Source organism: Schistocerca cancellata, chromosome 5, assembly GCF_023864275.1.
Source record: "Schistocerca cancellata isolate TAMUIC-IGC-003103 chromosome 5, iqSchCanc2.1, whole genome shotgun sequence".
Lineage (NCBI taxonomy): Eukaryota > Metazoa > Arthropoda > Insecta > Orthoptera > Acrididae > Schistocerca > Schistocerca cancellata.
This window is the reverse complement of record NC_064630.1, coordinates 294,111,008-294,255,186: the sequence shown is the minus strand read 5'-3', so window position 1 is coordinate 294,255,186 and position 144,179 is coordinate 294,111,008. Positions and strand designations below refer to the sequence as shown.

Sequence of the window (144,179 nt, the reverse complement as noted above, 5' to 3'; positions counted from 1 at the left end):
TGTAATATGACAGATATGTCAGCACATTTCACACTCTCTGTCCCTACACCAAAAATTACAATCTTCTCATTGTTCTTTTTGTATGTGATAAGGATGCAATAAATACACATAGAAATCCAATATGCCACACAATTACATTAAATAGCTAGAAAAATACTAAAATTCCTTTACAGCATACCACACATCCTAATCATACTACTGTGTAATGCGTAATCATATAAATCTACAGATGTTGTGTGCACAAGCTGCACACTAAAAACAGTACCATTAGCAAATCTTTGCATCACTAATATCAATTTAATTTACTCGGGTTTCGTCAGTAGAAGAACTCTGACATTTCTCTTCTGAATCTTGTTTTTGTTTCATAACAGTTTGCTCAATATTTCATACAACAATAATTTTTACATCCTCTGTCTGAATATTCTACTCTGAAGTATGGTCCTTATCTACCGAAAAGACATCTGTATCTATGCCAAAAAAGTGTGCATCTGATAAAGCATTATGACAGTCACATTTTTGATCATTTCACCATCTGCTTGATCCTACTGTTTCAAATTATATTCTTCACCTTCTGACTCTGTGTCCATACTGAGAATGTTAGCATCCTATCCCCTACTATCACTGTCAGTGTATGTATAAGTCATTTAGTCATGTAAGATTACATTAGCTGACGTTCTGCTTGGCATGTTCAGGTCAGAAGTAGGTGTTTCAGTAAAAGTAGATGTCTTAAGTAGCTACTGATTGTCACTTCACAGGTAACGTATGGTCTGTAAGAACAGGCATATTTTGTGTATCTTTATCTATGTCTGTGCATTTATCTTCTTGTCCCTCTTCTGTTATCTTCGTCATTCTCTTGTCACTCTCCTGTTCAATCTTCTGGATTACTTTTTCTTGCTTCTTCTCAAAATCTGTAATTAATTTTTTTGACTTCCTTAGTGTTTTTTCTTGACTTTCTTTTAATCCTTTTATTTTCTTCTTTAATTCTCTCATGATTTCTTTCACGACTTCCTTCGTGATTTCTTTTTGCTTTCTTCTAAAATTTTCTCAGTTTCCTCATTGGTGTCTTTGGCGGTTTTCTCTTTTTTTCCCTGTATCCTTTGAATTCATTCTTAGATTCAAATGTAGTTTCGTCTTGATTATCCTTTTATGCATTGAGTAGTGCCATTATATCTGATTGACATCTGTTCTTAGGTGACTGGTGCTCAATTTACAGCCAAGTCTATGCCTATGTCGTCGGTACTCAAATCGAGAATTTTTGAACGCTGCACAACTGCATTCTCTTTCTTTATTGATCTGGTTTCCCACAACACTATCAGCTGGTATTTGGTCCTTTACTAGCGATAATTTTAAACTTGAAAGTCAAAAGTACCAAACACAATGCTAACTAATTTCCTCTGTGAAAAATTCGTGACACGCGAGATAATTGATACATTTCGCCTACAACAGTAATTTCAAACTGAGCACAGTTGGCATTATTTCAACACTTATGTTTATTACTGTGACTCGTGATTGCATGTTGTGGTGGGATGTTGCCGACTACATCATTCCCTTGTTGTCAAGATGGTCATCTCAAACCACTGTACTCCAAGATGTTGTGGAATGCCTAATCTCGTCTTGAACCATTGCTATCCAAAATGGTGTAAATTTCACACACATTTGCTGTCAGTGGTGATGCACTTTCATAACTCTCTCCATACCATGATTGTATCTCTATTTTTCACCCTTAATTCTCGTTGTTGCGTTTCAAATCAACATTCTGCAACTAAGAGCACTCGTCCTGCCATGGTCGCCAAGTGTAAGGATCCAGTCTCGTCATTAAATGTCTTTTCAGTTTATTTTTTGATTAATTTTGTGGCTATTGGACTGTCCGACTCAAGACTGGAACTTTACATAGATAACAGGCTTCGTTATAAAATAAATCTGACTAAGTGCCTAATATGAATATGTGTCTCTTTTAATTTTCAAATATTAAAGTTACTGAGTTAAAGAATGAAAAATGTCAGTTTGAAATAATAACAGCACATCTCAAATTAATTTCCTTTATTGTTCCTTTTGCACGTAACATACTTTCCTAACAGTGCCTATGCTCATCGAATATTGCATTAACGGCTATATTTGTTTTGTATTTGCAATGAAGTGAACATTGCTGTGTAATATCTCCTTATATTCGTTGAATTATTCAGATACAATTCTACCCTTGAATGACGTTTACTAATTTTCTATCTTCATACTCGCAGAATCCATGTGAAAAGTAGCTCATACAATAGCTATGCCATGAGCGCATAAGTATTCTTTGTAGTACTCTCTCCGGTGGTTGTAAAAAAAAAAAAAAAGAAAGGGAGCTTCCGAGATTGTCTTCGTGCCGATTAGCCTGAGTTTGGTTTGGAAGAACTGTAATCTGATTATAGAGATTTATCACAGAAGATAACTGATACGAACTGTACGATTAAGAGGAAATATATATATAGATTGCTCCTTCAAATAAAAGGTGGGTATTGGAAATATGAGAATTAATGATATTTATCGATATATTGCGTAGTTGTTAATCAGAAGGGACTTCCAAAAGACTGGATACGAAACTGCATTTAATAATCCAAGAGCTCCATTACTTCTTCGGAAGGTTAAACTTCATCAAAGCCAAATATCCACTTGATCTGAGGTTTCCCGACTCATTATACAACGCTCCCAAAATTACAAGGCATTTTATTTGTACAGATTAGCAGACTGCCGCAAAGCACGAGCCTGCAGAGAAGAATCATCGCCTGATTTCATTCTAACAAGTAAAATTTCAGAATCATTTTGGAGTGACTGAGCTATGACTGTGTTTCCTGTCATGAATGATTGATTGCTCGAACGAATTGAGAGCAACAGAATCACGTAGATAGGAGGAAAAAAAATTACAGTGGCGCCAGTGTGACAGGACTCTCTTGGATTGTTATATAATATATGTATTTTCTGTTTCATGAAAACCAATGAGAACGAGAGGTAACTAATCTGAAGAGAGATTCGGTGCCCATAGTAAAGGATTGCTGATACCAAGAAACGATTTCAACTATTGGACAACACCGAGACTACACAACAGGGCCAGAGAAATCTAATTTTTTTTATCCTGTAGTTAAAATAGTTTGAAATCAATTTAGAAAGGACTTTTTTCCAGATAGTAGTTAGATTGTAGAACTGTATATTGTGTGATTTTCGTATCTGGACATTGAACTTTATACCATCTGTGAAATAATTTGAAAGTTAAGTGTGTCTACGACAGTAAATTTGAAACTGTATTTAGTGATTAGAACCTGATATTGACAGTTATTTAATGGTATTAACTAGAGCGGCATTTAAAATGTCATTGAATCAGCAACGAGACGTGCAACAGCCTTCAGCTGTTTGCACAGAAGCAGAGGCCACGGATAGCAATTCTGAGACTGTTGTGGCTAGCGGTAGCAATATAAATAATCCCGCTGGTTCAGAAAACATTCATACAACAGCTGATCAGACTGTTGTTGACACATTAGTTGTTATTATGCAACAGTTGTCTCTATTAGCCGAAGGCCAAGCGGAGGTAAAACGAGACTTATCCATTATACAAAATGAACTCCAAAATCAATTTGCCATAAATCAAACAGAATTACAAAATCAATTAAGAGCAACCTTTACCGAATTAGATCAGAGATTAAATACCCAGACACAGGAAATAAAAGAACAGGCAGAAAAGACCGAACAGAATCTGATTGCTCAAATTGAGCAGGTCCACCAACAATGCCAAGAAAACAATAGTAAATTAAAAGCGGAACTAACCGAATATGTATCCGTCAAAATTGACACGATACAAAAAGAAGTAGAACTGTTTCCTCAAGTAATACAAGCTCAAAAGGACATACAGTGTTCCATAGCTATGATACCAGAAATTATAGAATCCCAAGATAATCTAAAGAAGCAATTTGACGAAGTGAAGGAAACACAGACGACAGTGGAACATAGAATGAATGTACTTGCGGGAAAGTTTTCAGAAATGACATTAGAGCGGCAAAATTTTCCTTCTGAAACGATAGAAGAAACTGTGAAAGTAGCTTTACAGTCAATTTCAGAGAATTTCGAGGAGAATTTCTTTAACAAAGGGTTAAATGAAGTTCGAGAACAACTTGGCGAAGAATTCTCGCGTTGGAAAGAAAATATCGAAAGATCACTAAATCTCTCGCAGGAGGATTTAGAAACAGCGAGAAGTAGGAAACAAAACTCTCAATCTGCGCGTGACATTCCGTCCACGTCAAGACCCGATGTAGACAGAACTGGAACGTCACAAGTTAGATTCGATATAACGGATAGCCCCAGGGAAAAGTACGAACAGGATGATTTTTGGAATCGTAGTACCGTTGAGGAGAAGATGATTAAACAGAGACAATTTCAAATCTTTAACCCTGACAAAAAGAATGTTCATCCTGTAGTCTTTATTCGAAGTTTCAGAGGTCTATTTCCACGATCTTGGACAGAATGGCAAAAGATTAGTTTTGTATCTGGATATATACAAGGATCAGGAGCATTGTGGGCATCCGAACAAACATCTTCTTGTAAATACTATAAAGAATTTGAGCAGGCTTTTCTAGCAAAATATTGGTCTGCTGGAATACAAGAAAGACTTAGGCAGGAAGTATTATATCCTGAGCCTTTCTCATTTTCTAGAGGATCTCTAAAGAGATATTTTGAGAAATACATTAATAAATCTTTGTATTGGGATGTACCGATTCCTTTGCCGGATATACTTAGAATACTCAAGTCCAGACTACCCACCAGTATAAGGAATCAGCTGTTATATATAAATGATAAGGATATAGACTCATTTATGACTACGCTTGATCGTATTGATATAATTGAGGAGGACAATAAAAGGGCAAGAGAAATGTCATATCAAAGAAGAGCAACAGAAGCGAATCCGAGCTGCAACTCGAGTGGGAATGGCAGTAATGGTAGCAGTAACAATAATCATAACCAACTACACTCTCCGAGGAGACTTAGCAATGGACAAAATGCAAACAATAATTATTACCATAATGGAAACTTTAGTAATGGTGCAGCGAGGGGCTATTTTAGGAACAATAGGAATTTTAATCGATATAATCCAATGTATTGCAGCACAGGACAGTTCTACCAACACCAGCAAAGCAACAACAATAATTACACGAATCAAGCAAGACAATATAGACCGAATTCACCACAACAACCGATAATCACTGAAGTAGCTGAAGAGACAAATACCAATCGGAATCATCGCCTGATTTCATTCTAACAAGTAAAATTTCAGAATCATTTTGGAGTGACTGAGCTATGACTGTGTTTCCTATCATGAATGATTGATTGCTCGAACGAATTGAGAGCAACAGAATCACGTAGATAGGAGGAAAAAAAATTACAGCTGTTTCAAACAGAAGCCTCACAATTAATCTCTACCACCTTTCTGTGGAATAACTGAATACTGAAATACTTTTTTTCTACAAACCAATATAAAACTTTCACTATTATTAGACTTTTTAACAGATTCTTCCTACTACTTATCCACGACATGGCTTCGCACTACTGCTCCATGTGGGAGTCCAACACAGGCATTTCTACACTTGCCAAGATGGCACATGATGACTTTCAATGAGGCATTGTTCTAATTATACAGCAAGATAACGCTCCCTCAGAAAAAAAGCGTGGATGGCTCCGAAAGGTCCAGAAGCCAGAGGTATGTAAGGACTTCAGTATCGATACTTTATGGCATGGAAGATAGCATTACTCCTTACAAGTGAAAATATCAAAATGAATAATCCATATTTAAACCAAAAGTATTATTTTAACTATAGCGTTTACCTGTAGAAAGTAACAGTAGATTTTCTGCTTCTTTTTGTGCATCAATGGGTAACATAAATTACCATTTTCACACAAATTTAGGTTTGTTTTTCGGTGAATAAAACTACAGTGCACACACAATCCTCACGATGTTTTGGTCTCACATGTATAAGTAAATGACCTAATATTTATGGATAAGGGCATCTCCACAGATTTTACCCTCTTTGCATCTATTATTTCATTTGGTAGTCCAGTATCCCCTTTGGGCTCCAGCTAGATGCATGTCTTGACCATCACAGAGACATGTATCAGTTCGTTTTATAGCGGAGTGTCTTCGTGGATGTTGCCACTAGTTACCACAGTCTAACAATTTATTAGACTATGGTGTTAGTAGTTTGAATATCTGATAGTATCGATAGTATTTCTTGAAACTATTGATATGTCGACTATTTTGGACAGTTATTTCAAATTAAAATTAAATTTATAATAATTTTTATCGTTTAAATTAGTAAATTCCATTACAAGATTTGCAAATTATATTTTATAAAAAATACTATATTTCAATACTTGTCCTTGGAGCCTGTCACGTTTTTCACTAATTATTTCTCTTGTCTTTGAAAACACCTCCTACACAGGCACTGATGTCGCTGGACAACAGAAATATTTACTGTCCATTACAAGAAACATACTATCGTATTTTGCACAAAATTCAAATACATAAGCATACTGGTTTATTGCAGGCCTTTCAGAATACTGACATAGGTCTGTTAAAGAATCACTGACTGGTGCAAAGAAGTCGAAGTTACGCTGTTGCTGGCTGGGCAAAAACAAAAGATCATCAATTTCAGACTGGTAGACATATCAGTAGACATATTAACACTATTCAGGTATACTTCTGTTTAAGGCATTATTCTTGGTGTCGATGTGATGATAGCAACATACTCTTACAGATGTAATTGTGCAATGTCATTTGCCCCTTGAAAAGCGCTGAAACAAAGTTTTTGAACCTTCAATCTAATATTGTCAACAGCTTAATTAAGAGTCCATATATTAAATGGTTTCAGTCTCTCACTGACTGATTTAAAAAGCAGTCCAGAACAATTCATGCTTTATTAGTTGTGAAGGTGCTTTTCTAGTCTGACAGCCTTACAGAAGTCCCTGATATAGGAGTTATCATAAAGGAAGGAAGAACATATGACTACCTTGTGATTGTTGTTGTTGATACTTCAGAAGGTTCAAGAAGACCTATTACTTATTGCATAGCTAAGTAATTTTCTGCTGTGGATGTAGGCAGTGCTTTTGAAATTTTATTGATCGTAATTATAATCTCAATGCAAACTTCCAAAATTATTTTGAGCATGTAGTATGAGCTGTTACAATGAGACGACGCCTCTTTTATCAGTTTCTTTCATTTTTGTTTGCTCTTTTCTGAGCATTGCACAGTTTGTTATTGGCTAGTGTGGAGATATGAAAGAAAGCCACAATAGCCTTTGTTTTCAATAAAATTCGGAAAAGATTCTACTTTGATGCAATCTTCTATTGTTAAGTTGAAACAGTGGGAAAAACGGGGTGAATGTGGAATCTTTACTATTTCAGCAGTTTTTTTCATAACTGCAGTGTTGTCTGTAGCTGATACTACTTTCTTATGATGAATATTCTATTCTTATAAGATATGATTCATGACCTGAAGAAAAGTCATGTTAAAATCGACTACGAAGATATCTGAAATTTTGCATAATACACTAAAAAAGAAACGAACTCTTTTCTCAGTGTGTTGCAGCCTTAAAAGTTACTTTCATGACCAAAAAGATTAATTATCATCAAAATTGGGCCAACATATTACTTACTGATGCTAAGTTGAGCTTCGGCTTCTTAGAAGTGTGGGGAATCCAGGAAGAAGAAGAGGGCCACCTCAAGGAGAAGTGGTGCAAGAGGTTTAGTATAAGCACATTAAGGAGACCAAGAATGGCTTCATCATGCATTACCGTTATCCTTAGTTGACTTAAAACACAGTGCAAAACGACAGCGTCATCACTCTATTGTAGTGCTACAGCTACTAGATCGTTGAAGTCAGCAGCACTTGTGATCGTAATGCAGTCTACGTAAAATGTACAGTTTGTCAAATTTTCTTGGCAGTTTCATGGATGGGAGCTTGCAGAGTGGAAGAAAGAAAAAAGTGGTAGTGAACGTTAGGGAAAAGTATGGGAGAAACGGCAGTGCTGGCACCTTCACCGGTCATAGCAATGTATTACTATAATATATGGTACCTAGGCCATTCAGAGTTTGCACTTGACTGATCATGATAGATAGCATTTCATTAGCTACACTCTAGTTGCGATGCAACAGCTTCCATTACACAGTAGCTGACAGTTTTTCATTATCTTTTGTAAATGTAGATTAATGAAAGTATCTATAAGAATTTATTCTTGAATTAAAGCTATCATGTAATAATGCATAAAAAAGCATAATGAAGGAAAATTTTCAATAATGGCACAAAGATATACAGAAAATCAGCGTTGGAAGATGAGTGATATCGATAAAAGCAATAACAGTTTCCTAATTAATGACAATGGATGCTAGTGATAGTGTATGTATGAATTGTATGTACAGCAATTAGCATAATAACTGCAAATATATTGCTCAGCAATAATATAAACCTATGCATAATAAAGAACACATTCTGGCAATGGAGCACAAAGTATGGAAAAGATATGTTTGAAAGTAAGTGAAAGCATGAAAAACCACGAAGATGTAATTTTTTAAGTTAACAGTATGCAAATTTTGTATAATTTCACTAATCGATGTTTGATGTCAAATAGGTCACCATCAGTTGCACTATCTAACGATAGGATACGATGAATTAATACATTTACCCACATATTTATGCAGGAAAATGCTTCAAACCATAGCAATATGTGCTTTTCCTAACACCTCTTTGCATTAATGCAGTGTTTTACATCGGAAATGTATATCTTTTAGCAATTGTGTTAGTCACCTTTCTGTCTCATGGTGATTCAGTTAACATGGCCGATATTCACAACTTTGGTTTGGTTAGTAGACCTTCACTTTTTTGGAAATGCATTAATATCACGTCATTTTATAAGCACCTGTTGTTTTAATTCTGCTACAGTTCGCAAACACAATGGGAAGCACTTTTGCATAAATTGTATGCTACAACACATTGTTTATAGACTTGGAAGACAACAACACAGTATCTGTGGCGCCACAACCAGCTGATTTTGGGGGGGAGAGGCAGGGTAATATGCCAAGGAACAATTTGTAAGAAACTTCCTGGCAGATTAAAACTGTGTGTCTGACCGAGACTCGAACTCGGGACCTTTGCCTTTCTCCTGAAAGAAAGGATACTGCGGAGACATGGCTTAGCCACAGCCTGGGGGAGGTTTCCAGAATGAGATTTTCACTCTGCAGCGGAGTGTGCGCTGATATGAAACTTCCTGGCAGATTAAAACTGTGTGCCCGACCGAGACTCGAACTCGAGACCTTTGCCTTTTGCGGGCAAGTGCTCTACCATCTGAATAACCGAAGCACGACTCACGCCCAGTACTCACAGCTTTACTTCTGCCAGTATCCTTTCTTTCAGGAGTGCTAGTTCTGCAAGGTTCGCAGGAGAGCTTCTGTAAAGTTTGGAAGGTAGGAGACGAGATACTGGCAGAAGTAAAGCTGTGAGTACCGGGCGTGAGTCGTGCTTCGGTAGCTCAGATGTTAGAGCACTTGCCCGCGAAAGGCAAAGGTCCCTGGTTCGAGTCTCGGTCGGGCACACAGTTTTAATCTGCCAGGAAGTTTCATATCAGCGCACACTCCTCTGCAGAGTGAAAATCTCATTCAGGATACCTCCCCCAGGCTGTGGCTAAGTCATGTCTCCGCAGTATCCTTCCTTTCAGGAGTGCTAGTTCTGCAAGGTTCGCAGGAGAGCTTCTGTAAAGTTTGGAAGGTAGGAGACGAGATACTGGCAGAAGTAAAGCTGTGAGTACCGGGCGTGAGTCGTGCTTCGGTAGCTCAGATGTTAGAGCACTTGCCCGTGAAAGGCAAAGGTCCCTGGTTCGAGTCTCGGTCGGGCACACAGTTTTAATCTGCCAGGAAGTTTCATATCAGCGCACACTCTGCTGCAGAGTGAAAATCTCATTCTGGAAACAATTTGTAAGCTGTACCAACATGTTCCAATCAGAGGCATGAGACCAAACCTCAACATAGTGTTGACAGATTCAAGAAGGAAAAATTTAAAAAAATGTTTCTTATATGTTCCATAGATTCCATGTTGTGATTTCCTGCAATTTTGTCACAAGAACTGGCAATGGCCAGGAGAGTGGTGTGCTGACCACATGCCCCTTTGTGTCCTAATCTGGTGACACCTCAGGGCTCGGGATAACACTGCGGCCAATCGGTGCAATTGGTCCTTCAAGACCTGTTTCGGATGGTGTTTTGTCACCTTTAATATGGGTGAAATTAATTTTGTATTCACTATAAAGTATCGAGTCATGGCCAATATGCTTTCATTTGTGTCACTTGTCTACATGTCAGTTGTAAGTTGATCCCTCGCCTTTCACTTGTGTTACTAATCCTTGGATCTCTAGTTTTTCCCCAAACTTTCTTTTTAGGCGGTCTCTTAAATTAGTCGTATTCCCTGACTGTTCATATTCTTTATTGCAGAAGCACAGTTCACAAACTATTACTATCAAATTTCTTGAAAAAAAAAATCCACCCAGTGATTAATTTTTACGATTAATTTACAAAACTATAGCAAAATAAACTCTATTTATGCATTCTCATATACACAAAGTAATCTTGGGAGAGCGGTGTGTTTTCTGTCAACAGAGACTGTTGGTGGCGCTCGAAAAGCTGGCTAGCGTCGACGATTTGCTACGAAGTACTGATCGTTCCATGTCGGCACGATTCGAAACACTTCGTGGCGACTGTGCTCTTTGTCTCATTGCTGGCTAAACAAGGAGTCAGCAGTTGCGACACTATAGGTGCGCGACACAGAATAATTCTCTTGTTGTGTGGCTTTTAAATAATGAAGTGAGTGACGAAGAAGCCACTACTGGCACACTGAAGTGACCTCTTACAATACTCGAAGAGCAAGGAGCTTTAGGGGCAGCATTCTTCCTAGTGACGCGCGCAGACTGCTGCAAACCCGACAAAATAAAAATAATGGTGAGTTGATTCACCCACTGTACAAGTTTCATCAAGGGGTTTCAGCACAAAGGGAGAAAACTGAATAGCTGCCGAGAGCTTAAGAACTATCTGCAGGATTAGGAAATTTTGCAAAACATTCCCGAACATTCACCGTCAACCTCTGGCAAGAAGAAAGTAGTTTTGTCTCAGATCCATTGAAACATTCGCATTTCATCCGAATTACTTATGAATATGTTTTGCAATACTGTAAAAGCAGATAGCATGTAAATACAGCTGTAAATTTTAATGATTATGCCCAGCCGCTATACAAATAAAAATCCTGACACTCGACAGATTGTGGAATCGTATGATTTTGCAATATTCAGTTTTGCAGGAACTGGAGCGTCCTTGAGGCAACAAACTCCGCTATTCGAGCACAGTGTAGGCAACCAACATATGCATGGGAATTGTACTTCTACAAAAGCAGAAGTTACATACGGGTGTTAGGACAGTGTCGATGTTTCGTGTTGTCCAATCACCTTATGCATTAACAGGTACAAATGAAAACACTTTTAAGTGCAATGAGGACTCAGAAACAGGGAACGATAGTAGGTGTGTTTAATTAATAATGATAATAATTGTATTTATTTTAACATTCATTACGTGACACAATTACAATCCGAAACGCTTAACAAATCTTGTCATTTTTTTCTTCTATTAACAGCATTGTATAAAATTAGCCATAATTACATTTGTATTCCTTACTACAAATAAGTTCGCGTATACATTTGAATTGTCCATGTTTATAATGCGCATTCACTATTCCATTTTATTTACGTGTGTAATCTTTACCATAGTAACTAATCGGTACGAGATGCACACGCCTGTGAGTTGCCGGGACTGGAAGCAAACAACAAAATCTTTTTTGTCACATCCCCTCCCCTGCAGCGGCCAGTGTACTAACATAATAAAACAGCATAGACTGCCTAAGGCGCCGCCAAATTTGTATTGATGAAACACCTTCTTGTTATCCACTTGCCCTCTGTACCTCTCTCGCCTTGGAGGCAAGCGTATAGAACAACTGTTTATGTTTGCGTGCCACTTACGACACAGTCTAACACAACAGTCGCGACACTTCGCCCCTATTTTGTTGCCTACAGCACCAGCAGCGCCCCAAGCGGCCGGTAGGTTGAACTGTGACTTCGGCGTGATCGTGAAAACGAATAGTGATTATTTATTTTTATTTATACAATGGTTTTTTCCATCGGGAGCGTTTGTAGCGCAATAAATTGCAGCAACAAAAGGAAGAAGACACCACAGCTGTCTTTTTTTAGGTTTCCTAAGGATCCTGGGAGGTATATACCATCATGTTACTAAACTGTATCGTCAGGATTCACTTGCAAACTACACTCCTCGAAATGGAAAAAAGAACACATTGACACCGGTGTGTCAGACCCACCATACTTGCTCCGGACACTGCGAGAGGGCTGTACAAGCAATGATCACACGCACGGCACAGCGGACACACCAGGAACCGCGGTGTTGGCCGTCGAATGGCGCTAGCTGCGCAGCATTTGTGCACCGCCGCCGTCAGTGTCAGCCAGTTTGCCGTGGCATACGGAGCTCCATCGCAGTCTTTAACACTGGTAGCATGCCGTGACAGCGTAGACGTGAACCGTATGTGCAGTTGACTGACTTTGAACGAGGGCGTATAGTGGGCATGCGGGAGGCCGGGTGGACGTACCGCCGAATTGCTCAACACATGGGGCGTGAGGTCTCCACAGTACATCGATGTTGTCGCCAGTGGTCGGCGGAAGGTGCATGTGCCCGTCGACCTGGGACCGGACCGCAGCGACGCACGGATGCACGCCAAGACCGTAGGATCCTACGCAGTGCCGTAGGGGACCGCACCGCCACTTCCCAGCAAATTAGGGACACTGTTGCTCCTGGGGTATCGGCGAGGACCATTCGCAACCGTCTCCATGAAGCTGGGCTACGGTCCCGCACACCGTTAGGCCGTCTTCCGCTCACGCCCCAACATCGTGCAGCCCGCCTCCAGTGGTGTCGCGACAGGCGTGAATGGAGGGACGAATGGAGACGTGTCGTCTTCAGCGATGAGAGTCGCTTCTGCCTTGGTGCCAATGATGGTCGTATGCGTGTTTGGCGCCGTGCAGGTGAGCGCCACAATCAGGACTGCATACGACCGAGGCACACAGGGCCAACACCCGGCATCATGGTGTGGGGAGCGATCTCCTACACTGGCCGTACACCACTGGTGATTGTCGAGGGGACACTGAATAGTGCACGGTACATCCAAACCGTCATCGAACCCATCGTTCTACCATTCCTAGACCGGCAAGGGAACTTGCTGTTCCAACAGGACAATGCACGTCCGCATGTATCCCGTGCCACCCAACGTGCCCTAGAAGGTGTAAGTCAACTACCCTGGCCAGCAAGATCTCCGGATCTGTCCCCCATTGAGCATGTTTGGGACTGGATGAAGCGTCGTCTCACGCGGTCTGCACGTCCAGCACGAACGCTGGTCCAACTGAGGCGCCAGGTGGAAATGGCATGGCAAGCCGTTCCACAGGACTACATCCAGCATCTCTACGATCGTCTCCATGGGAGAATAGCAGCCTGCATTGCTGCGAAAGGTGGATATACACTGTACTAGTGCCGACATTGTGCATGCTCTGTTGCCTGTGTCTATGTGCCTGTGGTTCTGTCAGTGTGATCATGTGATGTATCTGGCACCAGGAATGTGTCAATAAAGTTTCCCCTTCCTGGGATAATGAATTCACGGTGTTCTTATTTCAATTTCCAGGAGTGTATATGTGTATAAATGATGAATGTTTCGTTTTAGGAGCAGAAAATGGCTAGTTAATAGCAGACGAGGAGACCTTATGAAGAAACACCCAGTTTACCTGTATAATAATATTAGGTTTTGTTCGCTACATCTCGAACAAAACCAGTTCATGAACGCAGACAATAACAAACTCGTTTGGAATGCAGTACCCACACTGTTTGACGTTCCAAATAAGCCCCCTCAACTGACGATGAAGAAGAAACTGCCACAAAGATTAGACAGTCAATCTAAAGCTGTAAAACAGTCCTATGACACACAAGCAGCCAGTTCGACTCTCTATGTATCAGTGCCAGATTCGTGTGAATCACCAACACAGACCTGCTTTGACGATGAAGTGGTTAAATTAAGTGCAGCTGTTCGTTCAAAAATGGCTCTGAGCACTATGGGACTCAACATCTTAGGTCATAAGTCCCCTAGAACTTAGAACTACTTAAACCTAACTAACCTAAGGACATCACACACACCCATGCCCGAGGCAGGATTCGAACCTGCGACCGTAGCAGTCCCGCGGTTCCGGACTGCAGCGCCAGAACCGATAGATCACCGCGGCCGGCGCAGCTGTTAAAGCGTGTGAAGTGTCAGAATGTGCAAAAGCGAAACTATTATGGGACAAGGAAAGTGCGTACAGACAGTCAAATATATGGTTTTTCGTGAAATGTAAATTAATCAGCTCATTATAATGTTTTCAGCATATGTCTCCCACTATTTGGCAGTTGCTTGTCCCACTTAGAATAATATAAAGATGAAGGTCGTACTTGTGGCAACAGGCGACAATGACAAACAGAACGATAAACGAGTTGTCGATCGCTTTTGCATGTAGAGGTACATGTCTGTGCTTCTTACGTGTGAATCTGTGTGTTTATATTCTTTTGATATCAACGTGGTAAGCTGCAATTCTGTCCAATGTCACAAGTGTTTCTTCACGAATGTGTTGTAGCTTGCCACTCTATTCATGGTTTTTGTCCATACTTGCGCATATTTTAGAATCATTTTTAGAAACGTATATGCCTTCTGATACTACACAAACTCTTGGAGGCAAGGAAGTAACTCGAATAATTCGGAAATTACGTAGGAAATGGATGAAAACAATCATTATGCTTACGACGCGTCTGACGTTCACCTTACCTGCCGCTTGGAGCGCTAGTGTCGCTCCATCTGTCAAACGGCAACAACTTTTACAGAAGTGTGTGTCGCGACTGTTATGTTACGAGGCATCACATTTCAACTTTGTGACTATCAATAGTCAAAGCGATGACATGAACAGCGCTGGCACTATCGATTAATCGATGTTTAAGCTTAACTAATGTCGCCTGCGTCAGTGCCGCTGGCGCGAAGAGTCAGTGTGATTTGAAAGATACTAATTTCAGCGTTTAGAATTTAATATCACAAGTAGGTTAGCTTATGACATAATGTGGGATTCTAGCGTTAGTCGAAACTATGTTGCTTCCTCCAGTAATCCAATTAGTCTTGGTGAATTGTAGTACGTGAAGATTGCTGTTTTCCTGATTGTTACAAAATTTCATTTTAAAATAAGAACGGACGAATCGGATACCGAGACGCTGACAGGAAAAATGTAAAATCAGTTTAAGTGTTCGTATGGGTAGCACACTTGGTGGGTATCACATTGTTACCGAATCTCTTAGTAGTGCATAATGCGAGTCTTCTGAATGTTCTTGGAAGTGTGGCATCGTACGTTACGTAGATGAATTGTGCCATGTTTTGTGTGTTTCGAAAAGGATGTTCGTGTGTTTTGTTTACTATCGAGGGTTTAATTACTGTGGGGGACTGGCTTATATCATATTGTTTACCAAACGTACATAGGTCGAGCGGAGATTGTGTATGAATATGATGGTAGCACTAATGGCGTTCAGATTTGAGCGGAGATGCCCATCAGACTGGTCTGTAACGTAGCTGTATTTGTTTTTCGCCTTGAGGCCCCACTAGTTCGTTGTTGGTTTAGTAGTGTCAACCATTGGATATTTTATTCAGTGACTTCTGTACGACTGAGTGTTGCGGTTCTTTGGGAATCGTGTCTCCGCCTTGTTAATGACGTCATCGGTATATAGGCGTGGTATCTCATTTTTTCCTAAGACCTGTTGAGCCAGTGAAGTTAGTCTTCTTAACCCCAACTACTAACGACAATACTCCGCACATCTATACGCTGTGTGACAAAAGCCCTTTGATACCTCCTAATATCGTCTCCCACCATTTGCCCAGCATAGTGCAACAACTCCACTTCGTGTGGACTCAGTCAGTCATCGGAAGTCCCCTGCAGAAATATTGAGCCTCTATAGCCGTCCATAACTGTGAAAATTTTGGCGGAGCAGGATTTTATGAACGAACTGACCTCTAGATTATGTCCTATAGATGTTTAATGGCATTCATATTGGGCTACCTGGGTGGCCAAATCATTCGCTTGAACTGACCAGTATGTTGTTTAAACCAATCGTAAACAGTTGTAACCCAGCGACATGATGCATTGTCGTCCAGAAAAATTCCATCGTTGTTTGGAAACATGAAGTCTATGAATGGCTGCAAACGGTCTCGAAATAGCTGAACATAACCATTTCCAGTCAATAATTCATGTAAACATAGCCAGTACTGTTATGGAGCTGTCACCAGCTTGCACAGTGCCTTGCTGGCGGCTTGGGTTGATAGTTTCATGGGGTCTGCGCCACACTCGAACAATAGTCTCAGCTCTTACCAACTGCAGTTGAGACTCATCTGACCAGACCATCGTTTTGTAGTCATCTAGTGTACAACCGATGTAGTCACGAGCCTGGGAGAGGCACTGCAGGCATTATCATTCTGTCAGCAAAGGCACTCGCATTGGTCGGTCTGTGCCATAGCCCATTAGTGTTAATTTTTGCCACTGTGGCGTAACAACGGATACATTCGTTGTATGTCCTTCATTGATTTCGGTGCTTATTTCGTGCAGTGCTACATGTGTGTTAGCACTGACAAATCTACACAAATGTGGCTGCTCTCGGTTGTTAGGTGAAGGCCGTTGGCCACTGTATTGTCTGTGGTAAGAGGTAATGCCTGAAAATTGGTATTTTCGGCATGCTCTTGTCTCTTTGGATCTTGGAATATTGAATTCGGTAATGATTTTCAAACTGAATGTCCCATCCGTCTAGCTCCAACTACCATTCCATGTTCAATTTTGATAGTTCCTGTCATGCTGCCATAATGACATTGGAAACCTTTTCATGTGACACCTTTGCCAATGCGCTACCCTTTTATACATTGTGCATGTGGTACTACTGCCATCTGTATATGTGCATGACTTTTGTCGTGTGTGTGTGTGTGTGTGTGTGTGTGTGTGTGTGTGTGTGTGTCTGTGTGTGTGTGTGTGTGTGTGTGTGTGTGTGTGGGCGCATGCCCGCTTGCTTGAGAGAGTGACAGAGAGAAAAAGAATGTGTCTCTATCTCTCTTTCTTTGTTGGCATTACAGAAGCATCCGATTCCACCCTTCTGCCTTGACACATGATTTCATCAGTTTGGCGGAAACAGCTTGATCCAGCGTATACAATATGGCGACAATGAAGTCAATACATAAACACCCAGGCTGACGTCAGCTTTGTAGTGCTACGGCCGAAACATGGGCCTCTAGTGACCCAGCTTTGCATGCACCGACTCTTGAGTGTTTGTTGTTTCTCCTTCTTTAAATTACTGTTCGTTGATTATTATTTACTCTTGATATTAAAGGAATACTGCTGTCAGTAATACTATTATCTTTAAATTACTTCAAACTTTTGGCTTCAAAAGAGTTTGATTAATATATTTAACAACACACTGTAGTGTTTCAACTTTTTATAAAAAGAAAAGGCGTGACACTCACTCACAGTGATACTCATAAATAATTGTTTTAAACTTCACTGTTGCATTTTGTTTATCAAATAGTCTCTCTCTCACACACACAGACAGACAGAGAGAGAGAGAGAGAGAGAGAGAGAGAGAGAGCGGCATGTTACATAACAGGATAACAGTGCAAAAAAATTGTGAAGTGTTTTTGTTTTATGTTTCACAATAGCATATTTAATGTGAAACATTGTACTTCATATTCTGTCTCAGCACTAAATTTCACTCATTCACTGTGGAAATGGAGTGTTCAGCTCCTAATATTACACAAACTAACCCCAAAAACTGTATAAGTCAAACATACAACCCTTTAAGTGAAATCTTCCATCTTTCTTTGGCAGACACTTCATTAAAATTTGAGTTAAAAACTTGTCATAAAGGGTAAGGGGAAAACAATTATATTTTAAAAAATAAATGTGTTCAGTATTTACATGGTAATTTGTTGAAAAATTACACATTCCACGATTTTTAAAGTAGTATAATACATTATTTATACCTGTCATTGACATTTTTCCACTTAGTGTGTTCACCATTACCTTACTAGCTGTAAAAATCATTTTGTGGTGGAAAGTATAATGACTGTGTTAGAAAACTATATTTATTTTACCACATATTAATTAACAGTAGAAACTTCTCCACTGATGCAGTGAATTAACAATTTAAAAAAAATTCTGCAGAAAAATATTCTATGTTGTCCTCTGTTTCTTTAACCGCCTGGCACATTTTTTACTGCTTATAGAATCATTGACATTTTTAGGTTGGTTGTTTATCAATACTTAATAGGATAGGAGGTTAATATTTTGCAGTATGTTCTTCAAAGTTCTCTGACATTTGCAGACATTACTGAAGTCAACTTCACCAAGATCACAGCTCTCCAGCTTTAAGGAACATATTTTGTGCAATACAGAAAGTTGATGTGAATCACCAATGAATACCGAAATACAAATGTAATATTGCTTTCAGCATGCACCAAGCAAGGCCCGTCACCGTAACAGCAGCCAACTTTCCTTGATCATATACTGTTACAAAGTAATTTGGGATGGATATTTCAACTTCCTTATCAGGAAGCATCAAAGAGGTGCAAACCTCACTTTTTTTTTTTTTTTTTTTTTTTTTTTTTTTTTTTTTAAATAGAAAAAGCTCCTTCTTTACAGCATAACTAGAAGTGTACATCAGCATCAGCAGGACATTTTCTGGTACCTGTGGCACTTCAAAATTCTCCCGTAACATTACAGAATATTTTTCAGCAGTCACACATTTATTGGATATTCCAGAGCAAGAAAGTAGTGTACACAGAGGAATATTTTTATTAAAAGAATTTAGTAGTACCATATCTTTAACCCTTTAACTGCTCTGGACGTATTAACGCGCACGCCTTTGTACCTGTCGCTGTGTGCTCTGAACGTGTTTATGTGCACCACCAGTCGTTCTACCTGGTACTCTGAACGTGTCTATGTTTCAGTAACCATTAGACACGTTCAGAGTGGACTGGTGGCGCACGTAAACACGTTAAGAGCACACAGCGACAGGTAGAAAGGAGCACGCATTAACACGTTCAGAGTACCAGGCAGGAGGACTGGTGGCGCTTAAACATGTTCAGAGCACACAGGGACAGGTACAAAGGAGTGCGTGTTAACATGTCCAGAGCAGTAAAAGGGTTAATTTCCTTTCACTTTCATGTATCTGAATGTAACTTACTAATTTACCCCACTCATTTGATGGTAACTACTAAAACTATCTTCCAGATTGTCATTCTGAAACTTACTCAGTAATATATTAATCTGGCTTATAATGATCAAATTCATGTGGAATCAGTAGTAAAAACCCATCAAAAGTACTGATTAAGAGCTTAAAGTATTGGAGTTATGAACACTCTACCACCAGTTTTTTAAACCATAAAGCAATTTTCTTAAAAAACCTAACTGTAACAAGCTGTTTACCCTAATAGGCTGCCTATATTGATCACTAAACCTTTCACCTTCATGTGCACCTTTCTCATTAACAGTGTGCCACCAATTACATAGATGAAGTATGTTCAGAGCCTGCAAAATCTGTCTCTCGTGAAGCTAAGACCTTTAAAGCAGCAACATTTCAATCATCAAAAATCTTGAGTGCAAGGTTAACGTTTTGGTGCTGAATATTGGAAGGCCTTAAATGACAATGAATGACTTTGTCTCACCAACGAACCATTTTCTTCTTGTTCATCAATTCTAAATACTCAAAGTCGGCAGTAACTACAACTTCAAAATTGTCAAAATTTTGAAACTTCAAGAATCTAGTAACCCAGTTATTATGGATACATTTCAGTATATGTACTGTGTCAAAAATTAGGAACAACTTTTTAGTACTGTCATTAGGACGTTGAACACAAGGTTGCTAAATACCACTAGGGGTCAGTAACTCATAAGCTTTCCAATTTACTGCATTATTATCTGAAATTGAAGATAACACAGTAAACCTCTTTTTCTACTTCAGTAATTATATTTAGTAACATATTTCTTAGCTGTTGATCGGTTAAATTATTACCTGGTATGACAGTCACAACATCTTTAAATTTTGAAAATACACTGGATATAATGAAAACTTGAGCTGTTTTGGCAAGATCATTGCTATTAATCGCACTGGCACCATAAATTGTATCTCTTTTAAAGATCAAACAAGGCTCGATGTAAATGTTTTCTTAACTTTCAAATACTCTACACTGCCATCTACAGTTATATTATTTAAACTGAACTTACCTGTCAGCTTTCTGGTAGTGCATGAATGTGGAAAATATAGGTAACCAATATTATCCACAGCTGCGTATGCTGACAGTGAATGAACATACAGAGAAGTTGGCCGTAATGTGTTCCCACAATATCTACGACTGTTGTCATTTCTTGTTAGGAACTGAATCTGCTCAACTATCAGCTGCAGCTGTGAACATGAGTCACCTGAAAATTTATCTTCTAACACTTCCACTATATTGTCAAACACCAAACACCTGTTTAAGTTGGCTCCTTCAGATGCTTTTGACTCAACATTTCAATAATCTATCAAATATATGCTTGGTTTTTAATGACTTACATTCAGGGGCACTTTATGCTGGGGAATTTTGTATCTACTGACAGAAAGCAGGACAATTAAATCAGTGTTAACAGTTACAGAGCCTAAAATAGTTGGCAATTCATTACTGATGTCAATAAAGCACAACACTGCCTTCTGTTCACACTTGATACAGCACTCCTGTTTCTTGCTGATATGGCTTGCACTTGAAAAGTAATTGCATATGCCCCCCAAATTTTTAATAGCATTTGTTCTTCATATTGCCTGTGATCTTCCAAACTTCTTGCCACTGCTTTCTCAAGAATGTCGCGTTTACATCGCACAATCTTCTACATGAGGGTCCAGATGTTGTCTAGTATTCTGTTAAATTTGGAAAAATTGAAGGCACTGCTTTGGGTTTCAGCTTGGGATACCTTCTTTCAAATGTCTTTATTTCTCCATCAACTTCAGACTTTTCTGTCTTGATTATGCACTATTCAGTAAAACATTCTATGTATATCACTGGTTTCTTTAGCTTTGAGAAATCGGTGGGAACTTTCCCTAGCCACTTTTTCTTTAGTTCCTCATCGCTTGGTAACGAAAATGTGCTGACAGCTTCATTTTGAGATCTGTAATTACTTTTACAGCAAGCCACTCTGCAGCACCTTGGCATTTCTAGTACCAATATCTGAAAACAGAAATTCAGTGTAACTTTTGCAATGTAGGTATACATATTTCAAAAAGTATTTGAACACATTTAGTTAGTTTACCAACACATTTAGTTAGTTTACGATGCAGCATTCAGCATAACCTCTCAATCAGACACAAATGTTCTCTGCTTACCAAGTAGTCACAAAAAGTAATTATATTAGCATTTATGAAGTACTTACTGTTCAAAGAACTGCAAATTCATGAACTTTCCTTTGGAAACAGAAGATTGTAGCAGCTAGTACTTAATCCACAAGTCAATACAAAGTTCAGCTTACTGAGCAACACATCACGAACCGCACGGATTATAAACAACAGATCTACTCTGCCTAGGTCGCAAACAAGATGGCTTCCAGTGCCCAGGCCAGTATCTTTAGTCAGCTGTGATCACACGCCAACAAACGTGAACAAAAATAAAAATGATACAATAATGTCTCACTCCAAAATAAAAATGATACTAATGGGACAACTGCAGAAAACTGGGAGTTTAGGGCAGGGACAAGCTAAATATACAATAAAAAACACCACACTATCCTAAAACAAATAATATAACAAAATTTAAATCACAGTATTTCTCTACACCAACAAAACCACACGAATCAGACATTTCCCTTGACCCGTATACCTCAACCGCAACTATTGATACCAAAAGCTCAACACGTATGATCCCGAAAAGAGGAGTCTGACATTTCCCTTGACCTACATAGCTCAACTGCAGCTACTGATACAAAAAAATCAACACCTGCAACTCCGAAAAGTGGAAACAAAACCCCAACAACTCAAAAACTCAAATGCTCCATACTCCCTACATGAATTAAAACACAACCGACCTACCATAAATATACGACAGACCAAACATCACAATTACTATAGAATAAAACCAAACAAAAATTACTTACCAACAGAAGCATACAGCGATACAACCTAGGTTGGCCACCATGCGTATGTGCACACACACGCACGCATGCACATTCGTACACAAACACCCACGTAAATGCACTGACTACCTAAACTCAGGACCACACTAGCACAATGACAATCAAAACTCAAATGAACCTACTGCCACACATTAAACCCATCACGTCCACATGCACCATCAGAGGACACCATCAAATACAACAGAATTACATCTACAAACACAACCAAGTAAAAAAACACCACGTTGTAGAGACACACACAACACCACCAATACGTCACGGGGCAAAGCAGATGGGTGGAATTGGACACTTCCGTTGGTGTTTGTGTGTGTGTGTTCTTTTTGTGTGCATTTGTAGCGTGTAAATAAACTACAGATAGACAATTTTGGAGTGTTAATGGGGATAAAAGGATATTTTTTTGTGACTATAAAGTCAATGAGGTTTTCACTCTTAAGAGATGTTCGGAGACTGTGTGCAAACTGCCATGTGATGAATATTGTTGTAGAGATGTTGCTGAAAATGTTGTCATTTATTTGAATGCACAATTGGTATCCATGTACTAATGATTGTCTCACACTCTCAAAGTAAGCAAGTGTCTCATGAATACTGGCTGCCGCTTCAGTCAAACCAGAGACCAGGTTTTCTGGAGTGTTTGTTGATGTCACATACATCAAATGCCTCATTCACCCCCCACAAAAATAGCTGTATAGGTTATGTTTGGAGAATGTGTCCATGAGACAGGCCAACCCCTCCCAATCCATAATGGGACTCAATCACACTGGAACCGTAACTGTTGCCTGACCACTAGTGGGACATTTCTTAACATTTACAGTTGTGCTTCATAGGAAAAGATACAGTAATTTATTCTAACGAGGATGTTACACACAAGATACAGAGCAATCAGATGGTCTTGAACAATACTAGCCCACACATTTGTGATAAATCTGTTGATGGTGGAAAACACAAGTTGCCTTAGAATTTTCCAGCTCACAGACATGGCTGTTGTGGCCTTGTGAAGGCAGCTTCGTTAGTACGTGAAACACAGTTGGAAGTCATGGATGTTTGCAATGCAGTGCAGATACTGTTGACAGAGTTCCAGACACTGGGGAAAGTCACCATGTGATAGAGCTTGTACCTTCTGATACTTGAATGGATGCCCATCTGGCTGATGCAGGATTTTGCACTCATTGGCATTGGAGGTATTTAGTTCCTTGACTATGGATTGTGTGCTGGGACTGTCCTCAATTTCTCGTAACTCAGCTTTCTCGAACTGAGCAGTTTGCATACTAGATCTACCCGCTTTCCATCCATCTAGCCTAAGGGATCCTGTTTTACAAATATGACATCAAGTCTTCAAAATGTGACATGATCTTGTAACCTCCTCCATGGAAATTGTTTTGCATACAGGTGATTTGCTGCTCAACTGTTGCATTGTGTCTCCCCGTAAATAAGATGCATGTCAGTCAACTTCATTAGAGTGTAATCATCCATCAAAAAACTATAAACATCAGTAGAAACTTTCATGTAAACACAACATAACATAAACAATAATCACTCATTATTTATCCAGAGATAAGGACATGGCTAACATTAATTGTCGGATTATATATTTGTGCAGTAAAATATTATTGATGGAGAAACACTATGTAGGAACATAAGTGTATTTAATGTGTTTTTGGCAAGTTACAAAGGCGTACCACACAAGGACATACACTGAACATGTAAGACAGAAACCTAAGAATACATATAATTGGCAGAGAGGTCTATACACATTGAATCACTGCCAACACACATAACAAATATATTTTGTTCACCAAAATCCCAAAACCTTCTCTTGAACAAATATTTTATATGCTCGCAATAACCTTGAACACTGCATCATATCAAAGGACTATGAATGACACTTTATGCTGTTAAATCATATAATTTTACTGGTTTCTGGAATTGGTCTTCACTGAGAGGCTTGGTCAATAAATCAGAAAGCATTTCCTGTGTACACAAATAGTTTATAGTAACATCCTTCTGCTTTAAGTGGTACAAAATTAAATTGTGCATAATATCAATGTGCTTGGATCGCACACTTGTTATTTGATTCTGAGCTAACTTGATAGCTCCTATATTGTTGCAAAACACTTTGGTCGACTCAATAATCATATGTGCCTCAGTTTCAGCTATTAAAGTCCTTAACCATAACACCTCTTCTATATTGAAAGGCAGTGCTATATACTCAGTCTCAACAGTACTCAAACCCACTGTTCTTTGTTTCCTCCAAGACCAAGATGTTAATCCTCTCACCATCTTGAAACAACTACCTATAATAGAATGTCTGTTAAACAGTTCATTTCCCCAGTTTGCATTGCTATAACATTAATGTTTTCTGACCTACAGTACCTTAATTTGTAATCAGCAGTTCCTTTTAAATATTCTTTTAACAGCAACCCAAAGTTTAATTTTAGGGTCTTCGCGAAACCTGCTCATAGTATGCAAAGGCACTACCTGGCCTAGAAGTTTGATGTAAATATAAAAAACTTACACTGCCTCCAAATAAGGTACTTCCTTTCTACACACTTCGTCTTCTGTTGCTAACTGGCTTACAGTAATGTGTGCAAATTCCTCTAATATTTTCTTTGTGCAAATTGACTGGTCAATGTACAGTTTTTCTCCATTGTCACTTCTTGTGATCTTTGTGACAGGACATAGTTTTGCTTCACTTAAAAGATGCATATCAAATTCAGATTGAATTTGTTTTTGAAACCATTCGTTTAACTTTCCCTTTTTGACAAAATAAAAATATCATCGACCCATAAGGCCAAAATTACATTTTCTTCATCATTCTTTTTCTGATATGTACTATGATCAGTTGCTGGCTGACTCATGCTCTTTCTTGTTAATGCTTTATGTTATGGTATGTTAATGCTTTATGTAAGTGCTAATTCCAACAGCATCCATTCTGTTTAAGACCTTACATTCTCCATTTCTGACACCAAATTTTGTTCTTTTTTTGGTGTCCTGAGGTGGATTCACAAAAATTTCTTCCTCCAGTCTTCCATTGAAATATGCAGTCTTTATATCCACTTGGTGGTTTTGTTCAACAGCAAGGGACAGGAGATATCTTAAAGTGTGTTTCTATATATTCTGTGCTCTCTGTCTAAGAGCAGCCAGTAACTACCAAACAGGCTTTAAAATTTGGTATAGCATCTTCAGGGTTTTTAATAGTGAAGACTCATCTTATTCGCAATAGTTTCTTTCTTTGTGGTGCATCAACCTATTTGTAAGTATTGTTCTTGGCAAAAAGACTGAAATTCCTTTTCTGTAGCTTTCTCCCAATTATCTGCATTTGGGCTGACTAAAGTCTCGTCAACTGTAAGAGGTTCATTGTTGAATGTCTGAGCATTATACACATCTCTTAATCTGAATGTAATGTGTACATGATGTATGCCATAAATTTATGTCCTCTGCTGCTGGAGTTTCCTGGACCTCATTATCCATTTCCTCTTCAGTAAATATATGTCACTGTTCCAGAGCAATTTCTTCCTGGTGTTTTTGTTTGTTCTTGTGCTCTTTCTTCAGTGTTAATATTTACACATACTTTTTCACCATTTGTTTCATTTTCACCATATTCTAAAATTATTACACATCTACTAGTTATTACCTCTTTGTTTTTAGCATTTATGAATCTGTAACCTTTGGTGAAGAGTTTGAGAGAGCACTGAAAGACCTGAGTCGAAACAAGGCTCTGGGAGTAGACAACATTCCATTAGAACTGCTGACGGCCTTGGGAGACCCAGTCCTGACAAAACTAGCATCTGGTGAGCAAGATGTATGAGACAGGTGAGATGCCCTCAGACTTCAAGAAAAATATAATAATTCCAATCCCAAAGAAAGCAGGTGTTACAGACGTGAAAATTACCGAACTATCAGTTTAATAAGTCACAGCTGCAAAATACTAGAACGAATTCTTTACAGGTGAATGGCAAAACTGATAGAAGCCGACCTCGGGGAAGATCAGTTTGGATTCCGTAAAAATGTTGGAACACGTGAGGCAATACTGACGTTCCGACTTATCTTAGAAGAAAGATTGTTGTTGTTGTTGTGGTCTTCAGTCCTGAGACTGGTTTGATGCAGCTCTCCACTCTACTCTATCCTGTGCAAGCTTCTTCATCTCCCAGTACCTACTGCAGCCTACATCCTTCTGAATCTGCTTGGTGTATTCATCTCTTGGTCTCCCTCTACGATTTTTACCCTCCATGCTGCCCTCCAATGCTAAATTGGTGATCCCTTGATGCCTCAGAACATGTCCTACCAATCGATCCCTTCTTCTAGTCAAGTTGTGCCACAAACTTCTCTTCTCCCCAATCCTATTCAATACCTCCTCATTAGTTACGTGATCTACCCATCTAATCTTCACCATTCTTATGTAGCACCCCATTTCGAAAGCTTCTATTCTCTTCTTGTCCAAACTATTTATCGTCCATGTTTCACTTCCATACATGGCTACACTCCATACAAATACTTTCAGAAACGACTTCCTGACACTTAAATCTATACTCGATGTTAACAAATTTCTCTTCTTCAGAAACGCTTTCCTTGCCATTGCCAACTACATTTTATATTCTCTCTACTTTGATCATCATCAGTTATTTTGCTCCCCAAATAGCAAAATTCCTTTACTACTTTAAGTATCTCATTTTCTAATCTAATATCCTCAGCGTCTCCCGACTTAATTCGACTACATTCCATTATTCTCGTTTTGCTTTTGTTGATGTTCATCTTATATTCTCGTTTCAAGACGCTATCCATTCCGTTCAACTGCTCTTCCAAGTCCTTTGCTGTCTCTGACAGAATTACAATGTCATCGGTGAACCTCAAGGTTTTTATTTCTGCTCCATGGATTTTAATACCTACTCCGAATTTTTCTTTTGTTTCCTTCACTGCTTGCTCAATATACAGATTGAATAACATCGGGGAGAGGCTACAACCCTGTCTCACTCCCTTTCCAACCACTGCTTCCCTTTCATACCCCTCGACCCTTACAACTGCCATCTGGTTTCTGTACAAATTGTAAATAGCCTTTCGCTCCCTGTATTTTACCCCTGCCACCTTCAGAATTTGAAAGAGAGTATTCCAGTCACCATTGTCAAAATCTTTCTCTAAAGTCTGCAAATGCTAGAAACTAGAAACGTAGGTTTGCCTTTCCTTAATCTTTCTTCTCCCCCCCCCCCCCCCCCCCAATCCCCCATCCCCATGAACCATGGACCTTGACGTTGGTGGGGATGCTTGTGTGCCCCAGCGATACAGTACCGTATGTGCAACCACAACGGAGCGGTATCTGTTGAGAGGTTAGACAAACGTGTGGTTCCTGAAGAGGGGCAGTAGCCTTTTTAGTAGTTGCAGGGGCAACAGTCTGGATGATTGACTGATCTGGCCTTGTAACACTAACCAAAACGGCATTGCTGTGCTGATACTGCGAATGGTTGAAAGCAAGGGGAAACTACAGCCGTAATCTTTCCCGAGGGCATGCAGCTCTACTGTGTGGTTAATGATGATGGCGTCCTCTTGGGTAAAATATTCTGGAGGTAAAATAGTCCCCCATTCGGATCTCCGGGCGGGGACTACTCAGGAGGACGTCGTTTTCAGGAGAAAGAAAACTGGCGTTCTACGGATCGGAGCGTGGAATGTCAGATCCCTTAATGGGGCAGGTAGGTTAGAAAATTTAAAAAGGGAAATGGATAGGTGAAAGTTAGATATAGTGGGAATTAGTGAAGTTCGGTGGCAGGAGGAACTAGACTTCTGGTCAGGGTGATAAATACAAAGTCAAATAGGGGTAATGCAGGAGTAGGTTTAATAATGAATAAAAAAATAGGAATGCGGGTAAGCTACTACAAACAGCATAGTGAATGCATTATTGTGGCCAAGATAGACCCTAAGCCCATGCCTACTACAGTAGTACAAGTTTATATGCCAACTAGCTCTGCAGATGACGAAGAAATTGAAGAAATGTATGATGAAATAAAAGAAATTATTCAGATAGTGAAGGGAGACGAAAATTTAATAGTCATGGGTGAATGGATTTGGTTGGTTGGGGAAGGAGACCAGACAGCGTGGTCATCGGTCTCATCGGATTAGGGAAGGATGGGGAAGGAAGTCGGCCGTGCCCTTTCAGAGGAACCATCCCGGCATTTGCCTGGAGTGATTTAGGGAAATCACGGAAAACCTAAATCAGGATGGCCGGACGCGGGATTGAACCGTCGTCCTCCCGAATGCGAGTCCAGTGTCTAACCACTGCGCCACCTCGCTCGGTTATGGGTGAATGGAATTCGGTAGTAGGAAAAGGGAGAGAAGGAAACGTAGTAGGTGAATATGGATTGGGGGGAAGAAATGAAAGAGGAAGCCGCCTGGTAGAATTTTGCATAGAGCACAACTTAATCATAGCTAACACTTGGTTTAAGAATCATGAAAGAAGGTTGTGTACATGGAAGAAGCTGGGAGATACTGAGAGGTTTCAGATAGATTATATAATGGTAAGACAGAGATTTAGGAACCAGGTTTTAAATTGTAAGACATTTCCAGGGGCAGATGTGGACCTTGACCACAATCTATTGGTTATGAACTGTAGATTAAAACTGAAGAAACTGCAAAAAGGTGGGAATTTAAGGAGATGGGACCTGGATAAACTGACTAAACCAGAGGTTGTACAGAGTTTCAGGTAGAGCATAAGGGAACAATTGACAGGAATGGGGGAAAGAAATACATTAGAAGAAGAATGGGTAGCTTTGAGGGATGAAGTAGTGAAGGCAGCAGAGGATCAAGTAGGTAAAAAGATGAGGGCTAGTAGAAATCCTTGGGTAACAGAAGAGATACTGAATTTAATTGATGAAAGAAGAAAAAACAAAAATGCAGTAAATGAAGCAGGCAAAAAGGAATACAAACGTCTCAAAAATGAGATCGACAGGAAGTGCAAAATGGGTAAGCAGGGATGGCTAGAGGACAAATGTAAGGATGTAGAGGCTTATCTCACTAGGGGTAAGATAGATACTGCCTACAGGAAAATTAAAGAGACCTTTGGATAAGAAATAACCACTTGCATGAATATCAAGTGCTCAGATGGAAACCCAGTTCTAAGCAAAGAAGGGAAAGCAGAAAGGTGGAAGGAGTATATAGAGGGTCTATATAAGGGCGATGTTCTTGAGGACAATATTACAGAAATGGAAGAGGAGGTAGAAGAAAATTAAATGGAAGATATGGTACTGCGTGAAGACATATGTATGTGCGGTTGGATATGGGGCGTATTCAGATACAGAGAAGAGATATGGCAGAATATGGCACTGCAGTCGTCAACATCTATAAAAGACAAGTGTCTGGCACTGTCGTTAGATTGGGTACTGCTGCTACAATGGCAGGTTATCAAGATTTAAGCGAGTTTGAACATGGTGTTGATCGTCAGCGCATGAGCGTTGAGACACAGCATCTCTCGTGTAGCGATGAAATGGGGATTTTCCCATACAACCATTTCATGTGTGTACCATTATTATCAGGAATCCAGTAAAACATCAGATCTCCAACTTTGCTGTGGCCAGAAAAAGATCCTGGAAGAATGGGACAACAATGACTGAAGAGAATTGTTCAATGTGACAGAAGTGCAACCCTTCCGTAAATTGCTGCAGATTTCAGTGCTGGGCCAACAACAAGTGTCAGTGTGTGAACCATTCAATGAAACATCATCGATACGGGCTTTTGGAGTCGAAGGCCCACTTGTGTACCCTTGATGACTGCACGACAACAAGGCTGTATGCCTTGCCTGGGTGTGTCAACACCGACAGTGGACTGTTGATGACTAGAAACATGTTGGCGGGTTGGACGAGTCTCGTTTCAACCTCATGGGTCCATGGACCCTGCATGTCAGCAGGAACTGTTCAAACTGGTGGATGCTCTGTAACGGTGTGGGGTGTGTGCAGTTGGAGTGATATGGGACCCGTGATACGTCTAGATATGACTCTCACAGGTGACATGTACATAAGCATCCTGTCTGATCGTCTGCATCCATCCATGTCCACTGTGCAGTCCGATGGACTTGAAAAATTCCAGCAGGTCAGTGCAACACCCCACACGTCCAGAATTGCTACAGAGTGGCTCCAGGAATACTTCTGAGTTTGTACACTTCCACTGGCCACTTAACTCCCCAGACATGAACATTATTGAGCATATGTGGGATGCCTTGCAACATGCTGTTCAGAAGAGATCTCCACCCTTTCGTACTCTTACGGATTTATGGGCAGCCATGCAGGATTCGTGATGTCATTTCTCTCAAGCACTACTTCAGACACTAATCAAGTCCGTGCCACTTCGTGTTGTGACACTTCTGCAAGCTTGTGGGGCCCTACTTGATATCAAGCAGATGTATCAGTTTCTCTGGCTCTTCAGTGTTTATTAGACAGTGAAACAATTGTAATAATGTATTGCAAGGTTAAAGGGGGAGAACCCTAGATCAGGTGTTCTGGGAGACATTTCCAAAGTCTTCCCATTTCCTAAACCTTGTCAGTACTTTTCCTTCATCCCTCTTCGTTCCCATTCAACGCTTCTGCCAGAAGAAGTAGCCAGTGGCCCTGAACGCTTGCACATTTCCTTAACCTTTATATGTGTTCATCTGTTTTCTCCTGCCTCTACGTGGTGAGCAGATATTTTATCTATCCAATTATAATTGTGGAAATTGATTATTTTCAGTTTATTGATATCTTATTGTGCATTATATTTCAACATTTATGTAACACTGGTTGTACAGTAATACTAACATTCTGGAGACCTCTCCAGAAAACAGAATTGATTATTCCCTTTTTTAGTTTCTCCTTATAGCTCTTGTAGGACTCCTTTCCTGCAACATGCAGCTGATTTCTGTGGGAACTCCAGCAATAGTCAGCAGTTATGTTGATGTTCCATGTTTCATGGTGTAAGTATTCCATCTTATGGACCCTTCACTCTGCTCCTCACTGACATCACCAAGGTGTTAGAAAAAGTAGTTCAGTTGTGACTGGAGGAACTGAACTGAACTTTCAAATTCATTGAACAACTCAGTTTTTTAAAAATTCACCATATTTCTAACTGTGCTATAAGTCTGGGGTTGCGTCCATACACTGATAGGACAACTACCTTCTGTCCAACCAAACTATTGTTAATTACATTTTTGCTTCCAGCTTTTAAGTTCATTCTGGAAGAACATTATTTTTTAATTCATTGTTGTTCTTTTCACATAAAGGGAAGGACTATTTTATGTAATATCCATGTTGACCATCAAAGATCTGTGTGTTGCAGTTTTCTGAGAACAAGAGTACATTCTCATACCATTTCTTCAGATCTCTTGACTGTTGTAGGTATAGGTGTATGGGATGAATTCCCTTTCTCCCCTTTTCTCTGTTTTGCCTCTGTACTCCCGCCTCGACTGACATCTCTGCCCAAACTCTTTGCCTTTAAATATGTCTGCTTGTGTCTGTATATGTGCCGATCGATATGTGTATGTGTGCGAGTGTATACCTGTCCCTTTTGCCCCCAAGTAAGTCTTTCCGTTCCCGGGATTGGAATGACTCCTTACCCTCTCCCTTAAAACCCACATCCTTTCGTCTTTCCCTCCCCTTCCCTCTTTCCTGATGAAGCGACTGTGGGTTGCGAAAGCTTGAAATTTGTGTGTGTGTTTGTGTGTTTTTTATTGTCTCCTATCAAAATACCAACGCTTTCGTTTGGTAAGTTACAGCATCTTTGTTTTTAGATATATTTTTCCCACGTTGAATGTTTCCCTCTATTGTATTCATATGCATAATATATACTTTACAAGATCATTAATTTGTTTCTTTGATGTTTCTTGACTATGAAGCTACCACCGATGTAACAGAAATTGTCAACTGAATTAATGCAACTTTTTAAAGTAATATTTGTGCATTAAATTAAATGAATCACATCCATACATATTATAAAAATGAATGTGTGTTCCACATCTCCTCCTAAACCATTGGACCAATTTCAACCAAACTTGGTTCACATATCCTTTACTGTCAGGCAACAGTTGCTGTCAGGGTAAGAACCACCTATGTATCATAGTTCAGGAGACATGATGTCATAAGCAATTAGATACATGAAAACCTGCCGCATCATGCATGATGTGTAAATTTGTTACTTCTGTGCTAATAACTCTACTTGCTTTAAATTTTGCAGGCAGGATCCCCATATAGCCCCAAATACACCTACAAAATTGCATAATTGTACCACACACAATTCAGGAGATATGATGTCATAAATACTGAGATTCATGAAAAATTGCCACGTTGTACATGACATTTAAATTTATTACTTCTTTGCTATTAATTCTGTTTTAAAACACATTTTGCAGACAGTATCCACATATGCCACTGATTGTACACACAAATATATTGTAGTTCAAGAGATATGATCTCATAAACACCGAGATGCATGAAAAAATGCCATGTCATGCTCAAAATGTTAATACATGTATTCTTCACTACTGAGACACTCCTACAGTCGAGACAACTTAAGAAAATGATTGACACATTTTTGACAGCTTTCAATTGCAAAGCAGAACTAGCTGTATGTAAAAACAACTGTCATCTACAGGGTGATTTTAAAAAAGTTTACAAACATTGGTAAACAGCAGGGGTCAGTAATCACATAGGAACCAAGGGTCACAAAAGCCGTATGGGGCTACCAAATGGCATCACAGTTATTTAGTGCCATAAAACAAATGGATGCCCACTTCAGGAGATTGTATTGTATTGTATTGAACTGGGAACTTAGAAACGACAGAGAGGCTTTCTCTCTGCTGTAACCCTCAGTGGTTTACAACCTCACAAAAGGCTACAGCAGTCCACTCACTCCACTGCCGCCCCACACCGAACACAGGGTTATTGTGTGGACTCCTCTGGGAATGTCTCACACCAGACGAGTGTAACCCCAAATGTTTGCGTGGTAGAGTAATTATGGTGTACACGTATGTGGAGATAGTGTTTGTGCAACAATCACTGACATAGTGTAGCTGAGGCGGAATAAGGGGAACCAGCCCGCATTCATAGAGGCAGATGGAAAACCATCTTATAAACCATCCACAGAGTGGCAGGCACACCGGACCTCGACACTAATCTGCCGGGCAGATGTGTGCTGGGGACCGGCACGCCTTTCCTCCTGGCACTTCATGAGATGCTTAAAGTTGTGTCTAGACGCATCAAGACATGCCTGACATCGATGCTGCATTGAATGGTGCACCCTCTCAAAGATACCTGGTGTATATTGAAGCATCCCGCTGCTGCAGCAGTCCTGCCCACTAGGTCCTCCAGCGATGTAACACGCTTCATACACGAGACCATTCAGATACTGGGACAGGAAAAAATCAATTGGGGGCAGATTGGGTGATGGTGGCGGTCAAACGACTGGCCCGCCACGACCGATCCAGTGACCGGGAAACGTTACCTGCAGTTTGTACCCTCATTTGTCGGCTGAAATGCGCGGGAGCTCTGTTGTGTAGAAATCAAATGTGGTGACAAATAGGCATGGGAACAGCATCAGAATGTCTGGCAGAACGTCTTGCAGGGATACAAGGTAAGTGTGAAAGTCGAACCGGGAGAATGTACAAACCAATTAACAGTCACTGATGATGCCAGACCACACATTAAGGGTAAATCTGCACTGTGAGGCGTGCGAACGCATAGCATGTGGTGTCACCGCCAGACACCACACTTGCTAGGTGGTAGCTTTAAATCGGCCGCGGTCCATTAGTACATGTCGGACCCGCGTGTCGCCACTGTCAGTACTTGCAGACCTAGCGCCACCACATGGCAGGTCTAGAAAGACGGACTAGCACTCGCCCCAGTTGTACGACGACTTTGCTAGCGACTACTTTGACGAAGCCTTTCTCTCATTTGCCGAGAGACAGTTAGAATAGCCTTCAGCTAAGTCCCTGACTACGACCTAGCAAGGCGCCATTAACCATATCTGAAGATAGTCTCACTTGTATCGTCAATAGCGATGTACCACAAGGATGCATTAAAGTTAAGTAAACAGACTACGTACTTTTCTTTAGTGCCTTCTAAAGTATCCTGTTCCAGACTTCACGCCAGTCGGTGTTAGTTGACGCGTGCCCTTTCGGTAACCTCACCCTGTGTCTAGACTGTCTTGTCTAGACACAACATAGCATATGGGTTCTTATAGACCCAATTATGCAGGTTGTGAATGTTCATCATACCCTCGAGTGAGAATGCAGCTTTATCAATGAAGAGGACACTCGCTGTGATGCTGCGGTCTCCAGTGAATTCCTGCAGAAAGTGATGCACTGATACCAAATGCTTGTTGTAGTCCCCAAACTGCAATGCCCGGCCCATTGCAAATGAAACCGATGCAGTCCTTCAACATGTCCAAGCACCAGATGGAGGGTTTGGCGGTATCAGTGGTACGGGATACACCTCGTGTGCTTGTTGATGGCGTACACTGCACCCTTTTGAGAGTGCTCTACTCCATGGCTATCTTGTTCATTGGTGACCAGCATCTGGCTTGTGACATGGAACAAGCTGATTTCACACAGTTGGTGATGCAGGGTGGAGAATAATGTGTGGCATGGCACCTTTCTATCAGGATGTTTTGCATGATTCGATCACATGGCTTCTCATGCATTGCAGCTTGCCACACCATAAATCAAGTGCATCTGAGCTATTTCCTAGTACATGTAGCTAGCCATTTTACCCCCAACACTTCCACAGCATGATTGACAAATGTCTATGTGCACTCCGCCTGTGTTTTTATACCAATGCCCTGTTGTGACCGTAGCACCCTCTCGGGGTGTTTGCAACCTCCCATTCCTATGTGATTATTGATGTGCCATGTCAGTTTGTAAAGCTTTTTTAAATCACCCTGTATAGAGCTATGATGAGGCATTGCCGTAAAGACCTTTACAAAACCGCATTGTAGAAATGTGAAGCAGCTGTGCCGAGTTTACGGAAAATGTACAGGATATTACACTACAAAAACTGTTCATATTTTGTTTTCATTTCTAATAGAAAATTGGCAAAATGAATACCCAGGCAATTCCAGGTTTGTCAGCTGATATAGCAATATAAGAAAAATGTGAAAATGAGTTATGTTGTTTGTGGTTTTCAGTCCAAAGGGTGGTTTGATGCAGCTCTACATGCAACTCTATCCTGTGCAAAACCTCTTCATTCCCCCTCCCCCACCCTGCCACCACACACACACACACACACACACACACACACACACACAAACTCTCTCTCTCTCTCTCTCTCTCTCTCTCTCTCTTCCATCCAATACTAAACTGGTGACTTGTTGATGTCTCAGAATATGTCTTATCAACCTATCCCTTCTTCTTGTAAGATTGTGTGCCACAAATTTCTTTTCACCTCTATTCTGTTCCGTACCACCTCATCAGTTATGTGATCCCCCCAACTAGTCTTCCACATTCTTCTGTAGCACCACATTTCCAAAGCTTCTATTGTCTGCTTATCGTACACGTTACACTTTGATGCAAATTTGTCTTCAGTATGAACAAATTTCTCTTCTTCAGAAATTCTTTTTTTGCAATTACCAGCCTTCATTTTATATCCTCTCTACTTCGGCCATCATCAGTTATTTTTCTGCCCAAATAAAAAACTTCATCTACAATTGTAAGTGACTCATTTCCTAATCTAGTTCCTCAGCATCACCTGGTTTAATTCGACTATATGCCACTAACCTGGTTTTGCTTTTATTGATTTCATCTTACATCCTCCTTCCCAGACACAGTCCATTCCATTTGACTACTCTTCCACATCCTTTGCTGTCTCTGACAGAATTACAATGTCATTGGCAAACTTCAAAGTTTTTATTTCTTCTTTCCGAACTTTAATTCCTGCTCCAAATTTTTCTTCCATTTCCTTTACTGAAAATGTGAACTACAAATTTTCTTAGAAATGACAAACTTAGATTTCACTAAATTTATAGAACTTGTTTCAACTAAATACAACAGTGCATCAGTTTATGTAAGTTGAAAATTCGTCAAACTGCATCCAAATATGTTGTACCATTCTCCCATTCTTGGGAAGAAATAGAAATAATTGCATTGTGTTGTCTCTGTATAGCACTTTCTTCAGTTTTTTGTTGATATTTATCACAATGTATAGGCATGCTGAGAAAAGTAGTGTAGATACTGGGGCACTAAAAGTAGCAGACGAGTTTTGCTATTTGGGCAGCAAAACAGCTGATGATGCCTGAACTAGAGAGGATATAAAATGCATGTTGGCTGTAGCAAGGAAGGCCTTCTTTTTTTTAAATGTATTTATTAACATGGAATTTAAATTTAAGTGTTAAGAAGACTTTTCTGCAGGTATTGGTTTGGAATGTAATCTTGTATGAAAGTGAAATGTGGGCAATAAGCAGTTCAGACAAGAAGAGTAGAAACTTGTGAAATGTGGTGCCACGAGAGATGAGCAGACTGAGTAACAGACAGGGAGGTACTGATACAAACTGGGGAGAAAAGAAGTTTATGGCACATTGGTCACAGCAAGTGGGTTCAAACTGATGTCGGTTGCAGTAGTTATTTGGAAATGAAGATGCTTGCTCAGGACTGACTTAGCATGGAGAGCTGCATGAAACCAGTCTTCAGACTGAAGACCACAACAAGATCATAATTTAGGAAAGGTCGCCAGGTATTTGTAATTGTGGTGTACTGACATATAATGAAGTGGAGTACTGAGAAATGAAGAATAATAATGTGTGTTAGAAGTTACCTAGGGCTGTAGATAATATGACAATAAATACCACAGCAGATAGTTCAGACGAGGAGACATGAAAATTCATAAAAAGGATAATTGCAGAAGTAGAACAGCAAATCTAAGGTATAATGAAGATGCAGTCTTTGCTCTTAGTCTATCTTGTGTAAATCACTTAACTTCTGCTTAAGGACTGTGACAACCAATGTTCACATGCACCTGGTTACTGCCTTGGTCTCCTGCTACATTTCTACAACACCACCCCCCTGCCACCACCCTCCTCCAAGACTGCACATCTCCATTACCAAACAGTTTTGGCAAAGACCTGCTAACAGTTATTTATGAGAGGTAGTCATGAAGTTTTAATTATCCCACTGAAAAAAAGAGTTACGTAATTAATTTTTCATTTGTTTGCAGGTAGGAAACAAAAGAAAATGGCGCCAACCATTGATAAAGTAGAATATCGTGCGCTAATTCGCTTTCTATATTTAAAGGGGAACAGCGCTGAACAAATCTATGCTGAGTTAATGAAAGTGTATGGCAAAAATGCACCGTCATATGAGACAGTGATTAAGTGGCACAAACACTTTGAATCCGGTGAAACAAGTCTTCATTCACCTGATGTAGAACCAAGTGAAATGCCATTGCTTTGTGAAGAAGAGGAAGTGAAGAGAGAGGTAGAGCATATTGGATTGTAACATATTTCTCTTTTTCAGAAAAGATTTTTGTGTTGTTGCCAGTTAGCTTTTCAAATTTTCTTTACTTCTGCCATCATAATTAAGTTATTTTGCTGGCTTAAATAGCAAAACTTGTCTACATTTTTCAGAATCTCATTTTCTAATCTAATTGCCTCAGCATTTCTGGTGACTGTACACCATGACCTCCTTTTTATTGTTGCTGGTGTTCATTTTTTAAATGTTTTCGAAGATACTATCAGTTCTATTTCATGTGTCTTGTAAGTCTTTTGCCAACTCGGACACCATTTCATCTTAATGGCTATTACTTCTGTTTCTAAATTTCTCATTGGTTTCATATACTGTTTGCTTTATATACGTATTTAATAATATGGGGTATTTCATTCCTGATAACCTCACAATTTCAAAGATTGCATTCCACTCAATAATTCATAGGACCAATATTACTTCGCATGTTCCTACCTTTCTTCAGGAAAAAAATGTATATTCTCCCATGTCATCTTCTGCCATTACCTCCATTCTTCAGCAGATATTTCATATTAATATGTTACAAGCATTACTCACGGAACTGATGGTTTGGTAATACTTATATACTTATGCTTGTCAGCACCTGCCTTCTGTGGAATTCTCATTATTACATTTTACGTGATGTGTGAGAATATTTTGCATGACTTGTATATTCTGCATACGAAGTGGAATGGTTCTGTCATAATCGGTTCTCTTAAGCATCCTGCTCAACTTAGATATCTCAGTGCGCTGTCACATTCTCTGTCACATTCTTCTCACAGTACTGCATCCCCTGTGTTATCCATTTCCTTTTCCCATTCCATAATATTGTCTTCAGATTTATTTTTTTAATATGGATCTTTTAGAGGGTGAACCCAATCTCCAATGACAAAATTTTGTATGTTGTTCAGGGACATTTTCTGAGCATTTTGGTAGAAGAGGCCATTGGTCTCTAGTGGCCTGTTGCACCTCTTACCATCATTTATCCGTATATCTGTATTACTCATTAGAATTCTTAAAATATCTTCACAACATGGGAAATGATGACAGTATGTGTTGCATGTCTTGCTTGGAAACAAACCTGTACCATTCACTCACAATGCTCGCTGTTGACAACCATAAAACCCAATTTGCTCTTCACCTGTAGTATGCTTATATTCATGGTAACAAATGTTCGAGTTGCGTGTGGAACACAGGAACGATTTCTGCTTAAATGCCTCTGTGAGTCTAATCTCATATTCACAGACCCCAAGGGAATGATACATTATGAGGTTGAGTATTCACTTAATACAGAAACTTTGTAGGTACAGTTTTGCAGAATAATTGACATCTATCTTCTAATCCAGAACTGATTGTGGCCCTTTGGTTCTAATTCTGAGTTGATTGGAAGGACTGAGCCACAGACTTAGAAGGTTCTGTGACAAGCTCGATTGTGACTTCCTGGACTTGCGCTATAGGGTTGAGAACTTTAGGGTACCTGTAAATGGGTCATGTCTGCACTACACATCAGAGCTGCTACTCAGGTAGCTGTCTGTGTGTGGTTTGCACACAAGGGTTTTTTAGACTGGGCAACTGTCCATCCAATCCAGGTAATGACAGTTGCAGGAAACCCAGATGTATCAATGTAAGATCAAAAGAAGTGCCTCCCACAAGTGAGAGTATTAACATCCTAAAAGTAAACTGCCAAAGCATTCTTAAGCTGGTACAACAAGCTGGTTGAAACCTGAAATTGACAGCAGTGAGATTTTGGGGAAAATTTAAGTGTATATAGAAAGGGTAGGCAAATGGAAAACTGAGGTGGTGTGTTTGTCACAGTAGACAAGAAACTCAAATCCACTGAGATAGATATTGGAGCTGCATGTGAGATTGTTTGGACAAGTTTCAGTATCAGGGGTAGTCATAAAATGATAATTGGATCCTTTGGTTGCCCACCAGACTCATCTTGTGATGTAACTGAAAGCCTTAGAGAAAACTTCAAATCACTTGTACGTAAGATCCCAGATCATACTGAAATCATTGGTGGAGACTTTAATCATCCAACAGTTGGTGAAGACTTTAATCATCCAACAATTAATTGGGAAAATTACAGATTTATTAGTGACGGGTGTGAGAAGACATGCTGTGAAACATTATTAAATGTCTTCTCTGAAAACTGCCTAGAACAGTTATTTAGGAACCCCACACATGGTGGAAATATGTTGGATCTAATGGCAACAAACAGACGTGACCTGTTTGAGGATGTCCACTTTGAAACTAGTATCAGTGACCGAGACGCATTTGTGGCAACAATGGTTTCCAAAGTACAAAGGACAACTAAAACAAGCAGAAAGATATATATATGTTCAGTAAACTAGATAAAAAAATCAGTAATGTCATATCTCAGTGAGGAACGTGAAACATTCAGCACAGAGCAAGAGCATTTAGGGGAAATATGACCCCCCCATGAACCATGGACCTTGCCGTTGGTGGGAAGGCTTGCGTGCCTCAGCGATACAGATAGCCATACCGTAGGTGCAACCACAGCGGAGGGGTATCTGTTGAGAGGCCAGACAAATGTGAGGTTCCTGAAGAGGGGCAGCAGCCTTTTCAGTAGTTGCAGAGGCAACAGTCTGGATGATTGACTGATCTGGCCTTGTAACACTAACCAAAACAGCCTTGCTGTGCTGGTACTGTGAACGGCTGAAAGCAAGGGGAAACTACAGCTGTAATTTTTCCCGAGGGCATGCAGCTTTACTGTATGGTTAAATGATGAAGGCGTCCTCTTGGGTAAAATATTCCAGAGGTAAAATAGTACCCCATTTGGATCTCCGGGCGGGGACTACTCAGGAGGACGTTGTTATCAGGAGAATGAAAATTGGCGTTCTACGGATTGGAGTGTGGAATGTCAGATCCCTTAATTGGACAGGTAGGTTAGAAAATTTAAAAAGGGAAATGGATAGGTTAAAGTTAGATATAGTGGGAATTAGTGAAGTTTGGTGGCAAGATGAACAAGACTTCTGGTCAGGTGAATACAGGATTATAAATACAAAATCAAATAGGGGTAATGCAGGAGTAGGTTTAATAACGAATAAAAAAGTAGAAATGTGGGTAAGCTACTACAAACAGCATAGTGAACGCATTATTGTGGCCAAGATAGATATGAAGCCCATGCCTACCACAGTAGTACAAGTTTATATGCCAACTAGCTCCCCAGATGACGAAGAGATTGATGAAATGTATGATGAAATAAAAGAAATTATTCAGATAGTGAAGGGAGACGAAAATTTAATAGTCATGGGTGACTGGAATTCGATAGTAGGAAAAGGAAGAGAAGGAAACGTAGTAGGTGAATATGGAATGGGGTTAAGGAATGAAAGAGGAAGCTGCCTGGTAGAATTTTGCACAGAGCATAACTTAATCATAGCGAACACTTGGTTCAGGAATCATAAAAGAAGGTTGTTTACATGGAAGAAGCCTGGAGATACTGGAAGGTGTCAGACATATTATATAATGGTAAGACAGAGATTTAGGAATCAGGTTTTGAATTGTAAGACATTTCCAGAGGCAGATGTGGACTCTGACCACAATCTATTGGTTATGAACTGTAGATTAAAACTGAAGAAACTGCAAAAAGGTGGGAATTTAAGGAGATGGGACTTGGATAAACTGACTAAACCAGAGGTTGTACAGAGTTTCAGGGAGAGCATTAGGGAACGATTGACAAGAATGGGGGAAAGAAATGCAGTAGAAGAAGAATGGGTAGCTTTGAGAAATGAAATAGTGAAAGCAGCAGAGGATCAAGTAGGTAAAAAGATGAGGGCTAATAGAAATCCTTGGGTAACAGAAGAGGTACTGAATTTAATTGATGAAAGAAGAAAAAACAAAAATGCAGTAAATGAAGCAGGCAAAAAGGAATACAAACGTCTCAAAAATGAGATCGACAGGAAGTGCAAAATGGGTAAGCAGGGATGGCTAGAGGACAAATGTAAGGATGTAGAGGCTTATCTCACTAGGGGTAAGATAGATACTGCCTACAGGAAAATTAAAGAGACCTTTGGATAAGAAATAACCACTTGCATGAATATCAAGAGCTCAGATGGAAACCCAGTTCTAAGCAAAGAAGGGAAAGCAGAAAGGTGGAAGGAGTATATAGAGGGTCTATATAAGGGCGATGTTCTTGAGGACAATATTATAGAAATGGAAGAGGAGGTAGAAGAAAATTAAATGGGAGATATGATACTGCGTGAAGAGTTTGACAGAGCACTGAAAGACCTAAGTCGAAACAAGAAGAATATAAAAATTCCAATCCCAAAGAAAGCAGGTACTGACAGATGTGAAAATTACCGAACTATCAGTTTAATAAGCCATGGCTGCAAAATACTAACACGAATTCTTTACAGACGAATGGAAAAACTGGTAGCATGTTATCTCAGATGGAGAGTCTTCATCGTATGTAGAAGTAACTTTGGGGTGTGCCCCAAGGAAGTGTGTTGGGACGCTTGCTGTTCATGTTATATATTAATGACCTTACAGAAAGTTTTAACAATAACCTCAGACTTTTTGCAGACAACGAAATTATCTATAATGAGGTGTTATCTGAAAGAAGCTGCATAAATATTCTGTCAGATCTTGATAACATTTTAAAGTGGTGCAGAGATTGGCAACTTGCTTTAAATACATAGTAGCTTATGACTATAATATCAGTGAGTCACTGTTGGAATCCGCCAATTCATACAAATGTCTGGATGCAACACTTTTCAGGGATATGAAGTGGAACGGTCACATAGGCTCAGTTATGAGTGACACAGGTGGCAGACTTTGGTGCATTGGTAGACTACCGAGGAAGTACAACCATTCTACAGCAGAGACTGCTTACAAATCACTTGTGCAACTGGTTCTAGAGTATTGCTCAAGTGTGTGGGAGCAGTACCAAATAGGACAACAGGGGATATTGAATGTATACAGAGAAGAGCAGCATGAGTGGTCACAGGTTTGTTTGATCCATGGGAGAGTGTCACTGAGGTACTGAAGGAGATGAACTGGAAGAATTTTGAAGATAGATGGAAAGTATCCCAAGAAAGTCTATTAACAAAGTTTCAAGAACTGGCTTTAAATGATGACTGTAGAAATATTCTACAATGCTCTACATATTGCTCATATGTGGATCATGAGGATAAGATTAGAATAATTACTGCAGGCACAGAGGCATTCAAACAATTATTCTTCTGTGCTTGATACATGAGTGGAACAGGAAGAAACCCTAGTAACTGGTACAATGGAAAGTACCCTTTGCAGTATACCTCATGGTAGTTTGCAGCATTTGCATGAGACACTCCTGTGAGCCAACACAACTGTGAGCATTTGAACCGCCCTTACAATTGCTGTGTTAGGTGAGCATGCTGTGAACTGTTGCCATGTTCTGCTGTTGAGCATTTTGAATGACGCACGAATGGTATAACTGCACTCAATCAAAATGTAACATGATTGCTGTACATGGTATATGTGCTGCAAATAATACATACATGCAGTCTGTTAAAACATTTTTGTATTGAAAAACAATCAAAATGAACAATAGGAAAATAAAACTGTTGTTTTAGGGTCAAACAATGCAGTGCATGTAGGAAACAATGGGGCATTTGCTTTTAATTATTTCTTCTATAGGAAAGTGTAAGAAATGAAAGTGCAATAGAAGTTTCAGTATATAATCTAGTAACTGAGATATGTAAAGCATTATGTGGTGAGATGCTGCATAATAAGTGTGCACAATACCTTTAATCCATATGTAATGGCTGAATGCCTAGCTTTTCTGTGCGCAATTCCGCCACACCTACTGACTCAGTAGAGCTGTTGCTGATGCCAAAAGCAGCTCTCTGGCTAGTCTGAATATGCATTGTCAGGTATATCCTCAAAACCATGCAATGAAATTTCAGTCACTGATTCAAGTTGAATAATTACATTCAATAGCTTCATGCGCCAGTGCGTCTCTATGCCAGTATTTGTCCATAATAGTTTTAACTTTATCACATGCCTTCTTCCAATCATCTTTTGTAATGCTTTGTATTGCAGCTGTAGACATTTGCTTAAGTTGGAAGAGGGTAATGCTGCTGACACTTTTTACTGAATTTTTTTTCTCATTAAATTACAATTAAGTTTGATGGTGTTTATATCACAATTATAGGGTGGTAGGTGTAACACTGCTAAGTCCTCCCCCAAGTTCTTTCAGTACTTGTATCTAGCTTGGGCTTGTAATATTTCACAACTTCCTAGAGTACAATCTGCGCCGAGTGGAATTTTATGCTTAGTCATCCATGATCGTATATCTACTTCATGAGTAGATGTGTTAGGCCCTTAATTTTTGCAAACACCATGGTAGGGTGCGTTGTCTAGTACCGAAATACTTCCAGCTAGTATATTTGGTATTAGGTGCTCTTGCAGCCATTTTATATAATGTTCACTGTTCATTTCATTCTGATAATTTTCTGATGCAGATCTCTAATCTTAGGTGAATTCTGCGCCCTCAGTGAACACCATTTTTCCTCCCACATGAACTAGTACTGCTCTTTATCTAGATCTTTCATTTTTTCTGAACACCTGGTATGTCATAATAGTGCCAACATATACTAACACTATAGTATGTATGTGTTACCGGCCAAACCTGATTTTAGGATGAACTAGTTTCGCCTAGATCAAACTCATTCATCCTGTTACTAATAGGATAAAATAGTTTCGCCTAGGCCGAATTGGTTTATCCTAGTTAGAATTTACATGCTTTAGGATAAACTGGTATGTCCTAGTCTGAACTAGTTTTGCCTAGTCGGAATGCCCGAATCATCTCTGGCTCGCCCCTCTCTCAACTGCTCTTCGCTTGCAGTGTTCTTTGTTTTGAATGGTATTTTGCATCGACGAGTGTGCATGTTAAGTTGCATTTAAAAGATTTTATTATAATCCTAGTATAATTATTGTGAGGCGTTTCATCATGGATGAGCCTTCATGTAGTAGACAAGCCAATCAAAAGCTGTGGGGAGAAAAGTTTCTGGAGGAAATATCGCAGAGTGAAAACAAAAAGTCTTCTGATTATAATGTGTTATCAGTAGACGAATATGCAGATTTGGTTAAACAAGTAGAAGATGCGGAAAAGTTGGAAAAAAGAACATCATCACAAAAAGAAAACTGAAAAGATTCGCTGTTTTGAAAATTGGTGATGTGAAAAAAGTCATTGCATGGTGTGAAGGGAATATAAAATACTTTGTTGCAGCTGATGAACTTTATGATGTGATTGGATGCAGCTCATGTAGTTGTCGGTCATGGTGGTTGCGATAGGATGTTAGCCGAGACATCAAAAAAATATGCCAATATCATAAAGGAAATAATATGCCTCTATTTATCAATGTGTGATGTTTGTCAGCAAAAGAAGACAAAAAAGAAAAGTGGGCTAGTTTCAAAGCCAATTCTCCATTCGGAAATGAAGAGCAGGTGCCAAGTTGATATGATTGATTTCCAAACACAACCGGGGTGCCATGCATTCTTCAATCTGATAATGGCAGAGAATTTGTCAATAATGTTAGAAGTGAACTCTCAAAGTTGTGGTCAGAACTGAAAATTGTGCATGAAAAACCAAGGCACAGCCAAAGTCAGGGTTCTGTTGAACATGCCAACCAAGACATTGAAAATATGATAATTTCTTGGTTAAAGGACAACAATTTGACGAAGTGTCGGAAGGATTAAGGTATGTCCAATTCATGAAAAATTGAGCTTACCACTCTGGCATAAAACAATCGCCTTACAAAGCATTATTCAGAATTGAACCTAGAGTAGGACTTTCCACTTCCTCATTGCCTCAAGAAATCGTAAATGATATTCAGGATGAAGATGACCTAAAGAAGGCAATCAAAGATGACTGCAATACTGAACGGTACGAAGACAGTGAGGGATGATAACATTGTGAAAATTGACACAATCGGCATTCAAAATGCTAGAAAAATTGCAACAGAAAATTTTAAAAAACAAACTAAAAGAATGAAACCTTCCTCAGACAGATCCCATCTCCCAGCTGACATTGGAGACAATGTGACCATACCTATTCCAGATGTAGATAAAGGCAGAGGTGACCTTCAAAACATAATTGGAGTAATACTTCAAAAGACATGAGGGCTTCTACAAAGTTGGCACCAAATATGGCATACTTCAAAAACATTATTGCAGGTATAATTTTATTAAAATTTTCCATAATTTTTGGTAATAAAATATTAAAAAATATTTGTTTTAACTTCTTTCTTATTTTTTTTAGAACTGATTTCAACGTCTGCATTCAGAAGTTTTTAGATGTGGGAGATATAAACTAAGATATTGAAATGTCTTTAAGGACTGCAGCCACAAAACATTCTGTTGGATCAGGGCAAGGCTTTGTGAAATGCACTTGCATGAAAAACTGCACAACAAACAAAAGTTGTAAGAAAAACAAAGTACTCTGCAATTCTAAGAACCACCAAAGTAAACCTTGCAAAAATAAGTAAATAAGCAAATTGCAGATAAGATGGTTTCAGTGGATGGATATATGTAAGTTGATCTAATGATAGATGTGAAATTACTGATTAGTTAATAAATAACTTTAATGAATCATAAGGACTATTTTATTTCTATTCCTTTATTCAGTTTACTTTGAAAAGCTTATACAAGATACAAAGTAGGTGAAATTAGTTCAGACTAGGATGTACCAGTTTATCCTAAAGCATATAAATTCTAACTGGGATAACTGATTCGACATAGGCTAAACTGTTTTATCCTATCGGTAACAGGATGAAAAAGTTTTACCTGGGCGAAACTAGGTCAATCGGGTTTGGCCGGTAACATGTGCATCCATCTTTCATTAGTATACATGATGGTTTTTTTTGCACTTTTCTCATTTTCTCTCATTGTTGTAAGAAAGTGTGCATGCAGTTCTACACTCCCCTCCCTCTCAACCAGAAATGTTTTTCTATTTTTACATGTATTGACAGCAAAACCCCATGTGCTTCAAAATTTTCCAGAAAGTGATTTTTTCCCAGTGAAATTAATGCCTGTATCTTCCTTCACCCAATTGCAATGCTTTCGAGGGATGGGTAATTCTCTTTCAGTGTTGTAATATTCTAAGAGCTTTCTCTTCGCTAAACACTTATCAAAGTCACTGAGACACTTCATTTTCTTCCTCAATCTCTTCTTCCTTGGTATCACAATTTTCTGATGACTCCATCTAGTGTCCTTGAAATCTTCCACAGTATTATGTACTGTCCTTACACTCTTTCCTACTGCGGCTGCTGCTATCTCTTTAGGTCTCTCTAGTGGTATTAGCAAACCTTTCCGTTTTTGTTCTCAACAGAACTGAACTGCGTTATTCATCAACACTTTTACATCAGAGTATACTCTTTGATAATACATGTTTGTATGATTACCATTTCAGCAGATGCTAAGAATACACAGTAGTAGTAACGCACTGTGACTATAACATGAATGTACAATCACAAGCCACGTGCGTCAGTCATCTACTGTTGAGTAATATCAGATGCCTTCAGTCCCATCTGTAAGTAAACAAAGTTTAGTTCCATGTTCTGCCATAGTCAGTTGTAAAATGAACAGGTTATGCAATGATAGTGCCCTGACCACACAAGGAATACTGTGTTGATGCCTGAGCTGCTGCCTACCCATGCATGCTGAAGAGTTGGTGCCTGCTTGTTTGGAGGCACTGGGGCTCTTGGTGTTGCCCATAATGACAGGAGGTGATTTTTGCTCCAACTGGGTGGCATCTTTGGGGAAAGAGGGGGGGGGGGGCACTCGTTCAGAATAGGAATCATGCTGGTGCATATCGACATCATGAAATGACCAGAGTTATCACCCATTGGCCACAAGGCTACACTTACTCCCTCAGTTTCTGGTTTGTACTGAAACAGATGGAAGGTCTTTTCTCTCTACTAAGCCAGTGTTCCTTGTAGGGAATGCTGAGAATGTATTTGGCAAATTCTCATCTTGTTAGTAATTTATGAAATGGTTTTATCTTAATTAAGACAGCAAATCCTACCCACTGCTGGACATTACTCACTTGTAATATACAGGTTACCCTAACACCCCTTAAGAATCTAAATATGGTACAGGGAGTAATTTTTCACTGGGATCTAATGCTGCTGGTAGATGAAGAGCTGTGCATACAGTTGGAGAGATAAGGGATCCACTTCATTTGCTGTGTGCACTGAGGCTTGCCAGACAACAAGGGTTACCACCACTGCCCTCATCCTCATCTTGAGGGGATCTGCTTTCAGAGAAAGACAAAATCATGGTTTACTGCTGCAATGTGAAGCAATATTTCTCAACCCCCACCCCGTCCCCAATGTGGTGCTTTAAATGCCAGTCCTTCAGGAATCTGTCATCCCTGTGTACAAAAAAACCTAATTTATGGAGCCCTTACAGGAACTACCACTCTCACTGATCCTGAAGTGTTCTATCCTAATCAAGGAACATGAAACTGAGGAACGAAAATCACAGATCACCTCTCATATTTTGAAGTTTGGAAACAGTATGATCATTTGTCTTCTGTCCCAGTGGTACAGACTTTCACCACATCTGTGGCCAATTTGTCAGCAGTATTTGGTGTATTTACTTTCTTGATGTTGACCTCTGGTAGTCTTGCAATAAAGTTTACCATGAGGGTGAAAGGCCTTCGCATTTTGTGGTTCCTGTGGCACCATGTTTGGGAACTAATCCCCACACCCAACTGGAAAAGCAGCACTGACCTCTGGCATCTACCAGTGACAGTGGTCCCTTTTGGGAACTTCCTCCTCAGAAATCCATGGATCATCAACCAGACACCATCCAGTGGTTGAAGAAGCCACGGACCATGGGTCCCAGGGTGCCCACTCTTCTTCCATTCCTACAGCCATAGCGGATAAGCTCTACCAAGTTTCTCAACTGACAGAAGTTGCGAAAGAAAAATGAAGACATCTCGAGAGAAAGTTACTCTGATGGCCCTGGAGGTGCAAGACTCTCCACACTGCCGGATTCGGAACCAATGTTTGTTAATGTTCTTCCACCCCCACTAGACACAGACATGACTTGTTTCGCTGGTCCCTTCACATCCAACCAGAACACCCGCAAATTGAAGTGCAGTGGATATTATTGTCACCTTCAGAACTACAAAAACTAATATCCTCTTGTTCTGTGACTCTGTTGCTCTCCAAAAAAAAAAAAAAACATGCTTTGCCGATGATCATTGCCCAACTCTTCAAGGTTGCTGTGCATTCTTTGTTGTCAGTGAGTGGATTGCCCTCTGTACCACTTTGAAAGCAATAGCAGTGCTAATGCATATAACACTAACAACCACCATTATCCATGATGGTACTATACCCACTTTTGTGCTGCCCATGGCACATTTTTGGCTATCAGTCTTAAGACCTCTTACCCCAAGCTCATGACTTCACTTTGCATCATCATGCAATGGCCACTAAGTATCAGTGAGCACTTTCTAGTAATCATGCCACTTCCTTGTCACTGGCTGATGGACCACTTACAGTGTAGGCTATTCAAAGAGCCAACTGGCAGTTTATACCTCTGCCATCACCTTTACCCCTCTTGGTCAGATTGCATTAATGAGGTTGTTTGAGATGTCTCTGACACGATTAACCATGTCACTGGAACAGCTGTACCCTTTTCTGGCACTGTGCCACCAACCAGGGCTATGGCGGAAAAAAAAGACATTGCTACAGCTATTCAGGATCAGCAAAGAGCCCTGCAATGTCTCAGCAGACATCCTTCACAGATGATCGTCATCATGTTTAAGTCGCTCCACGCTAAGGCTCTCTATGAAATTGAATGCAGTAAGAACATGTTCACAGTAACCTGAATGAGTTGGTCCAAGCCATGAATTCGCAAAACATCACAGAACCACCTCCGACCTGAACTGCACTCTCCACACACTGTGGATTAAATGACTCACTGAGCTTTCAGAGCACTAGGTGTCTTGAAAAGAGGCAACATATTTATACTTTGCACTATACTACATGCTTATAGTCAGCTACTGCCCAGTTTCTGTGTTGTTTTGCCTACTGCAGACCTGCAGCTTGATGTGCTTCTGTGAGCAGTGACCTTCCATGAGGTACTAAACTCCAGATATCCATTGCATACAGTTTCCTTCACAATGTTCACTCAGAAACTGGATGAGATGGAGGCACACACATTTACAGCAGCAATTCCTGTTGTCTTTGAAACCAATTGTCATTGACAAGACATGAACTGGTCTTCTATTGCAGTTGTTTTGGTTCTTTATGTGACCAAATATTATGCTGAGTTACATGGCCATGATTGGTATGCCTAGATGCAATGGGCAGCACCAAAAAATCAGGAAACTTGATTCATAGTTTGGTCATGGGTACATCCAAACATGTAGCTCCTTTCTGCCATTCTGCTATATCTCCAGATTGACCCATCTTACTGCATTGATTATGTGCATGTCACACCATTTCACTGCCATGACTTATGTTAGAGATGGAGCATCACGTGATTGCTTGGTACTAGTTCTGTACCATTTACACTGCTCTACAAAATGAATAGTTTGCTCTTTTAAGAGGATAACTGTTATTATGTCCAGTGAATTTATTTTTCTTTCATAAATTAATACAAACACTTATACTTCAAGTTATTGACTACAGTGATGTTCTTCTGCAACGTTTTTCTCAGCAAAGTTCAAGGCACCTGGAACTGGTTATGAATGCTTGTGTCAGTCAAATTCTGATCACATTTCACCATCATATGCTATGTAAGACAAGTGCAGAGATTTCCATTCCCCCTGTCTTGTCTACTGTCTTATCAATGTACACTGTACCTCATACCTCTCCTTGACCTTAATGTTCTTGTATGAATAAAATGGCAGAAATACCAATTCCCATCAGAACAAAATCCTTTCTGCCCCACTCCATCATTCAGCCATTTTTTTGAACTCCTCCTCAGTAGCAGGAACCCTGTTGTGGACTACCCTCCTGCATTATATTAGTAAACTGATTTAGATCACCAGCTTCAAAAAACAACCGATGACAGATCTACTTAATCAATAATAATGATTACCATTGTCCCTGTACATTCTCATTACCCTCGTACATCCTTCTTTCCAGCCAGATCTCCCTCATTTCCCAATATTCTTAGCTGGTACAATCTCCTTAAATTTCCTTACCCCAGAACTCACTATATCAGGAAACATCTTTTTTGTAAGCCTTTAAATTCTTTTTATATCGGCCACTATCAACGCTGTTATTATTGTCAATATTATTATTATTATTATTATTGCTACTATTATCACTATTAGTGGCAGCAGCAGCAGCAGCAGAAGTACTGCCAGTATTAACGTTAATAGTTCATAGTCAGTATTATTTATTCTCATTGTCACTATAGATACTACAATCATTTTAATACTGCTTGTCATATTAAAATTGTTATTTCTTAGGTAACTGTGATGTAAAAAACTATTAGAGAAGGGAAGTTGCTACTCACCATATAGCAGAGATGCTGAGTCGCGAAAGACACAACAAAAGATTCACAAAATTATAGCCTTTGGCCATTAAGGCCTTTGTCAGCAATAGACACACATACAAACACGCGCTCGTGCGTACACGTGCGCGCACGCACGTACACGCGCGCGCACATGTGCCCACATGCGCACACACACACACACACACACACACACACACAAATGCAACTTGCACACACGTCTGATGTCAAAAATGTATTGTATGTTGGAAACCCTGGTCTGGTAAAAGAATTTTCCGTCCTTCTCATTTCTCCAATCCACCCACCACTTTTGTATGACTGGTATATATTTCATTATGCAATTCTCTTTAATGCTCCAGTTTGCCAAATGTTTTAGGATAACAACTTGGATCATAAACTTAAAAGTATGGATGAGCACCAAGTTGTACCTGATGTTGTTGATAAAGCCCCTCCTCAGATCTTGGAGGTAAGTTATTTTTGCCTACTTTGATGTGTTACGTTGTAAATAGATTATGTCATGGGCTCTCTGTGACTTTAACTTACAGGTTAGGGTGTATATTGTTAATAATACTCCATCTTATTTCCAACAAGTTTCTTAGCTACAGCCCCATTTTGAAGGTCCGTACAGAACAATGGATGTTACATCTGCTTCAGATTTTTTTACATGTATCTCTGCAGCTTGTAGAAATTGAAAATACGTCATATTAATAATTATGTGGTTGACATAAGCTGCTTTTAGACAGTAGTTTATTTTACCATACCAGTTTTGGGCATTCACTCACATCAGTGGTAGCGGTATTACAGAAGACACATATTACACATAATAAGTTATTTATTGTTTATGCAGTAGTGTTTTATGAGTGTGAATGTTTTATGGGAATGTGTGACCATTATCATGTGACTTGCCTCGTGTGTATTGCTTTTTAGCATATGCCAAAGACAATACTTCATAATAATTGTACAGTAATTCAATTACATAATAGTTGATAATAGTTACTAATACACTTGTAATTGTCAATAAAACCAACCCCCCCCCCCCCCCCCCACACACACACACAGTCGTAGTCAGTGGCAATTACTGCACATACAAAGATTACAATTTGTTATTATAGTTATCCAAAAACACACAAAGAAGCATATTTTCAAACCTGTATAGAAAGATTAATAAAACATCCACTGATTAAAGAAAACATTAAATCTGAATTAAAAACACTAAGAAAAATTGCAAAATACAAGGGTAACAACCACACCATAGTTGACAAAAATGGACTCAGAAAAAGACACACAGGTAAAAATAAAATAAAAGACAAAATTACGTTAATAAGGACAAATTATAGGAAAAATAAATGGTTCACTATAATACCATATTGTGAAAAAATTTCAGATAAAATCGGACTTGCACTTAGAAGACCTAGTCAAAAATAGGCACACAACACATTCCAATCACAAATTTGTCATAACATAGGACAGTCTTTTAAATTTTCCACATTCAGTTGAATAGAAGTCAAAGTACGATAACTGTGAGAAAATTAACTTAGGTCTAACTGTACAAAGTTTTGAAACAAGATTTAAAGAACGGCTGAACCTGTCTGGCATCAACATATCTTCATTTAGTAGACACTTAAAAGAACAAAACCATACGACTAGTGATGTGATATAATGCCTATCAGTCCCACATGTTGCTGAAAAAGGCAGCTTACCAAATATATTGGAGAAAACAGAAATTTTCACATATAGAATGAAATATCTTCACATTATTTTAAATGAATAGACTGATCAGTAAAACAAAAAAATTGTCAAAAAATTCACAAGTATTCTTTCATGTAGAGCACATTTTATTTGTTCTGCTAACAGAGGTACAGTAACACAAATTAGGAGTCACATTATAAATAGTCTGTGATATATAATAAACAATAATCGTTGCATGTACAGCAAGCAATTGCCACTGATAACTGCATATTTTCATAAAAATTCCTTATGCTGATTGCATATTCATGCAAATCTAAATCACTAACTGTATTATAAAAGTAAAATATTGTCTTAGGAATGTGCTAAAAAGCTATACATATAAGTCAAGGCACATTATGATGATATCAAAAATCACATACTTATAAAATACTATTGTGTATACTATAAATAACATATTACAGTGGAACCTTGCATAGTGAGCACAATCTGACTCGTAGTATGAAACACAGGCTGTGGCTAAGCCATGACTCCACAGTATCCTTTCTTCCAGTTTGTGCAAGTTTCGCAGGAGTACTTCTGTGAAATTTGGAAGGTAGGTTGTGAGGTACTGGTGGAAGTAAAACTGTGAGGGCAGGTGGTGAATTGTGCTTGGGTAGCTCAGTTGGTAGAGCACTTGCCCGAAAAAGGCAAAGGTCCTGAGTTTGAGTCTTGTTCCAGCACACAGTTTTAATCTGCCAGAAAGTTTCATACTTGAGGTTGTTAACATTATTATAATCTTATGTAAGTAACTGAATGTCTTTCTAGATGTGAATTATTGTTAAGAGAAGTGTGAAACATTAGAAGTGCTGTTCAGTGTGGTTTGAACGAATAAATGAAGGTCTTTAAAATAAGTCTTAAATTAAAAGATTTTACAGTAAGCAAAATCCAAATAAGAATATTAATCAGCCAAAGGTAAAACCTCAGGAATTCTGCAGCAGAAGTAAACAATGTTTGAATACACCTAACAATCTCCAGACCTCCAATTCAAGAAGATGAGTATCAGAGTATGGACAAAGTACCATGACATCAAGGAAATCTGAGACATGGGGCTCCAATTAGTGTCAAAAAGATGTGGAGCTGACAGCAACAATGCAAGCCTTTGCCACCAGACAGCCAAACAAATGGTCACTGGGGCATTGTTTACAGGCACCAATTGAGCCTCCAGTCAGGTTTGAGATGACGATCACGATCATAACCAGATGCCTCTGTGTTTCTTGCATCCCCCCTCCCCACCTCCCACCCCTATTCCCTCCTACCTCCTGCATCATGTGCTGGACAGCCTTTGTCATTGTCAGCTCGCCACTTATTATATGCTGAGGTCCAGAGTTTGGGACAGCTACCTTCACGTAGCTGTCCAGCACTGCACAGAAGATGCAGCCAGCATCAGCCGAGCTGAAGGGGCCTTGATTGCCTGCTGCTGTGTCAGCACCCAATGCAGCAGCAGTGTTGAACCACCATGCAGCCATCCAGTCCATGCACCACAGTGCAGTGCAGCATCACTTTGCGTGACCCAGAAATTGGTGCCTATCCACAACTGCAGAACATGGACATTGTGGATTGATACCAGATAGCACCAGTGGATGAGTTCACATACACACCTGTATCTGATCTAGGTTATGAACAACAAAGAGTTTTCCTCAGTGCTCTCTGTCTTGTGCCAGCTGCCTACATCTCTGACAGATTCCTGCAGTCCCTCGCCAACCCATCGAGCCCACAACACCCAGGTGGGAGAGCTGAATGCCATGCTGACAACTGGAAGAACGACCCCTCTGCTGCCATCTGTAGAGATCCACAAACATCGGACATCTCAACATTAGTAAAGTTTTCCTACTCAGAAGCTCTGTTTTGTGAGAACTATGATTTCAGATTGTGGATACTAGAAGTAGTTAATTTTTTAAAAACTGAATTTGTGATGTAATTCTTGTCTATTTTGTGAATAGAAATGTTGCAGTTTGCAATGAAACAGCAATAATAACACTAGTCAACAGTGGTTTTGATACAGACAAAATACATATAAAACTTAATTCTATATTGTAATGTGACATAAAATTTGAAATCAGAAAGTGTCCATCACGTCAGGATTAAAAGTTAAGTGTCCATCACATCAGGATTAAAAGTTATAACTTGCAAGTTATATAACATAGTTGAATTTACTGTATAATTTTTAAGTGCTTTGTGTTTGAAAGGAGTGTGATAAAAGTTAGTGCAGTGACCTTTTTTGTTCTTAACTTTAATGTGAACTATTTCTTAAATATAATGTGTAAAATTAGTGTACTTGACATTGTGCATTTAAAGCCTCCAGTCACATACATTTGCTTACTCTTCCTACTATATTATCTCAAGTCCTTGAATTTTTCTTTTCGTTTTCAGGAATTGATCTGGTCAAGTTCATTCGACAGAAAAGTGTTTTATAGGTATTGAAAATAAAACTGAAGAAATCAAAATGTGGATGTACAAACCATCCCTATTCATTTTGTTATATATGTGGTGAATTCACGACAAGGAAACAAAGACAACCAATTTCTAACTGAAGACAATTTCTACTGAAGATGTCGTATCATTTATACTTTAAATGCCAACTGGGAGATGAGGATAAAGATTGGGCACCTCACATAACTTGCACTAGGTGCAATTCTAAACTAACACAGTGGCTGAAAGGAAAAAGGAGCACTTACCATTCGGCATACCAATGATCTGGCGAGTGCCTCAAAATCATGTTGATGATTGCTACTTCCGTTTGTCTAATGTAACTGGCTTTTCATCAAAGAATAAGAAGAATATTAAGTACCCTAACCTGCCCTCAGTAATTAGACCTGTTCCCGACAATGAAGACCTGCCAGTTCCAACTTCTCCACTACTGTGGGAAGAGGTTGCCAATTCTGATCATGAATCTACAAATGCTGAGGAAGCACAATGTCAGTCAAGTGAAGAGGATCACTTTCCAGAACAAAGACCACATTTCATTACACAAGGAGATTTGAATGATCTAGTTTGTGGTTTATACTTATCCAAGGAGCAAGCAGAAATTTTATCTTCACATAAAAGGAATGGAACTTACTTCATGAAGAAACAAGAATTACTCACTTTAGGCAATGTTAATAAAAATCTGATGACATATTACTGTATGGTCAGCAATGTTTGTGCTTGAAGTGATGTAGTAGGATAAAATGAAACAGTTAAACATACCATACAATGTTGCTGAGTGGCACTTGTTTATTGACACTTCCAAGATAAGTCTGAAAGCTGTACTATTGCGTAATGGTAATATGTTTCTGTCTGTACCTGTAGTGTACTCTGTGACTGTGAAAGAGAACTAAGTAAATTTGTCATTTTTGAAGCTATTAGGTACAAGGAAGAAAATTGGAAAATATATGGTGATCTTAAGGTGATTGGTTTACTAACTGGTCTCCATAGTGGTTTCTCAAAGTATTACTGTTTCTTTTGTCTTTGGGACAGCCATGCAACAGATAAACATTATACAGTTAAACAATGGCCACTACTAGAGAAATTGGTTCCAGGGAGAGAAAATGTGAAATATGTACCTTTGGTGGATTCTCAAAATGTTTTCCTTCCCCCACTGCATATTAAACTCGGCCTTATGAAGAATTTTGTCAAGGGAATGGATACAAATGCTAATGGTTTCATGTACCTACGTGAAGTGTTCCCTGAATTAAGTGATGCCAAATTGAGAGAGGGGATATTTATTGGGCCACAAATTGGGAAGTTAATTCATGATAAGAACTTCAAAGAAAAATTAAGTCAGTCAGAACTTGCAACCTGGCATTCTTTTAAGGATGTCATTGAAGGTTTCCTAGGAAATGCGAGAGTAGAAAACAGTGACACATTAGTGGGAACTCTTTTAGAGAACTATAAAAATCTTGGATGCAGAATGTCACTAAAAATACACTTCCTTCATTCTCATTTAGATTTCCTCCCTACCAATTTCAGAGCGGTTAGTGATGAACACAGAGAAAGGTACCATCAGTATGTTTTGCAAATGGAAAGCCACTATAAAGGTAGATGGAACCCTTTAATGTTAAGTGACTACTGTTGGTTTTTGAAGCGTGGAGGAAATATATCCCACAGAAGGAAGTTGTCATCAACAAGACTCAACCCTCCACCATCAACATTATCATCGAGCAAATGAATGTTGCAATTTTTCTCGTAAATATGTACATTAGTCACAGGGCACTAGAGTAAGATAGTTTTATGGCATTAAGTATCTTACATATTGTCTAAATTTAGTGTAGACCGCCCTAGTCTTTGTTTTTAGATATAGGCATTTAAAAACCTCTGTAACAAAAAATTGGAGGGTGATGGCAAAAATTTTTCAGATTCAGCAAGTGCAGATTAGTTAGGTCTACCATGTTTTATCTCTATACCTGAAAAAAAGTTTTTGCCGTTGTACAGTGTAATTGATCTTAGCCGGAAACACTTTAGGTTTAGTCGCAAACACTTTAGGTTGCGTACATTTGTGGGTGGTTACATGTTGTTGAGTGCCAAGACATAATCTCTGGTTGCTCCAACTCCATTAGCTGAAAGCTTGAACCCCGAGTACATCAATGATAGTCCATGCAAGCACACTTGCACAAGCTGCATTTGGGTCCTTTTGCTAGCAGCCTCTGAAAGAGAGTGAGGCTGTGAAGGTGGTCCTCGTAAGTATCACTTGTAATGATGATATACCAAAGTGTGTGGCACAGTTTGGAATATATGGTAAAAATTGATCAATAAAATACTGGAATATGGACATTCTGTTAACAGTAGAGGCCCTATGGTATATTAAGCAGTAGGTAAGCTTGTGAAGTTGCATCCAGGGAAATTGGAAAGTATGTCTTTGTGAGGTCGATTTTACTGAATAAAGTGCTCTGAACTATTATTGTAAAAAGTTCATCTTGGGTCAGCAGGGAGTAACTTTTCACTTCATTTTGTTCATTTAGCACTACTTTAAAATCATCTCTGTTGTAACTAGGAATACGAGAAACACATGGCTGTAAAAGAGATACAGTTTCTTAAGTCACAACAACAAATAAAAAATGAAAGTAGTTTACATGTATTGGTGACATTTCTGGAGGCCTGTGCATACCGTTACAAAGACACTATCCATGCCAAGTGTCCCTGAAAGAATGCTGTGCATGCACTACACACCTGGTGGCAGTGGTTGATGTCTGGAATGTCTCTGGTGGCCACTTAGGTTTCTTGCATGCACATCTTTTGAATGGTGACCCACAATACACTTGCCGTAGTGGTCCAACTTACAACTGTAGTAACTGATGTGTTTCTACACTCCTCCTCCCTTGTTGGAAGGGGGAGAGGGGGGGAGACCAAATGGCACCACCCACACAATGCTATAGCTGAAGGGACATCCATGGCAATGCGGTGACGGCAAAAGCTGTGATGATGGAGGACTGGAGAGAAGAGGCTGTGGCAGCAGAGACTGAGCTTCTGTCCCCACTGATGGTGGCACTTGCTCAGCACAGTGGAGGCACTGGCATCAGCCACAGGAAGCTAGCCCACTGACAGTGCTGATGAAACCCTGATCACAGTGTTAAGGGGGCGACTAGGCCTGCTCAACCGTAGAGTGGCCAGGGCCAACGAAGAATGAGGCATCGGGCCATGACCTAAGGAGGGGACCCAGCATCCATCCTGGGTCACAACTGGTTCCAGTGCCATGCCACAAGTCGATCTTCAGTGTGACCCGTGAAGACATGGTGATCACACTACTGTGGAGGATGGTTGTAAGCCGATGAGGGCACCATCCAAGCATCCTAACCCAGACTGGTGTGCCACACTTGAATGTCCACAAGTCAGTGTCACTGGGAGATGCCTGCCTGGTAGCAAGAGGTTGAGTTGCATCCACAGCTGATGGCCCTGCAGGATCTCAGCAGGGCTCTTGATCACAATTGACATCATTCTGTAAGGACTTAGAGAAATGTGAGAGCCTCCTTGGCTGAGAAATCTTCTATGTACTTGCACATCTGTATCCTCAATGTTCAAACAAGGTGTTCCTCCTCGCTGTTAGATGATGGATGGAAGGGAGGCATTGTGATGTGGTGAAACCCATTAGGTATACCAAAGTCCTTGAAAGATTGTGCCACAAACTGTGAAGTATTGTCTGAAACCAGGGTGCAAGGCAAATCTTCTATGGAGAATATCTTGGACAGGGCCTTGACAGCCGCTTCTGCTGTCACAAACAGACAATGAATGACATAAGGCTAACGAGAAGAAGCAGCAGCAGATGCCAGTAATCAGAAAGTGTTAAAAGTGCACACTGCCACCTGCTGGCCTAAACACTTGCAGATGGCCACAACAAAGTGTTCTCCCTCACCGTCAGTGCCCGGGAAAAACAGGACAGCACACCAAGCATTTTGTGTGAGAGATCTGTCATTGACCCTGATGTAATAAGCAGAGGACCTCCCACCACAGAGCCTCTGGAACCACTATGCGGGCAGTAAACCCTCCCATTGACAGGAGAGTAATGTCTTCCAGGGGGTAGAGGTGTGGCACAATGTATAAAAATTCCAAAGCGACTCCAATGCCCAGCCCCTCTGAACAAACATGCCACCCATGTTGTACCATGCGTATGCCCTGCCAGAACATTGAATCTGCTTCCATAGCAGAGGCATTAAAGGTACTGGTATGGGGAGGCCATCCATGATGCACCTTGTCTCTGTATTCAGTTGAAAAACAAAGCATTTCCTCATAGTCAAACAAATGGTCAGGGCCCATGGGGAACCAAGACAGAGCATCTGCATTTGCATGTTGCAAGTGGAATGAAAATGGTTCTCATAATTGTATTGGGGCAAGAACAGAGCCCAATATTGAGGCTAAACAGGGAAACCAAGGGTTTTTGGTTGGTAATTAAATGAAACTTGGTACTATACAAGAACACATGACTTTTCTTATGGCATAGACAATAACAAGAGCTTCTTTTTCCACCTGACAACAATGTTATTCAGTAGGCTGTTCAGAGCCATCTGAATGGTGATGGGCTAGGATCGCCCCCACTCCATACTGGGACGTGTCTGTGGCTAGGATCAGATGCTTGCCAGGTTGAAATTTTGCGTGTCTGTGGCTAGGATCAGATGCTTGCCAGGTTGAAATTTTGCAAGACTAGCATTAAGCTGCACAAAAGCACACTCATAGATTGCAGATAAAACAAAAGAAGCACTTTTCTGAACCAACAGAAGCAAAGGGTGTGCGATTATAGTAGCTGCTCCCAGAATAAACTTGTGATAATGTGCCACTTTGCTGAGGAGCGCCTGAAGTTCTCATAGATCAGATGGACAGGACTAGATCAGATGGACAGGACAAAGCTGTAACAGCAGTGACATGTTATTCCATGGGGTGCATGCCGTACTATGACCCAAATAAGCAATGGAAGGATGGAAAAAGTGAGACTTAGTGAGATAATGTGTGAGGTCCATGGCTGCAGAACAGTAAACAAAGAATGGTGTTTACATAGGTTATCCTTCATGGTAGCACCTGATATAAAGATAGTTAATGCAATGAGGCACAACTGGTGTAACCTATTCTAAAAAATGTTGAAAGTTAGTAGGTACATTAGGGACCATAAACATTAGCCGTTGATAGTGATGGAAGCCTAAAAGCATATTAACCACAAGCAACAGTTTTGATGCCTTGCCCTACAGAATCTGAAGGTAGACAGCAAAAGTCAATTTCCAGAAATAACTGACCAATAGCCAACTTCCTGAGTAATATCTCCAGGTAGGGCAGGGGGTTGGTATCTATGACTGCCTGTGCGTTAATAGTGATGTTAAAGTTGCCACAGAACCGAAGCTGACTAGATGGCATGTTTACAATAACTAAGGGCATAGTCCATTCATGTGAGGAAATCAGTCTAATCACTCCCAATGACATTAACCAAACCAGCTCCATATTGTGTGGAAGGTTTGTGGGTGATTTGTGCCATGAAATTGTTTGCACAACCTAACTCCATGGTAAACAGATCCCAAAACTCAGAACACAAGGAATCCAGTTAAAAAAAAAATGGCTCTGAGCACTATGCGACTTAACTTCCAAGGTCATGAGTCACCTAGAGCTTAGAACTAATTAAACCTAACTAACCTAAGGACATCACACACATCCATGCCCGAGGCAGGATTCGAACCTGCGACCGTAGCGGTCGCGCGGTACCAGGCTGTAGCGCCTTTAACCGCTTGGCCACCACGGCCGGCAGGAATCCAGTTAATAAGGTGCTTGTGATCTTACTCAAGATGCACCACAACTATAATGAAAAAAGCAAAAGTAGCCAAGGCACCTAACCCAAACAAATTTTCAGTGCTCACATCGTTAACCATGAAGTACATAACAGAACTGACAACTGACTTGTACACTGTATTGTTTGTTAATTGACCAAGAAGAAAAATTTGCTATTTGTTGTAGCTTACCAACCAGTGTTTGATGCATGATAATATTGGGGACCATAGCTTGGCATACATCTGTGAGATGAATAGGGACATGGTGGCTCTCGTGTTGACCTGTGTGATTAATGGCTTATGCATCACCCACACTTCAATGAAAAGTTTGTTGTGGTCTGCAGGCAACAGAAAACATGATGAAGAAACAGTATGAATATTGACAACCATTCATTTCTACAATGACTTTGACGGGCGAGGGGGAATGGTGGAGATTGACAGCTGACTTTTTTTTACATTTATGTCCAGAGGCCCACCACATGGGGGCAGAGGACACCCACTCATGCAGTATGAAGCAAGCGGTGTTTGCACGCTAGGCCCCATGCGCCATGGCTGCACACTGCTAACAATGGGGACATCACTCCTAGCCTTAAATTGGCAGCCTGCTGTGTGTGAGACCTTTCTGTACAATATTTAAAACCTCTTCTAATGTAGGGTCTTCAAACTGAAGGGCACATTGAGGCACCTCTGTATTTGGCGCCTTATGAATGATTGGGTCTCGGACCATGGTGTCTGCATAAGACTCCTGAGACTTTGCTGTGATGAACAGACACTTACGACTGAGGCCATGATGCTGGCTGTCCAAGCTCAGTATGATTGCTGTGGCTGTTTGTGACACTGATAGAATTCAACACTTGCAGTGACCACATGCATACACTTGTGGTGAAGGAGGGCAGCTGACAACACATACCATCAAAAGAAAGCAATGCTGGTTCATGCAGAGGAGCTAACTGGCACAGTAAGTGATAAACATGAAGAGGCATCCATGTTAAGAAAAGAGCCTTACAGATGTCCATGTCACCCACCTGGAATGCCACAAAATGTTGGAGAGCCCACTTCTTGTAAGCGTTCCAGTCTTCTGTGGGTTCATCGTAGGGAGGGGGAAAGGCAGCTGGTGTACAACCAGCAGCTGAGTGTGGGTCAGAGTAGCCAGCAACTGTTCCAACAAAGCAGTATGCACATATTGTTGCAGAAGTACATGGAGTTGAGCCCCAGTGGAAGAGTCAAATGGTAGAAAAACCAGAGACTCTGAAACACTAAAAAATCTCAAATAAAACAATTTATCTATGTCAGTCACTTTTATATTTTCCCACAACACATTTCAAGAGTTTATTCTCTCATCTTTAGATGGAAAACAGCAATAGCTTGTTACATGTGTACCAGCTGGAAGCAACTGATTGTTTGTGTTGGTTTCATTTTGCTACAAAAAGTATAACAGGCACTTGTTATCATCATTTGCCAAATCTTATTGCCATATGATGATAATAAGTGCCTGAAACTTCCTGGCAGATTAAAACTGTGTGCCCGAAAATCTCATTCTGGAATAAGTGCCTGTTATACTTTTTGTAGCAAAATGAAACCAAAACAACTAGCTGCATCCAGCTGGTACATCTGTAGCAAGATATCACTGTTTTCCACCTGAAGATGAGAGTACAAACTCTCGAAACGTGTTGTGGGAGAAAATAAAAAGTGACTGTCACAAATAAATTGTTTTATTTGAACTTTTATTGTCAAAACAGTAGCAGTTTTCTTTAAAAAAACAGCCTAAAATGGACGACATAAGGTTGTGCAAAATTCTGATTCTTGTTGTTGCCATTTGTGTCCTAACTAGGAACACAAGAAAATATATGACTGTAAAATAGATACAGTATGTTGGGTCATGGAGTAACATCAACAAGAATACAGTGAAAGTAGTTTACATGTCTCGAACACATATAGCGACTCATGGAGGTCTGTGCATGCCCTTATAAATAGGCTATCCACGTCAGGTGTCACTGGTGTAGTGCTGTGTGTGCTTGGGGGACATGGTGATTGATGGTTGTTGGTGACCGGACTGCCCCTGGTGGCTGCCTCAGGTAGGTGCTGGTGCCCCATTTGAATGTCAGCATGCAGTACACTTGTCTTAGTGGCCCAAGTTATGTCCTTCAGATTGTATGGTATATACTACCTCATGGACATTCAACCCCAAAGTGTGAAGAATCTACCCCAAAATCATTCTCCACCTTAGTGTCATCTAACACAAGAAAATTCAGTGGGTGAGTGACTTGGTTGTAAGTGAGTAAAACCTAAAACTTCCCTAGCAAGGGCACATGATGTTCGTATGCCTAAAGATTTGTCTTGGCTACCTGCAAAGACAGCGACCTGAAACTTAAGTATGTGGGTTGATTTAGCAAGAGTACAAAAGCACCAGTGTCCAGAAGTAACTACTGGGGGTTTGCCTATGAACACATCAACCATATTTTACGGACTATAAGATGCACTTTTTTCTTCAAAAAAACTTCCTCCAGAATTAATATGCATCTTATACTTGAAGTTAATAAAAAAATGGTCTGTTTGATTTAAAATTCCTGCCAGTCTTAAAAATGGCCACATATTCAGTGCCATGGGAAACCTTTCTTTATCTGGAAACATTGGATTCATCTGGCACCAGCAGTGGACCTATGTGACGAACATGAGTGGCAGGGATTCACAAGCTTGCTAACACTGTCTCCCTCCTGCCCTGCTATCACCACCCAGAATACTGTCTAGCCTATGATGTGTCATTTCAGTCTACAGTGCCAGTGAAATTGAATTGAAAGTGATTTGTGTTAGTAGCTAGTTTTGTAATGGAAAAAATAAAAGGTATTCTTATGGCGCAGGCTATAAATTGAAAGTAATAGAATATACGGAAGAACATGGAAACAGAGCAGCTGAGCAGCATTTATGACCTCCACCAACAGAAAAAAAATCATTCCCAATTGGTGGGCTAGTAAAGATGAACTGAAGAGAGAGAGAGACTAAATGTCCAAACAGAAGACTGAATGCGAAATGGCCAAAGCTAGAAGATGACATATTGAAATTGATTCAAGTACACCATCAAAATGGCGCTGGAATTAATACAGAAATGATTCAAATCATGCTCGCAAGCTAGGGCAACAGTGGAACTTAACAGACTTTAAGGGTGGAGTTGGTTGGTGCTACAAGTTCATGAAATGTCATGGACTTAGGCTGCAAACCAAAACCAAAATATCTCAGAAAGTGCCATAAGACTATAAGAGAAAATATTATCTGTGCACCACTTCATTATTCCACACTGAAAGAAAACCAGTATGGAATTAAACCAAATAGAGAATATGGATGAAATTCCTCTGACATTTGATGGGGTAAGTAACAGAACTGTTGCCATGAGATGTGATAAGACTGTAACCATAAAAACAAGTGGACATGAAAAAATACACTGCACTGTTGTCTTTTCATGTTGTGCTAATGGTACTAAACTTAATCCAATGATCATTATCAAGTGCAAAACAATGACAAAATCTTCTGAAATACTACCAGGTAGTGTTGTTCACATATATGACACAGGTTTGATGGATGAGGCTGGTATGAAGTTCTGGATTAACAAAGTGCGGGAGAGAAGGAAAGGTGGTTTACTGAAGAATTCTCTTTCTTGTGCTACACCACTTTAGTGGTCATTTGAAAAATTCTGTGAAAGAGAAACTGAGACAGGGAAATACAGAGCTTGCTGTTATTCAGGGAGCATTTACTTCACAACTGCAACTTCTTGATGTCTTTGATAAGTAAACCATTTAAAGTGTATATGAGAGAGGAATGGAACAAATGGATGGTGGATGAAACCTAAAAAATTCATTCTGAAGGGAGCTTTAAAATGACCTACAACCAAATAAGTGTGTCAGTAGATAAAACAGTCTTGGTCTAGAGTGAGAGAAGACATTATTGCGAAATCTTTCAAGAAGTGCGGCATAAGTGAAGACCATCTTATATCTGAAGAGTACAATGATGAGGAAGAAGAAGAAGAATTTGGTTTCATAAACTATGATTTTTTTAAATCTGGCTGTGCAATCTAATAATAAAAATGATGAAAATATTATTTTTGTAAAAAAATGCTTAAAAATTAAGGTGTAACTTACAGTCTGTAAATACAGTAAGTATATTTGATGGGATGCATTCTCAGAATTCTGCCACTTCTGTAGATTTATCACTACTTGGTTCACGTCTGCTGGTCAGGGCATGTTTGCAGTGGAACTGCTAAAACATACCTTTTGCAAATGTTCCTCTATGCCACACCTGTAACATGTTGTGCACTGATGGGGGCATGTACGGCATGTGTAGCAAAGGAAGCAACGTTTACTGGCAGGCAAAAGTGTTGCGACGGATGTGACCTGTCGCTGCTGGTGTGTGTGATTGTTTGCAGGGTTGTGCAAGTCATGGAATAGTGAGACCCCCATGGGAAGTGGCATGATCACCCCTGTGACGAGTGCCATAGATCTGATTGTCGTGATGTCTTCTTCCATTGCAAACATACTCTAGGCTGCATGAGCACTTTCATAGACTTGAGCTCTGTGCATTACTTCCATCAGAGAAAGATTAGATTTCCTCAGTGCATGGCTTCTTATTTCTGAATCTGTGGTAAGACGCACAGCAGTGTCCCTGATCAGTGGTAAGATGCACTACTGTGTCCCTGATCAGAGAATCAGTGTAGTTTTGCCCACACAGACATTTAAAACTGGGACTATTTTTCCACTTGAAGAATTCCAAGCTAGCTGCTATATCATTTTTTGGTTGAAAAATGTTTTTGTGATAAAGAAAAAATTTTAGGGAAGTTCTTCTGGATTCGTTAGTGGCTCTAGTTTCTGTATTAGGTGATAAGAGTTCAGAATTTCCCAATGATGAGAACACAGCCTTTTGTCTTTATATGTCAAAAAATTTGGCACACTGCTTGTATATGCTTTAGCAGTCTCTAAAAACACAATCTCTTAGATAATTTTAACATTGACAGCTGTTGACTTACTGGTCGTAAGTTTTTGGCACGTGCTTATCTTTACCGGACTTTGTTATGGCCAATATTTTGGCTTGTTTGCATTCTCCCAGACAGTGTCTAGTATGGAATAACTTACTGAAGATTTGTGTTCTTATTAACTGTTGATCATTTTATCCACTAATGCCTTCACATTTTTCATACTTTTCATATTCTTCTTTAAAGCTTCCACTCCCTTGCCATCATGTAAATGTTACATTGCTGATTAGCACCTATATCTTTGTAGGTGTCCTATGGAGTAAGCAAAGGTAATCTCGGCAATGAACTGACTCCAACTCAAGTTAAGGATATGCCAAATGTGACATGGAATGCAGAAGAGGGAGCATTTTACACTCTTTGCATGACTGGTATGTCACCATTTTTATGGATCTCTTGTGTGAATATTTCTGAATGTATTTGTGTACTGTTATGTGATGTATTGACAAAGAACATTTTTAATGTGGACCTGTTTCAGACCCAGATGCTCCTAGTAGAAAAGACCCAAAATTTCGTGAGTGGCATCACTGGCTTGTGGTTAACATTCCAGGTTCAAATATTACTGCTGGAGAGACACTTTGGCTCTGGTCCACCAAAAGGCACTGGTAAGAAGTATTTTTACCATAGCCATGTGTGAATGTTTAGTCAAGTGTGAATGTTTAGCCATGTGTGAATGTTTTCTTTCTCCATCCACAGAAAATAATCTGTCTTTAATGGAACAACAAATTAAAACACAGTGAGGGTGAGTGGTAAGATTAACTGTAATTTGTAAAACATAGGTTGAAAGATTATAGATAATGAAGATAACAGGGAGCTACTTCTGTATTGAAGTCCAGTACAGCTATTTACATTGACTGTATTCATGTTAAATCCATAGGCTTTGTAAAGATTCTATAAAATATGTCTTGCTATTAAACTGAAATGAAACAGTGGAAAGTACTGGATGGAAAACAAATAATGTGGGAAGGATAGATTGCTACTCACCACATAGAGGAGGCAACTGAGTTTCAGACAGGCACAATGAAAAAGACTGCTAAAAGATTGGTGAAAACATTAGGAAACTGCATTGTGTTTACGATTAGAATGTTAGTATTAAGAACCATATGAGTACTCCACAGATTAGGGGGTTCCATGGAATCAGAATGTCAGACAAGAAAATATAACAATTAGTTGTTTTCCACATTTTGGTCATTTGTGTTTTAAATGAAAATTTTCTGCACTGCACCATAATGGGGTGCAATAGCCAGTACCAGAGCTTTATCTCTCTTTGAGATGAAAGTAGTTCTAGAAACTTATGTAACAAAAGAGAGAAAAGCAGAGAAAGATGCTCAGATTATAAAACTCACCAAGCAATTTAGTAGCAGGCACTTTTGAACTCTAAATGAACTCTCCAAGAAAGGTATTTTAATTCTCAGATGCAGAATTTGCTCAAAGAGAAAATTAAGTGAGAAGCCTAATATGAATGTGAAACATGTAAGACATATTATGATATTTTGGAATCACAAAAAGAGAATTGCTTATCTTCTGACAGTGCACAAGAAAGATAACATTATGCAGTACTCTCAAAAAATTAATTTAAAAAATACAGTTCCTTAAATTAAAAAAAAATTAAATATCCCAGTTCTGGTCCAAAGTCCTGATTAAAAAATAGAATTACTGAAAGCATTATCAGATGGCGAGCATGAGAGAGATATGTCCTACACCTTTAGTTTGCAGCCAGGTCTGGTCTTTCTAATGTGTTGTCAATGACATGGGAAATAATGACCATGATGCTATTAAGGTAGAAGCTTATCAAAGTATCTGAGATTTAGTTTCTTAGAACAAATAGTCACTGAGATAGATATGAAGAACACACACACACACACACACACACACACATGCGCGCGCGCGCGCGTGCGTGCGTGTATGTGTATGTCCCTATTCCTTCCAAAGGTTAGAGTCAAAATGGACAGGTATTTCTTTATTATTGTGTTCCCTGTCCAAGCATAAGGTGGGATCTATAGAGACATAATTTATGTTTTTTAAAAAAACTTGATACAAAGGGGAAGTTTAGTTAATTTAAACCAATAACTACAAGGTGTATAACTTTGCTTCCACCGTTTTTTCCCCCAAACTTGAGGCTTTAACGAAACAAATTGATTACACATGTACCATTCAAAGTATTTTCCATCATTGACCACTACTTTCTCCCATCTTTCAGGCAGTGTATGAATCCCACATAAAAAAATTGTTCATCTTTTGAAGCGATCCACAAATCAATCCAGTTTGTGACTTCTTCATGAAATCAGAAGTGTTGGTCAGCCAGGCCATGCGCCATTGATCTAAACAGGTGATAGTCAGAGGGAGCAATGTCTGGAGAATACGGCAGGTGGGGTAGGACTTCCCATTTTAATTTTTCCAAGCACATTTTGACCTCTTTTGCAACGTGGGGTCGAGCATTGTTGTACTGCAAAATCACTTTATCGTGCCTGTCACTGTATTGCGGCTGTTTGTCTTTTAATTCTCTGCTCAAACACATTAATTGCGTTCAATAACACCTGTGATTGTTTCACTTGGTTTTAACACCTCATAGTTAGACGATGCCGAGCTGGTCCCACCAAATGCAGAGCGTGATCTTGGAGCTGTGAATATTCGGTTTGGCTGTCAATGTGGAATCGTGGCCGGGATATTCCCATGATTTTTTGCATTTTGGGTTATCATAATGAACCCATTTTTTGTCCCCAGTCACAATGCGATGCAGAAATCCCTTCCGTTTTTGCCTCTGAAGCAACTGTTCGCAAACACACAAATGCTTTTCAACGTCTCATGGTTTCAGCTCACATGGGACCCAAGTTCCTTCTTTCTGAATCATGCCCAAAGCCTTGAGACGTTTTGAAATGGCTTCCTGTGTCACTTCCACTAATTGTGCCAATTCTTTTTGAGTTTGACAAGAGTCTTCACTCAGCAATGTCTCCAATTCTGCATCTTCGAAAACATTCTCTCTTCCACCAATATGTGGGTCTACAATGTTAAAATCACTTTTCTTGAAGCGCTGAAACCACTCACGACACTTTCTTTCATTAATAGCGTCCTTACCATATGTATTTGAGAGCATTCAATGAGACTCAGCCGCTGTTTTCTTCATATTGAACAAACAGTAACACCTTCCACAAATGATGAGAATTGGGCTTGTAAACTGACATTTTCAATCAAGAACAACTTTATGTTGCAGACACAAATCAAGTAATTTTTGAATGAGGTTATGTTGATTGAGGTCCAAGCTAACTGCCTGATGTCTTCGATCTGTTTCTTTCGACTGCTACTTACCGTTGTTGCCACCTATCGGCAAACGGCAGAAGCAAAGTTGTGCGCCTTGTACAATTTTTACAATGCAATCTGTGATTATAAAAATCAAGTGTAACATACAATTAGCAAAGTGATTAACCAAACAATTCAGTCATTATGGAGATTGGTTTGGCTTGAAGATGTAACATCCTGCACATATATTTGGTGTCTTCAAAACACCAAGAACGTCAGCTTGTGAGAATCTGGCACATTAGGAAAAACAAATAACTCTGAGCACATGCTTGACTGGCGAAGAAATGTTCCATTGTATTGGCCATTTTCTTTTACCAACTTGAAGAACCTGTCTACTGAACACATTCATACATTTATAATAAGAAAAATGACCTTAACCCAGCCTCCTTTAAATTGTTTACTACTTCATTTGCAGTTCCTGCTGCACCACATTCCCCATCTTCTACAGAAGACTCTAAGTCATCCGGAATAGTTCCTTGCTCATCATCAGGTAATGGTTCTGGATCATCTACAATGGTTTTTTAAAAGTGTGCTAGAGTAACTCAGCTGGGACATTCAGCCTCTTTTTTCTGACTGCTTGTCTGCTCTGTTTCATCATTTCTGTAATGCTTTACTTTTAAGGATTCTGCCAGACTGTCCATTGCAGTAGCTGGGGCAGCAGTTCCCTCATTTTCTTCATGTTTGAGTGCCAAGTTGTCTGTTTGAGTGCCAAGTTGTCTTTCTACTGGTTAAGAGGAAATATACCTGTTCTTTAAGAGTCAGATTGGGTATTATTTTTCAACTCTTCAGCCATTAAATTTGACTTTTTTATTTTTCCCTGGAAAAGAAGGAATATGCGTCTTATCAAATGCTCTGCTTTTGACATTTGCTTTGGATTTACTATTCTCAATAACTTTTCTGCAGCTTATCTTGAGTGGTCAGAATAAAGCAACATCACAATGTTGTTAGATACACTGAATTTGCAGAAAGGAATACAAACAAGATGTTGTGTTCCTCACATAGCCTTACAACTGTTGGAGATTAGTGAGAACTTAACTCATCACCTATCACATGCTTCCTCCCCTCAAATTGATGACAGTTAAGCATTATACTTCTTTGGAACCAATAAATAAACCAATTTCCATCCATCCAGTCAAACTTACTGCAGTTGTAGAAGGCACATGAAGGGCCACATTCAGTCCACAAGTCATACACATATCCAGATCTGTAACTTACGTGAGGGGGCAGTAGCATCTCAGAATCAGACGCTGCAAACATGTCTGATACACTGGACTTAACTATGGCTCAGCATCCTCTCAGGGTACTTGCACCCTCTTCTAAAAATACGTTTACGTCAGCCTGGGTCATCAGAGAGTGCAGACTCGTCACAGCTTATCATCATATTTGGTGGTACATTATCTCCAATATCTTCCATTGGTGCTGTCAGTTCATGAAAAAAAAGTGGTTGATGATTACTGGGGACACTTGTGCTTGACTCCTTTTAACATTTTGAAATATGCATTGAGAGAGTTTAGTTTTGTGTCTAGTCAGAAAGCCAAGTGCCCTCTCTGTCCAAGTGATATTTTATGAAGCAAAGCAAGTCAAGGCATTTAAAAGAAAGCCCCAATCTGCAAAGATTATAAGGCATTCAACAAGGCCTTCTTCAAGATTTTTAGGAAGACAAATGTGACCACCTTACTTCTTGAATTCAGTATTCCCAACGGGAGTGCCTCTTGATTGTTTCACATAATGGTGTAGGGCTGACTTAGAAATTTGATACTTTTGCTCTGTTTCCTTATGGACATTCCAAGAGTAACTGTCTGAACAGCCTGCATTACCATGTTCATTGTTAAATGTTCAATCAAAGGTCTCTTTTGTAGGTCCTAGGCATCATGAATCACTGGAAGGATGTCAACATTGAGGTTAGGCTAAACAATAAGTAAATAAAGTTGTTAAAAATTAATTTTGTTTATCATCTAAATACATAAGTTTAAGCTAAATATGTACTAGTAGTACTTTTGGTATTTTTTTGTCTTGTCCCTGTTCACCCCATTCTAACTATACAAACTATACTTAAAACAAAAAATTAAATGGCTGCTGTCAGAATGAAACTGAGCGAGGTGGTGCAGTGGTTAGCACACTGGACTCGCATTCAGGAGGACGACGGTTCAGTTCTGTGTCCGGCCATCCTGATTAAGGTTTTCCGTGATTTCCCTAAATCGCTCCAGGCAAATGCCGGGATGGTTCCTTTGTAAGGGCACGGCCGACTTCTACATCTACATCTACATCTACATCCATACACCGCAAGCCACCTGACGGTGTGTGGCAGAGGGTACCTTGAGTACCTCTATCGGTTCTCCCTTCTATTCCAGTCTCGTTATTGTTCGTGGCAAGAAGGATTGTCGGTATGCCTCTGTGTGGGCTCTAATCTCTCTGATTTTATCCTCATGGTCTCTTCGCGAGATATACGTAGGAGGGAGCATACTGCTTGACTCCTCGGTGAAGATATGTTCTCGAAACTTCAACAAAAGCCCGTACCGAGCTACTGAGCGTCTCTCCTGCAGAGTCTTCCACGGGAGTTTATCTATCATCTCAGTAACGCTTTTGCGATTACTAAATGATCCTGTAACAAAGCGCGCTGCTCTCCGTTGGATCTTCTCTATCTCCTCCATCAGCCCCATCTGGTACGGATCCCATACTGCTGAGCAGTATTCAAGCAGTGGGCGAACAAGCGTACTGTAACCTACTTCCTTTGTTTTCGGATTGCATTTCCTTAGGATTCTTCCAATGAATCTGTCTGGCATCTGCCTTACCAATGATCAACTTTATATGATCATTCCATTTTAAATCACTCCTAATGCGTACTCCCAGATAATTTATGGAATTAACTGCTTCCAGTACTGACCTGCTATACTGTAGCTAAATGATAAGGGATCTTTCTTTCTATATATTCGCAGCACATTACACTTGTCTAGATTGATATTCAATTGCCATTCCCTGCACCATGCGTCAATTCGCTACAGATCCTCCTGCATTTCAGTACAATTTTCCATTGTTACAACCTCTCTATATACCACAGCACCATCCGCAAAAAGCCTCAGTGAACTTCCGATGTCATCCACAAGGTCATTTATGTATATTGTGAATAGCAACGGTCCTACGACACTCTCCTGCGGCACACCTGATGTCACTCTTACTTCGGAGGACTTCTGTCCATTGAGAATGACATGCTGCGTTCTGTTATCTAGGAACTCTTCAATCCAATCACACAATTTGTCTGATAGTCCATATGCTCTTACTTTATTCATTAAACGACTGTGGGGAACTGTATCGAACGCCTTGCGGAAGTCAAGAAAAACGGCATCTACCTGGGAACCCTTGTCTATGGCCCTCTGAGTCTCGTGGACGAATAGTGTTAGCTGGGTTTCACAAGATTGTCTTTTTCGAAACCCATGCTGATTCCTACAGAGTAGATTTCTAGTCTCCAGAAAAGTCATTATACTCGAACATAATACGTGTTCCAAAATTCTACAACTGATAGACGTTAGAGATATAGGTCTATACTTCTGCACATCTGTTCGACATCCCTTCTTGAAAACAGGGATGACCTGTGTCCTTTTCGAATCCTTTGGAATGCTACCCTCTTCTAGAGACCTACGGTACACCGCTGCAAGAAGGGGAGCACATTCCTTCGCTTACTCTGTGTAAAATCGAACTGGTATCCCATCAGGTCCAGCGGCCTTTCCTCTTTTGAGCGATTTTGATTGTTTCTCTATCCCTCTGTCGTCTATTTCGATATCTACCATTTTGTCATCTGTGCGACACTCTAGGAAGGAACTACAGTGCAGTCTTCCTCTGTGAAACAGCTTTGGAAAAAGGCATTTAGTATTTCGGCCTTTAGTCTGTCATCCTCTGTTTCAGTACCATTTTGGTCACAGAGTGTCTGTACATTTTGTTTTGATCCACCTACCGCTTTGACATAAGACCAAAATTTCTTAGGATTTTCTGCCAAGTCAGTACATAGAACTTTATTTTCGAATTCATTGAACGCCTCTCGCATAGCCCTCCTCACACTACATTTCGCTTCACGTAATTTTTGTTTGTCTGCAAGGCTTTGGCTATGTTTATGTTTGCTGTGAAGTTCCCTTTGCTTCCGCAGCAGTTTTCTAACTCGGTTGTTGTACCACGGTGGCTTTTTTCCATCTCTTATGATCTTGCTTGGCACATACTCATCTAACGCATATTGTACGATGGTTTTGAACTTTGTCCACTGATCCTCAACACTATCTGTACTTGAGACAAAACTTTTGTGTTGAGCCATCAAGTACTCTGAAATCTGCTTTTTGTCACTTTTGCTAAACAGAAAAATCTTCCTATCTTTTTTAATATTTCTATTTACGGCTGAAAGCATCGATGCAGTAACTGCTTTATGATTGCTGATTACCTGTTCTGCGTTAACTGTTTCAAATAGTTCGGGTCTGTTTGTCACCAGAAGGTCTAATATGTTATCGCCACGAGTCGGTTCTCTGTTTAACTGCTCAAGGTAGTTTTCAGATAAAGCACTTAAAAAAATTTCACTGGATTCTTTGTCCCTGCCACCCGTTATGAACGTTTGAGTCTCCCAGTCTATATCTGGCAAATTAAAATCTCCACCCAGAACTATAACATGGTGGGGGAATCTACTCGAAATATTTTCCAAATTATCCTTCAGGTGCGCAGCCACAACAGCTGCTGAGCCAGGGGGCCTATAGAAACATCCAATTACCATGTCTGAGCCTGCTTTAACTGTGACCTTCACCCAAATTATTTCACATTTCGGATCTCTGTCAATTTCCTTCGAAACTATTGCACTTCTTATCGCTATAAACACGCCTCCCCCTTCACTGTCCAGCCTGTCTCTGCGGTATACATTCAAATCTGAGTTTAGAATTTCATTACTGTTTACATCTGGTTTCAGCCAACTTCCTGTCCCTAGTACTATGTGGGCATTGTGACCATTTATTAATGAGAGCAGTTCTGGGACCTTTCTATAGACGCTCTTGCAGTTTACTATTAGCAGATTAATATTGTTATTCCCTGTTGCATGTTGCCTACTCCTACCTTGCCGCATCTCAGGAGGCGTCTTGTTGGGCCTAGGGAGGGAATTCTCTAACCTAAAAAACCCACATGTGCACTCCACACGTACTCCACTACCCTTGTAGCTGCTTCCTGCGTGTAGTGCACGCCTGACCTATTCAGGGGGACCCTACATTTCTCCACCCGATAGCGGAGGTCGAGAAATTTGCACCCCAGATCTCCGCAGAATCGTCTGAGCCTCTGGTTTAAACCTTCCACTCGGCTCCAAACCAGAGGACCGCGATCGGTTCTGGGAATGATGCTACAAATAGTTAGCTCAGATTCCACCCCGTGAGCGAGGCTTTCCACCTTCACCAACTCCGCCAACCACCTGTATGAACTGAAGATGACCTCTGAACCCAGACGGCAGGAGTCATTGGTGCCGACATGAGCAACAATTTGCAGTCGGGTGCAACCAGTGCTCTCTATTGCCGCCGGCAGGGCCTCCTCCACATCTCGGATGAGACCGCCTGGCAAGCAGACAGAGTGAACACTGGCCTTCTTCCCCGACCTTTCCACTATTTTCCTAAGGGGCTCCATCACCCGCCTAACGTTGGAGCTCCCAATCACTAATAAACCCTCCCCCCCCCGTGTGCCTGCTTGGACCTTGCTGAAGGAGCGGCCACATCTCCACTCACAGGCAGAGCGGGCGATGCCACACGGCCAGCATCCACATTGACCCTCCGCCTTGTGCGCCGTGAACGCCGCTGAACCTGCCACTCCACTTGGGGAGAGGGTGGCCCAACCGTGCCCGGTACCCGCGAAGATGTCTCGACAGCAGGGACAGCGGGTGAAGCATGTAACACCTGGGGTGTACCATGCGACACACCAGACTCCCCACGGCCGCTACACTCCGAGGCAGCAGCCTGAAGACGGCTGACCGCAGCCATAAACACGTTCAGCTGTTTGCGAACAGTGGCCAGCTCCTCCTGTGTTCGTACACAGCAGTTACACATCCTATCCATCCTAAGAAATCAATTTACTGTAGAGAGTTAACCAACTTCTAACTTGAATGCTAATTCACTAAGGCGGCTGATAGTTGACTAAACTGTGGTTACTAGACACTTCTTGTAGAAAACAATGAAAATAGCACTACCTGTCTCTGGACTGTATTCAAAACAAACACTAGCACTACTGGCACTATGGCTGACTAAAGGGACTCTCTCTGACTGTATTCAAAACAAACACGAGATCTATGGAACACTATTACTAGCACTTGACAATTAAAGCTTCCTAAAAGCAAAAACACACGGAAGAAGAAGTGACAAGTAAGAAAAATACAGTTAATATTTATATTAACGTAGCCTCGCTGCACTGCAGACGTGAAGCAGACGGCAGTTACGACGACACTGACACTACTGGCACTATGGTTGACTAAAAAAAAAAAATCCGATGAGACCGATGACCTCGCTGTTTGGTCTCTTTCCCCCAAACAACCCAACCCTTTCAGAATGAAGATAACTATGTACCTATTATGTCTAGACAGTTACCAAAATACACTGAAATGAGAATATAACTCCAATAACACATCTGTCTAGTCTCTGGCTAGCACGAAACAACAGTTCAAGAGATATAAAAGTTCTATGCAGATGATCAGAAGATTAAAATGTCTGCCAACATGTCAAAAACAAAAACACGATTGTGGCACCAAAACATCTTGTAGCCAACAGATTGGCCATTTTAACTGCAGTAGTTCCAGCACCTTAGATGAAAACCCAAAGCTTCATTTAATTATATTTTCCCAGTTCTTGCCCCTATACATTCGTGTGTCCCTACTCACCCCAGTTTATGGTACGAAGTAATAAGAAGAAAGTACCACCTTGGTTTATTTCTACCATTTGAAGAATGTTGAAAACAAAGACTTATATCTTGCTGCAGAAGAGAATGTAGGGAAACTTATGGAGAACGCATAAAAGCAACTTGTGCACTTATATGAAGATAACAGTCATAGATTGGTGAAAAATCCTAGGAAGTACTGGTCCAATATAAAGTCAATGAAACTTCAGTCCAGCTTCCTGTGGATCCATCTGGTAGCAAAGCTGAAGGCAACAGATACAAACCCAAAATATTAAACTGGTGTTTACAAATACTCTCAGATATGGGGAAACAGCAACTATACCATTGGTTGAAAACTATACCATTGGTTAACTGCTGCACACACAAATGAGTGAATCTGAAACAAGTACTCCTAGTCTTGAAAAGCAATTGATCCAGATGGATTTATTACTAAGTCTTGAAAAGCAATTGATTCAGATGGATTTCTTACTAGATTTTACATCTAATATACTACACAGATTGTCATTTTTAACTAATATTCATTGAAAATCTGTAATATAGTGAATAGTCCTACAAAATTGGTAAAAGAGCACATGTCATTCCTATTTACAAGCAGGGCTAAAGAAGATACACAGAATTACAAAGCAATAACCCTAAACACTGCCTGTTCCAGAACTGTAGAACAAATTATGTTCTCAAAGATGGACACTTTTGGAGGAAAAGTAGTTTTTCTCCAAGGACTGTTGGAGTTTAGGAAGCAGCACTGGTTTGAAATGGCTTGCTGTTATAATGAATCATCTTTCAAGTAGTTAATCAGTTGAAGAGGTATATTCTGTGTTAAATTTGAACAAGTGTCTTGTCACTATGCCACACTGATATCTGATAATCAAAATTTGATTACACAGAGTATCTTCTCATGCATGTAATTAGCTATGTCTAAACAGAAAGTTCAAAGGAAATGAAAGTCTAGGTGTGCCCAGGAGAAGCACAATAGGACCAACCATGATCTCAAGATGCATAAAGTATTAATCAGATAGATAGCTACTTTTGATTGTTGTTGGATGATTCTGGTGGCTACAGGAAGATATCATTGGTTGATCATTATAAGGAAATGCAGAATGATTTGTATGGTAATTCCACTTTATGTGCTCACTTTAAATGTGGGAAAACAAAAGATCAAGAGTTCAGGAAAGTACCCCTGTCACTAGTTAAAACCCAGCCTCACACCGTTCCTTATACGCCGCCTAATCTATAGAATCTTTCCCCCCCCCTCCCCCCCCCCCAACCCACAAATGATCTACGCAATAAATTACATTCTCTGGATCCTACCCCTCCTTTCGCAATGACCTTCGTGTTTTTAGATTCCACAAGTCCTTATCCCTCACAAATCTAAAGATACATATCTAGTGGTCCAGGCATCATAGAACGACATCTATTCCTTCCACATGATATTGTTACTGTGCAATCCCAACTACATACACCACACCTCCAAAATAGAAACCCTTGCCCTCCAACACCTGGAAGAGCACTCCAAAGACCACCTCCATAAATTATCCAACTTGTTAATACCCTATTCCCACCTTGGAGCACTACTACCCATCAACATCTATTCTATTCACAGTGAGCCCCTCATCAACCCCTCATAGCACTCAGATCCTGCCTTGCTGACCTTTACAATTTGCCACATCCTCTAAACTTCCATAACAACATTCCACAACATCCAGATACAAACCCAAAACACTGTGATTAACTTTCTCATGAAAACTTCAATAGCACAGAAGTTTCAGTTTTTTCCAATGGCCTCACTTTCAGCATCAGATACAATTTTAACTATGTTGGACTCATCAAAGACGTATTCTTCTTCCAATCTCTGTAAAGGAAAAACAGCCATTCACAACCTAAAAACAGACCTTGATTTAATCATCCTCCTCACAGACAAAGGCTGCAATGGATTGCAGTGACTGTTGAACAGATGGCATCCACCACTGCTCGACTCCTCCGCTGACAACCGCTTGCCACAGCGATCCCATCCCAGACATCCAACATAACCCCCAATCGCTAATGAAATCCTTATGCCCACCCAGAATATCTCCCCTGAGTCCATCTCCTCACAACGACCCCCCTGCAAACCCACCTTCTACATGCCTCCCAAAATTCCACAAACCCAACAATCCTGTGTGCTCCATTGTGACTTGCTATTCTGGTCTGACTGAAAGAATCTCTGCTCTTGTCAACCAACACGTCCAACCAATTGCCTGCAGCCTAGCCTTTCATATCAAAGATACAAACCACTTCTGTCATCTACTCTCTTGCATGCCTACCCCATTACCATCTGGATCCCTACTCATCACTGTTGATGCCATCTCCCCATACAGCAACATCCAGGAAGCCCATGACCTGGCCACTAGCAAACATTACCTCTCAAAACGTCCTTCTGACTCAAACCCACTACCTCATTCCTTATACACCTTACTGTTTCCTCACACACTACTACTACTCCTGTGAGGAAAAAGTATATAAACAAATCCTCAGCAGAGCCACAGGCACCCGAATGGCCCCTCCTATGCCAGTCTGTTTATAGGCCACCTAGAGCAGTTGTAGTCAACCTGGTCCCTTCTGCCCAGTAGTAGACATCACAGCTTTCACGGTGGGTGGTAGGCAGTGGGGATTTTTAAAACATTTTCATTCAGTTTTTGTAAAATTTTGATATACTTTTTTGTAAGTAATTATTATTATTATACCTTTAACTTGCAGTAACTCTGCTTTATAAATTTTATACAGTAAAGTTACTACCAACTTTTTAAGTCACCTTTACTATGGAACAGGTGGGCAAACTTTTACTGCTAACAGAGATATAAAAGTGGGCAGTAGGTGAAAAGGTTGACTACCCCTGATCCAGAGGGACCATTCCTAGCCTCCCAAAGCCCCAAACCCCTTGTTTTGTTCATGTTTGTTGATGATACCTCCATGATCTGGATCTAGGGCAAAGAGTTGCTATTCTCATTCCTCCAACAATGTCAACCCTTCTCTCCATACATTTTATTTTGTTTTCTTCAACCCGATGTGTCACCTTCCTAGACATTGACCTCTATCTCTCTGATGGGTCCATCCACACCTGCATCCATATTAAGCCCACTAACGAACAACAGTAATTGTATTTTACAGCTATCACCCATTCCACACCAAATACTGAAGATCTCACAAAGGCCTACACAGACAGTCACTACCACTCAAACATACTCTGCAAATTGCAAATTTATTTCCCACATCATATGCTCACATGTCTCTAATCCTCCCCTCCCCTCCCATGAATCAGCTGCAAAGGAGTGCCCTCCTCATTACCCAGCATCACTCCAGACTGAACAATCGAATCACTTCCTTCACCAGGAATTTGATTATTTATCATCATGCACCGAAATGAGGGACATTCCACCCGAGATCCTACCCATCCCTCCAAAAGTGGTGTTCTATCACCCACCCAACTTAAACAACATCCCAATCCATCCCTATGCCACATCCACTCCCAGTCCCTTACTACAGGGGTCATGTCCCTGTGGAAGACCTGGGTGCAAGATGTGCCCCATTCAACCCCCCCCCTCCACCCCCACCCTCCCCAAGCACATCTTACTATAGAATTGCACATGCTTACACTATTTCATCAGAGGCAGGGCCACCTGTAAAGTAGCTATACCATTTACCAGTTCTGCTACAATTACTGCACAGCAATTTACCTGGCCATGACTACCAACCAGCTGTCCACAAGCACAAATTTGGCTACCCACTGCCACTACATGCAGCTGAACACAACAGACTCTAGTCTGCTTAAAATTACTGGACAGTTGACACTTCATGTGATGGAGCTGGTTTCCTCTAACCAGAGCACTCAGCGTCACACCCGAACTGTTTGACGTTGCCCAACTGCCACAACAATTGGTCAGTTCACCTCCAATTCCTTGTCTGGAATTCTTTCTTGATGTATTTTGATCCCGAATCAGGAGTCTGGCACTTATATTTTGTATCTCATCATACATGATAACCACACCAAAAACAACATGCACACATATCAATGCTAATGAAATACAATTGTTTTATACATAGCACTAACTAAACACTACTGGGTACTTCTGCACAAAATGTGATTTGGTGTCACATATATGGCTATCATAATCACAGAGTTTGGCTTACATTAAATAAGCTTTGCATGATCACAGTCAAAAATATATCGACTTGGCTGAATGTGTATTATAGATTAATGGATAGCATAATAACCTGCCTTGTTGAAGATTATAGGTTCGAATATCAATAAATATTGCAATTTTTTATTTACAAATCTAATAAAAAGAGTTTTATTATCATTTTTATTCAATTAATTGGATTAAATGAATTTTTTTATAATTTTTTGGATAGAGCTGCAATTGAACTCTTTCTGTCTTGAGTCTGCTCCTAGAGGTGAGCTGTGAACAAAGCAATCATGATTTTAGTTGTACCGCAGAATGTTGACCACCACTTTCTCAGATAAATTGCACATCACGAGACTGTGGTTAGCTTAGGACATGAATTTAAATTCAGGGTTGCAAAATACATCTCCTGCCACAGTTCATCATTGGTCACTAAAAATCATCTTTTGACAGAGCATCTCTCATCTCTGACATCCTTCACGGTGCCACTTCCAACATTGCTCTGCATTACACATTAACAGCGTATGTGAAGTGATGTGTGTTTGTGTGTTACCACTTACCTGTGACCAAGCAGTAGCCGGTGGCTATCGTGGCAACACTGTAGTGGCAAGTGACAGACGTCAACTATCAAGTAATTTTAAACAGACTATAGAGTTCAGTAGCTGCTTTACAACCCATTCCATTCCTTTCCTCAGCATCATCTTTTATGAACTTCACTCCTTCAATCCTTCTGGCCTCAATCTCCATTAACCCACTGTCCTCACATCCTTTACCCAACAATTTCCCCTTCCCCTTCCTCTGCCCTGACACCCTCTCACAATCCATGTTTTCTTCATTGTGCACCACACCTCATTGGATCTAGTACCTGTTTATTGCATGCTTAACACATGCACATGCCACGCTCCCCTCCTGCATTCCTATCCTGCACACCAGGTGCTTCCCTCTGAGCTTCTAGCTACCTTTCCCTAATCACCCTACTTCCTGCCTCTTTCTCCATTTTCCTGTTCCGTCCAACAAACACCACCCAACACCCTCTCTCCCCCTCCCCAACAGACCTGACACCCCAGCCCACTTGCTGAAGTGTGGTTTCCTTACTAAATGTAAGATGCCTCTACAAGATAAAGATATTGGCTTAAAGTGCAGTGGGCCAGGTAGTGTACAGGAAGCTTCTGAGTATGTAAGAAGATGCAAAATCCACCCTACAAGGGGGATGTTTGTATTTTTACTTTTATATTATGGAAACATAGTAGAAGTTGGAGTAATTTTGTGTTTTACATTTAATATGTACATGATCATTTTGACACAGGAGCATAATGCATGTGCCTTGTGTGTTAATTTGTCTTTTTATGTGTGGCATTCTAGTAGTGAAATGCCTTACAGTAATTAACAAAGATATTGCCAAAGTTTTGCCACACTGAGATGAAGCTATAGTCTTCCTGTATTTAGTGAACTTTTCTGTTATCATCATAATCAGTCTGAAATTCTGATGAGGCTGTTTCTTTGTCTTTGCTCTTTTTGTATAAATAAAGATGTTATAAACTGAAATGACAATCAGTTATCTGGAAAAGTGTATTTCAAAGCAGATTATTTAAATTTGCAATTATGGCTGTATTCTGGATAAGACCCATTAGTGCTTAGAGTGCAGAAAAGACAATCATATTTATTAATGCTCCTCCAATGACAAAGCATTGGACATGATTTTGCAGCAGTTTGTGACTTTATAATCAGCATCATGATTAGTTTCACAGCAGTTGTTGTTAAGATTGTGTCCTTGAAAAAGAGCTAGACTGTGCTTGCTGCAGAACTTATTTGTTTTGTGTGTATATGTTCTCCATCATATGGTTTATAAAGGCACATAAAAACAGTCAACTTCATCCCACTTTCAACCTCTTTCACACTGTGTACTTTTTAATACGAAACAAGAGTGTTTCCTACTTTTATTTCTAATTCACTTCTCTTTAACATTTTTTGCATGAAGCTTGTTTTGACTATGACCTTCGGTAATGGTGTTAATATACTGTCATAGGTACTAACAGTTCCAGCTGTAGGTTGAGCAGGAAGAAAAGTAATTTGGTCCTTTTTCAATGTGCATGAAAAATGGTTCTGTGCCGTCTCATCTTTGACAGAATCCATGTTGACAAAGTATAACATCTGTTGTATTACAGTTATGTCTTTCTGATGGATATTTACTATGATTGAACAAAGATATACCTTTTTCTGTGTAACAGAGGGGTATCCAACCACAAAGACATAGGGCAATAAGGCACTTTCATCTTAGAGGCTGAAATCTGCAATTATGACTATCATTACTGCACATATAGGAGCTTTTGGCATGAAAGTACATACTAGCGCTCTACATTTACTTCTACATCTATATACATACTTTTCAAGCCACTGTATGGTGAATGGTAGAGGGTACCTTGGGCTGCTATTAGTCATTTTCTTTCCTGTTCCAGTCACGAGGGAAAAATCACTGTCTATATGCCCCCTAGAAGTCCTAAGACTTATTTTGCCTTCTGACTCTTTGGGTGAAATGTATGTTGGCAGCAGTAGAATAACTCTGCAGTCAGCTGCAAATGCCAGTTTTCTAAATTTTCTCAGTAGTGTTTCTTAAAAAGACTGTCATCTTCCCTCCAGGGATTCCCATTTGAGTTCACAAAGCACTCCACACCTCTAAATTTCTGCAATATCTTCCTTTAATCTGATATGGTAGAAGTACTAAACAGTAAATCAGAACTCAAGTACAGGCCATACTCGTGTTCTATATGTTACAGTCAATACCCGTTTTTTTGTTAGAACGCGTTCTTACTAGTTAAAACTAGTTTATACTGAGTCACTTTGTCAAAACGTGTTTTGCCTAGTTAAAACTAGTTTTAACTGACTTTTGCTTTTGACCAGCAGTAAATTCTAGTTGTAACTAAGGCTATAAGTTTCAACTAGTAAGAACACATTCTAACTAAACTGGAGATAACTAGTGTTCACTAAATTTATTTAAGGGCAATTATTAAAATTAAGAGCAACTACGTGTTGACTGAAATAAAAAACAGCATTTTTGTATTGTGCAATGCAATAATTATTGAGAATATTGATCATACATCTAAGTCATTAATATTAACTACAGCAATACAAAAATAACCATACACTGAAGAAGCATTTTAAGGAACATTACAGAGCCATATTAACAGTATTAGTTACAAAAGTGGAAACAAAATAATCATACAATAAAAGAATATTAATTACTAATACATTTGATAAAAGTTGCTACAGTCTTAATAAAAGAGAAATGTACCAAAAAAAGTTAACGATTAAATTTGGTTATTTGTTATTGCAAGACACTGTCATGACATTTTGAGTTACAAAGGTTTCCTTTTTTCCTACAAAAGCACCTTTTTGATTTACATGCCTTCTTACACACACAGCAAACAAATCCTTGTCCTGATCCTAAAGCTGCCATATTGGCAGCAGTTCTTAATGATACCTTTGTCTCTGGTACATCTTCCAGCAGCAAGAATTTCTCTTTGGACACATCAAATTCAGATCTGGTAGAGAACTTTTAATTAGGTTGTTTGAAAGGTGATTAGGTACTTAATACGTATTATAAAATATATTACAATGTATGTATTAAAACTTAAAATATTAATTAATTACTTGAATAGTTAGCAACATTTTCAGAGCATTAAATCAATGAAGTAATGAATATGTCTGAAATTTGTCCTTAATTATTGAAATCAATTCAGAAATATATACCTGCAATACAATTTGTCGAGTATCCCAATTTCGTTGCAATCTTGTGCAAGCCCTGTTCATCTTTCTGAAGAACAACTCCAATAATATTGGGGAAATCTGCTTTTGCTCTGTTGATAACAGGAATAGGAATAATTATATTGTCACTGATTTGGCCTGTTTCATCAGGTTTTCATGAGCATTTTCTCTAGCTGTTCGTATTTGAGATTGTCTTTTTGTTATAGCTTTAGCTTCTGGATGACAAGCTGGAGTTATTTGAGGTTCTGCACTCATACTAGCTATGGCTGCTGGATCCTCTTGATTGGCTGCTGCTGTTGTTGGAGACTGTATACTTGTACTGGGCAAAGCTTCTGCATCTTCTTGTCTGGCTGCAGCTGTAATCTGTCCATTGCTACTAGCCATAACCGCTATCTCCTCTGAGTCGTGTGATAGTTCCACTTCATCATCTCATTTACTGCATCTACCACATTAATTTTATTTAAAGCCTCTTTAAGATCATCTTCACCTTGTATCTCCTAAATAACATTTAGAGGCAAACTCGAAGTCATAAGCCCTACTCGTGGTTCTGTGCAAAACATAGCTTTGTAAGGTGTTTGCTTGATACCAGAATGATATGCCCGATTTTTCGTAAACTGTACAAAGTGAAGACCATTTGACCAGTTGGTGGTAGTGTTTTCTTGCATCCATGAAGCCAATATTTTTTCAGCATCTTGGTTGGCGCGTTCAACAGAACCTTGGCTTTGGCTGTGCCTCGGTTTTCTGTGAACCAGTTTATACTCAGGCTGAAATACAGCCAGCTCGTTTATGACAGAATTAACAAATTGTCTGCCGTTGTCAGAGTGTAAAATACAAGGAGTGCCAAATGTCAAAAATATGTCTGCTAAATGATGTGCCACTTCCTCTGCCCTCTTGCTTTGCAGTGCACATAACAAAACAAATTTTGTGTAGTGGTCCTCATACACCATTGGATACTTAAATCCACGATCTTCTTGAGTTTGCATGTCGATCAGATCAAATTGGCAAGGACTGTTCATTTCTGAATGAAGTATAGGTTTCGAAACATGCCCCCTTTTCTTAATGCTCTTTTGCACTGTTAAGTTTCACACATAGACAGATAATGTTTATCATCTCCACTGTTATGTTTGCATATTTTCTTGACGTTTCAACCTTTAATCTATCTCAACCTCCATGACCAATGACCTGATGAGCTGCTTCAATAATGTCGAAAATTTCTTCAACACGTAAGTAGTATTTCACAGGCTCTTTTCTTGTCACTAACTTCCTGGTCCCACAAATATTAATAACCTTGAGTCGACTTAATCTTCTGTACTGCTTCTGTGTCTTTTTCTCAGCTGATTGTGCTTCTTCAATTTTGTCCACTAATTTATCGTAAGATTCTTTTGTCATAACATTGTAGTGGTTTTCTCTTTTGTCATGTTCTTCAATCTGTAACATCTTTCTCACAAATTCTTCTTTCCATCGCCTTTCTTGATTTAGATCTGTCATGATAAATATGTACAAGCTGATCTGCATGTGCTTAACCCCTTGACCGTGTTGTTTGTTGTAGCGAAAAGTGCCCAGTGGCGGGCTATTGTTGATTGCTGCAGTGTTGCTCAGGCGGGGCGTTTTGGCACCTTGAACTGTTTCTGCGAGTGTAATTCTTTACATACCTCTAGCGCACTACCAACTGAATACCTAACAATTCCAATGTTTTCACAGTAGTAACGCTGTTGCAGAATTAAAAATTATTTATTATTAATTTTTATATAATGAGGAAGGGTTTTAGTGGTAGATCTAAAGGAAACACAGTTTCTTGAAGAATATTTATTAGAAATGACTCTTTGTATGGTATAGCTCAAAGCAAGGTATTTTATACAATCCAACATCACGCTCTTCACAATACACACGTGTTTCTCTTCTTATGTTTTTCCCGTTGTCATCCAGTTTGCAGCAACACTTGCAATTTTCGTGTCGGCGCCATCTTGTTTTCACTATCTGGAATGTGTTTGGATGTATGATCAATATTCCAATAAATATTGCATTGCACAATACAAAAATGCTGTTTTTTATTTCAATCAACATGTAGTTGCTTTTAATTTTAATATTTGCCCCTAAATAAATTTAGTGAAAACTAGTTCTGTTTAGTTTAGTCAGAATGTGTTATTACTAGTTGAAACTAGCTGATACTGGTAGCCTTAGTTACAACTAGATCTTACAACTTCCCTTCAGGACTCATGACGATACCCTTGTCTCTGATGAACACTCACCATCGACGACAGTGTGCTGGGTTCTGTTACTTAAGAAGCCTTCAAGCCACTCACAAGTATCCTTGGAAGATGGCACTGACTAAAGGTAGTGGAAAAGATTGTCTCTCAATTCCGTTATTATGTGATCATTCCGTATGTAATGTGTACTCCAGAAAGGTAGTAAAAGGTATTCTGTGCACAGAATGCCAGTGTTGGTATCACAAAAAGTGCATGAAAATAAATCTAAAACTTGTACATGATGGAGATCAGTGACAATGTTGTACGTGTGTCAAGTGTCTAACAGTAAACAAATTAAAGGACTCCTTAATGTTACAGAAGAGGAATTTAATACAGTGAAAGAACTAGCTGCAATACTCTCTAAGCATGAAGAACTCCTGGAACATCACAAAACAGTGAGCCAGCTTAATTTCAAGCAATCTCAATGTTCTCTTGGCATCACAGGAAGAGGGAATTAATATGCCAAAAGAAGATTTGGCTGCAACTAGTTTGGAATATGAAGGCAACATTAAGAAATGTGAAGAATTAGAAAAAGAAACTGCCTAAAACTGAAAGTGATCAGCATGTAAACCATGTGAGATGCACGTATGGCTAGGAATGACAGTAATAACAAGCTTGTTACTGTGAACCAGGACCACGGTTATAGTGCTTCAAACACGAACTCCAGGAAAAATGTGTGTATCATCAGCAGCTCAGACAGTTAAGTCAAACCATGTCTGTTGTCATCTAAATGTTAATATTCATCCAAAAACAATGCCAGAACCACTCACAAACCCAAAATTACCTGTCAGTGCTTCCCAAAACAAAGCTGAAATAAACATGAAAAGTGTGTGGAGAGAAGCTCAAGGTTGTCACCTTGAGTGACAGCCAAGGCCACAATTTATATAGATTTTTAAATGAAGATGTACAGATTGAATGTTTAGGTTATGCAATGCAAGTTTCATACTAAAAAACGTGAATAAAACATTCCCAAAACATGCACCTCCAATATTGTGGTAATTGCAACAGGAACATACAATGTTGCTTGCAGCGTCAGTCAATATCTAATAAAAACATTAAAAATCAAATTACCGTGCCTTTCAGAGATGACCTTCTAAACTGGTCATGTGTAAACACAGAATTAACCAGTGTAAATTCACAGATATACAAACTGTGCTCAAAATTCACAAATATTACAATAATTACATGCAAATTTTGCATTAGAGACTGTAAAGAAAGAAAAAGCATCTAACAGGCCCCATAATACCAGTCAGTTATAGAGAGCCAAGCATCAGTAAGGAAAACATTGTACCCAAAACCAAGTACAGTGTGCAACATATTGAAAATGCAATTGAGTGTAGCACATTTAATCTGAAAATTTTTTTATGGCCAAGCCAACCAATACCACAGGAACTATAAGCAATAATACAGTATGCCACATCCTTCAGAAGTGTAAGAGAAATAACTTTTCTGTGTGCCACCACAATGTGCAATCAATAACAAATAAGCTTGCAGACATTGAACTTATGGGGTATAAGTAGGTACTATAATACCGAATAATACACCCATTACTAAAAACACAGATTTATTGTACTTGATGGCACAATGTATACAGCACAAAGACAAGGAAAAGGGCACCAAGACGTGGGTCTCTGCTTGACGCTCCAAAGAACATGGCAAAGAGAAATCAAACCTTCATAGCTGGTGACAGTAAATGTTCAACTACTTCTGTGAATGTCGCCACATAGCCCCCCCCCCCCCCCCCCCCCAACTCCCCCCCCCCCTGTCGATGGGTGGGGGCAGCGGGCCGACAGGCAGATGCGTGATTGGTAACTCTTTGGCGTCGTCTGGGATTGGCGGCGATGGCTGTGCTCGCAGCTCTGGGGGGGGGCGGGGACACTGGACGGTGTAGTCATCGAATATCTGAGGGTGGCGAAGGCGTCAGCCGGCCCTGGAGTGTGGGTGTGGTGAGGACAAATGCTCTGATAGCGTCGACAGATGTGTAGGGCGGGAGTGGGAATCGTCGCACTACTGAAGTGGCTGGTGTGGAAGTAGGGGGCGACGCACTCGATTTTACCAACAGTATGTAAGCAGAATCACCTCGGATGGTGATAGAGAGGTTCATGATGTCCTCTGGAGAAATGTTCGCGCGCAGTTCAATCATGCGGGTCTCCGGTGGAAGGCCCTGGTCAGTTCTGGGTAGGGGTGCTGAGAAGCCTCAGAATGGTGAGCCGGGAGGGGTCAGGGGTTTGTGCCAACCTGGCGAGGGGGGCACAGGAGTGTGGGGATTATATGTGTTTGGTTGGGAGTACCTTGATGTTCCCGGCATGGGGGGGGGGGGGAGAGAGGTCTGAGAGGGGGGTAAAGAGCTTGACGGAGAGCTGTTGGTGTCACTGGACTCGGCTCGGGATGAATTGGACAGTGAAGGTCGGGGCGAGAAACCTCGGAAGGGTGAGCTGGGAGTGCTGCAAATTGCAGGGGGCCTAGAAGTGGAAGCCGCTGCGGGTGAAATAAGGGAGCTCGATTGTGAGCTGTGAATGTGATTAGAGGAATTTGCTGGTTTTACCCGGCGAAGTGATACAGTGACTGGGTTGCCTTTGACCCCGATGTCTAATGTCTGGTCTGTGCGTGTAATAATTTGATGTGGGCCAGTATAGGGAGGCTTTATGGGAGTCCACACTGTGTCATCGCGGAGCATTACGTGTTTGCAGGTTTCCAATGTTCGTGGGATGTATGTGTGCTGGGGAGTGTGGCTGGAAGGGGGGGGGGGGGTTGTAGGAGTTTAGAGCAATGCAGTTTGATGCATTCGAGTAAGGTGGGTAGCTCAGAGAGGATGGGTTCAGGTGAGGGATTGACCAGTTCACCAAGTAAGACGAGTGTCTGTCCGTGCACGAACTCGGCAGTTGTGCCCTTCAAGTCTTCCTTATTGGTGGCATGGAGGCCAAGCAGTATGAATGGCAGTGCCTCTGTCCATAGCTTTCCGTGGCATCGAATCGCAGTCTTTAGCGTCCTGTGCCATCGCTCAACTAATCCATTGGATTGGGGGTGGTAGGCTGTAGTGTGAACACGGGCAAGACGCAAAGAGTGCAGAGCGAGTTGAACAATGTGGACTCGAACTGGTGACCTTGGTCAGTGATGAGGGAACCAAAACGCGCGATCCACATGGAGAAGAATTCTTGTGCTACAGTCTCTGCGGTAATGTTCGGCAGGGGCGCTGCTTCCACCCACCGTGTCGTCCTGTCAGTTAATGAAAGGATGTACCTGTAGCCATTGGAGTGGGGGGGGGGGGGGGCTAAGTCTGTGTGGACATGTTGAAACCGGCTTGTGGGTGTAGGGAAACTGTGCAATGGGGATATGGTGTGGCGTGATATTTTGTTCTGTTGGCATAGTGTACAGTTGCGGACCCACTCTTGACAGTTACGCTTCATGTTGTACCAAACAAAACATTGCGTCACGAGTCTTGTGGATGCGCGGATGCCAGGGTGCGCTAAATTGTGGAACTTGAGAAACACTTCGCGCTGTAAGGTGCTTAGGATGAACGGTCGTAGGGTCCCAGTGGATTCGTCGCACCAAATCTCGCCAACTACGCCTGTGTAAGTAGTGAGTACTGGTTTGAGTGACTAGTTTTGGTCGGAAATCAGTGTCAAGAGATCTCGCCTGCTGCTTGCAAGGCAGCGAGGTTCGGTATACGGAAAAGTGATGTCACTGCGTCCACATGTGATAGGAAGTCTGTGACGATGTTGTTGGTGCCACTGATATACTGCACATCAGTGGTAAACTGTGATATGAAGTCGAAATATCGAAAACAGCGTGGGGGTGGGTCTTTCGGGGGGTTCTGTATGGCAGCAGTTAACGGTTTGTGGTCCAGTGAGCACATAGTCCCTCAGCCCTCAATCTCTGGACGAAAATGTTTGATGGCGTCTTAGACCGCTAATAGTTCACGATCGTAGGCAGAGTACTTCTTCTGCGTGTTGTTCAATTTCTTCGAGAAGAAACTCAGTGGGGAGGTAGAGTCGCCGACCGTTGGCTCAGGACGGTGCCTACTGCGTTTTCGATAGCGTCTGTAGTTATGAATAGTTCTGCCTCTGGGTGAGGGTGTGCTATGGTAACCGCTGAGGCCAAAAGTTTTTTTAATTTCTCGAAAGCGGAGTTCATTTCTTCTGTCCAAGGGACGGATCGTGTGCCTGAAGTTAACCACCCTGCGAGCGCGTCCGTAAGCAGAGCCTGGACTTCTGCCACGGCATGTAGGTGCTTCCTGTAATAGTTTATTGTTCCTAAGAAACAGCGCAATTCCTTGTAAGTGGGGTCAGGCGTTGCATCTCTAACAATGGTTGCACTTTAGTGGGCGGGGGGGGGGGGGAGGGGTAATGCCCGCTGATGACACCATGAACCCTAGGAAGTCAACGGAGGTCCAGTGTAACTGCAGCTTACTATTGTTTGTTTCGATACCTGCTGCCTGGAAGGTATTGAGTACAGTTTGTACATGGGTTTTGTTGTCCTCTAGTGAAGGGCTGAACATGAGGATGTCGTCTCAATAGGCGAAACAGAAATCAAGGTGAAAGAGAACCTCATTTATGAATCACTGCCAAGTCTGGGCTGAGTTATGAAGACTGAAAGGCATGTAATGGTATGCAAACAGGCCAAAAGGTGTGGTAATGGCCGTCTTTTCAATGTCTTCGGGTGCTATAGGTACCTGATGATATGCACATTTGCAGTCAATGACCGAAAAATAACTACAGCCGGACAGTGCTTGTGTAAAATCTGCTATGTTGGGTACAGGGTACTTTTCAAGAATAGTGCGGGCGTTGAGTAGTCTGTAGTCTCTGCAGATTCTTTTGCTACCGTCTTTCTTATCTACGAAATGTATCGGCGTAGACCACGCGCAGGAGGAGGGCTCCAGGACTTTGGCTTGTAAAATATCAGTAATTTGCTCCTTTGCAGTCTGCATGAGTTCAGGTTTTAAGCATCTAGTTCTACAAGAGATTGGAGGTCCATTGGTTAGGCGCAGTTTGTGGATGGTTCTGTTTGTAACGACCGAGACTGTGGGGTTGATGCGTGTGGCTGCATACTTGTGAGCACTCGTGTGTTGTGCAGCAGCCTGTTGGAGTGGCGCGAGATCAACGCGCCCAGTGTGGTTTGGCAGGTCCGAAGTATTCTGAGAGTGCTGTTCAGTTGTCTTCGGGTCAGCTATTTGTGTCCTTGCTGACATAGTGTGCTGTGTGGCTGTAATATGAGTTGGTGGCGCGATGGGCGTTTCTAGGGAAGATGTCTGCCACATAGGGGTGACAAACGCTTCTGGAGTCTGAAAAAAAGTGTGTGACACTTGCGTGTAGTGGTGGCCTTGTCTTTAGTTAGCGGGTCCGGCACAGGAGGCACGATGGTGGTGAGGGAGTACGAGCCTCAACCGCGGTGTTGGAAACTGGCACTAGTGGCGACATGACAACTGCTGTGCACGAGACGTCACTGTTTGTGCACGCGGTTGTCATGGTAATGACTGAATGTTTACAAACATCCGTGTCTGTGGGTTGTAGTTGTGCGGAGTCTGCAGAGGGAAGATTAGACCTGTGTGTAGGTGGAGAATAACTGTTCACGCAATGAATCGATTCACTGGTATTAACCTTAGTATCGTGCTCTGTGATGCGTTGCTGTAGCATCTTGATGTGGTGTCTTGTGGCCGTAAGGTCGAGCGTAACCTTTTCCATGCGACGTTTGATCTTGTGCTGTTCCTGTTGTAAACGTGTACTCTTGTCTGTCTCGGTGAACAGTTTGTCACTAGTTTGATGTAAAGTGGTTGAGAGCGAGTCACACAAACTTATTAAGTGGGAGTACGAACTCAACTCAGTATCACACGCACTCGCAGTGGCACATTGGAAATGTTGGCCTGAGGGTTCGTGAAAAACAGTATCGTGCCCTATGGTGTTTAAGAAAGTAAATGCCCAGAATCGGTTCTGGAATGTCTGCCACCAGAAAAGTCCACTTAAGCATGCACTTGGGGGAAAGGTGTACTGAAAATGACGTCGAGCATACACACTTTAGACGGTGTGGCCGGATGTTTGCTGGTTTCATCGACAGTGGTAGCAAAGACACGTCTGTGCCAGTGTCGATGAGGAAACGAATGCCTGTTACACAGTCTTTGATGTACATGCGAGTGCATTTAGTGAGTGGCTCCTCTACTGAGTGGTAGGGACAGCTGGCGCCTGGCTTTTTTGCTGCAGGTGGCGGCGCCTAGACCGACCTGCGCAGTGCGTTTGGGTGTTAGAAAGGAGGGCTGCATCTCTTAGTAGCGAGGAGGGCTGCATCTCTTAGTGCCTGATCTTAACTTGGTGTGGTAGTAGCAGAATGGGTAGTGTTGTGGGTACTCTTGGGGCTCTGGATCATCGGAAGTGTTGAGACTAGGGGGAAGGGATGGAGGTGGTATAGTCGCTGCTCTTTGTGCGGCTTGTAGCTGGCTCGGCTGGCCCGGTGAGTTGTGCCCGCCATCTAAGTTGTGGCGTGTCGTCTGCGGCCTGACGGTGGGGGGGGGGGGGGGGGGGGGGGGAAGGTTGTAGCGCGGGGAGGTTTGCTGCACGTGGAGTTCGCGCTGGAGAGCGGAGTGCACTTGGTCAGTGGTGCGGATGCGTTCTTCAGTTGATTGATCTTCGTGGCTGGCGATGACAGTTTCCCGAACCATATTGACATTAGGATGTCATTGGGCAGGGCCTGTTCGTTGATGAGGAATCGTAAGCGTCGCCACAGGTGTGATGGAGTTTTTCCACCGAGGTGCTCCTGATAGATGAGGTCCTGAACCTTTTCCGTTAACGTCTGGGTGATGCATTCCAATATTATCTCCTTGGCAGTTGTGTATTTCTCTACCTGTGGGGATGTGCATACTAAATCGTGGATCAGGTCTACACGGTCGTGGAGGTTGGTCAGCAGAAAGATGAATCTTAAGTCATCGTTGAGAGAATAGTATTGAAAAGTTCGTTCTGTGAGAGCGAATCAGAATTCGGAGTACTCTAGCGTGAACGCTGGTAGTTTCTGCAGTCTCTTGGGTGGTGGTGGTTTGGAAGCGGCCGATAGGTTAGGTGCGAGCACGGATGTCAAGTCCCATATAGGGGGGTTGCTGTATCTTCGAGCCTTCGTGGCGCATCCGGCATGCTCGGTGGCACTATAAATATGGGCGGTTGGGCGGTAGAGTAGCTCGGTGCAACAAAGCAGTCAACCGATGCATCTGGTACAACACATATTGCAGTACAAGGCTGAGCATTAGGCCAGCGTTCACAATTGACGTTACCTGGTCCCCTGGCGGAATAGTTCACTGTGCTCGACTGGAGCGGCTCGGTACTACGTGGTCACAGTGCGTTTTTTACAATGGCGCATATAAAAAGAGGTTCCATGAACTGGTACGAAAAATTCCTGAGGTACGATCACTGGCGAAGGTATGGTAGCACTCGCATTATTAGAGTAACTGCCTGAGAAGTCGACACACGCATTTGTGAACTGTGCAACTTGTTGCTGTGCCATGTTCGAGGAAGGATACTGTTTAAGTCTATACGGGACAGAAGCAGGCCCATCTACAGAATTAACACTGTCTGCTTGCACACTGTAATTAATGTTTTGTTGCACTGCTGTAGATGTAGGAGACGCGAAGGGGTTGTTCTGCTGGTGGGATTCATATTTCGGTGTAACGTGGGGGAAGCATGGCGTCACAAAACCAGAGTCACTCGGATTGTTCTCTAGGATATTTATTCGAAGTGGCATGGAAGAAGGTTCCGGCGATGTAGCATGAGCTGATTTCACTGTAGCAGGGTGTTGGAAATCCAGCGGGTTAAACACGCTTTCTTCATTGTGCTGGTCGACACTGAACTCCGGGTGTGTGTTGCCCGTGGTCATGGTCTCCATGATGCGGTTGAGTCGATGGATGTAAATAACGTTTTTCGATGTGGTAGTCCCGAACACTTAACTTGTGTGAAACTGTGGAATAACGAACTCGGGGTCACCAATATGGGGTATAAGTAAGTACTATAATACCGAATAATGCACCCATTACTAAAAACACTGATTTATTGTACTTGATGGCACAATGTATACAGCACAAAGACAAAGAAAAGGGCGCCAAAACGTGGGTCTCTTGACGCTCCAAAGAACATGGCAAAGAGACATCAAACCGTTGTAGCTGGTGACGGTCTATTTTTAACTACTTCTGTGAATGTTGCCACAAACTCTTATTTACAAGAGACTTAGAATATGTAAATGTCATGTGGATTATAAAACACTGGCTAAAGCCAGAACAGACTGGCTCAACTAACATACCTGGCTACAAATTAGCCAGGCTAGCCTGGCTAGAAATTAGCATCTCATTATTGCAGAAAAGGTCAGAAAGGTTGAGGTATTACCATATCTATAAAAAAATTCCATAATATATAAAAGTTTTGACCAGTCTGATTATTTAAATAAAGTGAAGGATTTTGAGCTAAGTACTACTGAAGTGCTAGGAGAAAGAAATATAATCATTCTATGATTTTGTGCTCCCCACAGGCAATGTGTATCTCTTCCTCAAAATCTTGAAATACTGTTAAACAAACTCCACCAAAAAGAAAATATTGATTTTCTATCATGACTTTAATGTTGATTTCCAGTTCCAGGGCATATGAGAGAATCCCTATTGAACCATGTAATAAGACTGGTTATGGTGAGACAAATGTACTAAATGATCTTGGATCATATGAAATGACTGATTCCCAAATTGAAGACTCAAAACCCAGAAATCCATGACCATATAACTATATGAAAACAGATAAACGTCAACATATATAAGCACTTAATGTAATTACGATGGTGGTTATGGACTTCTTAAAAAGATAAGCAGTGATAAACAATTATTTGTACTTTATTTTTGAAATGTATGTTTAAAAGATGATCTTGCACAAATAGATCGATATATGATAGTATTTTCTTTGCAACATATTGTTAGAGGTAAATCTTAGTCTTTGGGCAGTTCATAGTACGAGTTTGAAGTGCATGGATGGAGTATAAGTTACATGTGTTGTGTTAGCATGGTGGTTGATGTTGATTTGTATTGTGAAATGAAATGACTGAAAATATATCTGTTCAACAACAGAAAGCCCACCAGTGCTCATATTACTTAAAAAAATGAAACCGAGCATCCTATAGACCAGTATACAAAATTGCATTTCTGAATGGATTATGATCCCACAATTTACAACAAAGAAGAAGAATAAAAGATGAGTATTATGAAAATTGGTTATACAAGTTCTACTGTTGCTGCCTCTCCCTGCAGTGTGTCACTAACTCACTATGCCAAGGGCTGTGAAAATGTGACCAGCCACACAAATTATTAAGTTAAAATTTGAATACTGCAGTAACTTTCCCCATAAGATGCAAAAATAACACCAAAACAACTCTAGACCAGATTTTTATAAATTGTCACTACCAAGCTGTAGAACCTCTGGATACAGGCTATAGTGATCACAGTGGCCAAGTCCTCCACCTTATAAGTGACCTCCCTTCAAGCTGGAACAAAAAATACGCAACTGAAGTAAACAAAAAATACACAACTAAAATAAGAAGTTATAGCAGTGAAAATGTGAAAATAGTAAATGATTCCCTAGCAGCAGAAAATTGGAATCAGGTGTATGGAGCAAATGATACAGACAAAAAATTAGAATCCTTCTTAAATATGTTCCTATATCACTTCAACATTGTTTTCTGTGTCAAGTTGAAACGTATTAAAACAAAAGAACCCAAAAAGAAGCCATGGGTAACAAAGGGGCTAAAAATTTCCAGCAGAAGGAAGAGAGATCTGGTGAAGTACTAAAAAAATGGCAACCACATCCTCTCCCAAGAGAGATATATTAAGCAATATGTAATCCACAAGAAGTTGCAAATATTTTCAGCAGTTACTATAGAAGTATTGTAAAGCAACTACTATAAAGGTCAAACAGGCCCACACCTGCACCAAGAAGCAAAACAAAATAAAAATTTCCAGAAAATATATATTCTTCTAGGAAGCTGAACAAAGTGTGCTACACCTTACGTATCCTCAGTTACTGCACAAGCACTGAGACTTTATGCACTGATTAATATGCACAATTTCATAGTGTAATGTAGTATGGTATCATATTTTGGGGAGACTCCACACATAGCAAAGACATTCTCCTCACCCAGAAGAGAGATATGAGAATAATGAACAGGGCAAAACCAATTGACAGCTGCAGACTTCTAATCCAAAGTTCACTCATTCTTCGACTTGGCAGTTTCTACATATTTTGAAACATGTAAGTTTGTAAAAAGGAATGTTACTAAATTCAACACAAATGTGAAGGTTCATGATCACAGCACAAGACAAAAAATGAAACTCCATGTTCAAAATATGCGTACCTCCACCTTAAAAAATTCACCGTTTATTAGACATCCAACTATACAATAGTCTGCTTCCAGAAATAAGGAACAGGAAGTCTCTGCCTTTGTTTAGTAAAACTATGAAAATCTTCCTGCTTGATCATTGCCTTTACACAGTATCTGAATCTTGGGCCCATATGCATGGAAAGAAGTATGAAATAAATTGCAGGAATGAATTTTGTACAAGTAAATATTAATGTAAAACATGTGTAAAATATTTTTGTGTTTATACCATACATAAGCAAATTGTGTTCTCTACTTTAATTATGCCAACCAAGCATGTGTTTTGTATATATGTAAGAAAGAAATGGTATTAAAATAATTTATAACTATTTAAAATTATGTTTGACATTCCCATAACATCACCTCGTGTCATTAAATCATCACATCAAGCTACTGAATTGTCCAATGTCAGTTATATGTTTGTGCATCACCCTGTGTGTATTGTACAAAAATGATGCACAGAACAAATAAGCAAATATGGGATCCTATGCTGTATGCTTTTTGCAGTTGGACACCATGTCAGACACTTTCAAGATACCTAAGAATGTGGAATCTGACTGTTGCCCTTCATCCGTAGTTCCCCGGGTATCATGTGAGAAAAGAGCAAGCTGAGTTTCACATGACTGATGCTTTCTACATCCATGCTGACTAGTGGACAGAAGCTTTTCTGTCTCACGGAAATTTATTATATTGGAACTTAGAATTTGTTCAAGAATCCTGTAGCAAACCAATATTAAAGATATTGGTTCATAATTTTGTAAATCCATTCTCTTACCCTTTTTATATACTGGACTCATTTGTGATTTTAAGTTGTCACTTGTGCTGGATGTGAAATTTATGATAAATGCAAGCTAAGTAAGGGACCAATGCCATAGAACACTCTCTATAAAATTATATTGGGATTCCATCCACGCCTAGTTACTTACTTATTTCAACTATTTCAGTAGCTTCTCCATGCCAGGTATGCTTTTCCTTCATACAAAAGTCTGTGTGACAGTCAAACCACAGTATGTCTTTACGATTATTCTTTGTGAGTGAATTCTTAAATGCAAAATTTAGAACTTTAGCTTTCTTTGATGTATGTAGTTCTGCAGTACCAAATTGAGGAGCAAATATCCTTGATCATGGAACATGTCAGTACATGAAATTACCATCAGGAAAGTAAAAAAAGTAAAATCAAATGTACATGAATCCTATGCAGTGACAAACTGTGAGTAGATATTAGAATAATCAACACTATAACACAATAATTAGCTTATTTCTTTTCAGGATCTATTCAATAGAATAGGAATAGTAAACCATGAGGAAGTTCTTCAGTTTAGTCTTGAAAGTGCGAGGATTACTGCAGAAGATTTTCTAATTCTTGAGATAGCTTATTGAAAATGATGCAGCAGAATACTACCCATCTTTGTGCACAAGAGTCAAGGAGGTGCAGTCCAAATGAAGACTGGTTTTCTGGTTAGTATTAGTTGAATGAAAGCTCTTCATTCTTTGGGATAATTCATACCATCAACAAAATATGGCATTAAAGAAAATAAAAAGTAAGGGGTCAGTGTTGAATTCCCAGAATCCTGTGCAGGGGTTGACAAGGGGTTCAAGAACTTACACCACATATTGCTTGAACTATCCATTTCTGATCCAAAAATAGCCTTTATGTATGGGAAGAGTTACCCAGAGTATAATGTGTATGTCGTATGTGAATGAAAACAATCAAAGGAGACTAATTTTTATTTTGGACTGTCAACTTACTGTGGATACTGTTCTAGTGGTAAATTTAGCAGCAGTCAGTTTTTGAGCAAGATTCTGAAGATGGGCTTTCCATGACAGCTTGCTATGTAACTGTACACATAGACATTTGAAACTGATACACCTGCCTAATATTGTGTAGGGCTCCTATCGAGCACACAGAAGTGCCGCAACCCGGAGTGGCATAGAATTGACTAATGTATGAAGTAGTGCTGGAGGGAATTGACATCATGAATCCTGCAGGGCTGTTCATAAATCTGTAAGAGTACGAGGGGGCATAGATCTCCTCTGAACAGCATGTTGCAAGGCATCCCAGATATGCTCAATAATGTTCATGACTGGGGGGTTTGGTGGCCAGTGGAAGTGTTAAAACTCAGATGTGTTCCTTGAGACACTCTGTTGGAATTCTAGACATATGGGGTGTTACACTGTCCTGGTGGAATTTCTCAGTCCGTCGGAAAGCACAATTGACATGAATGGATGCAGGTGATCAGACAGGATGCTTACGTACATGTCACCTGTCAGAGTCATATCTAGACGTATCAGGGGGCTCATGTAACTCCAACTGCACACGGCCCCACACCATTACAGAGCCTCCACCAGCTTGAACAGTCCCCTGCTGACATGCAGGGTCCATGGAGTCATGAGATTGTCTCCATACTGTACACATCCATCCACTCGATACAATTTGAAATGAGACTCGTCCGAAAAGGCATGTTTCTGGTCATCAACATGCCCAGGTGAAGTGTAAAGCTTTGTGTCGAGCAGTCATCAAGGGTACACGAGTGGGCCTTCAGCTCTGATGATATTTCATTATGGTTCGCACACTGACATTTGTTGATGGCCCAGTATTGAATTCTGCAGAAATTTGTGGAAGGGTTGCACTTCTGTCATGTTGAACGATTCACTTCAGTCATTGTTAGTCCCATTCTTGCAGGATCTTTTTTTCAGCTGCAGTGATGTCAGACATTTGATGTTTTACCAGATTCCTGCTATTCATGGTGCACTTATGAAATGGTCGTGCGGGAAAATCCTCACTTCATGACTACTTCTGAGGTCCTGTGTCCCATCGCTCACATGCCGACTATATTATGTTCAAATTCATTTAAATCATGATAACCTGCGATCGTAGCAGCAGTAACCAATCTAACAACTGCACCAGACACTTGCTGTCTTGAACGGCCACAGAACCATATTCCACCTGTTTACATATCTCTGTATTTGAACATGCCTGTACCAGTTTCTGTGGTGCTACAGTTAGAAGGTATATAACAGTAGTTGTCTGAGCACTGACCCTAGAGGCAATCAAGGACAACTAACTTCACGGTGCCCCAGTCAGATGCCACCTCATAGCCATTCTCATTACTGTGGAGAATGCTCTCTGCCCTTTAAGTATGAGAAGAACCAGTTGTGAGCTGCTGCTCTTATTCTGTACTGATCCAACTTCTGCAGTAATATTTTGTTGTCAATACAATCAAATGCCTTAGGTAAATCAAAGACGATGTCTACTGCTCACAACTTTTTGTTTACTCAGTCCAGTGCCTTACTGAGAAAATGGAATATAGTGTTTTCTAATGTTAAGACTCTTCTAAAAAAAAACTGTATATTTGACAGCAAATTATATGAACTGAAATGATCAGTTACCCTTTGTAAAGCCTTTTCACTAACTTTTTTGAACAATGATGGGTCAGAAATTGGTGCAGAATTGTTTAAATTATCCCTTTTTCCATTTTTTTAAAAGCTACTGAATACTTTAACCATTTAGGAAACTGACCATTCCTAAAGGAAAAGTTACAAATATGGCTAAGCATTGGACTGTGCAGCACAGTGCAATAGTATCCTGGTAGATGCTCCATCATATCTGTGAGAGTGTATTGCAAAGGTCTGTCACGTTCCCACTGTGCGTTAGGCTCACGACTAACTATTGCATTATTATTGTGGAAGAAGTATGTCTTCTACGTTTATCATGTTTTTATTGAAGATCACTCAGGAAAGAACACATAACATAGGCAGTGATTACACAATAATAACCAATGGAATGTTACAGAAAACTGGGTAGAACTGCCCAGAAATGTTCCATGAAATAAACAGTGGAACAATTATAACATAGCACATCTTTTAAAAGTCATGGAATGCTTGTGCGCCGTGGCAAGGAGTAAGTACATGTCAGCGCTCCTCGGGCTGGCACGCGAACCTCGTTGACACTTGCATTCCATCAGCTGATTGCGGCTGCCAGCTGCTCTACCGCCTTAGTCGCCACACAACCTCCCACAGGAGAGCGGAGCACAGTTGTTGTTGGTAACTGCCTCAGATGCTGTCCTTGAATCTGGCCGGAAAGTGCACACGGCGTCCGGACCACGTTGTACGTTGTGTCTGCGTCAAAGGAGCTGCATGAGGTGCTGGATTATCAGCTGGTGAAAATGCCGTTCGGTGCAGGGAAATGTACGCATCTAAAGATTCCTCCAAGACAAAAGCAGGTTTAACTCGGTTGACCGACAATGTGTTCTGTTTTTCATTCACCATAATGTCCATTGTTTCATCCCGTCTAGTTATTACACAGTATGGTCCAGTGTAAGGTGGCGTGAGCGTTGGCTTAATGCCATCTTTGCATAGCATGACATGGGTGCAATGCTTTAACTCTTTATGTACAAACATATGCGGTGTCCCATGTTGCAATGCTGGATGTGGTCACATGTGTGAAATCCGCAATTGGATTATAAACTGGGACTACTGTGATAAGGCACCTGGATCAATAAACTCGCCTGGTAGCTGCAGGGATTCCCCATAGACCAACTCAGCAGGGGATGCGTAGAGGTCTGGCTTAATGATGCGGCGGAGGCCAAGTAGCACACATTAGGGCGGCTTTGAGGGATCGGTGCCACGGTTCAACCATACCGTTGCTGGCTGGATGATATCTTGTTGTTACGTGATGTGATGCGCTGCAGAACTTGCTCAGCTGAGTAAACAATTCAGACTCGAACTGGCGTCCTATGTCAGTTGTTATATGTAATGGACAGCCGAAACGAGCAACTCAGTTGGACATAAATGTGGCAGCCAGCGTTTCGGCAGAAATGTTGTCAATAGGAATAGCTTCCGTCCAGGGAGTGAATCTATCAATGATGGTTAGCAAATATTGTCGACCCTCTGACGGTGGTAAAGATCCCACGACGTCCAAGTGGACATGGGCGAACCTCTTGGTCGTGTCTGGGAATTTGCCTACTGGCGCACAAACGACGTGAAATTTTGCTGCGTTGACAATTAACGCATGTGCGAGCCCACTGATGGCAATCTTTTTGTATCCCCGGCCACACGTAATGACCAGATATGAGCTTCGTTGTTGCCTTTACCTCTGTATGCCATAAATTGTGGAGGTTATTAAATTTTTGCGGGTCTGCTGGGACGGATGGCCACACTTTGTTATTGGAGGTGTCGCAATATATCTTAGTGTCTGAGCCTGGTACATCAATGTGCTTGAGCTGCAGGCCTGCTGTGTCATCGTTTAGGTAATTTTCACGTTCTTGATTTGATTGTTGTGCTTGGGTCAGGTGTGCGAGTTCGATAGTCTCCGTGATTGCATTGACACGCGCGATAAACAGTCTGCTACTACATTGTTCAACCAGAGATGTGTTTAATGTCAGTGGAAAATTGAGCAATAAATTCCAACTGATTAAACTGCCTCAGCGAGCATTTGTTGTTATTCTGGCGGAATATGAATGTCAGAGGTTTATGGTCTGTACAAATTGTAAATACTCTTGCCTCTAGCTGTGATCGGAAATATTTCATGGAAATGTAGATGGCCAACAGTTCCCAGTTGTAAGCACTCCACTGTTGCTGAGCGGGCGACTATTTCCGAGAGAAAAAAGTGAGGGGCTGCCATGCTTCATCCACATATTGCTGCAATGCTGCGCCGATGGCCACCTGGCTAGCACCGACCACGAGCACAAGAGTCGTGTCTAAAGCAGGGTGAGCAAGAAGCGTTGCCTCTGCTATGCTTTTCTTGGCAGTTTCGAAAGCGTCTATCATTGTCTGTGACCACTGCACAGGCGCTTTGCCTTTTGTTTTCGGACCGGCCAGTGCAGAGTGTTTCTTGAAGTCTGCCGCATGTGGCAGATGGCAGCGACAGAAATTGAGGATTCCAAGATTGAGAATTCCAAGGAATCTATGTAATTCTTTGGCTGTCAGTGGGCGAGGAGGACGCGAAAGAGATTAGGTGACCCAAAAACATTATTTCCAGTTGTCTGAACACACACTTAGTGATGTTCAAAACATTGCTGTACTTGTCAAGGCACTCAAAAACTTCAATGAGATGCTGTCCATGTTCCTCTGGCGCCATTGAGAAGACGGTATGTTGTCTAGGTAGGCAAAACAATATGGTAACCCTCATAATACAGAATCAATAAATCATTGCTATGTTTGTGTGGCATTTCTCAGGCCAAACATCATAAATAAGCTTTCGAACAAGCCAAAAAACATTGTGATGGCTGTCTTCGGGATATCTTTCTCAGCACCCGAAATTTCTGTATATGCTGTGGCACAATCCAACATACTAAACACCTGTTTGCCACACAGTGTGTGATTGTAGTCTTTTAGGAGAGGCACTGGACAGTGGTTTGGAATTTTTATCACATTTAAGGCTCAGTAGTCGCCTCACAAATGCCGTTCTTTTTAGGCACCAAATGCAAGTGATCATGTACTGGATTGGAGCTAATCGTCTGGGTCTGCATGAATCGGGGGGCCAACCATCATATTAATGTAGAGTACTGTATCATGACATACCTTTTGTGGGGCTCTTGGAGGCTTTATGAGAGCAGGGAACTGCACTACCAGCTTAGAGTACCTGTCGTCCACAGCCTGGATCGTCTTGGCATTGTAAGTTGCAGTGTGGCGCCAGAATCCAGTGGTGGACATCCCTTGTGACTGTGTCCAGCAACTGAGCATTGGCGATGTCAGGCATCAGGCGGTAATGCGCCAAGAGGTCTGCACCAATGATAGGCTCCACCACATCTGTGACTACGAAGTTTCACACCAAAGAACGTCTCAGTCCGAGGTCTAGTTCCAAAAGCTGTACTCCATAAGTCTTGATCACAGAATTATTAGCGGTCGACAGTTGAAATGCATTTTGTGTAGCTTATCGCATGTTAGAATGCTGAGGTTGGATCCGGTGTCGATCAAAAACTTTCGGCCTGTCTTGTAGTCTGTTACGAATAGATGTACAGAAGATTGCCCAATGCGTTTATTTCCGTGTGATGTTTGTTGCTGGTATATGCACAAGGCAGATTAGATTTGCATGCCTGCTCTCCATATCGCTGGTGATATCAACATATGTTAGTAGGCAACGCGTCACCAGAGGCGTGCGTGCGCGACGAAGAGTGGCTTAGGGATCTCCGTTGCAACTGTCCTTTAACATACCAGTCAGTGAGCAATTCATTCATTTGTCTACTGAGGGTGTCGACCTTGCTTAATAAGTTCTCATTCAGCTGTTTGTTAAATGTTTCCACTTTATTCACAAGACTATTGTAGTTGAGTTTATTTTCAATTGAAGCCTTGGAACACACTGTTGACAGATCAGAATAGGAAGTGGGCACAATTGTGTCTTGAATATTGTCGGCGAGATGGGCTATGGCGTCAGCGGCATATCAGTTTGTGACATGATAATGGATTTCACTTGAGCCAGCAATGTACGAAGTAGTATCTGGGGCCGTGCCTGCATCGACTTCACTCCTCAGGTGGCGGAGGTATTGGGACAGTTTTTTGTCTCCAATGTCCTCCTGTATTAGAACCTGCTGTACCCTCTCTCCTCTTGCGAGGCAGATACTCATCAAATTAACTTGGTCTTGAGTTTCTTGTAGGCCTCTGTGTTTGGTGGTGAAGTTATAATATCCTGTACTTCGGCAGTGTATCGATGGTCTACTTGGTTCACTACCAATGCAAACTTGATGGAATCCGACGTCACACATGCACAAAGAAAACCCGCCTCAACAGGTGCGAACCATAACGCGGGGTTGTGAGGCCAGCTTGGTGGTAGTCGTACTGCCAGTCTTGAAATTGCGGGGGTTTCTGGTGTATCTGTCATGTTTTCGCTAATGAATGTTACTTTCTTGGTCCTGATGAATCGTCTTCTTAGCCACAATCACATCAGGGTCACCAGATTTCACGTTCCCACTGTGCGTTAGGCTCGCAACTATCGCATTCTTATTGTGGAAGAAGTATGTCTTCTATGTTTATCATGTTTTTATTGAAGATCACTCAGGAAAGAACACATAACATAGGCAGTGATTACACAATAATAACCAATGGAACATTACAGAAAACTTGGGTAGAACTCCCCAGAATTCTATGAAATCAACAATGGAACAATTACAACGTAGCACATCGTTTAAAAGTTATGGAATGCTCGCGCACCGCGGCAAGGAATAAGTACATGTCAGCGCTCCTTGTGGCCGGTACGCGAACCTCGTTGACACTGGCGTTCCATCAGCTGATCGCAGCTGGCAGCCGTGTGACCGCCTTAGTCGCCACAGGTTCATCAAAGTACTTGACAAAGGAGTAAGAAGAGAATCACTCAAACATTAGTTTTAATTGGAGGCTTTAACAAAGTGCAACTCACGAAGAGAACATGACAAATTCCACGACACAATTTCCCAGGAACTTTTCTCAGTAGAAGAGGAGTCAAAATAAGTGAACACTTGTCTTGGCTTATCTGTACATATCGACCATTTCTGAAAAAATAACGACCGAAGTTTTCGAGGTGCTTCATGTGTCTTGTGTCACGCGATATCCTCACACAAAATGGTGGCTCAGTGGTTAGCGTTGGAGCTTCTTAATTTTGTACCCAGTATTTTAAACTCGATTATTGTTTTTATTTATTTTATCTTTATTGTTTTCATTCATCTACTCATGTCCATAGGAGGTTACTACATGAATGTTTCTTATCAAATGAGTTGATTCAAGGGTGTTTATTAACTATAAAATTACAGACGATTTCACACTGTCAGACATTTATTATATAATACAAGTTGTGTAGTATGTTGAGGGGTTAAAAACTTCTTAAATTCTCATATTATGATTTTTCATTCTCATATCAATTGTTATATTTTATTCATCCATTTATTCTTGAGGAAGATTTGGTGCATTCCCTTGGGTGATACAGATCGTAGAAATGTTTAAAGCACAAATGTTGCAAACATCACGAGCATTGTGCGAATGCAGGTTTACCACATTGACATTTCTTTCTATGAATTTCACTTCAGAAAGAAACATCATCAACATTAGTGAAGATTTTGCACATTGGCAGTAATTTCAAGGCAATCCATGCATAATGGATTGCTTTTCTGAAAAACAGCACTTGCAGTCGATTATTAATCAAGATACAGTACAGAAATTCCACCAAAGGCAATTTCGAATAACTCTCTCTCTCTCTCTCTCTCTCTCTCTCTCCTACAGGTGTGGGTATATAAATTAAAAACAAAAATAAGATTAAAACCCATGTTTTGAACACGAGGTGCAAAATTAAGAAACTGTGACACTAACCACTGTACTACTATTTCGTGTGAGGACATCATGTGATAAAAGGCACATAAAGTACCTTGAAAATATGTCAAAAACTTTCACCATTGTTTTTTCAGAGAAGTTCAAGTATCTGTGGATAAGCCAAGACACAAGTTACTTAATTTGACCCCTCTTCTACTGAGCAAAGTTTCTCGGAAATAGGGTCATGGAACTTGCTGTATTCTCCTTGTTGGTAAATTTTACTTGGAGTCCTGGGAATGATTACTTGTGAGTCCAGGAATTAGCAGACTTTAATTACATATCTAGGAATTAGTTTAATGAATAGTGCAGGCATATCATTCTCAGGATAAAATATGATGAGCATTAGTAATTAAACCTCTATTTCTGCTACTAGCTTAAGCAAAAGTCGTTTGTTTTCATGGGGTTTTACTTGGCTTTGAAACCAGAAAACATTGTGCACATTTTGAAATGGCTAAAACCTAAAAAGATATACTACACAGATGAATTACAGGTGCCTGAATTTGTTGTAAGAACACAAACACAACAGAATAGCCAATTCTAGTTTCTTGTGGTGTATTATTGGAAAGCTATGCAAATGCTTGTGATGTTTATGTTACTTTATCTGAAACATGTTTGTGATGGTGTTTAGCCATTGTTACTCCTGTTTGGCTCTTAGTGTGCGTTACTTAATTTGAAATCATTAGCTATATTGATGAAAATAACCAATTAAAGTATTTCTCTGGTTAGCCTTTGTGAACAATTACAGCAAGTAAAAAGTATATTATAGTTTTTACAGTATCAAATTTTTGATTAGCCTGCCAATTTGCACTTACTGGTTCACATTTTGTATTGAAATTTTATGCTGAATGCATTATGAATTGTTTTTAGAATGCCATGCTTTACTGTTGCCAGGCCTGCATAGTTACTGCTTCTTGCTATACAAACAACCAGGCAAGGTGGAATTTGATGAAAAGTTCCTGTCAAATAGGCAAGTGCATAATTTAGTTATTTTTACAAAAGCTAAATCACAAAAATGTAACTGAAATATAGACATTAAGTATTTGACTACTATGTGATGTAAATAAAAATAAATTCAGATGTATGCTAAGCTGGAGTAATTATCTGTAGAAATTGTTGGTTAGTGTTCTTTTAAGAGGAATCATTTTGGGGAATTTTTATGGGATAACTCATCAAGCCAAGTTAAAGTTTTTTAAAGTCCAAAACACTTGCAATAAGAATTATGTATTGTGTAAACACAAGAACATCCTGCAGAGGCCTACTCTGGAAAGCAGTGATAGTAACTACTACTTCCCAAAATAACTATTCCTTAATTAAATTTGTATTTAAAAATGTATATTTGCTTCAAACCAACAGCTCAGTTCATGGAATCAGTACAAGAAATAAGAATAATGTTTAAAAAGATTAGAAAATAATTTTCTTTGCTTGAGAAAGGTTCCATTATTCAGGAACACACATTTGCCAGTACCATAAACAACTATTAATAAAGTTCTAATAGAAGGAAACATTCCACGTAGGAAAAATATACCTAAAAACAAAGATGATGTGACTTACCAAATGAAAGTGCTGGCAGGTCGACAGACACACAAACGAACACAAACATACACACAAAATTCAAGCTTTCGCAACAAACTGTTGCCTCATCAGGAAAGAGGGAAGGAGAGGGAAAGACGAAAGGATGTGGGTTTTAAGGGAGAGGGTAAGGAGTCATTCCAGTCCCGGGAGCGGAAAGACTTACCTTAGGGGGAAAAAAGGACTTGGTCTTTAAATATGTCTGCTTGTGTCTGTATATGTGTGGATGGATATGTGTGTGTGTGTGCGAGTGTATACCCGTCCTTTTTTCAAGCGGCAGCAGAACACACACATAAAAGACTGTTGTAATTGGCAAGCTTTCGGAGCTCGTGGCTCCTTCTTCAGGCAGAAGGGTTGAAGGGGAAGGAAGAAGGGTGAAGGAGAAGGACTGGAGAGGTCTAGGAAAAGGGGTAGATTTCAGGAAAGTCACCCAGAACTGCAGGGCAGGGGAAACTTACCATATGGAATGAGAAGGAAAGACTGAGCATGGAAATAGTAAGATAAGTGATTCTCAATATACTGCTTTGTTTACACACATCTATTTTCAGTATGTGACTCATTAACTTGGCACAATTCACTACAGGAACTGTTAATATTCTGCTTGACAATTAAATTATATTTATTAAAGTAGAACTTCTTTTCATTTATTTCTCCTTTATTACCCTCCATTTTTTTCATAAATAAACTCATGCACTTCACACAATACCAGTCATCTGACTAATCCTCAACTTATCATAGCTGGACACTGTATATTAGCTCTATGCAGTGGCACTACCTACTGTTTGGTTGGTGCTAATTACTGAGGGCTCCATGAGTTGTGGTATATGTAAAACAGTAAAGGAAGGGGGTTCTATGACAGAATGTTTGATGCTTGGTAGAGGGAGTATAGAATGGAGTGTAATGGTTACCCCTCAGATCAGGTCGTCAGTGGATGTTGAGGTTGGACAGGTGATGCTGTGATGTTACAAGTGTCAGAAGCCAACACGGTAGGTGAGTTTTCCACCTGAAGGTGTTAGTGAAACAGCTGTGGCTGAAATAACATTTTATTTTCATGATTGCCACAATGAATATTGTGTCCTCCAGTGCTCAGGAAAAGGGCCAGACTGCTAATTCAGGTGTGAGTGACGAATGCTAGGCACAGCACTCCAGCAGCTTGTGACAGGTCAGGCACACTGCCTGGCAGTGAAGCGGGATGGGTTGCAGCAGTGGGGGCCAGCAGGGCAGCCCGTGGATGTTCCTAGGTGGATAGAATGGGCTTGAATACCCTTGAGGATGTTCATGCACTTAGGCCTGTACCCACAGCACCTTCCAGATGGTGGATGTTGTGAAGGCAGAAGACCAGGACTCCCTCAGCACACCCAACATACAGCCAGGAAGGTGGTACACATACAGCCTGGGAGATGGCACTTAGGTGCCCATCCAGCAAATGGAAGATGGCAGCTTGCAGTCAGTTGGTTTGGTCCTTCACCAGAGGAAGGCCTAGCAGGTCTGCATCTTTTATCAGTCATGGCAGTATCACATCAGTAGTGGCAGTGTGGAGTGATAGAGTTCCCCCACAGGCAGCAGGCTGCTGCATTATAGTTGAAGTCTTCAAACAGGCAGCGAGCAGCACATCACGATTCACCAGCAGAATAAATTATCGAGGCTGTCAATATGTCAGGATTAGTAACATAGATGGAATGACCAGACACTGAGAACAAGATGTCTATAGCCAGACATCATGTCATTGCAGCAGGTTAGGTGGCCATTTGTCATCATTTAACCAGAGGTGTAAGTGATCCTGCCCACACCTAGCTGACTCACGTACAGATGGTCTTCCCTGCCTCTGCATTTATCATCAGTACTAGCTAGAATACCTTGAAGTGGTAGAGCTCAGATGGTGCAGATTATTACTCAATATTGTAAAGTTTGCAGAACGACCGTCTACATGTTGTCATTCTTTTATGCTCCTGCAAATCCTCTGTTGTCATGAGAGTATGTGCAGTGCCTTGTTCGGTAATTATTAATTCTTCTTCGGTCTGTAGCCACTCTCTTTTACTCATGGTTTCCCATTTCTTCAGGTCCAGATGAATGGTGTAACATTGATAACATGCAGTTCAATTTACTACGAGAAATTTGACCAATATGATTGGCTTCGCCATATATGTTGTAATCTAGACTCTGGATATGCTGTAAAATAGTGCTGAATTCCTTTGCATTAATTTGAGTACATGCTGAAGCTCTGTCAGAAAATTTTTCTGCACTATACATAATCTTTCCATGAATTGTTGCAGTGGCATCAAAGCCGCACATAACTGCCCACGTACTGCATGAAGCATGACATCTATTATTACAGCCACTTGAAGTCTTATGTCATTAATACTGTCTGCCAGTATCTGTAATATTCTAATGATAGTCCTTATCTCATCTAAGGTACTCAGTCATTTCTGAAAGACTGCCAGTTGTTATTGGCTGTTGTAGTATACTGAGCACACATTTGGTGAGTTCATTAGCTACAGTATCACTCTAGTGTTGTTTAGTACCTTACATGCAGTTTCTTTAATTGAGTGGTATGCCACTCAATCATGGTTTTCACACTTTCTGTTATATCGTGCACCTGATCTATAGCCATTTTAAGTTCCTGCACAACTTCTTTGTTTGCTGTCCCAAGTAAGTTATTTAATAAGGTCCCACCTGTGTTTATCCATCCTATCTTCCCGCATATAGCTGGCTGCAGCACTGCATGCATCAGTTGCATCACCTGTGCTCTTAACTTGTCATATACAGTTGCAGCTCCTGGTATTCGTTGTTAGTTTCCCAGACAACAGCTTCCTTCTGTGCCTCCACATGGAACTCTCTGAACATCTCTTGTACCCTGCAAATCTCATTTTGACTTTTCCATACCTTGAATGTTGGGCCCAGTGTCTAATGATGGCTACCCAGCAATACACCTAGTTGTTTGGACGACAACAGTGGCTGGTTCAGGATTGCAATTCCCACTTCTCTTATGACTTGTAGTAGTATCATGAATACAACCATTATATGGGGTGTCCCTGTTATGCCACCTAGTGGACAGTGTAGTATTTCTCCACAAAAAAAGTGTAATCAGGATAAAGGTGAAAAGCTAGATACATTATGTCTCATTATGTTCTACCAACATCGACAATATATGATGAGTTCGTTCATGGAATAGTGTGTTAGAAAGACTGGAATATTTATTATAAACAATATGAATAATATTCAAAATTGTGTCTACACAAATGTTAGTTCTTTGTTTCTTGAGCGGAGTGGCAGTAACTTGGCAGCGAAGGGTGTCTTTGGAGCTACTGGACAATTCTGTCTCCTAGTCAGCAGTCACTTAATGAAAGAAGATACCTGGAGCACCTAGTTCCTTCTGTGGCCTTTATGCTTTAACAGCAAAAATAACAGAGTTGTGAGATTGTACTTTCAAAAAGTTCAGCTCTGTATATACTTTTGACATGTTAACATTTATAAATGAAATGTTTATTGTGTAGACATATATGGTGTAAATATTATATCAATAAAACTGTGATGAAAGAGTATTAGTTGAAAAACTGCCAGTATCAGTATTGTGATTCATAAAATTTTTTGAAAAGATTATGTCGGAGGAATTTCTCAGCAAATGGAAATACAGTTCAAGATTAAACTTGAGTGATGGAATATGTGTAAGAAGATCTTTAGCAATAGAATACTCCACAGTCTAGTGACCAAATGTTAAAGGGTTATTTTGACAAAACACACCTAAGTTCATGGCAGGAAACTTTAAAAATAAAAAGGGAGAGTGACATGCAATGCGTTAATGTTTCTTGGTAGTGGACTTAATCTTAAACTTGACTTTCTTCTAAACTGATATTTTGGGTATGTAGGTCAGAGGTAATGAAGTGATGATTCTCTCTGGAGCAATGAATTTGTGACAGTTCTTTTGTAAAGAAGTTCAAATGGTATAAAAAGATTGTTGTATTGCTTATACAGTAATCGAGATAAGCGAACATGTTTAAAGATATTGTTCTGAAATGTGGCAGTGTGCTGTGCACAAGTGACTACACTTCAGATAAGCAATAGTTTTAAGAAGTTCATTCGATAGCTAAGAATATGAGGCGGCTTTAGAAAGAAACCCATTTGCTGTTTGGGCAATTAAACTAAAGTTACAGACTTTTTAATTAAGCGAGTGCCGATTAGAATGCAGCGCAGGATAGCAGACAGGCGGACGGCCAGAGCGGGGGTAGCATTCCGAAGGGTTATGGTAAGAGCCAAGTCAGGCGTGGTGAGTTGCAAGAATGTGAAGGTGAAAGGACACAGAAAAGCCAGGGGTAGCTTACAAATACGATGCATTATCCACAGTGGACATCCTTTGGGGATGGAGAAGGTGGACTGGTCTGACCAGAGGCTGCCGAAGGGTAAAAAGTAGTTCATCTAAAAAACTTAAATTAGAGCAGAGATTCAGAGTAAAATCGACAGAAGAGTGTGAATCAAAAGTGTATATGTGCAGAACGCAACAGAGAAATTATTAGGTAAAATGTGTCTGTTTTAAGGGAAAAGATGAGGGCTGATGTCACAAGCAGTTTAGTGGGGGAGAAGGGCACACAGCATGCCATTTTTGAGGACTAGCTGTTCAACCAGGGAGCAGTATAGGTGGCTGGCAGTTGTGCTCCCACAAGATTACAAACTGAGTTTTGCTTTTTGGCTGGATCTGAATAAAACAGTGACAAAGGAACATTTGCATAGGCGGTGAAGCTATTTTGACTGTTAATGAATGTTTATCTTAATATGTGAAAATTACTGGGGCATAGACGCAAATAGGAAATTGAGCATGCAACAACACGACAGTCATACCGTTTTTGTTTTCTGCCAATGATCATTATGACCAATTGATTATGATCATGCTTATTTTTATGTGGGGTATCAAGTGTAAGTAAAGACTGAGATCCGTGGCATGTGGTAATACAAGATCCTGGCCTTGTTCATTAAAAGACCTGCATGGCAGCTGAGTGAATTACATTAATCCGATCACAATTGAGATTAGCCTGATTGAGACAACAATCAAATGTGGAACTAATGTGTTGCAGAACAGGTATCCGACAGTGGTCTTGAACCCACTTAGAGGGGCATATCCATCTGACTACTATCTGGCTGGATTCTGGCATGTAAGCTATGATTTTACAAATTTTTGTGTAATAAATTGTGTCAAAGGATTTTGAGGCCAATATGCCTCTAGAATATAATTGCTTCATCAGAGCTGCGTTGCATTATTTAGTAGCATCGAAATTCCTCTCAAGACCTTAGTTCTATGTTTTTGTTAAGTCCAGAATCCACAGGGTGCCAAATAACATACAAGGAGCTGAACTGCAGATAAGATTACAGGTCGAGAAAGTGTGTAGACTGACTACACTGCCACCAAGCAGGTAAGTCACAAAGAAGACCTGCCACACACCCGTGTACATCTACGGCTTACCGTACCAGACAGTCCAAGGGGTCCAGTACGTTATAAGTTAGGGTTTGTCATTCCACAGCAGGGATGTTACAAAGTAGTACATCGAACAAGGAAATGTTACAAACTGGTGCATCAGCCAAGGATGTTACAAAATGGTGCATCAGCTGGGAAACGAGTAAATGGAGATGCGTCACAGAGTAGTACGAATTGCTTCACAGGCGGGTAGGAAGCTGGTGAAAGAAATGCTACAAGAGGTGGCCAGTAAAGTGTGAGAGGAACATAAAAGATGACTAAATAGTCATTACGGAATAAGAATGGTAGACAGAGTTATTGGTCAGTGTAATTTATGCAAAGGTTAAACATCATAGTAGGATAGTGTACTGTAAGTAATTGCAGCATCTTGCTTATTATGTGGAGACAGTACCGGCTGAAAGGGGCTGCGTAGTAGCTGTGAATCAGGCATGCGTTGCGTAACAAAAAAGCGAGCACAGCAGTCTGGGAAGCTTTGCTGGGTGCGCCAAACGGCCGCACACAGGGGAATGGCGACAGCGCACGATGAACACAGAAGACCCATGGAAAGCAGACCACTTAAGGGTAAGCTGGTGCAGAAGCACCACACAAAGAGGACGGCGACAGCAGACCAGTATGTCAGAGAAGTTGTCAAAAGCTAAGAAGCCGAATTTTATACCATCTGTTGAACAGTGTTGTAACTTTGGAAATAGAATGGCTGAGCAGTATAAAAGTAGCTCAATAGGGAAAGCTAAGGGTGATGCTGAGGAGCTTGTTAAAATGGATAGTATAATGAGGGACTTAAGCAGTACAGAGGTGTTTAGCCCAAATCTGCATTCCACGAGAATTTTATTGGCAGTTGACCAGCAAAGTAGGGACTGAACAGACAAAAGAAGTGCCACTAAACTTGAGTGATTCAATCTCTGGAAGGGTTGAGGCTACTCAAGGCAGGTCAGAATCATTAGTAGACCAGATGATTTCGGCTGTATCAGGGGAAGAGAAAGATGTCTTTTTGCTGCCACTTCTTGTAACTTTGACGCAATTTCGGGAAGAAATCAATAAAGATATTAAGCAAGGTAATGAACTAGTAAGCTCCAGTATAGCATTTGAAGTGTCAAATTTGTGTGAGGAGGTGAAGAAAGACATCACTGAGCAGTTCACTAAGAGTAGGTTGCAATTGGAGTATCAAGTAGACATTAAACTACAAGTAGTAGATAAAGTGGGTACTGTACTGATCTGGACCAAGTGAAGAAGGAGTGTGCTAAGGGGTGTTAGATAAAATAACCAAGGCATTGTAATAGTATGGTACTGCATATGACAACTGAGCTGGAAGTAAACAGAGGGATTTTGAAACAAAAATAAATGCTGGAGTGGGTAAATATAAGTGGTAAGATGAGATCTGAACAAGATACTAGTTTTAAGTTGCATGTTAAAGACGATTCAGGCATTGGCCACTAGTTGAGCAAAGTGTGACTGGTTTGAGAAACATCAAGAGGTCCATAATCAGCAGATGGACGCTCGAATATTGCAAAATAAGCAAGCAATTGCTAAACTGGCCAGAAGGGCAGGCCAGGTTTCGTCGAGCAATTCCGCAAAAGCAGTGTTTATTCAGTGTCGTAAGTTTAGTACCTTTGAGCTACAGGGAAACATTAATCCTAAAGTATTCCTTAAGGAATTTGATGGGGTAATGCCAGAGTACTGGATGGAACGAGAGTAAATTTCGTATGTAGTGGGTCATTTAAGGAGTGATGCCTTTCAGTGGGCTAATGAGGTGGCTATTGCATTCAAAGATTTCACAGATTTTAAGAAAAGGTTTTTAGAAGAATATTGGTCTGGAGAAATTCAGCTGCAATAGTTAATGGATTTTTGGGGAGGCACGAAGTGCCAAGCAGAGTGTGGCACTATGAAACAGTTCTGTGATTGGTGGTGGCGCTGCATAAAGCATGTAGATGGAGGCATGGCGGTTGAGCCGTTTGCTGCTGGGATCGAGTGGATGTTGCCTTTTTATGTTAGGAAGGAACTGGTAGCAGCACCACAGGACAGCCATGAAAAATATGTAAGTTTCTTAGACAGACTCGAGCGTTTACATTTGCGCGACAGTAATCAGCCATAGCGGCCTTTGATGCGAGATGTGCAGCCGGTAAGATTTGTTAGGAGAAGCATTTGTGCCCAGAGGCGTAGGTAAGAGAGGGGAGAGAGTTTAAACTAAATATTGTCTCAGTGATGGGCCGACTAGGGGGAGGTCAGATGAAGGGCCTGTGTAGCAACATGTATTCATGTCCGAGTAGGTTTGGGGAAGAAAGTAAAATGAAGAAGTAGGGAGGTCATAAGAGATGGCTTTGATGTTCAGCTAGGTGCACTGGAGGGGAGAGAGACAGCTGGTGCTGGCTGGATGCAGGTGGCAGCAGATGCGCGTGCAGCAAATGTAGAAGGAGAGAGAGAAGACTGGTAGTAGAGGGTCTCATGCACAGGGAAGAATGCGAGCAGCTGACAGGCAATTGGCAGAGCCACGAGAGCACTGAAGATAATGAAAACACTGTGCTAAGTGCAGGAGGCAGGCAAACTTAGAGAAACTTGATTGTTTGAAGAGTCAGCATCCACACCTGAGGGCACTAAAAATAGTAATATCTCATTTAGTCAAAGAGTGTGGGAACTATGGCATCCAAGAGTAAATATGGAATCTGGCAGGATTGATAATAATGTTAATGTTGCAATAGGGGAACCATTAGAGGAAGGTGCCAGCAGTGGTGAGCGAGAGAGCAACGTTGTTTCTGAGTTGTTCATGGAGATAAGCGACATGGTTAAATGACGGAGAAGTTGAGCTCCTCGGATCTCGAGTTGAATGGGCAGAAGTTGAGCATAAATTAAAACTGTCGCCTCATGACAGGTTGCTTGAAGGTTCTTTGGGTTGGCTGGTATGTAAATTTCAATCCAGAAATGTTAGAGTTGTTCCAAAATATGGCTGATGAGAGATAACTGCCAATTTGTTAGCAGAGGAGGAAGCCATTCCCATGGTTGCAGATAGTGAGCCTATTGTCAAGGTGCAGGTTGGAGGAGTGATAGGTCATGTGTTACTGGACAGCGGATTGGAAATTTCCGCAATTTTGGAAGAGTAATTTTCGACTTTGCCAGAAAAAGAAGATATGGCAGTGTGGCCAGTGTCCTCAGTGAAAATATTTGGTGCTACTGGAAATTTATCAGAGGTTATTCGACAGGAAGTAGTGGTGCCAGTGCAGTTAGGAGGAGTAATGATAGAACATTCCTTTCTTCTCATTCCCAGGTTGAATGTAGAATTATTGGTGGGCATGGATTTCGTGAATGCACTTAAAGGGGAACTAATTTGTGAATTGAGATTCCAAGTAGGAGGTACAAAACTAGTGGTCCCGTTTATTAAGGGAAAAGAGGTATTCAATAGTCCTAAGGAGGCACAGTACGTAGAAGAGGGAGGCATTGCAGCACAGTTGAAGGTACATAGCTTGAGTCGGGGTAAGGATGTGGTGAAGACTATTCTAGAGAAAATACAAGAGAGGGTGTCAGAGTTGGGGAGTTTGTCTGAACAACAGAAAAGGGAACTGAGTGAAAATTTAGAACAGAATTGTGGAGTCTTTTCTGATGCACCAGATGAGGAACAGAATTTCGAGTGCCGTTTAACTATTAAGCCACTTGAGGTCTGTGCCCCCAAGACTTATGTAGTACCGTTTGCACAGAGAAAAGCAGTACAAGAAGAGGTAGACTGCACGTTGTCATGGGTGCGGGGAGTAATTGAAAGAGCAAGTACTGAATATATCAATCTGTTGTTTATAGTACCCAAGAAGGATGGAAGTGCGTGACTTGTCTTGGGTGCAAGGAGATTGAACGCAATTGTGGAACGAGGGACCAATAAGCCAATATCAATAGACACGCTTTTGTAGAAATTCCATGGAGTAAAATTTTTATTGCCCATGGATGTGACCTGTGGATATTGGAATATGAGGTTAGCACAATAACCTAGAAAATACACTGTGTTCCCCCCGCATAAAGAAATCTGTTTTGCGTCTTGCCATTTGGTCCTAACATTTTTGTGTCTGTGTCTTCGTGAGAGCCATCTACCAGGTGTTGGGAGCTGAGCTAATAGACCAGCTTACTTTGTACGTCAACGATATATTAATAGCCATAGACACATGGGAGCAGCATTGTGCATTATGGGAAAAAGTACTGGTGGCCATGCAGAAAGGGGGTATGAAACTTAGTTTAGTAAGACAGATTGCCTGAACGAAAAGATTAAATTTCTGGGGCATGTCATTGATCAAACGGAAATACAACCAAAGGGTGGAAAACTTTAAGCCGTTGAGGAGTTTTCTCAGCCAACGAATAAGAAAGATTTGAGGGCTATGTATGGACTGTTGGGGTTCTATCGGCGTTTTGTGTCATCGCAAGCATTTAATAACCCAGCATTGAACCAGTTATTGAAAAAGAATGTGCCCTGGAAGTGCTCAGAGGAATGTGTGGTGGCTTTTTAGGAAATGAAGACGCAGCTATTAAGTAGCAAAATTCTGTATCATCCAGATTTCAGTAGACCTTTCTACGTACCTTCAGATGCATGGCATTGTGGTAGAAATATTCCAGGAGGGAGAACCCCGCAATCAAACCATAGCATTCACTAGCAGAATGCTTATGGCAGCTGAAAGGAACTACTGTGTTGCAGAACAGGAAGCCCTGGCTGTACTGTATGGTTTTCAGAAGTTTGCAGGTTATTTGTTGGGTCATCACACAGTAGTGCTTACTGACCATCGGTCGTTAAGCTTTATGATGAGATGTCATTTGTGTCATACTAGACTGGGTCACTGGCCGATGTATCTACAGCAGTTTGATATGGAAATTAGATATATTAATGGACAGAATAACATTATTGCAGATGCATTATCCAGAATAGCGGTAAGGGGGACAGAGCTTGAGAAAAAGGGAAACTTGGATGGTTAGCAGGTGTCGATGATGAGAGGATCGAAGCATGAGGCCGTAATTAGGTGAGTAGGTAAGGATATAAGAAGACAGTAGAATCAGGATGAACATTTAACATATGTGAAGCAAATTTTAGGATCAAAGCAACATCACAAAGTGAAAATATTTTATAAAATTCATCAAGGAGTGTTGTTTAGGAGGAGGAGAGAGAATCAGGAGGAATGGAAACTCTGTTTTCCGCAGCAATATGTAGATGAATTAATGGACCTAGTGCACAAAAGTTATGGACATTATAGGGCACGAAAGTGCATTGCAAAGTTCATTCATTCAAGGTTTGCGACGGAAAGTGCAAGTAGAAGGACCTCGAGAATTGATTGAAGTGGACTTATTTGGACCTCTTCCAGCATCCAGGGGTGGTTGTATGCGAAACACGTGAAGTTGTACCCAATCAGGAGGGTGAATGCCAGAATATTAACAGAAAAACTGGAGAAAGATTATTTTGTACAGGTGGGGAAGCCAGCGGCTTTATTGTCAGACAATGGTCCTCAGTTTACAGCCCACAAGTTTACAGAAATGTTTGAGCAACATGGACTGAGACATGTCAGAATTTCACCATATTTCCTTCAAGGGAATCCCAGTGAGCGGGTCATGATGGACTTGAACTGGTTATGTAGGACTTATTGTCACAGGAGAAACACAACTTGGGAAAACTGTATTCATGAAGCAACAGGTTTTGTGCCATGTGAATTAATGTTTCGACATAAACCAACAAATGTTATTGGGGTGAAGTCATTTTTCCGGTGAGCAGAATTCTAGCTAAAGATGAAATAGAAAAGTTGGCCAGAGAAAGACTGTGTCGATAGGTAGCTGAAAGAAAGAAAAGACATGATGCTAGGGCACAGGCAATTGTGTTTAAACCAGGGGATTTGGTACTAGACAAGACTAAAGAGCGACTGCAAAAGGTGTCCTAAGAGATAAAGAAATTTCTGCTAGCATATCATGGCCCATTTTTGGTGGAGAGTTCACCACATATTAATGCCTATTGACTCGTCTATCCTGGTTCCAAACGAGTTTTTGGACTAAGGAATGTAATAGAATTGAAGAGAAATGTGAGTGGAGGGAGTGATAATTAAGTGTAGGGAGTCTCTCAGTCTTGGAGAGACTCGTTGGTAGCCCTGCGCCTGCTATACGGACATCTGAGTCACAGCTCTTGTACAAGATAAGTAATTTAAGTAGTAATAAACTGTTTTTAACACTTTAAACTAATTTTTTACGTTAATTATAGTGCTCTTCAAGCATACCATTAAAGGTTTTTGTCTTACTCGCATATTTTCACAGTAATCACGTAAAGTTCGTTTTGTTTACATATCGCGGCCAGGCCGAACTTTTGAGCTTTCAGATTAAACTTCATACCACAATTTTAAGTGCATTTACTGATAGTTTGGTGTGCTAAATACGTTTGCTGCCCCTTTATATCTGTAGAGTATCGTCATCTCTTAAGTAATTTCCAGTGAAAAACTTCTGAACCACAGTTTACATAGTTGCGAGTAGGCCTAATTTTTCGTACACGTATTTTCATTGTTTTCCGGTAACTGAATTGTCTTTCTGTCACTAAAATCGATTTGCACCATGAGTGTAAAGTGCCTGACGTGCCGTAGATTCGTTAGCTCCGGGGTCTGTTTTTTTTCATTGGGGCGGTTGTAGTGGCATGGGAATTGGGAAAATGAGCGAGACTCATCAGTGGTTCTGTAGGCTATGCAGTAGAGATAGAAAGATTGTGGAACAGGAGGGGAAAATTGCTGCCCTTCAGGCTGAGTTAGATGAGGCTAGGCGAGAACTGGGCAAGTTAAGGGGGGAGAAGGGTAAACAGGGGTGGGAAGTGGCAACAGGCATAAGGAACAGGCCAAGAAATTCTCCTGACAGCTTTGTTATTAATGTACAAAATAGGTTTGACCTGTTGCCTCAGTCAGAAACTGATGAGCCTCTCACAGGAGTAGATGTAGACAGGGCTCAACAAGCTTTCAGCAGCAAATTGAATAAGAATGTTGGGAAGTCTGCAAAGAGAAAGAAAGTCTTGTTGCTAGGTAGTTCGCATGATAGGGGTGTGGGCCAACTTCTGCAGGATGAATTAGGGTCAGAATACCAGGTCACAAGTTTTTTCAAACCTAGTGCTGGACTGGGGCACGTTACAGAGGATTTAGATTCACTATGTAGAGGCTTTACTAAGGAAGATACCATGGTTATTGTGGGTGGGCCGGGCAAAAGTATTGACAGAGATCCGGGGTACAGCATAGAGTGTGACCTGGCAAAGATTGCACCGACATCAAGTCATACCAGTGTTGGGTTTGTGTCGGTTCTGGAGCGCCACGACCAACCTCATTTGAGCTCTTCTGTCAGGAGAGTTAATTTGGAGTTGGAACGGATACTTGGATCTGGTGCAGGGTCACACATTGGTGTGGTTCCTGTTGATTCACTCTGTAGGTGGGACAATACTAGACATGGCCTACACCTCAACAAGAAAGGGAAGGGTAAACTGGCTGGGCTGATAGCAGGAAATTTAAAGGGGGGAGGAACTACATCTCATGGTGGAAATTCTTTTTTAGTGTAAGATCAGTGTCCAGTGGGAAACTCAGCCAGGCAAGTACCAAAGATGTTAAAAAAAGTTCAAGATACTCACAAAAGTAAAGTGAAAAATAATGTTAGTATATTTCATCAAAATATTGGGGGATTGAAGAATAAAATTGATGGGCTTCTGCTTTGTTTAGAAGATATAGAAACTGAGAATGTAATAGATGTACTATACCTGTCTGAGCATCACATTGTCACTGATATGCAAAAGCTTAGCATCAATGGGTACAAATTAGCTGCACATGTAAGTAGAGATAATATGATGAGAAGAGGAGTTGCCATATATGTCAAAAGCTTCCACAGTATAAAAAATTTAGAAACTAAAAAATTTTGTGTAGAGCAACATATGGAAGCATGTGCCACTGAACTTAAACTAAATGATGGCACTTTCATAATTGTAACAGTGTATAGGTCCCCCTCAGGGAATTTCCAGCTATTTATAGAAAACTTGGATGCTTTGTTGTGCTATCTGTCAGACAGGGGGAAGCAAATTATCATTTGTGGGGATTTCAATGTTGATTCCCTGAAAGAGTGTAATAGGAAGAATGACCTTGTAGTATTACTCAGTTCTTTCAATTTGAGCACCGTCATTGATTTTCCTACTCGGATAACAAAGAACAGCAGTACATTGATAGATAAGTTTTTTATAGACCAAGATAAGTTTAAGGACATAAATGCTTATCCTGTTGAGAATGGTCTTTCAAATCATGGTGCACAGCTAGTTACAGTACATGACATAGCTACATGCAGTATATCAAATCAGACTTTCAAAGCAGTGCGTTCAATTAACAATATAAATATTGCAAACTTTAGCGAAAGCCTACAGCAGCTAGACTGGGATGAAGTGTATAAGGAACCCGATGCAAACTTGAAATATAACTTATTTCATGATACATTTTTAAGGGTATTTGAAAATTGTTTTCCCAAGAAAATAGTTAAACATAATTCCACGAAAACATATAAAAAACCTTGGCTAACTAAAGGAATAAGAATATCTTGCAACCGTAAACGAGAACTGTATCTAACAGCAAGAGGGATTACTGACCCCAAAATTGTTCAATATTATAAAAACTATTGTGCGGTACTAAGAAAAGTTATTAAAAAGTCCAGAAGCATGTGTATCATGTCTGAGATCAGTAACTCTGATAATAAAATTAAAGCAATTTGGAATATTATTGAAAGGGAAACAGGGCAACCAAGAGCACAGGAAGACTTTAGTGCCATAAAACTGAATGACAATTGTACTAACAAATAATCAGAAATTGAAAATATTTTCAATAATCATTTTTTAAATGTGGAGAAAATAGGATCTAGATCTTCACTAGAAGAGGCAACGCTACTAATAGAAGAGGCCATACTTGTGCAGTTTGAAACAACTATAATTCCACCAACCTCTCCCTCTGAAATCAGTAAAATAATAAACTCACTGAAAAGCAAGGTACTTAAAGCTTGTTCTCCACAGATAAGCCACATATGTAATAGCTCTTTGGAGCAGGGTGTTTTCCCCGATAGACTGAAATATGCCATTGTAAAACCATTGCATAAAAAGGGGGATACATCGGATGTCAACTGCCGCCCAATCTCTCTTCTGACAGCTCTGTCAAAAGTTTTTGAGAAAGTAATGTATTCAAGAGTAGCCTCCCATATTTGTAAAAATAAAGTATTAACAAAATGTCAGTTTGGTTTTCAGAAAGGCTTTTCAACAGAAAATGCTATATACACTTTCACTGATCAAATATTAAATGCTCTGAATAACCGGACGTCACCCATTGGTATTTTTTGTGATCTCTCAAAGGCCTTTGATTGTGTAAATCATGGAATTCTTTTAGATAAGGTAAATCACTATGGTTTGAGTGGGGCAGTGCACAAATGGTTTAATTCATACTTAAGTGGAAGAATGCAGAAAGTTGAAATAAGTGGTTCATGTAATGTTAAAACAACAGCTGATTCCTCAAACTGGGGGGGGGGGGGGGAGGGGGGCTATCAAGTACGGGGTCCCACAGGGTTTGGTCTTAGGTCCTTTACTGTTCTTGATATACATTAATGACTTACCATTCCACATTGATGAAGATGCAAAGTTAGTTCTTTTTGCTGATGATACAAGTGTAGTAATAACATCAAAAAACCAAGAACTAAGTGATGTAATTGTAAATGATGTTTTTCACAAAATTATTAAGTGGTTCTCAGCAAACGGACTCTCTTTAAATTTTGATAAAACACAGTATATACAGTTCCGTACAGTAAATGGCACTACTCCAGTAATAAATATAGACTTTGAACAGAAGTCTGTAGCTAAGGTAGGATTTTCAAAATTTTTAGTTGTGTCCATTGATGAAAGGTTAAACTGGAAGCAACACATTGATGGTCTGCTGAAACGTCTGAGTTCTGCTACGTATGCTATTAGGGTTATTGCAAATTTTGGTGATAAGAATCTCAGTAAATTAGCTTACTATGCCTACTTTCATTCACTGCTTTCATATGGCATCATATTCTGGGGTAATTCATCTTTGAGTAGAAAACTATTCATTGCTCAAAAACGTGTAATCAGAATAATTGCTGGAGCCCACCCACGGTCGTCCTGCAGACATCTATTTAAGGATCTAGGGATCCTCACAGTAACCTCACAGTATATATATTCACTTATGAAATTTGTTGTTAATAATCCAACCCAGTTCACAAGTAATAGCAGTGTGCATAGCTATAACACCAGGAGAAAGGTTGATCTTCACTATGCAGGGTTAAATCTGACTTTGGCACAGAAAGGGGTAAATTATGCTGCCACAAAAGTCTTTGGTCACCTACCAAACAGCATGAAAAGCCTGGCAGATAGCCAACTAACATTTAAAAATAAATTAAAAGAATTTCTAGATGACAACTCCTTCTACTCATTGGCTGAATTTTTAGATATAAATTTAAAAAAAAAAAGAAAAATAAACTTAAACATTAGCGTCATGCAATATTTTGTGTAATGTAATATCTTGTACAGACATTTTTTTTATTAACCTGACACGTTCCACATCGTTACAAAATGTCGTATTCATGATCTATGGAACAAGTATTAATCTAATCTAATCTAATCTACTTCACAGTTTGCGACTGTGCGCACTTCAGCAGTCTAAAGTAATTCTTCCTTTCTGTGCTACAGTCCCTTCTACTGACCATTTGTCAATCAAAGATTCTTCACATGAGTTTAAAAGGGGGGGGGGGGGGGGGACAAGAGTCTGAGTGGAGGGAAGTAGTTGTGGAAATTCAAAGTAACAGAACTTACCTGCAGTTAAGGGTTATTTAAAGTTAAAGAAAAGGTTTAAATATTAGGATGAAGGAAGGTGGAGTATAGTACTATACACAAAGTACTGCCGGAGTGTGAGACGAATGGAAAGTAGAGAGCAAAGATGAGGAATAATGATCAGAGCACATAGAAAGCACTAATTATTAACAAAGCATTATGTTTGAGGAACAATGATCAGAGCACATAGAAAGCACTAATTATTAACGAAGCATTATGTTTAAGTTTTTCTGTAGTAGCAGTTAAGGGAGCAAGCCACTATGACATAGTTGTGTAGTTGTAAGATGTGAAAGTAGAGTCCTGTAAGATGCGTGGAATGGACTGAGCTGCCATGAGTGCCAGAGACACATTAGAATAGTATTGTACATGTATTAGGTATATTAAAGTGATTCAAAAATTAAAGAGCACAAGCTGAATGTGCTGTTCTAGTAGACATACAAAAGTAATACGCCAGTATGAAGGTTGTGAATAAAGGGGTATTCTACAAGATAAAGTAACAATATAAGCAAACAGAGAAAGAAATGTAAGAGGTGGCATGAATGATGACGAGGTCTCAAATCAGTAGGTTTGTAAGTTCACAGTTGGTGTAATAGGCAACAAAAGACGGTAATTGGAAACTGGAGTTATAAAATGACAGTAGTTATAATGCAAAGTCACTGACTGTATAGTATCTAATAAGGAAGTTATTGGTGTCTAGTATTTAACTGACAATAGTATTAAGTGAGATGGAAATTGGTGCATTGGGAGGAGAAATGAAAATCAGTAGTATTAAGCTTAGTCATCAAAAAGGAAGACTGAAGGTGTACCAAATGAGAAGCAAAAAAGTGAAAGATTGAAAGTGGGTAATCATAGGCATGATTTTAAAGTACTACAGAGATAACATATCTATGTATATTGTTTTTGAAAAAGGCAAGTGTATTTTATGCAAACAATGGAGGCGGGGTGAAACATGGCAATGTGCTGTGCACGAATGATCACACTTCAGACAAGAAATAGTTTTAAGAACTACATTCAATAGCTAAGAATATGAGGTGGCTTCAGAAAGAAACCTATTTGTTGTATGGGCAATGAAACTAAAATTATAGCCTTTTTAAAAAAAGCGAGCGCCGATTGGAATGCAGCGGGATAGCAGAAGGCGGACAGTCAGGGTTGAGCACTGAAGGGTTATGATTAGAGCCGAGTAGGCCGTGGTAGGATGGTGCGGTGACTTGCAAGAACGTGAAGGTAGAAGGACACAGAAAAGCCCTGGGTAGCTTAGAAATACGACACAGTATCCATAGGCGAACACCCCTTGGGGATGGAGAAGGTGGACTGGTCCGACCAAAGGCTGCCAAAGGGTGAAAAAGTAGTTCGTTTCAAAAAACTTAAATTAAAGCAGATGGCCAGAGTAAAATTGGCAGACGAGTGTCAATCAAAAGTGTATATGCGCAGAATGCAACAGAGAAAGTATAACGTAAAATGTGTCTGTTTCAAGGGAAAAGATGATGGCTGATGTCATAAGCGATTATCAGGGGAGAGGGGCACACATCATGCCATTGTTGAGGACTAGCTGTGTGACTGGGGAGTAGAACAGATGGCTGGCTGTTGCGCTCCCAGAAGATTACAAACTAAGCTTTGATTTTTGGCTAAAACTGAATAAAACAGTGGCATAGGAACATTTGCATAGGTTGTGAAGTTATTTTGACTGTGAAAGAATGTTTATCTTAATATGTGACTATTACTGAGGCATAGACGCAAATGGGAAATTGAGCAAAGCTTATTGCATGCAACAACGCGACAGTCATTGAAAATGGTAAGTCAGCTGCTGTGCTTGCTCCTGCTGTTGCAATTCTGTTTTTGTTTTCTGGCAATGATCATTATGACCAATTGGTTATGATCATGTTTATTTTTATGAGGGGTATCAAGTGTAAGTAAAGACTGAGTTCCATGACATCCAGTAATACAAGATCCTGGCCTTGTGCATTAAAAGACCTGCTTGACAGCTGAGTGAATTGCATTAATCCCATCACAATTGGGATTAGCCTGATTGAGAAAACAACCAAATGCGGAACAACTGTGTAGAAGCCTGGATTCTGGTGTGTAAACTACAATTTTGCAATTTTTTTTGTAATAAAGTGTATCAAAGGATTTTGAGGCCAATGTGTCTTTAGAATATAATTGCTTTATCAGAGCTGCATTCCATTATTTAGTAGCATTGAAATTCCTATCCAAACCTTAGTTCTGTGTATTTGCTAAGTCCAGAATCCATAGGGTGCTGCCGAATAATGTACGAGTGGCTGAACTGCAGGTAAGGACAGGTAATATTACAGGTCGAGAAAGTGCATAGGTTCACTACGCTGCCACCATGCAGGTACGTCACAAAGAGGAACTGCCACAGACCCATGTACATCTACCGCTTACCATACCAGACGGTCCGAGGGGTCCAGTATGTTATAAGTTAGGGTTTGTCATTCCGCAGCGGGGATGTTTTAAAGTGGTACATCAAATGAGGGAATGTTACAGTATGATGGTAAGTTACATTGGGTGTATAACAGGAAAGGACAATTTAATTATTTTGTAAACTCTGCTGAATGAATAACATTGCTTCTCTGAGACAGCAATAGTGAATGAAGGGTCAGGCTGTATGTAACATCTCTGGTGAAGTGAAATTACAACTGCAAATAAGCCAGTTAGTCTTTATGTGAATTTGGTGGACATGAATCACTTAATGTCAGTAAATCAATGAACAAAACAGATTGTTCAAAGAGATTGACAATATCATTTAAATGTTTACTAGTAACATGTTAAAAGTTAGTTGAGAAGAGGTTGCTGTTGGTTCACATAGCAGTGGGAATCAATAGAGAATGAAGAGTACTGGATTGTGACAGCCTTTCACATACAAGAGTTACCTGGTATTGAAACTGAAAACATTTCACACATTCAGATCTGTGCAGACAGACCCAAATCTGCTAATATACATAATTACTTTGGATACAGCAGAAGTATGACCTCATGTAAATGTAAGTTGCAAATAACTCAAAAAGTAACCGAGATGCATCAGCTAAGAATTATCCGCAGCCTAACACACCTATGTTACGTGGTCAACAAACTGTACCCCATATCCTGCACATGTCTAGGTAATACTGGTGATAATAACAATCTTGCTGTGACTTGATAGTCAGTTGTTTGTTCAAATAGTTGCCTTGCCTTGTGGTAATCATGACAGTGTGTCCGCTACAAAGTTGCCTTTTCCAAGTATGTACATGACTTTAAAATCGTGCTCCTAAAGAAACAAAGACCTTGGCACTAAGCAGTGGTGCAGTAGATTGCATGAGATGAGAAAGCTCAACGTCTGATGATCACAATAGACTAATTTTCTTTCTGTAAATGTAACAGTTGAATTTTCTGAACATCCAAACCACTGCTAAAGTTTCTACTTGAATAGCAGATTATGAGGGTTCACATTCAGATGAGGTGCGACTAGCAAAACGTATTACTCAAATTTCTCATTTTCCCTCTTCCTCATGTACTTGAAATGAACAAGCTCATAACCCAGAAAATGATGCATTAGTAACTAAACAGAAATCCTTAGCCATATCACTGTGATGCAGAATGTCAAAATTTACTAAAGCCTCCCTTACTGCATTAAAATCAATCTCAGAACCACTTTTCAAAATCCACAGTGCATTTTTCTTCAAAAGAGTCATCAAGTTTGAACAGTTTAAAAGTTGAATGGGTACGAATCAACGAAAAAACGAGCATAAGCCCAAAGTTGTTTCTTAGTACATTGGTTTGGAAAATTTTTCATAGCACTAATCTTAATGGGGTCAGGTGTAATTGCAAAAGAGGTAATGATATGGTCAGGGAATTTAACCTCCTGAGAAATTTAGACTTTTTCCAACTGGCTGTCACTCCTGCTGCTAAAAATCTGTTAGAATTATTTAACTGTTAGACAAAAATACCTACTTACCAAGCGGCAGCAGAATGCACCCGTAAAAGACTGTTGCAATTGGCAAGGTTTTGGAGCCAGTGGCTCCTTCTTCAGGCAGAAGGGTTGAAGGGAAGGAAGAAGGGTGAAGTTGAAGGACTGGAGAGGTCTAGGAAAAGGGTAGATTTTGGGAAAGTCACCCAGAACCGCAGGTCAGGGGAGACTTACCTCTGGGACGAGAAGGAAAAACATGTTAGTCTTTTCTAATAATTATACATGTTCTTTCCATGTGTGAATAGCTACTACTGTATCATCCACAAACAGTGTAACTTGGTCAAGCAGTTCAGGTCCTAAGACAGTACCTAGAATGGTTATAAACATTTCTGAACACACATTACAGCCAAATGGCAGAACACAGAACAGATAGCTTGTTCCACCAAAAATAAAAACACTGCATTTCCTAGATCTTCACTAAGTCTTACATGCTAGTATGAACTTAACAGATCAGTGCTAGTGAGGAACTTAACCCCAACATATTTCTGTAATTGTTTAGCCAAATTATCTGTATGAGTTCATACAGGGATAATAACCTGTTAATTGCTCTCACATCCAAAACTAAATGAATAATGGCACCAGGCTCTGCCACAGCTAACAACAGACTGCAGTAGGTCAATATACATGATTCTGTTATATGCCACCCAAGCATTTGTTTTATTTCTCCAATGACTGTTGCTTTCTTAGACCATGGAAAAGGTATGGCAGCAATAAACCTCACGGCAGCTGGTATTTTACTGAATCATTCATATAATTTAGTAATAAATTTTTGAGCTTGGCTTGTAGTAAAAAAAAAAAAAAAAAAAAAAAAAAGCATTAGTTACCTTTGAGATTCAACACTGTGAGTTTAATGCTTTTAAGTCAACATGTTACTGAGTTTGAATGAGGTCACGTAATAAAGCTACGAGAGGCTGGACGTTCCTTCTGTAATATTGAAAGACTTGGTAAGAATGTAGTCACTGTACATGACTGCTGGCAGTGGTGGTGGTCATGAGAATGTATGGCTGCAGAAGACTGGATTCCAGACAGCCATATGAAACTACCAAGAAGGAAGACCACTGTGTTTGGCTCTGGTGCATTGTATTGCATCTGCTGCAACAATTTGAACAGCAGTTGGCACCATAGTGACACAACGAACTGTTACAAACTGGTTACTTCAAAGACAGCTCTGAACCATATGCTTTGTAGTGTGTATTCTACTGACCCCAAAACAATGCCATTTATGACTTCAGTGGTCTCAAGTGAGAGCTCACTGGCGGAGGAGGTGCCTACAGGCACTCAGTGCCGAGGTTATTAGCAAGCTCACTGGAGGGCAGAGTGGAGGCCTGTCGTGTTTTCTGATGAAAACTCGTTCTGCATTGGTCCCAGTGATGGCCATGTGTTAGGAGGAGGCCACCTGAGGGCCTGCAACCAAACTGTCTGAATGTTACACACACTGGAGTTATGGTCTGGGATGCAATTTTGTATGACAGCAGGAGCACTCTCTTGGTTATTCCATGCATCCTGACTGCAAATTTGTATGTCAGTCTGGTGATTTGACCTGTTGTGTTGCCCTTCATCAACAGCATTCCAGAGGGCGTTTTCCAACAGGATACCACTTCTCCATATATCACTGTTGTAACCCAATATGCTCTACAGATTATCAACATGTTGCCTTGGCCTGCTTGATCACCAGATCTGCCTTCAGTCAACCACATATGGGACATCATTGGATGACAACTCCAGCATCATCCACACACAGGATTAACTGTCCCTATATTGACCAGCCAAGTGCAACAAGCATGGAACTCCATCACAAAAACTGACATCTGGCACTGTACAACACAATGCATGCACATCTGCATGTTTGCATTCAACATTATGATAGTTACATCTGTTTTTAAGGTACCAGCATTTAACATTTGCAGTGGCATTTTACGAGTATAGGTCCATTCCTAAATTTACTTCTACCTGTGCCTGGATCCTGGCATTTTGCGATTTAATTCCAGTAGTGTCCTGGATTCTACACTTCTGGACAGGATACATAGGTACCTTTGTAACCTCACGTATTGTATAAACTAGTTGATATAATACTTAGCATAGCGTCTGTATCAGTCATAACGTCAGTTGGTATACTTCCTACCACTGCATGTATCATAGCTGTACAATTTCTTTAGTTCGATTGCTGCACTTAAACTGATCTGTAGTTAATTCTTCCCTGATATTGATTATCAAAGTTACAAAGAAGCATCTTCATTGGATTTTCTACATTGCCGCTGAACCACCCCATGTTTAGCAGGTCTGATTTGTTGATTTCATATTGAAGGGGCGTGGTTCATCTGCAACTTCAGTTATATTTACTGCCAGGTCTTTAGCTGACCAGTTACCTTTAATAGTGCAGTGTGTACTTGATATTATTGCTCATATTATGGTTATGGGTTTGACATTGGTCATGACCTTCCAAAGGGGAATCCTATCTGTTGTTATTATTATTCTGGTTATTATGTCTGTGGCCATTGCTGGAGAATATCGGGTTCCACCTCACTTTCTTTAATTAAATTCAAGTGGTCCGCTATATATTTGCTGTGAATTTTGCGAAGGAGATGGTCCCTGCTGCATTACATAATGTTTTCTGTTGTCTTTTGGGCTGCTGCTGTTGTATCACTGCGCCCACTGTGGAGATTATTCCGCAATGTTACAGTTATTATTGCTCACACTGGATTCCTCTTCTATGAGACCAAGAGAATCTAAGATTGACATAAAGTGATCAAGATCAGTTTCTAACTCTTGTACTAAAGTCTTCCAGCGATCCAATGGCAATTTAGCCTTTAAAATTTGAAAGTGCCCTGGTTAAAGATAGGCTTGTCCCAGCAAGGTGCATATTTCACCACATGTTTTAGATGGCAATTGCTTCAGAATATCCCCTAAACTGGAAAGCTGTGCAGTATTCGTATCTTATACTTGACTAATGGTTGGATTAGTCACACAATTAATAATGGGATTAACCATAGGTTTAACTACTTCACTTTCAGCTCCCAAGTCAATTTCTGTTCCTGAAGCATTTGTACCATCTACAACTACATTATCAAACTCATTCTCCTCAGCATTAGATTCATTATTATGTTGTGTTGCTGGCTCCATTGTGCCTCTTTTTCCTATCTTTACAATAACAATACAATATGACTGAATTTGCTTATAGTTCAAATAAACTCAGCATCCACGTAATTAATTCTATTGAGCAAGACAGTCCTTGCAGTACAACGTGGATCAGTTGAAACAGTGAAAAAGTGCTGCACCATTACATGCTCTAGAAAAAATGAATTCAGTCATCTTGTACTGCAAGTTACCTACTATTGTTAGAGCACATTATTATGGAAATTATTAATTGTACTGTGAATGAGCACTGACTGCAGATGAATCCACTCTACACATAAGCTTTTGTAATAGATGATGATGTTCTTACTAGTTTTTGTATGGTGGGCATACTCAGCTATTCATATGACATTATAATTTTCCTTGTTGCTCCAATCATGTGACACATTTTATCAGTTTTTTCCAATGTTATGCATTGGTCATTTGTACATGAAATAAAGACAGAAAGATTACTACAATGTAGTAATGTCTAAAATACATATAATATGCATACATTTTATGCTCTCAAGGGACCCACTGTGACATTTACCCATAAAAATGGATAGTCAGAATAAAGATGGAATGCTAGATTGCATTGTGAATCAGAATACTAATTGTTCTGAGGTGGGAAAACCACAAATGCCACAGTGGGAGAGAAAATGATTTTGTTTAGTTTTCAACTGAGGTATGGTTTTGAACAAACTCTCACTGTAGTCCCACTGGAGCAGATTCTCCACAGTTTCTATTATTTTTTCTATTGTGATGTAACCAGGCACAGATATTGCTGTACTAGAGTAATAAGATGGGTGATGGAAGCCCATGTCAAAATGTAGTGCAGTGTGGTGAAATACGAGGTGCATTCAAGTTCTAAGGCCTCCGATTTTTTTTCTCTGGACTGGAAAGAGATAGAAACATGCGCATTGTTTTAAAATGAGGCCGCGTTCATTGTTAATACGTCCCAGAGATGGCAGCACCATACGGCAGATGGAATTTTACCGCCAGCGGCGAGAATGAGAACTGTTTTAAATACTTAAAATGGCGACGTTTTCCTTACTTGAACAGCGTGCAATCATTCATTTTCTGAATTTTCGTGGTGTGAAACCAATTGAAATTCATCGACAGTTGAAGGAGACATGTGGTGATGGAGTTATGGATGTGTCGAAAGTGCATTCGTGGGTGCGACAGTTTAATCACATCGTGTGACAACAAACCGAAACAACCTTGGGCTCGCACAAGCCGGTCTGACGACATGATCGAGAAAGTGGAGAGAATTGTTTTGGGGGATCGCCGAATGACTGTTGAACAGATTGCCTCCAGAGTTGGCATTTCTGTGGATTCTGTGCACACAATCCTGCATGACGACCTGAAAATGCGAAAAGTGTCATCCAGGTGGGTGCCACGAATGCTGACCGACGATCACATGGCTGCCCGTGTGGCATGTTGCCAAGCAATGTTGACGTGCAACGACAGCATGAGTGGGACTTTCTTTTCGTCGGTTATGACAATGGATGAGACGTGGATGCCATTTTTCAATCCAGAAACAAAGCGCCAGTCAGCTCAATGGAAGCACACAGATTCACCGCCACCAAAAAAATTTCGGGTAACTGCCAGTGCTGAAAAAATGATGGTGTCCATGTTCTGGGACAGCGAGGGCGTAATCCTTACCCATTGCATTCCAAAGGGCACTACGGTAACAGGTGCATCCTACGAAAACGTTTTGAAGAACAAATTCCTTCCTGCACTGCAACAAAAAGTCCGGGTAGGGCTGCGCGTGTGCTGTTTCACCAAGACAATGCACCCGCACATGGAGCTAACGTTACGCAACAGTTTCTTCGTGATAACAACTTTGAAGTGATTCCTCATGCTCCCTACTCACCTGACCTGGCTCCTAGTGACTTTTGGCTTTTTCCAACAATGAAAGACACTCTCCGTGGCCGCATATTCACCAGCCGTGCTGCTATTGCCTCAGCGATTTTCCAGTGGTCAAAACAGACTCCTAAAGAAGCCTTTGCTGCTGCCATGGAATCATGGCGTCAGCGTTGTGAAAAATGTGTACGTCTGCAGGGCGATTACGTCAAGAAGTAACGCCAGTTTCATCGATTTCGGGTGAGTAGTTAATTAGAAAAAAAATCGGAGGCCTTAGAACTTGAATGCACCTCGTATATTGCATGCACAGCAAGAGTAATTGGACTTAGAATAACAGGCAATTTAGACTGCAGGTTCTAAGAGAAAGGATGCAAATATGCATACAGTACCACAATGATTGCACATAATCATCACATGGCCAAACTTTCACTTTCCAGTGGAATTAAGCTACAGAAACACAATGAACTTGTACAGACAGTTAGTGATATTTAAGGTACATACTCAATAAATAGTAAATCATTTTAACTCAGCAACAAGATTATTACCCATAAGTAACTTAATGCTACAAACTTGGTGATCTAACTTGAATTTAGATGGAGGGAAGAGTGGGAAGTAAGCAGGACTCTAAGGAATTTCCTTTGTTTCACATAAAAGAAGAATGGAATTAATCGATTGACTCTAACACATCGAGATCAAAGATATACACATATCTATGCATATTACTTAATTAAATGACAAATTTTAATTTATAACAAAGGACTGTCCACCAGTTCCTCTCCCTTCTTCAAAAGGAGAATCCACATAACAAAAATAACGAATGACTAACACTATTATCTTGTTAACCTCTAACATACAATAAATTTTTTATACTACAAAAGAAAAAAGAAAACTAAACATGGAAAAATACACTGTAAATTAGACCCTTGATCTAAGTTTGTATTGTGCTTTGTACATGGTGTGTGTACCTGGTAACCTGGCTCAGTTTTTTATTATGCTGTGGTACTGTTAATGATCCAAGTTACCTACCAATATATATATTGGTAGGTAACTTGGACCTTCATACTGATCAAGGAAGTTGTCCCTCTAACCTGATATGGACCATTATATTTTATTATAAATTTCTTAGTTTTCCCTTTTGACACATATAGATTGCTAACCAACATCCATTGGCCAACTCTGAATCATGGAAGCTGACTTGCTCATTGTCTCACAAGTTCTTGTCTTTCCAGTGCTTTTGTACTGACTCTTTTGGCATATGTCACATATTTGTTTTGCAAATTTCTTCACTGGTTTGACATTGGATCATAAGTGTTAGTAAACTGAAGGGAGACTGCATTTTTCTTCTGCCAACCACCTCATATGACAAGAGTCCAGAACTAATATAGACTTTAGAATTGTATGCACTGATGACATAAGGTCTGTGCCCCTGTCTATGTATTGGCTGTTGATGTAGTAACTCTACATCTTCATTATTGTTTGATGAACACATTCCATACATCTGTTTGATTTTGGATGAAACGGGCTCATCCATAAATTGCAAACATAAAGTACACAGCATAAGTGTTTCATCAAATCAGATAAGTTAGTACCCTGATCAGCTGATAAGGGTTTTGGCACACCAAATTTTAGAATTCAATTATTCACTAATGCTGTAGCAATCATAGCAGCTTGCTTGTCGGGAATTACTACCTTAGATACAAGCCTCAAGAAATGGTCAATGATTATTAATACATGTTTATTACCAACTGGAGTTCTGCTGAACTGACATAAAATATCAAATCCTATTACTTGAAAAGATTTGGGTGCCGGTGGAAACGTCTAAAAAGAATATTATTATGGCTAAGAGCCACCTACTGTGCACGTGGTATGCAATTCCACAACTACTGATCCACCACATGTTTCCTCGTATGTCACCAAAACTTTTCATATCAGTCCCTCTTCACCTCCCATCACCTGACAAAACATGGTCATGTGACCATTGTAACAGTTCATTCCTTAGCAACAATGGAACCACTACGCACAGTCTGCATTTTGTAGATCTGCAAAGGAAGCATTTGTGCGCTGTGAACTGCAGCTGTGACCTAAATTCCTGACAGTCTGCTTCAGCTGCCTGTTCTCTCTGCCAGTCACTCACACTTTTCGCAAGCATTTGCAATACTGCAACCTTGTGGCTCAGACAATCTGAATTTGTATGTCTCCTCCCAGGTTTGTGAATAACTGTAATCGAATTCACTCAACTGAAGGGCCCACCTGGTTAATCTGCTAGAGGGATCACTCAAGACCAACAGCCACTTTAAAGAAGCGTGATCCATTACGACTTTGAATTTCTGCCCTTGTAGGTAATATCTAAAGTATGTGATACCAAAGGTCACTGCTAACATTTCCTTCCCTGTGGTAGAATAATTGTGTACTGCTCTGTTTAACTATCAAAGAGCATATGCCTCAGTACATTCTTTTCCATCAATACACTGATCAGAACACAACTAGAGCAGTGTTGCTAATGTCACAAAAAATGATTAAATCTTTGTGAATATCTGGAAACACCAGTACTGGGTCACTCATTAACACTTTCTTTAATGCCTGAAAGGTACACTCCTACTCTATCAACCACTCAATTTTAATCCATTTCCTTGACAAGTTATTTAACAGTGGGACAAATTGCACAGTCATTAATACATTTTTGGTAATCATTACAATGGTCCAGAAAAGCTTGTAATTATTTTGTTGTTTGTGGAGTTGCAAATTCAGAAACTGTTGATGCCAAACATAGACTGGTTTGTACACCCTCCTCACTAATGCATGTACATGACTTAAGTTGTAACCTCCGCGTGACACAGTACTTGTTAAAGCCTGTACTATGGTAAGTGAGCAGGGTTCACCTTATGAGAAAGGATTTTCGTATAAATATCGACCACATGTGCCTGAATGTGGCAAATCAAACTTACATTCACTCTGTAATAACAATGATCCATCAAGTAAGTTCGAAATGCAATTACATGTCAAGATGGACCTAAAGCAACACTGAAGATGCTACCAATTTGATAATAATATGGTCGCCAGCCTAATTAGGCATTAATTGAGTTTCTTCCCTGTACAAGTTGGTATATGTTCGTGCAAAACAACGGGTAGTAACACTACATAATATAGTAGAATTTTAGAACCAGAAAATCTATTGAACTGATAGTTTCACGTTCTGTACTGATATGGAAAAACCATGAATACATAACACTACACTATAATGTATACTACAAAACTTTATACTGTCTATCAATCTGATTAAAATCGGACATAGGTTACCCTAGAAATATCACTTTTGTGCCACACACAAAATGTCAATTTTGATAAAGATAAAACACTGATAAATATTGACTTTTATATTGACTTTAACTTTTGCTGGTCAAACCAATTTAGAACACTTCAGAATTAAAATGAATAAAAAGGGGGAGGGGGGAGGGAACCCTGAAACTGTTATGATCACTGTATTAAAAAAATGATTACCGAGTTTATTATGCGTTCAAGATTTCTAGTTACTACTCTTTTCATCTTATTTACTGCTCATTTAAATACCTTTATATCAGTCTCGAAATAATTAAACTTCATTACTGTATCAATATTAAAGTTATCTTTCAACTTCGTTAGACTTTCGTTATTCATTTACTGGTTCATTAACGAAACACTTCTTTAAACACCATTCAAAGATAGCTAGGTCTGCAAATAATTATTATTAACACAAAATTCAATTTTTCATTTCGGGACACTCGGATTGCACAATATTTGGAAAAGACTCTGTCTAGGTTAGTTGTGAGGATAATTAAATGATGAGAAAGTTCTGGTAAAATTCAGGTTATTATTGCACAGTTCACTTTCTGATCCATACGAATACAGTACTAAAAGTTTCAACCTGCTAGTATCGGTGCGGCGAGATGGCGAGGCACAGAGCACACATACAACCACAGCTATGGCTCTTGATGTATCGGCACTTTAATTCTTCTTAGCGTCGCAATACTTTTCCATTTAGTGCCTATGGAATTTTGCCATGCTGTGTGGGCATTGGAACAGCATACCCGAGGCTCAGTGAAGCTATGTCTTCCAGGAGAGCCTCCTTGCTCTAGAAGGTGTTGCTCAAACCAGTGCCAAACTCCAATTACTACTGCTGAGCCCGTTGTGCTGTGCAGTGCCCACGTCCATTTTCCCGCGCTCGCCTGCCTTCCACCTTTTACTGCTCCCTGACAGACCGGGTATTCACCCGAGGTTTTGCATTCTACATATCCTAACACATTAAATACGTATGGACCACACACACAGTTACAATTTTAAACATCTTACAACAGTTTCAACATTTGTTAAATTTCAACTCTATTACAATATTGCTTGACATTTGACATAAACATTAATATTCACATTGAAACTTATTTACAGTTTTCTTAACATAATGACATGAAACAAAAAAGTAATGAAATCAGAACATCCATTACACAAGTGTATCGAAAAATCAGAAGAAAAAAATTATTTATATGTACAATAGTACAGCGTCGTTGTTGTTACAAAGTCTGTGCAAAATTATGATTGTCAGTACTTCATGTAAGACATGCTGCTCTTATTCTGAAAAAACAATAATATCGTCAAGACACACCACGCACTTCCTAGATTTCAGGCCATGCACTACTCTACCAAGCAATCTCTGAAATGTGTCTGGCACATTTTTAAGCATGGAGAGCAACTGGCAATATTGAAAACGCCCCCATAGGACAGAAAAATCTGTTTTAGTTCCATCTTCCAATACTACCTCTAGCTGGTGGTACCCATAACGCAAACCCATTGTTGAGAAATACTAGAATTTGCTTATACTGTCAAGCCTCTCTGTGATATTCAGTATCAGGTAGGTGTCCATGGTAGTTTGTGCAGTCAATTATTTGTAGTGGCAACAAAACTGATAGTTCTTGGTGCCAACCATTGGCTTTTTTTGGACCAGGAACATGGGTGCCCTCCACGTACTACCACTGGTTACTGCACTGTCTTCTGCCAGTTGTTCGTCAATAATTCTTCCATGAGCAGCTGTAATGCTTTGTTATATGATATGGCTTCTTATAATAAGTGCATTATTCTCAGTTGGTATGCACTGTTTGGTAATAGGAGTTGTGGGTAACGGACTGTGTGCATTAAAAAAAATCCTTAAACTTGCAGATGACTAACTTCACTTCATAACACAGAACCACTGATGGTATGCTTCTGGTTGTAGTCAATATATGACCTATTTATATTGCCTTACTCTAAAACGTCCAATGTGATAGTTATTAAGCCCTATGTAGACTCACATCATCCATATTCAAATTATCCAGGTTGACCAGAACCATACACCCCCATTTACATTAAATATGCATGCTACACTCAAGTGTACAAAATGGTGCACTGTATCCCAATGCTCATTATTCTCCAGCGGTTCAACCACACATAGCATTTCCTGTGGTACCTCTGTACCCGTGAATATCCAAACTAATTGCCCAGTGCCTAATGGCGTATTATGAGAAACTATCTTCAGCGTGTGTGTATGCAATGTAGTCAGCAACATTCCCAAGATTAGTGTGCCTTGCAACATTTTCTCACTTGCAGCAGTATTACCCGCTGGAAACAAAGTTCTCTAACTTCAGCTATATATACTATGAATGATTGATTTTGGCATGATCTTCAGTTAGCAAATAAGCTGAAAAAACACAGAACACCCTCACACCACTTGTGGCAACACCTCCATATGCTCAGAAAGATTCTTAGCCCCCATGCTAAACTTGGGTGTTATTGTCCCCAATGAATCTATATCATTGTTACTCACTCCACATAATCAATAACTAAGAACTTCTAGTCTCTTTCCACCCAAGAGATTTAATGTGACAATCGATACATGCACCCCTGCAGCCATTCAAAATCTATGTTCTTTGCCATGAACAAAACCCCACAAGCAACAGTTCATCTCAGCATCTAACTGTGCAGTATCACATTTTATTTGTTTGTCTTTAACAAAAGCTTCACCTGACACACAGACTCTCATTTCTTAGTCCTGCATTCGCATGCACTGCAACCCACTCATCCACATTCATAACACTTTGACTGAAGATTGTTTCTGGTGATGCCCATAATGCTGACACCTGTGACACTTCTCTGTGGAAATGAACACACAACAGTCACCACAACCCTCAGACACTGTAACTGTCTCCTATAAATATGTGGCCACTCTAATAACCCTCACCAAATCTGAAGGATTCTTCATTTTAACCATATGTGGCATTTCAGAAGGAATGCCAAGCAAAAACACTTCAGGAGCCCAATTTTCAGCTTCTTGGTGTAACACCGTATTCACTTCTTCATTCCACATCAGTTCATATGTTTTCGGATCCATCCTATCCGAGAATGACCCTTTGTGGTTCTGAGTTAATATGTTCCATTTTTGCCTGAAGAAGCGAATACTGTTCTGTTTCCAATACCTCTACAATAACCCCCCGCCCCCTCCCCCACCCAGAAAATTGTTCACATGCCTCTGCATTGTGCAAGATTTCATGGTAGCAGACGCACACTTAACATGTTTCATCAGACCATCCATCTAGCTTGGCTGAAGCTAAAATGACACTGAAAAACATGCTTATGTCCCCTGCTGCCTTTCCAGAAAAAGATGTTATTAAACTTGCTATCATAGGATCAATAGAAGGAAAGGGTACACTCTACATGATTTCAATTCCTGTAATTGTCCTGGATCCTGTTTCTTGTCAGCCTGCACTGCTACTGCCTTTCTGTAATGCTCAAATTCCCCATTTTTCTGCTCAAGTGCAGTTTGTAATCTAATTCCCTGTTCCACCATAGCGGCAAGAGGCTCGTCATATTAGAAGAGTGTGTTTCCATTGGCGTACTACATACTCTACAACTGCCTAAGCAAAGAAGTATGGAATTGAACACCAGGTCCAAATTATAAGATACACAATGCAAAAGGAGTTATTCTAATTCTTGTGGCACATCGTAGCCCATCTACATTTATTACAATCCTGTGCCAAATGAACCTAACATCAACAAGTAAAACATCCAACTGACACAGCCTTGGTGTATGGCAACTCGTGCCCAGAAATATTACAAAATGCACATGTGATAGGTGGCAAATGCATTTCATGACAATTGTCTCTAACTTGGACATGTCAGGCAGTCCACAGTGCTGTACCAGACTTACTCTTAGTTTAAATTAGTGTCTCTCGAATCTATCATGGCCAACAAATTATACAATGAAACAAAATGGTCAGCTACTACGTAACAAAACAGCTTCCACTTACCAACCTTCATTCCGAAGTGTAGACTGTAAGATGAGTGAAGCTGTTTGCAGCAGTGTCAGTGAGATAACCAGTTGTGACAATGTCAGGAAGACCACTCCTAACCAGTAGCTGTAGTGTGGTCAGCCATTTCTGATATCAGTTACAGTGGTGGTATGTGTTGACAGACCCACTTCTGTACACCAGTTGTAATGGTCACCCCTCTGGTCAGGAGGTCAATGGAGAGTCAAAGTTGAGCTGGTGAGGTGTTAATATTACTTGTTAGAACCTGAACTCTGAGGGCTGGTGAGAGTTCCAGTTTCAGACCTGAAGGTGTCAGTGGAACTATCTATGTGACTGCTACAATGAATATTGTTTTTTCCGCCACTCAGAAAATGGGCCAGGCTGCTCACTCTGGTGTAGGTGAGGAATGCTAGAAATAGCACTCCAACAGCTTGTGGCAGGCAGGTCAAGCACACTGCCTGGCAGTGAGGCAGTGTGTGGTGTGGTAGCAGAGGCAAGCAAGGTGGCCCCTGGATGCACCTGTGTGGGTATGATGGGCCTTAGTGCTCACAAGGATGGTCGTGTGCTTGAGCCTGAACCCATAGCAACTTCCTGATGGCTGTTGGCATGAAGTCAAAAGCCCAGGGCTGCCTCAGCACACACAGCATACAGCGAGAAAGACAGTAAACATACGGCCTGGAAGGTGGCACTTGAGTGTCCACCTAGGAATTGAAAGAAGGCAGCTTGCAGTCAGAGGATGCTGTATGGCTGTGCACTTTCATTTCAGGAGCCTGAACCCACAGCATCTTCCTGATGGCAGTTGGCATGAAGGCAGAAGCCCAGGGCTGCCTCAGCTCACACAGCATACAGTCAGAAAGGCAGTAAACATACGGCCTGGAAGGTGGCACTTGAGTGTCCACCTAGGAATTGAAAGAAGTACACAGATCTTCCGACAGCCTAGCAAAGCAATAAGGTGACCCACACGTTCTTGTGAAATGCCGATTGTGCTTGCAATTTCTCATTTCTCTCTGAGTGATATGACGATTGTCCTGAATCAATCTGACAACATTTTGCTTAAGAAACTCAGTGGTTGCTGTCACAGGGTGTCCAACTCTTTGTCTGTCATGAAGGTCAGATGCTCCTGCTTCAACATCTTTAAATTTACTTGTCCCGTGACACACAGTACTCACATCAACACAATCACCATAAACTGCTTTCATTCTCTGATGAATCTCCTTTGGCGTGACACCTGCTGTCAAGAATTTAATGACTGCACGTTGCTTAAATTGCACTGACCGACCGTCTGTGCAGGGTTCCAACCTTTACACTGTAACAATACAACCATTCAATGCTAAGGCTTTCCACCGACTGGAGCTGCAGAGAAGAGGCCATGGAACAAGCCAGTACCTACTGCATACCAATGCTGCCAATTGTTGAAGGGTTACGAAGGTGTAGGCATTACTTTTCAGTCAACCCTTGTATCTTAGGTCACTGGTAACTGAGAATAATGATATGAGAGAAGAAATACAATCTCTGACATTAAAGTTTGATGAATAGTCCTGTAACATTAACGTAGGTGAACTATGAACTACAGTTATCTTACTGTCCTTTGAAATAGTTATGTACAGGATGGGCGTATGGGAAGACGGAGGGCATTATGGAATGAATAGGATAATTTTTAGATAAAGGCCATCTATTGGCGAAAGCATGTTAAAGAGGGGTCACATAGGCCTAGGGAGGTGAGGGTGAGCCAGAGCTTAGAGTTTGGCGAAACACAGTTCACGAAGCTAACGAAAGTTGGCATGTGCCAATCAGAACAGTCCGAGCAGCATGCTGGGTGCGAAAACTAAGTCCACAGTGCCGCAGCACCGGGAGAAGCAAGAAGGTCTACACCGCTACAGGGCACGCGTCTGGCTCGCGGGTGAGCAAGAATACAAGAGAGCGGGCCCGGCAATGGGCGGCCGGGTATATTCGACGCACCACGTGGCTTACTCTGCCCTGATTGGTCGGGATCGAAAAAACCGTGCGCACGACACGGAATTTTCCAGACCGTTGCCTGCTAAGCGATGCCTGGGGCAGCATTACCTAGTAAGCACATGAGGGAGGTGTGGGGTCAAGGTGCCCTTCCTCAGTGCTCATTTCCTGTTACTAGACTGTGAGACGAAAGAATTTACAGGCAACTGACACTGCTGGCCGTGGCTTGGTCATAATGGAAAAATGAAGTTACCGTTTGGAAGCCCATATAATAAAGTAAAATCCCCTACTGCCTGGTTCATCCTTTACACTCCTCAGCCTTCCGTGGGAGCGGAGAATGTATGTGAATTTGCTCAATGTAATTATTATTTAAATGTAAACCATTTTAGTTTGCAAAGCAAAGTGAACATCACTTGATTAAGAATGGCTGTCATGCAAGATGGCAGGGGTGTTAACCTATGGGAGGGTGTAGAGACTCTAAAGACCTCCTATTGGTCACAAAGGGACTTACATACTTCAACAGTATTATATGTTTTCAAAACAAGAACAAGTATTAAGGAACATCAAAACAAAATTACAAGTGTGAACAAGTGTATCAAAGATGCAAAGAACATGGTATGAATATAGCAAAGTAAATAAACATTACAAAGCATCACTTTAGCGTGACCATGAAACAAGTGTCTTAGAGTGTAAAGAAACGGAACTAAACAAGTGTCTTTAAGTATATTCAGAGATATGCAGATTTCACCACTGACATCACAAGTGAGAAATACAAAAAATAACAGTCTGAATGTAGCATTTATGCAAAAAATGTTTTTATTTTTCCTTTTGAAATGAGATTCAGAGATACATATCCCCACTGGTGAGTCACTGCGGGGGCGAGTGGCGTGTGGCGGCGTTACATTGTGTTGTCCTCAGGGGGCAGTGCGCAGGCTGCTGGTGAGAATGGGGTGAGGCCTTGGCCAAGCCCATGCACTGGAACTCAGTGCAGGGGAGTATGAGGAGAGATTCACACGTTTTGAACACATTTAAAAAGGGAGTTATCACTAAGGGAACACTTCACTACGCTACACTAGTTTTTCCTCATTAGTTGATATCACAATTACACTCTTAAAACTAAGGGAGAGCACATGCCTGATAGGTTCTTGTTTTCTCTATTTTTTTGGGTCCATATCAGTACAATAATAAGAATAACAGTGACCGGGGTTATCATGGCGCTGGGTTCAATGGTTGTATGTAGTTTAATGGCCGTTTGCCTTTCATTTAAGTGTGCCAACAGGCGAACATAAGAAATTTGTCCTTTTTCATGTTTAATCAGGTCATCAATTGACGATAGGAGGTGATCATTTGATACATTAGACAAAACCGGCAAGTTAGGTGACAAGGGAATCCAGGTATAAAAAACACAGGGAGATCAGCGTGAATATTAAGTGAGTAAACCATAGTGACACGAAAGGTTGTTAGTGGCGTAATAATATCACAATAAGAACAGTTGTAACAAGGTAATGCTAGTGTGTAACGTCATGGTAGCATTAGTAAGAGGGGTGAGAGTGTGGCAGCTATGACAGAGCGGCACACTACAGATGACTTCAAGGCTATGCTAAGTCAGGGCGGCGCACTGGAGCTATGCTAGAGCGGCAGCTGGCTGAAAGGCCGAATCTCACGCTAAGTCAGAACAGGGCATAGCAGATAACTTCCAAGGCCAGCGCGGCGTCAGAGCTACATGCGGCAGCTGAGAACCAAAGCCGAGGCAACTACGACTGTCAAATGCTGCAGCGGCTTGCAGTGCACATGTGCGCTGGGCAAGAAGCACAACACAACACTGCACAAAAACTTCAGGATTGGAGTAGAGATTTACAGAATTAAGAATGAGCAGGGATGAATAT

General features: G+C 40.4%; 1 pseudogene; it reads left to right on the top strand.

Annotated features, from left to right (window-relative positions):
* The first annotated feature begins 26,029 nt into the window (after window positions 1-26,029).
* LOC126187835 (OV-16 antigen-like) lies at window positions 26,030-107,376 on the top strand (annotated as a pseudogene).
* The last annotated feature ends 36,803 nt before the right edge of the window (window positions 107,377-144,179 follow it).